The 144,179-nt window shown below is 39.6% G+C and overlaps 7 protein-coding genes across 20 annotated transcripts in view; all 7 read right to left on the bottom strand.

The window, feature by feature from the left end:
* The window catches only part of LOC118826982, a 14,665-nt gene extending 7,229 nt beyond the window's left edge, over positions 1–7,436 (bottom strand). The window contains exon 1 of the mRNA XM_036598129.1: positions 7,341–7,436. The gene's annotated coding sequence lies outside the window, so the exon portion shown is untranslated. The remainder of the gene's footprint in view (positions 1–7,340) is intronic.
* A 16,281-nt stretch (positions 7,437–23,717) lies between these two features.
* Positions 23,718–25,421, bottom strand: LOC118827044. Its single transcript, XM_036598258.1, has 4 exons — positions 25,272–25,421; positions 24,768–25,067; positions 23,979–24,290; positions 23,718–23,854 (listed from the first exon to the last, which is right to left on the bottom strand). Exons 1-4 carry the CDS (start codon positions 25,360–25,362, stop codon positions 23,718–23,720), a joined length of 840 nt encoding a protein of 279 aa, XP_036454151.1. The 5' UTR covers positions 25,363–25,421.
* Positions 25,422–28,992: 3,571 nt separating this feature from the next.
* Positions 28,993–34,423, bottom strand: LOC118826989. Its single transcript, XM_036598142.1, has 5 exons — positions 34,278–34,423; positions 31,894–31,961; positions 30,290–30,580; positions 29,510–29,818; positions 28,993–29,387 (listed from the first exon to the last, which is right to left on the bottom strand). The coding sequence occupies exons 2-5, from the start codon at positions 31,952–31,954 to the stop codon at positions 29,221–29,223; spliced, it is 828 nt and encodes a 275-aa protein (XP_036454035.1). The 5' UTR covers positions 31,955–31,961; positions 34,278–34,423; the 3' UTR covers positions 28,993–29,220.
* A 2,260-nt stretch (positions 34,424–36,683) lies between these two features.
* LOC118826996 lies at positions 36,684–47,601 on the bottom strand. 7 transcript variants are annotated; one of them, XR_005008830.1, is made up of 6 exons: positions 47,373–47,590; positions 46,133–46,197; positions 45,637–45,936; positions 42,260–42,360; positions 41,117–41,252; positions 40,430–40,950 (listed from the first exon to the last, which is right to left on the bottom strand). XR_005008830.1 is itself a non-coding variant. In XM_036598158.1 (5 exons), the coding sequence occupies exons 3-5, from the start codon at positions 38,018–38,020 to the stop codon at positions 37,016–37,018; spliced, it is 318 nt and encodes a 105-aa protein (XP_036454051.1). In that variant the 5' UTR covers positions 38,021–38,027; positions 46,198–46,272; positions 47,373–47,601; the 3' UTR covers positions 36,684–37,015. The 7 variants fall into 7 exon arrangements, 6 of the variants coding, with proteins under 6 accessions (XP_036454051.1, XP_036454050.1, XP_036454048.1 ...); XM_036598158.1 differs by lacking the exons at positions 40,430–40,950; positions 41,117–41,252; positions 42,260–42,360; positions 45,637–45,936; positions 46,133–46,197 and adding exons at positions 36,684–37,116; positions 37,217–37,372; positions 37,960–38,027; positions 46,198–46,272 and having other exon boundaries at positions 47,373–47,601; XM_036598155.1 differs by having other exon boundaries at positions 40,430–41,252; positions 47,373–47,592.
* Positions 47,602–76,702: 29,101 nt separating this feature from the next.
* On the bottom strand, positions 76,703–109,709 carry LOC118826974. 3 transcript variants are annotated; one of them, XM_036598111.1, is made up of 7 exons: positions 85,197–85,597; positions 83,530–83,565; positions 81,021–81,085; positions 78,989–79,288; positions 78,591–78,881; positions 77,433–77,681; positions 76,705–77,331 (listed from the first exon to the last, which is right to left on the bottom strand). In XM_036598111.1, the coding sequence occupies exons 1-7, from the start codon at positions 85,259–85,261 to the stop codon at positions 77,225–77,227; spliced, it is 1,113 nt and encodes a 370-aa protein (XP_036454004.1). In that variant the 5' UTR covers positions 85,262–85,597; the 3' UTR covers positions 76,705–77,224. The 3 variants fall into 3 exon arrangements, with proteins under 3 accessions (XP_036454005.1, XP_036454004.1, XP_036454006.1); XM_036598112.1 differs by lacking the exons at positions 78,989–79,288; positions 81,021–81,085; positions 83,530–83,565; positions 85,197–85,597 and adding exons at positions 94,654–94,947; positions 108,253–108,320; positions 109,551–109,709 and having other exon boundaries at positions 76,703–77,331; XM_036598113.1 differs by lacking the exons at positions 76,705–77,331; positions 77,433–77,681; positions 78,591–78,881; ... (2 more) ...; positions 83,530–83,565; positions 85,197–85,597 and adding exons at positions 101,116–104,500; positions 105,209–105,499; positions 105,607–105,900; positions 108,253–108,320; positions 109,551–109,709.
* An 8,735-nt stretch (positions 109,710–118,444) lies between these two features.
* Positions 118,445–130,968, bottom strand: LOC118826979. Its single transcript, XM_036598124.1, has 5 exons — positions 130,691–130,968; positions 123,538–123,602; positions 121,506–121,805; positions 121,108–121,398; positions 118,445–119,962 (listed from the first exon to the last, which is right to left on the bottom strand). The coding sequence occupies exons 2-5, from the start codon at positions 123,593–123,595 to the stop codon at positions 119,646–119,648; spliced, it is 966 nt and encodes a 321-aa protein (XP_036454017.1). The 5' UTR covers positions 123,596–123,602; positions 130,691–130,968; the 3' UTR covers positions 118,445–119,645.
* A 1,031-nt stretch (positions 130,969–131,999) lies between these two features.
* Positions 132,000–141,760, bottom strand: LOC118826977. 6 transcript variants are annotated; one of them, XM_036598122.1, is made up of 7 exons: positions 141,645–141,760; positions 139,461–139,578; positions 138,789–138,856; positions 137,896–137,973; positions 136,226–136,525; positions 135,828–136,118; positions 132,000–135,418 (listed from the first exon to the last, which is right to left on the bottom strand). In XM_036598122.1, exons 5-7 carry the CDS (start codon positions 136,353–136,355, stop codon positions 135,090–135,092), a joined length of 750 nt encoding a protein of 249 aa, XP_036454015.1. In that variant the 5' UTR covers positions 136,356–136,525; positions 137,896–137,973; positions 138,789–138,856; positions 139,461–139,578; positions 141,645–141,760; the 3' UTR covers positions 132,000–135,089. The 6 variants fall into 6 exon arrangements, with proteins under 6 accessions (XP_036454015.1, XP_036454014.1, XP_036454016.1 ...); XM_036598121.1 differs by lacking the exon at positions 137,896–137,973 and having other exon boundaries at positions 132,000–134,985; positions 135,204–135,418; XM_036598123.1 differs by having other exon boundaries at positions 139,466–139,578.
* Positions 141,761–144,179: the final 2,419 nt, after the last annotated feature.

Raw genomic sequence — 144,179 nt, 5'->3', positions numbered from 1 at the left:
ACAACTGCAGTGCATCACTAGGTCTGCAGAAAAGACCACTGGTGTTCATCTGTTCAACCTGCTTGTAGACCTCAAGAAGCTCTGCAGAAGTGTGGAAAAAGCTATACAAGTGTGGTAGAACTAGGTATGGACGTCTGTGTTACTGTATTAGTGTGTAGAACTCAGGTATGGATGTCTGTGTTACTGTATTAGTGCGGTAGAACTCAGGTATGGATGTCTGTTACTGTATTAGTGTGTAGAACTCAGGTATGGATGTCTGTTACTGTATTAGTGTGTAGAACTCAGGTATGGATGTCTGTGTTACTGTATTAGTGTGTAGAACTCAGGTATGGACGTCTGTGTTACTGTATTAGTGTGTAGAACTCAGGTATGGACGTCTGTTACTGTATTAGTGTGTAGAACTCAGGTATGGACGTCTGTGTTACTGTATTAGTGTGTAGAACTCAGGTATGGATGTCTGTGTTACTGTATTAGTGTGGTAGAACTCAGGTATGGATGTCTGTGTTACTGTATTAGTGTGGTAGAACTCAGGTATGGATGCCATTAAAATCTAGGTTTAATTAATGTAGTGTACCCCCAAGCACTATTAAAGACCACCTGTTTTCAGTATGTATACTACAGAAAGAAAGTCTTTGCTCTTATTGTTCAATTCTAAAAACTAAACCACAGTGATTCTGCGTACCTTTTCAGTCTCTGAGTGAATCCTGGCAGTACTATCACAGAGTGATGCACCTTTTCTTTTGTGGTTTGTCTCTTTTTGTGTTAATACCTAAAAACTGAGCCAAGATTTCCAATGGAAATTAAATTTGTGCAATTTGTTTTCCTCCAAATAATTTCAGTGCATTTACAAACATGTTTTATTGTTGCCTTTAACAATAGATATAGTCAGACAAAAACGTCAACAGCTCCAGAACCACTGTGTCTATACACATCTGATCAATAGTGTTGTTTACTTTGATCTATGGAGAGAATTGCACATGACTTTAATATTGAAAAAGGACATTTAATTAATTGGTAGCTGAACATGTAGTTAATGATTATTCTAAGACCAGTGGTCATATTTTATCTGTAAAAAGTGATGTTACATGTATACTGATATAAGGTTAGCTTGATAACGGAGGTTCAATATTCAGACATTCATAGTCTTTAAGGTTCAGTAGATGCTTAACTGTCTAGAATGTCTGTGTAAAAGTGTAGAGAAAACGTCTTATTTGGGATTATCGTTAACGTTTAAATGTAATTATCTAATTGCAACTCAGAATTTTTAGAAATTCACCAAACACTCAATGTGTCAAGTTGGGGGCATCTTCAAATAGACTACTTGGAGATATAACAGCACCTCTGCAGTTCTTAGGTGTTTTTGGAAGTAATGCAATACCTACCACTCATTTTATGTTTTAAATGTTAAAAAGCATTACATACATAGTCATTTTCCATTAAGACCCACCTCAGAGTTGGTCCAGATTTAATACTCTATGCAGGGAAATCCATAGTTATTGTACTTAATAATAATAATAATAATAGTAATAATGATAATAATAATAATAATAATAATAATAATAATAACGATAATAATAATACATTTGCTATTCTTTTGTTTACAGAGTATTACAAATATTGTAAGTAATACAAAAGTAATACTACAAATGTACTGACTATATTTTTTAATGTTTATGCAAACAAAAAGTGCATATTGCTGCCAATTCTACTTGTGTTAATATACAAATTGGTAAAACAAGTTTCAGTTTGTGTATCAGTATTTATTTATTTATTTACTTTTCAACGCTTTTGAACAATATCGCGATAATACCGATGATCGTGATGATTTTGGTCATGATAATCGTGATATGAAATTTCAATATCGTTTCATCTCTAATACCCAGCATAGATTAGTTTGCTATAAGAATGTAGCTGTGATGCTTAAATGTGTTCAGTGCTGCATAAAATGAAGCTGATATCATAGCCTGTCCAAAAACATCTGAAATTCCATTCTGTCTTATGATATTAATTACAGTTTGGAGGCCAAACTAAAGATCACACTACAGCCATACCTTTTACAGAACTACACCATTATTGTTATTTCACTTCAGAAAGATTAAACCTGAAGTCCCACACTATCACTCTGTTTGCTCCCATGTCTGCTTCAGTCACTACATTTCTTAGAGAGTAACTCCATCCTAGACCCTTTTTTCATTAACAGCTGAAATGCTCTGCTCTGTAATAATAAAATATTCCAGCCTTGCTTAAAATGTGAACACAGCTTTCCAAACTGTAAAAAATATCATTTTTATCGTGGTCAGTTCCGCCTCTGCAGTGGCCCCTCTGGTTCAACTCTCTGCTACAGGCGTGGATGGCATGTCTTCATACTTTGGTCAAAGTATTGAAAATCAGTCAAACAATGTTAACGGCCCCTGATGACACCTTAGTCGTGCTGCACTCATAATTATGAAAGTACAGTTGTTGTTCTAAGGCAGAATGTTTTTCTTAGTTAGTTCTTATTAATATAACATTACGAGTGTCTGTTATTACATGTGGTTTGTGTATGGTAACTTATCAGGCACTCAAACAACCCTGACTGACGCTCTAAAAGGATGCATGCTCACCCTAGGACTGGGCAACATGGCAGCAATTTAAACATTTTCACGGTACCCAATATGCATCACAAACATTCGCTTTTCTCAGAGTTTGACACAATCAAACAGACATAAATACTCTAGTGAAGTTACATTTAAAAACAAAATACTGCCAAGAACTACAAGTACAATGATTTTTTTCAATATTTGACACACTGCACTTCACTGCACCCAATTAAACAGGACCAATCATGTTCTCTTTTAATGAAACAGGCAGTTCAGTGTTAAGTACTTATGAAATCCACTACACACTCAAAATTTATCATGATAATAGTAAGATACTGTCCACCTAAAGCTCTCCCCACAGCTGTTTTCACTGTACACTAATGATTGTACACATCCACAGACGCCTCTGTTACAAAGTCACTATAGTCATTGGCCTCATCCAAAATGAGTTGGTCCTCTGAAGCGGTCACAATTTGTTGTGAACAATTAGTTCCACACAGCCATTACAGAGTCATCAGCTCCTCCATCACTGTCTGGTACAGCTCTGCCACTAAACACGGCATCCACAAACTGCAGTGCATCACTAGGTCTGCAGAAAAGACCACTGGTGTTCATCTGTTCAACCTGCTTGTAGACCTCAAGAAGCTCTGCAGAAGTGTGGAAAAAGCTATACAAGTGTGGTAGAACTCAGGTATGGACGTCTGTGTTACTGTATTAGTGTGTAGAACTCAGGTATGGATGTCTGTTACTGTATTAGTGTGTAGAACTCAGGTATGGACGTCTGTGTTACTGTATTAGTGTGTAGAACTCAGGTATGGACGTCTGTGTTACTGTATTAGTGCGGTAGAACTCAGGTATGGATGTCTGTGTTACTGTATTAGTGTGTAGAACTCAGGTATGGGTGTCTGTGACTGTATTAGTGCGGTAGAACTCAGGTATGGATGTCTGTGTTACTGTATTAGTGCGGTAGAACTCAGGTATGGATGTCTGTGACTGTATTAGTGTGTAGAACTCAGGTATGGACGTCTGTGTTACTGTATTAGTGTGTAGAACTCAGGTATGGATGTCTGTTACTGTATTAGTGTGTAGAACTCAGGTATGGATGTCTGTGTTACTGTATTAGTGTGTAGAACTCAGGTATGGATGTCTGTTACTGTATTAGTGTGGTAGAACTCAGGTATGGATGTCTGTGTTACTGTATTAGTGTGTAGAACTCAGGTATGGATGTCTGTGCTACTGTATTAGTGTGGTAGAACTCAGGTATGGACGTCTGTGTTACTGTATTAGTGTGTAGAACTCAGGTATGGATGTCTGTGTTACTGTATTAGTGTGTAGAACTCAGGTATGGATGTCTGTGTTACTGTATTAGTGCTGTAGAACTCAGGTATGGATGTCTGTGTTACTGTATTAGTGTGTAGAACTCAGGTATGGATGTCTGTGTTACTGTATTAGTGTGTAGAACTCAGGTATGGATGTCTGTGCTACTGTATTAGTGTGGTAGAACTCAGGTATGGATGCCATTAAAATCTAGGTTTAATTAATGTAGTGTACCCCCAAGCACTATTAAAGACCACCTGTTTTCAGTATGTATACTACAGAAAGAAAGTCTTTGCTCTTATTGTTCAATTCTAAAAACTAAACCACAGTGATTCTGCGTACCTTTTCAGTCTCTGAGTGAATCCTGGCAGTACTATCACAGAGTGATGCACCTTTTCTTTTGTGGTTTGTCTCTTTTTGTGTTAATACCTAAAAAGTGAGCCAAGATTTCCAATGGAAATAAAATGCATGCAATTTGTTTTTCTCCAAATAATTTCAGTGCATTTACAAACATATTTTATTGTTGCCTTTAACAATAGATATAGTCAGACAAAAACGTCAACAGCTCCAGAACCACTGTGTCTATACACATCTGATCAATAGTGTTGTTTACTTTGATCTATGGAGAGAATTGCACACAACTTTAATATTGAAAAAGGACATGTAATTAATCGGTAACTAAACATGTAGTTAATGATTATTCTAAGACCAGTGGTCATATTTCATCTGTAAAAAGTGATGTTACATGTATACTGATATAAGATTAGCTTGATAACGGAGGTTCAATACTCAGACATTCATAGTCTTTAAGGTTCAGTAGACGCTTAACTGTCTAGAATGTCTGCGTAAAAGTGTAGAGAAGAGAAAACGTCTATTTGATTTAAATGTAATTATCTAATTGCAACTCAGAAGTTTTAGAAATCCACCAAACACTCAATGTGTCAAGTTGGGGGCATCTTCAAATGGACTACTTGGAGATATAACAGCACCTCTGCAATACGTACCACTTATTTTACATTTTAAATGTTCAATAGCATTACATCCACTCCTAAAATAAAACCGAATAGTGCAGCTAGGTGTCAGGAAGGATGACAACATATGGATTATGTATATAATGCAATATCGGCTTTATATTCATTTTTTCCAATTTCAATTTCAACATCATTTAAAGCAGATCACATACAGCACAATGACCAACTGTGTAAAATGCAGGTAGATGTCAGAGATGACAAACAACCTCTGGATTTTGGAATTAATGTATTATCTTTGTTTTAAGATTTTTTTCCCCCCATTTTGAGTTTCAACAGCATTTTAGCCGCATTACACACAACACTAAAAACATCCATCTGTGGTGCAACTAGATGCCAGCAACCACGAATAACCTTTACGTTTTGGATATAATGCATTATGTGTGTTTTGAATGAGATGCAACACTAAAAACATCCGTCTGTAGTGCAGCTATGTTTCACCAACCATGCACAAATTTTAGATGTAATGCAATAACAACTTTATATTAGTCTTTATGTATTTTTAACTTCAATAACATTCGCGCCTCATTACATACAACACTGAAAACAACTGTGCACGTTGCAGCTATTTTTCCGCAACGATGCAGAACCTCTGGATTTTGGATGTAATGTAAAAACTACTTTATATTACTTATGTAATTTGAATATCAATAGCTTTTCAGCTGAATTACATACACCACCAAAAACAACTGTGCATGGTTCAGCGAGGTGTCAGCAATGACACACAACATTTAGGTTTTAAGGAAAAACTATTTTATATTCATCTTTAGACATTTTGATGTTCAGTAGTATTTCAGCTGCATTATATACACCCATAAAACTGGTAGTGTATGTTGTAGCAATGATGCACAACCTCTGGATTTTGGATATGATGCAGTAACTACTTTATATTTTTTCCCCATTTTGAATTTCAAAGGGATTTTACCTGCATTACATACAAAACTAACAACTTCATATCAGTTATTAGAATAATTTGCAAGTACATGTTTAACTACCGGTTAATGAAATGTCCTTTTTCAGAATTAAAGTCATGTGCAATTCTCACCACAGATCAAAGTAACCAACACTATTGATCAGATGAGTACAGACACAGTGGTTCTGCAGCTGTTGATGTTTATTCTCTGACAATATCTATCATTAAAGGAAACAATAAAACACGTTTTTAAAAGCACTGAAGCCATTTGGAGGAAAAATGTGTGCACAGATGCAGGTGCAGGTCTAGAAATGCATACATTCTATTTCCATTGGAAATCTTGTCTCAGATTTTCAGTATTAACACAAAAAGAGGGGCATCCCAGCAAACACAGTTAGGATGTGGCGACGCGGTCACAGCCCACTGCTTTGGAGCCCAAAACGTTTTCACAACGTTTAAATGTAATTCCTTAGAAAGTTGTGACAACATTATTTGACAACATTGGGACAACGTTGTCAGTACGTTCTCACAACCTCCTACAATCCCCATAAAGTCCATGATGTTGTGAATGAAACTCAGTGGAATTGTGCTGAGCTACCAACAGGTAGTGATGATACCGCACAGCAACGTTACTGAACAGTGAGGTTGTGACAACGTTGTTCAGACAACGTAACCAGCACCACCTTTTAACAACGCTGTGAGAGAGTAGACAACGTTGTCACAATGTTGTCTGTTTGCTGGGATGTTAAATGTCACCCAAACAGAAAAAGGAGTGTATAGGTAGTACTGTCGTGAATACGTAGCTAACGTTAAGCCTTTACTGGCTTCCACAGTCCGTTCAAATGTTATTATCACTGAAGAGACGAATATCGAATATAAACCAGCTTTACTGTGGTCAGATTAATCAGCTAAAATGCCCGGTTTTGGTCCTAAAATCTGGATGCTGTAGCCACAGAAACGCCGGCGAGCAGGTTCTCCGCTGCAGCTCCACACAGACCCGCGCAGAAGCTTCTCCAGAACTGAACAAACTGGCTAATAAACAGAGCCGGAGCTCCTCAGTACATTTACAAAGCGTTTAGTTACAAAGCGTTACTTCTTTACTGAGAGTCAAAATAACAAGCAGCGTGATTCACTGCAGCGACAGAGCAACACCAACAGACAGCAGCTACAAAATAAAAGTCCGTCCACTCACTGTACCGCAACAGTTACACTCTATAAGCTCATATATGCTTCACGTACCGCTGCTATACATTTGTGTCTATGTCCATTAGACTATTGTGTTGCACTGTAATTGTTAAATACAATAAAATCAGCTGAAATGCCATCATCACAGTGTCGCCGGAAAGCTAACGGTTAGCCTAGCTACCGAGCTAACTTGGCTGTGTTCAGTAGGCTAAAGCGCAGCTAACGCTGAGAGCAGCTAAAGCGCAGCTAACACTGAGAGCAGCTAAAGCCGGGTCTACATTCACATTCAGAGAGTAAATATAACAGCCCGTCACTCACCGCTGTGCTGATTTCCAAGAGACCCTTTAAAGCTGCCGATGCCACAGAAACGCTGCTGGTAGGGTTTAGCTTGTTTTGGGGAGGGGCCAGAGAGCTTGTAGAGAGGAGAATTTTCTCAGACGCTAGAGGGCGCTCCCGAGCGAGTCCAAAATGAATGGGTTGATATGGGGCCTTTGAGCAGAATCACAGTTTATAAATGCTTAAACATTTTTAATGTAAAATAATTCAATCACAAAACATTTTAGCATAAAACATTTGAACACTGCTGTTATATTTTTAAGAGCTTTTAAACTCGAGTTATAGAAGCTCATTAAACACCTCTGTGCTGAACGCGGTATTAATCATTTCTATTCAGGTTTCAGGTAGGGGTCTGCACTGTGTTTAGTGTCTGAGAGTTGTTTTTTGCCCTAACACGTTCTGTACAGGTTCTGTATGGAAAACTAAGCTACAGCCTCATGATCTGAGGGAGAGTCTGTTTACTGGAGCTGTTTACATCCTAAACTCATTAAAACTGCTCTCATCATTACATCATGAACACTCCACGGATATTTAGAGCTTAGAGAAAACATTAAAGTACAAAACTCTGACACTAAACACAGACAGTGCACACACCTAATGAAGCCGCAGAGCGGTTGGCCAAGGTCAAATCAACTGGCATACTGTATGGAATAACATCAGCCTCTAAAAATCCTAACCATCACCTTATTCATCATAATTTAATCCACAGATCCTATTTAACCCCCTGCAGGCGCTTCCATATGCGTCTTACTGTCGTGCAGCTAAGAAAATTGGCAACTTATTGTGAAACCTGTTGATATGTCATAGAGATTATTTATTTATTTATTTTTTCACTATTATTTTCTTCTTTGATCAGCGGTGGGTTTATGGGTGCCACAGACCCAGCCCCAACAACCTCCACCATGCCAGCACTGACAACTATCAACCATGCCAAGTGGACAGATGAAGTGTCCGTGCAAAGCTACACCAAAAACGTCCCATATGCCAGGTCCTCATGAACAACAAATCTAAAAGGCACATTGGAAGGAAGCACATATGCCAATCCCAAGAATGGACTCTGTCCAGAAATTAATTTAATCTCTATTTTACACAATTACACAACATGCAACTCTTAGCAAACAAGTTGAATTCCATGTAGTATTTGGGTAGAATAAGCTTTTAAAACTGTAATCAATTAGATGAAGTAATAATATTTGGGTTCGAATAAGCCTTGAAAACTAATTAATTAGATTATTTGTTAGATACAGTAGTGATATTTGGGTAGAATAAGCCTTTAAAACTATTGTTATTTAGATACAGTAGTGGTGTTTGGGTGGAATAAGCCTTTACAACTATAATTAGTTAGATAAAGTAGTGATATTTGGGATATTTGGGAATAAGCCTTTAGTGAGGACATTACTTCGCTAGGGGGCAGTGTCACAAAAACATAGGGTCCTAGAATTGTGGTCCTTAAACTGCTGAAGGAGGAAGAGTCTAACAATAACATTACTATATAAAAACACTTTTCACGAGAGCAAAAACCCCTTTTTCACACAGTCAGCAGAACAAACCCTCGAAACATCCTCCCTAATTACAATAAAAGAGGCTTCACATTTGGAAACCTGAAGCCTCTTTATTTTAGATTTGAAGATGAAGTTTTAGGCAACAACTGTAGCTGATTTAAAAAGTGATGGTCATGTTTTCCCCTCGACAGATTCACAGAAATAAAATTCATTTGAGCACTTGTTTCAAAAAGGAATTAGGGGGAAATAAATACATAATAAATAAATAAATAACTGAACTGAGTGAGCACAAGGACCTCCAGATACTCCAGTTAACACACAACTCAGTATACAGTAGTATATGTACTTAGTCATTGTCTACAGACTGTTAGTGAGCTTTAAATGTTCATGATTATGCAAGACCACCAGAAAACATAGCAGAGCCACAGACAGACTCAGAGAGTGATATGAAGTGTGAAGTCTCAGGGTCAGGTGTCAAAGCACAGGGGTCGTTTTCAGGTCACAGTTTTTACACATTTTCACACATTACAAATTGATTTTGTAGCACATATAAAACCAACGCACAGCATCCACTGCACTACGCCATTCATCAGATTTACGATGAGCAGCTATTCATAAAAATATACTGTACAGATATTTATTCACACTTTCATTCAGCCACAAATGATGACATTAAACTAGATGCCTCATATAAACAAGATGTATATATTAACTTTCCAAAACACATAAATAGGTCAAATGAATATATAATATAATCTTATATATAATTATGATTTTGTAACTTAATGTGAGAATAAATTGCTGTGCATGGAGCTCTGAATTTAATTACAGACCTTAGTTTAATTTATCAGAATTTAAAGTGAAAATACAAGCAGAAATATTTACTTATTTCATTTAATTACTTTAGATTAATAGATGATAAATATTAATGCACTCATGTGAGGGATCCTTTGCACTGACCACAGTTTTACTAGTTCAGTGAGAAATAATCTTTATCAATCTACCAATCAACATGTAGACAAAGAAACAAAACAATGCGCTGTATGAATGTTTGGGCCCTGAAACATCCTGTTGGTTGATACTGATATAGGAATCCGTATATCTGTTCTGAATACAATCCTCATTGTCTCAGACCCCTGGAAGGACCCCTGGTAGTACCCCTGGCAGGGCCTGTGACAGCCTTATAGCTCCTTACGAGAGCTCCTGACAATACGTAACGTATTGTGGATCAGTAGTCGGCCTTCGGGACCCCCAGTCAGTCCACATCTTTCCTTCATCCCTATGTGTTGTAAGTTTGGTTGGAACACAAATCTGGACCATCAGGGGTCCCTGTGTGTAAAACGATGATGTGTTCTTTTGTCTGGGTTGAATTTCCTGCTTATTTATGCAGTTTTGGTCTCAAAGTGAAAATTCTAATTCAGTTAATTTTAATTTGCCATTTGGTGCCACTAGAATTGACATTTCACTCACACAGAGATTTAGACGCTTTACGAGCAGCTTTATTTAAATTAATATGCATTTCCAGATTTGAATATTCATGCCTTACGATCATTAATATGTAATGAACCTTATATTCTTCTATAGGGTACATTTACCCCTTATTGCTGTCACATGCTGGAATCATTAGCAGGAGAAAAGGCTGGATCAGGGTCTCCACACTGCAGCAGTGATGAGGGTTCAGTTTGTGATATCACAGCGCCCTCTGGTGGAATGTTCTGGATACTGTTTTAATATATTTTGGAAAAGTTGTAAAATCTAGATTTGAAACAAGCTTCTAATATCACTGGAGTTCTTGCATGTGAGAGATGTTTTTATTTTTGGTTCTTTTTCTTCTAATCAGTAATGTGGCTCATTTCATCAGAGAGTAAAATGCTGTTTTCTCTTTAGTTATTCCACATTCATACATTAGAAAAGCATATTTACCATCATACGCATCAGAAAAGCTGTCCTTAATGAATATACAGGAGTGTACAGAAACCAATTTTTACACTGACTAGGCCTTATGAAGGACATTGGATCTCATTTTTTCAAATTCCTTTAGTAAAAAAACACAAAGTCATTCCACAATTATGAGGAAAGATGTTCAGATTTCACTGACATCAGTTTGATTTCATTATTAGTAAAAACAGCACATTTTCCACCACAGATGCACGTTTCCATACACAGACTGTAAACTCTTTCAGACGTGTTCATTTTGAGCGCATGTTTAAAGAAACTAGACAAATGGTGTCCATAAAGCAGGATGATGCAGAGGCACACGTACACTTTTAGTGTATATAGATTTTCTATATCACTGTTGTCGGATCAAAACCTCGTATCTCCAAAATGGTGACTTTACAGAAGAAGGAAAAAACATACTTTACTTTTAATGTAAGTCAATGGGACCAGACTTTTTTCCAAGTCATTTTGGGTCATTTCTGTTGGTCCATTCACCATGAAATTTACACACAGTGTAAAAGACAATGGATAGTTTCAAATTAAATCCAAAACTGAAAAATGACAACAATGGAGATACAAGGTTTTGTTCTGACAGCAGCGATATACACATTTCTATGTACATACATACATGCACTATTATTCCTCTACATAGTTCTGCACAGCTGATATCACTACACATAACTGTACAAACCTACAGATGACCATATTATACTACACTGTACTGTACTATAGTATGTTCAGTGGGCCTTTAGTGGTAACAGAAGGTTCAGGGTTTGTAAAATAGACACTGCACTGTAAGAATGGAGTGAATACTGTAAATAATGAGTATTTACAGTATTCAATAATAAAGAGTTTATGAAGACTTTTTGTTCTGCACTCCAACCCAACAGTCCAGATAAATCTGCTGTATAATCTCCTACAGGACACATAACAGCAGTAACTGGCCTCCACTCTGAGTCTGATGCTGAAGATCTCTATCAGCAGGAACCCGGGCTTATGTCCATTACTTCTCCACATGTTCTCTCCTCATCTTCACCTCCAGATACAGCCCACTCCTCCCCCATATTCTCCTCTCTAATGTTAACAATATTAATATTATTATTGATCTTTAGCGCCTCTGAACAGGCCGCATTCTGTAACACTGTAACCGACTGCTGACGATTCAAATTTCCCGCCGGATGTAAAGCGGAAACAGGGGAAATGTTGGTATTGGAGAACCGCAGAACTGCAGCTGCAGAACTCCGGTGTTCTGAAGCAAAGTATTCCTGTTTTTCTGTGACTGTGATTTAAACTGTGACTATCTCTACACACTAAGCTCATAATAAAACTTCTTACCTCTGAAATCTGATCTGTTTGGTCTCCATAACGACTTCAGTACAGTATCTACTCCAGAATATCAGTTCCTAACTTCATAACCTCATCATGAACTCCAGATAAGAAAACAGCATCACACAAACATCCTAACTAGACTAAACCTCCTAAATCCTGTCCTAACTTTAGGATGAACCCCAACAGGGTCCTCACTTCTGTTTAAGGTCCGTTTCTATGGTTTTTAGGCAGCTGAGTCAGCAACATAGTTCACTACCAGCATAATGAGCTCCATTTATTTCTACTGTAAAACGCTGCTTCACTGTGAGATGATTTTCTTTTCTAACTCTGCGTTTTAAAGATCTCAGACGCTGCAGACTCGATCTCCACCGCCCCTCTGATTACCTTCGTGTGTTAATGTTGATGATGAAATATTACAGTGATGGTGGTGAATAATGAGGAGGCGGAGCTGAATGTGTGTCTGTTTATTAGGAGGAGTAACGTTAGTGCGCTCGGCTAAAGCGTTTGGGAAATGGAGACTGAAACTGGGTAGCGGCGACGCTCTGATAAACAGCAGGGGGCGCTCTCACAGTATTCACACTTTATAGTTTATCACTCTTTAGTTCTGTTTCACCTTTTTTACCTCAGTAACAGCAGCTAATGTTAGCTTTCTGGCTAACTATCCTATTTATTTTGATTACGTTTGCATTTCAGCTGTGTGCACAAGGATGGTTGCTAGGCAACAGACATGACAGTTGATTGTCGACTTCAATTGAGTAAGTTAAGATTTGCTAAGTAGAGGTAAGATGAGATGCTGTAGGATAAAATTAAGGTCAGTTTTGCTTCTGTAATATGAATTTGTGAAAAATCCTATTAGATCTAGGAGAATTCGACTGATTTTTTAAAATTCCCCATAATTCAACGCCCTACATGTATCCATGCACTATGAATGGATTAAAAATTAATTTTAGGACAAAACCCTTCTCTAAACTGCCATAAAACAGTGTCTCAGGCATCAGGCAGTGAATTCATAAGTACTTCATGTAGTAACTTTCAGTGAGGGAGCTTTTAGAGGTGGTTGTCTGGTTCCTATCACCACCACTGTGAACAGTTCTGAGTCTGAAAGTTTCTCTAGAACAGAGCGTTTCACACCAAACCACTCTGAACCACTCTGATTACATTTTAATCCTTTAATTACACAAGAATTTTGAAAGTAAGTAGACTTCCCCTTTAAAGAGACACAATTATAAACACTGACACAGACTGTATGATTAATTCAGCTGATTTTATTTAAACAGAAAAACATACACACTGGTCCTGTAATGAACTCACATCCAGCTCACATTACCCCTTGATAACATAAGTTAGTGTGACTGAAAAGATTCCCAAAAACCTGGGCTTGTTAGTTAAAAAAGAGTGTAGATGTTGCAGATTGAACACATTAAATGCAGTAAAAATAAACATTAGCTCTTACAGCTCTGTTAGCTAATGGTAGCTTTTCACTGGGTAGCTTGTTGTGCTTGTGTTACTGATTGCACTCCAGATGTTTGGAATTTGGGGGTGGGTTTAGAGGGGGTGTGTCCTTTTAGTAGAGCATTTCAAATCCAGCGCCAAAGTTTAAGTTGCCAAACATGTATCCCCATTACACAATTACACCTGGCCCTTCAACACTGACCACATGGTATCTGTAATAAGGCACAATTAACAACATTCACTGATATTAAATCATTTCTAAAACCTATATTACATCATTTACAAGTATAAATGATTTCTGTTTAGTGAACGTCCCCCCAAAACAAATAAAAAACAAAAGAGAAATAATAAAAGAAAGCAAGACATTGATTAGTGATGGTCTTCATTGGTCTTCATTGGTCTTCACTGGGTGGGGGGGGGGTGACAGTCTTTCTTTTTCTGGACTGCTGTTACTGCGGTCTGTCATTCTAAAGCTGTTCCTTTCATTCTTCATCTGCTGAATTTCTCTCCTCAGCCGCACAATCACCACCACTAACACTACAATCACAGCTACAAGTATAACCACCATCACACTCAGTACAGTCACCCACTCTGGAACAGCAGCTCCTCTATCTGTGTCCAGATCTGGATGGTCATTGTCATGCATTCAGCTCCCTCTATGGAGGAAACGGACATCATCTCCCAGAATTCTCTGGGAGATCATGTGACTGAGAAGCCGCACTCGGAATCCGACTCGGATGTGAACTCCATTTCCCAGGATACTATGGAGTCTCATGTGACTTCAGACTCTCACAGGCGCTCCTATCAGCGCTCACAATCCCCTGAGTTTTGACTGCTTGCACCTGTGTTGATGATCATATGACAGGTAGTTTAGAGTAGATAAGCCCGGGCTTTAGATAGAATCACTGCGAGGTATTGTTTCTCTGAGACTACTGAGCGTTTTTTCTTCCTGTTCTGATTGTTTACCGTGTTTGACCTTTTTGCTTCGTTTGACTCCGTTTTTGCCTCTTGCCTATTCCTTTGGTACTTTCGCTTGTGTGTATGATCTGTGTTCTGACTTTCGGACTGTTTTTTGACTACGATCTCTGTTTTTCCCCTTTTGACTACGGCCGCTTGGTTTATATTAAACCACCTGCACTCACCATCCGCACACGTCTGGTTTTCTGTCCGAGCGTTACAGTCATCTACAAAACACACACAGGTTTGTAATACAGTGAGTTTAACTAAACACCATCATTAAAGCTCAGCAGCAGATTCCTGCTCAGTGAATTCTGATTGGACAGAGAGAGATCATGTAATAACATACCTTTCATTTTATCACTTCCACCTGCTGACCACACGGTCACTGTGTAGATGTGAATAACGTCTTCAGTTCGGGAGTCTATTACTGTATAAACTCCACTATCAGATGGAGTCACTCCTCTCAGCTCAAGAGCAGATGTTAGAGATGTTCTCTGTTTATATTCAGGTTTACACTGCAGCGAGCGTCCTTTCACTATACAGATCTGACCACTGGATGGTCCAGCTGCATCTGTGCTGTTATAAATCACCGTCACTGAATCTGATATATTCAAATGCAGCACCAGAGAGTCACCAGGCTTTATCTGAACTGAAGTACTGAAGGCTGAGGAGAAAAACAATCAGACTATTATCTACAGTCTCATCAACAGACATTCACAATTAATTACTGTATACCAAAAATTTGGTTCTCAATTTTTCAACATTCTCATACCCCTTGGACATTAACTCTCTATACTCCATCTTGATCTTTATACATACAAAGTGTCATGATGCTTGACATTTAGACTAATATAATCCACATTAATACATATATGTGTGTGTGTGTGTGTGTGTTTGTAATGCCAAGACAAAATATACCCACAACAGACATTTTTGTTAATGTTACCTTTTTTGAATTATATGTAACTAACAATACAGACGCTTCTGTAATATTGCATTACTGCATAATAGGACTGATTGGTAGTCTTAAAGGCTGCAACATCAATATGAGGGCACATGAATGAATGAACGAATAAATGAATGAATGAATTAATGAATTACAGTAACATCATCCATTCAGCAGTTGACAGCACTAAAATGCAGCGCTAGAAACTCATAAACAAAATGCTAACGGCCAAGCAATATTCACAACAGCTACAAGCTAATATCAAACTATGACCATAAACCAAACAACAACTGAAACAAAGGTAACTCAAATACTTGACTAACAAGCATCTTGCAGACCTTAACACTACTCACTATGATCACACACAGAGCAGGGCACGATAAAGTTCTCCAACACAGCCTTTCATAAGAAAAGTGCAAAGTACACAACTATTAGAGCTCGAATCTGCCCTGGCCTTGATGCTGCTTGTGTCACCAGTGTCAGGAAAGAACCTGTGTAATTGTGCAGCTGGATAATGAAATTAAATTAAAAGAATTTTTCAATGTACCCTCAGTGTCATTGGTACTACAGTCAACTGATGTTTTATTAGTCTAATGAGAAGCCATTTTTATTAGCAGTAGCCCACTCTGTGCATCATGACAGCAGTGAGCCTTTTCAGACAGGTGTAAAACAGCTACTGTACACTAAAAATGTTTGAGAAGTTCAAAACGTCACATATATAAAGTTATTTGAGATTATAGATAATTGAGATATACATTGGACAAGTCTCATACAAATTTGTTTCCTGGGGATGTGTTTATGTTGTTTTTTGAAAATCTTCTCTGACACATCACACATAAACAGCTGTTATCGTGCATGTCAGTGACGTGATACTGTTCTGTCAAAGTCGGCTGTTCTTAGACAGGTTTAGCTAAAAAACACACAACACTCTCTGATGATCAGCAGAAATCTGGCTTGCAAGACTCGAGCTTCATCAGCTCAGTACATGTCTGATACAAATCATAAGCACTGCATCTAAATCACTTCTGATTTCTATCAGTTATGGTCAGTGGACACTTACGCTCAACCTGTAGAAGCACATCACAGAGATCTTTACCATCACAGTCACATGTGTACCTCCCTCTCATACTGTAATCAGCTTCAGTGATGGTGAGAGAGAGATCGCCCTTCAGGTACTGATCATGGATCATCTGATATCCCTCCTTCACTGACCTACATGAAGTCTGATCACACTCAGCCAGAGCATCAGTGGGTTTCTGGAACACAGTCCATCTGACCAAACCAGAGCATCTCTCAGAGCAGGACAGAGTAGCAGAGCCATGAAGATTCACCCTCACTGGAGGAACAGATGATTCAGACACTGAAAGAGAGAAAAAGAAACATGATGAAATATTAACCAGGTGTAAACACGGACGCACGTTTCTCTTTGCCAGAAGAGTACACCATCAAAAAACTTAAATCCAATCCAGAAAGTTGCTTGACAAACCAAGAGAAGGTAAAACACAGAAGTAAAAGAGGTTAATAAAGTAGTGTCAGTGCAGTTCTTACCAGTAGTGAATGTAGAGATCAGTAAGATCAGGATACAGAGAGCAGAACTGCAGGACTGCATGACTGACCTACAGACACACACACCATCAGTACTGACCAGGAGAGGAGAGAGAGAGGAGAGAAAGAGAGAACAGAACTGACCTACAGACACACACACACCATCAGTACTGACCAGGAGAGGAGAGAGAGAGGAGAGAAAGAGAGAACAGAACTGACCTACAGACACACACACCATCAGTACTGACCAGGAAAGGAGAGAGAGAAGAGAGAAAGAGAGAACAGAACTGACCTACAGACACGATACACACCATCAGTACTGACCAGGAGAGGAGAGAGAGAAGTGAGAAAGAGAGAACAGAACTGACCTACAGACACACCATCAGTACTGACCAGGAGAAGAGAGAGAGAAGAGAGAGAGAGAGAACAGAACTGACCTACAGACACACACACACCATCAGTACTGACTAGGAGAGGAGAGAGAGAAGAGAGAAAAAGAGAACAGAACTGACCTACAGACACACACACACCATCAGTACTGACTAGGAGAGGAGAGAGAGAAGAGAGAGAGAGAGAGAACAGAACTGACCTACAGACACACACACCATCAGTACTGACCAGGAGAGGAGAGAGAGAAGAGAGAGAGAGAGAGAGAGAGAGAGAGAGAGAACAGAACTGACCTACAGACACACACACACCATCAGCACTGACCAGGAGAGGAGAGAGAGAATAGAGAGAGAGAGAACAGAGCTGACCTACACACACACCATCAGCACTGATGAGAAATATTTTTTTATATAGATAAAGGGCAGGTAACATAAGTCTCCATACACCAGTTGAATCATTCAGTTTCATTCATTAAAAATAATAATTCCTTGTCATAACTGCCTTGTGTTATGCATCTCATACATCTCATAAAGCAATGTAACATGGTTGGTTGGCACAGTGTTCACTTCAGGTGAGACTGTCTTATCTGTGTTAAAACAAACAGTGTCGCTCTACGTAGGTGTAGTTCTAAGTACATTATGGAAATATTTGTTTATTGTAAAAGTGCCCTCAAAGGTACAACAGGAGTCTTGAAGTTTTATAAAATATACTTCATTCATTTTAAATCAATGTCCCAAAACCACAGCTGACGACTCAGTCAGTGAAGCAGCTGATTTCTGACAGGTTTTGACTTGTCATGCACGTTTGATGTTTCCAGTGTAGACATCCTGAAGGCTTTGCAACACGATGCTAAACTACTAGATGGGAAAATTCTGACATGGACATTCTTTAATAGGCATATTAATTTTAAATGCTCGAAAACATAGATGTTAAAAACAACTGTCAGAATTGTGGTCTGGGTGAACGAGAGCTTCTGGGTTGTTAAATACATCCTAAAAAAGATCAAAAGTCTTTCCTGAGGGTCTTAAGAAAATACAGAGAACAGGACTGGTCAGATAAAAGGTCACAGCAAAGAAAGAAAAAGCAAGTCCACAGTTTTAAACAACACAGTCCAGTTTTACCCACCAAAATACACAGTTTTAATCAACACAGTCAACACTTTTAATTAACATAGTCTGCGGTTTTACCCAACACGGTCCACCATTTCAACCAACACAGTCCACAGTTTCAACCAACACAGTACACTGTTTCAACCAACACAGTCCACCGTTTCAACCAACACGGTACACCGTTTCAACCAACACGGTACACCGTTTCAACCAACACAGTCCACAGTTTCAACCAACACAGTACACTGTTTCAACCAACACGGTACACCGTTTCAACCAACACAGTCCACAGTTTCAACCAACACAGTCCACCGTTTCAACCAACACAGTACACCGTTTCAACCAACACGGTACACCGTTTCAACCAACACAGTCCACAGTTTCAACCAACACAGTCCACAGTTTCAACCAACACAGTACACTGTTTCAACCAACACAGTCCACAGTTTTCAACCAACACAGTCCACAGTTTCAACCAACACCGTACACCGTTTCAACCAACACAGTCCACAGTTTTAACCAACACAGTACACAGTTTCAACCAACACAGTCCACAGTTTCAACCAACACAGTCCACAGTTTGAACCAACACAGCCCACAGTTTGAACCAACACAGTCCACAGTTTGAACCAACACAGTCCACAGTTTCAACCAACACAGTACACCATTTCAACCAACACAGTACACTGTTTCAACCAACACAGTCCAGTTTTAACTAACACAGTCCAGTTTTAACCAACACAGTCCACAGTTTCAACCAACACATTGCACAGTTTCAACCAACACAGTACACAGTTTCAACCAACACAGTCCAGTTTCAACCAACACAGTACACAGTTTCAACCAACACAGCCCACAGTTTTAAACAACACAGTCCACAGTTCCAACCAACACATCGCACAGTTTCAACCAACACAGCCCACAGTTTTAACCAACACAGTCCAGTTTTAACCAAAGCAGTCTACAGTTTCAACCAACACAGTCCACAGTTTTAACCAACACAGTCCAGTTTTAAACAACACATTGCACAGTTTCAACCAACACAGTCCACAGTTTCAACCAACACATTGCACGGTTTCAACCAACACAGTCCACAGTTTTAACCAACACAGTCCACAGTTTTAACCAACACAGCCCACAGTTTTAAACAACGCAGTCCACAGTTCCAACCAACACAGTCCACAGTTTTAACCAACACAGCCCACAGTTTCAACCAACACAGCCCACAGTTTTAACCAACACAGTCCACAGTTTCAACCAACACAGTCCACAGTTTCAACCAACACAGTCCAGTTTTAAACAACACAGTCCACAGTTTCAACCAACACAGTCCACAGTTTCAACCAACACAGTCCAGTTTTAAACAACACATTGCACAGTTTCAACCAACACAGTCCACAGTTTCAACCAACACATTGCACAGTTTCAACCAACACAGTCCACAGTTTTAACCAACACAGTCCACAGTTTTAACCAACACAGTCCAAAGTTTCAACCAACACAGTCCACAATTTTAAATAACATCGTCCACAATTTTAACCAAGGCAGACTCAACTTCTTCAGATACTCTGTTTTTACTCTATAGAGACAGTCTGTAGTAACCTGTGTGTTGTATAGATATGTGTATGTACAGATATTTATCTATAAACCAGCAGACAGGTTTCCTAAATGGCCAGATTTTCGGTAATAGGCTGTAAGTGTGGCTCACCTGTTGATTCTTTCCTGATTGTGTTGCTCCTTTGAACAGATTCACTGCGCATTTACTGTCCCACAGTTTTGATGAAGTGAAAATGAAAGCTTGCTGATAGTGAGGTGAGATAACAAGGTGCAGGTAGCTACACATTGTTCTGCTCATACAGGCCACCATTATGGTCGGAGCAAGAATTGCTATAAGGAACCGGGAAGGCTAGAACTGGCCCTGGACATTTTTTTAGGACACAAAAACTCTTTTGTCCACAGATTATTAATGAAGTTTCACTTTACCCATGGAGTCTATTTCTTCTATAAGTGTGCCTATTTCCCCCTTAGCTGCTCGTACTGGAGCTTCACAAACCTTTAGTAAGGTAGTGCCAAACATAAGGTACAGCCAAACGGAACGCACATTACAGTGTTAACGGGTGGAGTTCATGGAGATGATGATACAGACGTGCTCAGAGATCACAGTTTGATGCCCAAAAGGTTTTTACTGTGTTGCGTATCAACAGAGTGTTCAGAGAGTCAGTGTTGTGTTTTAAAACTACTGCATTAGCGTCCTACAGCTCAAGATCAACATCAAGTGTAAACACTGATGAGTTTAAAAGCCTGATCTCACCATAATTAACATCATTACACCAAATTTCAGCTACTTTATACCATCCATTTCATATTTAGACAGCAACACATACACATTTCAGCACTACTGAATCAGATCAGTGCAGTAAATGAAGAGTAAATAATAAGTCACAGTGACCAGAGCTGGCAGGAAGTGAAGGTCAGTGTGCAGGTCACTGTGTCCAGATGATAAAGATGACTTTCAGTGATTTTTTCTTTGTTAAATCTGATTCTGTTGTTGATCAGATTCAGGGTCTAGTATCACTTTTCTCTGAAGCTCTGTGTGCTGGCGGTCAGTATCATCATAAAGCTGTTTAACCGGTTTCTCCAGGTAACACACTCAGTTAAAATATGTTCCTCTAAACTGACACATGTATATGATCAACAGATGACTGTGGAGTTTCATCACAATAACAGAGTTAATGAATTTATTAAGATCCCTCTGTCCAGCCAGTAACAACCCCCCACCAATTAGAGCCCAGCTGTTATTCAAACTGGCCACCAAAATGGGTGCTAAACAAAATCACTCACACAAAGATTTCTGACAGCTTGAGATTATTTTTGAGATTAAAACAATTAACCTCATTAGTGAGATTATTTCTTAAGATTATTATTGTTGAGATTTTATTACAATTATTATAGAAATTAGAAATTACTTTGATATTATTATTGTTATTATTGAGATTGTGATTAAAATTATTATAGAGATCAGCGTTGATATTATTGTTATTGTTATTATTGAGACGTCTAATAGAGTGGGCAGTGAGTGGACACAGTATTTAAAAACTCCAGCAGCACTGCTGTGTCTGATCCACTCACACCAGCACCACCTCAGTGTCACTGCAGTGCTGAGAATGGTGGGTTGGGGTGCTAAGGGGGGTGCTAGGTGATGCTGAAGTGCCCCATGAAAATAGTTCAGCACCCACTAGTACCCCTGAAACATTCTTACAGCCCAGTTCATATTTGACATTATAAACATAATTAGGCTATCAGTTCATAACTTGATTCCTCTTTCCACAAAGCTCACATGTTCACAAGTACAAGTCTGAAAATCTCAGCAGATCACAGATATAAGATCAGCTCTTAATCACAGCATCACACAGAACACTCTAAAACTCTGATCTTCAGTCAGACACTAACAAAGCAGGAGTCTACAGACAAAGTAGTCCTCAATGAAATCGAATTATTTCAGATTTTCCACTATTTTCCATCATCAACATTCCATATAAACTCAGAAGACTCGTGTAGGTTCACTGGTGGTTCTGGATAGTAAATAAAATGTCTATATTGTGTTGTAGTCATGGCGACCCCTGGTTCCTATCACCACCACTGTAAAGAAATCTAAACCATTTCACACCAAACCACGCTGACTGACTCTGTTTACATCTCACACCCTCAATCATGGGGGAATTTTTAAAAAACTGGTGGAATTGCCCTTTAACACACAGGTAGCCTGCAGGGGGAGCCCTGGATCTGCATGCCCACTGTGAAGGAGTTTGACCATCAGAGGGCGCTACAGCATTAAAATAACTAAACAAAAGCTGCTACATCTCAGACTGCTGTTTCAGATTAAAGATAAAGTTGTGTAAGATGTGGTCAGTGAGGTGTTGTAGTGTAAGATGTGGTCAATGGTTTGTCTCTTATTGTTTGGTCTTCAAAATGGATCATACAGAAAACTGAAAGTGGACACTGCTGTCTCTGGTTTTTCTTTAGCTCAGTTCACATCAATATGTCAGTGTTCTTGGTGTTTCCTGGTACTGACCTTGTTCTTCTCTTCTGACCAAAGCTGAGACTTAATGGAGGCAGCATTGATCAGCGTTGGGATAGTTTATTTTTAAATAAAACAACAGGTCAAAAATAAGAAATACATCACGACACCTAGAGACAATATTTCCAGAGAAAATGAAAATCTGTTTAAAAAAAAAGTTTATGATGCTCAGAAGCTTAATTCCATCAAACTGACATTTAGTAATAAAAATGCTGTGCCTAATGATGTCATTCTCTCTGTCGCTCCACCACACTCTTTGGGTTTGTTTGTGAGGGAAATCTGTCGTATCAAACCAAAATCATGTGTAAATTCATAATTGATTTTATGATTGATTGAAGTTTCCAGTAAAAGTTTTTTTTTAATTTTTTTTATTGCATTTCTCACAATGGGGAGGGGGTGAAGGTTAGTAGATCAGGTTGGTGAAGTGCTGTGTTCACTGTACTAATAAGTTTTAACAATGTTTTTTTAAGATATTCACAAACAAGTGTGTCAACATTCATAAAATATTACTGACAACTTCTGTTTCCATAGCCTAAAACAACAAACTGTTTAAAGCATTCAAATATTTAGATGCTTGTTTAACCTACATTAAATATCTATTAAATTCACCTTAATTTCCACTAATCCTGATCCTCCAACAGGGTTGAGAATCAGCAGGTGGTTTGTTATCGGTTTGAACATCTGTAGATAAGTGATAGAGGGCTGTCCAAATACAGTGAAACCAAAATGTATATAAAAATATAATATAAAATTCTTTGGTAGAAAAAGCAGGAATAGCAGCTGATGACTCAAGGCCCGTGACCAGTGAAAGGCTCCTGATAAGGTCTAAGTCGAGATTCTGAATGAGAATTCTATTATGGCTGAATAGTGGTAATGATAGGGGCCTTCAGCTGAGAATGAGACGACTATAATAAAATAAAATGTTATATAAAATTTCTACATTACAGAAAAATGAAAGATAAAAAAGAAAAAAACAACGGAGGAGATGGATCAGTGAGGATCTCTAAGAGTTTCTGGTCATTGTTGGAGGATGAAAGGCTCTTCACTTCTGGACTGTGGTGACTGAGGTCAATCATTTAAACTCTTTATCCATCATTCCTTCTTCATCTGAGGCTACTGAATTTGTCTCCTCAGCAGCTTAATATCTTTCACTGCTAATCCCACAATCACAGCTACAAGTACAGAAATCAGTACAATCACCCAGGCTGGTAAAGCAGCTCTTTTGTCTGTGTCCAGATCTAGATGGTCATCTACAAAACACACACAGGTTTGTAATACAGTGTGTTTAACTAAACACCATCATTAAAGCTCAGCAGCAGATTCCTGATCAGTGAACTCTGATTGAACTGAAGAAATCATGTATTAAAAACATACCCTTCACTACATCACTTCCGCCTGCTGACCCCACGGTCACTGTGTAGATGTGAATGGCCTCTTCATTCCTGGCATCCATTACAGTATAAACTCCACTGTCAGACGGAGTCACTGCTCTCAGCTGAAGAACAGCCGATACTCTGTGTTTATATTCAAGTTTACACTGTAGTGACCGTATTATCACTGTGCACATCTGACCACTGGACGGTCCACCTGAACCTGTACTGCTATAAAGCACCTCCATTTCCTCTGGTATGTCCAAATCCAGCACCAGGGATCCACCAGGCTTTATCTGAACTGTAGTGTTCAGGGCTGAGGAGAAAAACAAACAAGAGCTTCATTATTCACAGTATCAGCCACAGAAACACACGCCTGGTTATTGGACACTATGCTGGACACAACTACACAACTATGGTGATTTTGTCAGGTGCGTTCTTCTGCATTATTCTTTATGAGTCTGAAACACACACAACACATATTTATGGATATCTATCCATCTATCTAACTACAGAAACACACACAACACATATTTCTGTCTATCTATCCATCTATCTAACTACATATATATATATATATATATATATATATATATATATATATATATATATATATATATGTAGTTAGATAGATGGATAGATAGACAGATAGACAGCGACAAACACCCAAGATTCTCTGACCACACACAGAAGTCTGGCTTCTGAGACTAGAACCTTATTAACTTTGCACAAATCACTACTAAATCAGGTGTCAGTCAGTAATGGTCAGTTAAGGCCACAAATGGACACTTACGCTCAATTTGAAGACGCACATCACAGATGTCTTTACCATCACAGTCACACATGTACCTCCCTCTCTTACTGAAATCAGCGTCAGTGATGGTGAGAGAGAGATTCCCCTTCAGGTACTGATCATGGATCATCTGATATCCCTCCTTCACTGATCTACATGAAGTCTGATCACACTCAGCCAGAGCATCAGTGGGTTTATGGAACACAGTCCATCTGACCAAACCAGAGCATCTCTCATAGCAGGACAGAGTAGCAGAGTCATGAAGCTTCACCTTCACTGGACCAACAGCTGATTTAGACACTGGAAGAGAGAATAAGTGGATAAAAATGAACATATAATGAAAACTGATCAACACAAGTGTCTCTTTGTTAGAATAGTGCATTATTACTGTCAGCAATAAGATAAAATTTTAAGATCCAGCATAGCTAAAAGCTGCCTCAAACACCAAACAGAAATATAAAGTCTTTTAATAAGATGGTAAAGTGGTGACAGTGCAGTTCTTACCAGTAGTCACTGTAGAGATCAGTAAGATCAGGATACAGAGAGCAGAACTGCAGGACTGCATGACTGACCTACAGACACACACACACACCATCAGTACTGACCAGGAGAGGAGAGAGACAAGAGAGAAAGAGAGAACAGAACTGACCTACAGACACACACACCATCAGTACTGACCAGGAGAGGAGAGAACAGTTATTCAGCAAACATCAAACAGAAACAATAGGAATTACAATAAGGATCATATTCTCATTACAATGTACACAATCACAGCCTTAAATATTGGAAACTGCACAGCAAAAAATGGTATCTTCACAAGTAAAAACATCTCAAATGTAGTCATGGCCATAACTTGCTATTAGGACACTGAGTTCTGGACTTCGGTAGTTTCAGAAGAATTTTTTCACTTTCCAACATGGGGGAACGTTGCAGTGCCATATAGATGGCAGGACATGGCAGGGAGGTCCTTGGCAGCATGGACCCCTGCAGCAGAAACTGGCTCTTGGGGAAGGAGCCTGAGCTCATGTGGGAGGTTAAGAGGTACCTCCCAGATATAGTTGGGCTCACCTCCACCCACAGTGTTGGCTCTGGTTGGAGTTTGTCCTGGTGGATAAGAGGCTTACATCAATGTGAATTAATATCATAAGGTGGAAAACTCTGACTGATGTGTGTGCTAATGCACCAAACAACAGTTTGAAGTTCGGCCTTCTTGGAGCAAGTGGGCAGGGTTCTGGAAAGGGCCCCTTCTACAGACTCCATATTCTTGCTGGGAGACTTAAATGCTCATGTTGGCAATGACTGGGAGACCTGGATGGGGGCGATTGGGAAAAACGGCCTGCCCGATCTAAACTCAAATGGGTGAATTCTCATTGTCAATTCTGACAATTCTGTGCTAGGCATGGATTGTCCACAACAAACAGTAAGTTAGAACATGAAGGATGTTCATAAGTTTATGTGGTATCAGAGCACCTTGGGTCAAAGGTCAATGATCGACTTTGTTGTTGTTTCATCTGACTTGGGTCCATATGTTTTGGACACTCAGGTGAAGAGAGGTGCTGAGTTGTCAACCGATCATCATCTGGTGGTGAGTTGGATTAGATGGCAGGGATGGCTGATGGTCAGACCTGGTAGGCTCAAAGGAATAGCGGTAACGTAGACGCCCTTGTTCAGAATGATTTTAACTCCCACCTCCGGGAATGGACCCTGTTCAAAACCTCCATTGTGGAGGCTGCCAGGCGTAGCTGTGGCCTAAAGCTTCTTGGTGCCTTTCAGGGCGGTAACGCAAGAACCCTATATGGTGGCCCCTATTTTTAAGAAAGGGGGCCGGAGGGTGTGAGCCAACTACCAGGGTAGTGAGGTGTATTTAGAAGAGTGCTTTTATAAAATAAGGTAAAAACACTCTTAACCTTCAGTATAAGTTGATATTGTAGTGTCTGAAGTTCTCTGTGGTATCTGTTTTTACAGGTTTGGAATGTTTAAGTTAAGGGGGGCCCTGGTCCAAAGGCCCCCATAGGGAGTGGGCCTCTCACTTTCTCTCTTCTTCTCTAAATTCCAAATAGAGATCCTTTTAATATAATTTATTAAGATCACTTTATTGAGATGATATCTACTATTTTGTTCTGTCTCCTTTCTCAACAACAAGCAGCCTCAGTTGGGATATTCTGTGCTGGAGGTGACACTTTAGAATTGGCACGGTTCCTCTCTCAGGTACTGTATAGTGCTTGATATGATAGTGTTTCACTTTGGAATAAACATCTTATACAAGGAAGATGGTGTCAGCTGAGTCTCCTTCATCATCTTCACATCATCGCTATTTAAATAAACAACAGTAGCACACCGTTCAGCGTCCTTGGGAAAGTTTCTGCCAAGGTGCTGGAAAGGATAATTCGACCAGCAGTTGAACCTCAGATTGAGGAGGAACAATGCGGATTCCATCCCAGCCATGGAACAATGGACCAGCTTTTCACCCTCACGCAGGTTGTTGAGGGGTTGTGGGATTTTGCCAACCCAGTCTACCTGTGTTTCATGGACTTGGAGAATGCTTACAATTGCCATTGTGAAACTATACATTATCATCTTACAGCTGAAAGTCAGCATAAAGTCCTGACTAGGAAACCAGACACCACCAGTATTGCTATCTTATTGATATCGTACCACATTTCAGCTACTTTTTATCATCCAGTTTATATTTAGACAGTAAATCATCATCATTTCAGCACTCCTGAATCAGATCAGTGCAGTGAAATGAAGAGTAAATAATAACTCACAGTGACCAAAGCTGGCAGGAAGTGAAGGTCAGTGAGCAGGTCGCTCTGTCCAGATGATAAAGATGAGTTTCAGTGAGTTTCCTCAGTAAATGTGACTCGGTTGTTGGAGTTTGATCACAGTTTGTAGTGCAGGCTCAGTGTCTTCTATCAGATCTAGCTCATGTGAAACTGTCTGCTGGCTCATAACTGTGGTTTAAATGGCTTTTCCAGTAAACAGACTGGAAGTTAGACTGATTTCACTTCCTCTAACACATACAGTTAAGAGAATTCTGTGGAGTGTCACAGGAAGCAGAGTTAGTAACTTATTAAGATCACTTTATTGAGATGATCTACTATTTTAATAATTGAAATCAGAATTAATATGATTATTAGTATTAGTAGAAGTAGTAGTAGAAGAAGTAGTAGTACTAGGTGTAGTAGTAATAGTGTTAGCAGAAGAAGACGTGTAGGTTCACTGGTGGTTTTGGAAGGTGAATAAAATGGCAATATCTGTGTTGTGGTCACTGGTGACCCCAGGGGCATGTTTTGCTAAGGTTTCCAGGTTGAACGACATGTTTAGTCTAAACGTTGTTAAATGGTGTGTAACAGGCTTTGAGGTACATTTCTTTGGATTGATCAGCATGTCAGAGCTGTTACCCCATCAGCAGCACCGTGTGTATAAATCCTGCAGTATTAAAAAGGCTCTGTTAGGCCTACATTCCTGCTGCATCACTGAAGTGGTCTCCGCTCCTCAACCACTACATTTATCATTTGCTGGACCATCACCTGCCTCTGCTCCAGCACCAATCTCCAAACCCCAACCCCCTGCAAATGTTCATTCCTCTTTCCTAACACAATTTTAGCATTGATATGTTTTCCATGACTAATCTATTCAATGTTTGATGTAGATACAAAGCCATGGACACATGAAACAACCTTGCTTCTAATTAGACTAACAAAGCAAATGGCCCAATTCTTTCAATTTCCCTTGTTAAAGACTGTAGAAGTGGTATCTGTGGAAATGCTGGTTAAAGGATACAACTTTGGAGCAGAGGCATCTAAAAATGATCACAGGCAATTGAAACAGAGGTTGGTTTTGGTGCTGACATTAGCATTTTTTGGGAATAGAGAAACTTGAGGACATTTGCTACATCTGTGTTTTTATTCTTAGATACAAAACAATATTGGACAACAAGAAGAAGATAGGGAGTGGTGCCAACAGCTGGGTCTTCTTCGCCTCAATAGAGGACCTCCTGGCTGATGATCCCAGCATGGAGCTGGTCCAGATTGTGTCCTTATCATCTTTTCTGTCATTTGATATTATTAATTAAGTGGATTTTGTTAAAACCTCGTCAGCATGAATTAGTACAACAGAGGAGATGCGAGTCTTCGGTAAATGGAAATGGATGGGTGAAGTAGCTTTACTCATGACTCTCTAACAGTATGCAAACATGTTCAAGTCCATGTGAAAACGACAAAATGTACTTGTTGGAGGAAAGTGATGTTTGTCCATGTTAGTCCACATCTGAAGCGCCCCAGCAGTTTGGGCAGCATGTCACTGAGCAGAGGAGGCAGATATTTATATTAGAGCGTAAAGCAGAACTAAAATGTTCCAAAGCTGCCAGCAGTGATTGTCTAAAGATTAACTGATTCTGTTTAGCGTTTTATAAGGTATGTGACAGTCTCTGTTTGGTTACTGTGCTCATTCATTTCCTCCTTCCAGTCTTCATCAACAGCTGCTGAGTTTCTCTCCTCAGCTGCACAATCATCATTGCTAACATTACAATCACAGCTACAAGTACAGCCATTATTAGGGCAACCAGCCACATTAGTACAGCAGCTCCTTTATCTGTGTCCAGATCTGGATAGTCATCTACAAAACACACACAGATTTGTAATACAGTGAGTTTAACTAAACACCATCATTAAAGCTCAGCAGCAGATTCCTGCTCAGTGAATTCTGATTGGACAGACAGAGATCTTGTAATAACATACCATTTAATTCACTTCCATCTGCTGATCCCACGGTCACTGTGTAGATGTGAATGACCTCGTCAGTCCATTTGTCTATTACAGTGTAGACTCCACTGTCAGATGGAGTCATTCTTCTCAGCCTAACAACAGATGTGAGTGATGCTCTCTGTGTGTATTCAGGCTTACACTGTAGTGAGCGTCCATCCACTGCACAGATCTGACCGCTGGATGGTCCATTTGGGTCTTTATAAATCAAATCCACTGGATCTGATATTTCCATCTTCAGCACTAGAGGCTCACCAGGTTTTATCTGAACTAGAATATTCACAGCTGAGGAGAAAAACAGTCAGGAACATCATTGGTCACTTCACCACCACCATTTGATATCAATAGAAAGCATAAGCTGGCCACAGATATCAAGATTTTGTTGGATGTGTATTGATTGGCTATTCCCTCATCTTTCCCTCATGCAAGCACTTTTTTGTTGGATTGAAAACAGTTTGAGATGTTTTTCAAGTTTTTCTAGAGTTGAAACATTTCTTGAGTTTTCTAGAGTCACTTTGTTTCACACTGGGCTGTATTTGTTGTAGCCCTGTTTATAATATTTTTAACATTTCCTCACACATCACAGAGAAACAGCGCTCTGTGGTTGGTTAATTTGCATGTCAGTCAAATTTCCTTATTCTGTCAAAGTAGGCGGCCGATGTCTGCAAAACACAGAGACTCTGACGACAGGCAGAAGTCTGGCTTGAGAACTCTCCTTAACTCACTGACACCTAAATGGTCATTAAAGAAACTTACGCTCAACCTGAAGCCGCACATCACAGAGATCTGCATCATCACACCAACACGTGTACCAGTCCCTCTGACTGAAATCAGCATCAGCGATGATGAGAGAGAGATCTCCCTTCAGGTACTGATCATGGATCATCTGATATCCCTCCTCTGACCAGCATGAAGTCTGATCACACTCAGCCAGAGCATCAGTAGGTTTATAAAACACAGTCCATCTGACCAAACCAGAGCATCTCTCATGGCAGGGCAGAGTAGCAGAGTCATGAAGCTTCACCTTCACTGTAGGATTACGCGACTCTGAAAGCGAGAATGAAGACATAGAGATAAAATGATGAAGATAACATCTTTATTACTTAGAAAAATAAATGTCAAATTTCTTTAACCAGTTTTCCATTTTGCCTCAATCCATTTTAAATGAGCTTTGGCCCAGAGAAGACGGCAGCATTTCTGGATCGTGTTGACATATGGCTTCTTCTTTGCATGATACAACTTTAACTTGCATTTGTGGATTGTACGGTGAACTGTGTTCACAGATAGTGATTTCTGGAAGTGATTCTGAGCTCATGCAGTGATTTCCAGTGCAGAATCATGTCTTTTTTCAATGCAGTGCCGCCTGAGGGCTCGAAGATCACGAGCATCCAATACTCGGCCTTGTCCCTTGCGTACAGGGATTTCTCCAGATTCTCTGAATCTTTTGATGATATTATGTACTGTAAATGGTGGGATATCCAAAGTCTTCACAATTTTATGTTGAGGAACATTTTTCTGAAATTGTTCCACAATTTTTCTTCTTTCTTTGCTTCTGAGAGACTCTGCCTCTCTAAAATACTCTCTTTATACTCAGTCATGTGAGTTATTTGTAAGTTGCCCCTCCAGCTGTTTTTTATTAGTACTACTTACTTTTCCAGCCTTTTGTTGCCCGTCTCAACTTTTTTGAGATGCGTTGCTGCCATCAAGTTCTAAATGAGTCAATGTTTTTCCTGAAATGGTAAATTGTCTCACCTACAACATCATATATATGTTCTATGTTCTATTATGAATCAAATATAATATTGGCAGATAATTGCATTCTGTTTTTATATACAGTTATTTACATTTTACACAGAATCCCAACTTTTCTGGAATCGGGGTTGTGTATATATATATATATATATATATATATATATATATATATATATATATATATATATATATATATATAATGGTTTAGAATGTTCCAAATGGATTAGCATATCTTACATAAATTGGGATGCTTTTATTAACTTTAATGCACTTAATGTGCTCTGTGTTGCTGTTATTTAATAAAATACATTGGACTGCACTCCTGAAAGATATTATTGATATTAATATTGAAGGATTCCAACCTGAAGTGAAAAACTACATAAGGACAATCGTAAAAGTAATTGTTTTAAATCAGAGTGATCTGTCTGTACTCAGCAGATCATATTACAGTCACAGGTTTCATTATAGAAAACGATTTGTTACGAAGTTATTAAGAATTTCATCGTCAGGCTGTTACTGACAGAAACTCTGCTTCACAAACCAAAGTGAAGGTAAAACTCAGTAAAGTCTTTAACAAGATGATAAAGTAGTGACAGTGCAGTTCTTACCAGTAGTGAATGTAGAGATCAGTAAGATCAGGATACAGAGAGCAGAACTGCAGGACTGCATGACTGACCTACAGACACAGTACACTATCAGTTCATGCCATCTTGTTCATTGATTACAGCAGATTGTTTACAGTAACATTCTTCAGTAATTAATGTGTAATGTTGGTTATTCGTCATACATGATGATAATGCTCAGCAGTGCTAACATGTGCCGGTTCTGTGCTATTATACAGATTATACATACATAAGATTATAATAATATTTAAACATGCTAATAGGCTACTACTGTTTAAATATGCTTGTACATGATGAGTGCAGCCACATGTCATGTGAAGTCTGTGTGCTTATGGTGTGGTGGTCACTTGGTCATTCAATCCCACCTACATTTAAAATGCTACTGTAAATAATCGCCTCTGTTACTGAATGTTTTTCAATAATATTTGTAGGTCACTCTGTTGTTTACAGCAGTGGTTTCTAAACCTGGGTTAATCCCTTAAATGGCCAGGGCCCAAAGTGTTATTACACCATTCTATAACGTAAAAATAAATAAGTTTGCATTGAAATCCCTGTAGTTACTGAATAATAAGCCTTGCTGGGTAACAATCCTTGGATTTTAAGGAGTTGATTGTAGGGGGGCGTGGAGTGGCTGCAGAAGAGAAGGACTACATTTTTGAATATGACTCACCTGATGATACCAGACTGTCTGCTCACTAAAAGAGTGAGTGAAAAAAATTCAAAATATAGAGACGCTGGGTTTCTACTGAGCTTCCTTTACAGACTTATCTGCAAATATACAGATGTTCACGTATCTCTTTAGCTCCTTTAATATTGACTCTGTAATTCTCTTTATTATTTATTGTGTTTATTCTGTTTAATGTTAATAGTGCCTTAGTTAAACACTGTTAACAGTCAGTGTGCTTGTCTGGTCTGTTCAGTGTGTTAAAAATCATACATGTGTGATTCACCAGCACTGATTCCTTTTATGTGTAACATGTTTCTACTTGTGAACACTGAGTATCGCAGTACTACAGCGTCTTCAGGTTTGACAGAAGTTTATATAACAGCACCATCTACTGGACAAAACTGCATTCATGTCCTACACTGATTCTCTGAAACAGGATGGCTGAAGAAAACAAACCAGAAACAATAATATTATTTCAGTATAATAATGTATTTGATATTTCTATGTGATGTGTTTGAATGATGGAGCTGCTCAATAATATATTTCTCATGGTGCTTCATCAGATCTGCTTCAACAACAGGAACTTTCCATGAGTTTGGTTTGTGTCCCATCATCTTTTTAGAAGCAATAAGATGAAAAAAAGTCATTTTTTATTTCTGTGAAATCTTTAACTTAAAATGATTAAAATTAGCATTTAAATGATCATAAAAACATACAATATCTGTATCCACCTTTAATATGGTGATTTCAGGCTGTCTCACCTCATTGACACTGAACTTCTCTAATATATTCAATCAAGTCTCCTGTAATTAACATAATTACTCTTTTATTTGGTTCATTTTCATCAATTTAATGTTAAAGAATGATTTTCCCCATTAATTTATATAATTTAACAAAACACTGCTGACGGAAGAAAACCTCATATCTCCAAAATGGTAACTTTACAGGAGAAGGAAAAAAACCTTCTACACTTTTAATGGAAGTCAATGGAACCAGACCTTTTTTGGCCATCATTTTGGGCTGTTTCTTTTGGTCAGTTCATCATGAAATTTACACACAATGTAAAGAACAACAGGCATTTTCAGATTATGTCAAAAACTCAAGAACGACAAAAATGGACATACAAGGTTTTCTTCTGACGGCAGCGAAAAAAAAAAACATTTTAACGAGTGTCCCACGTTTTCTGCACAACCTGTTCTAATGAAATAGTCCCTACCGAAACAGTCACTACTGAAACAGTCACTACTGAAACATTCGGTTTGTTAGTGTTATGATTGTTTTGGTAGAGGCAAAATGAAATGATCAGTCATTTATTTTCATAAAAAATAAACATAATTAAGGTAAAGACTCACTCAGAGCAACATGATTTCATCTCTAAAGTCCAAGATCAGTTAAAAGTCCCAAATATGTTTTCAGCTCTGAGTTTGAACCATTTATGGAGATGATCCATATTAAAGACTTCATCTACATCGATTAGCACAGGAGGATTTACATACATGCTTCACTCTGAGATCACAGTATGACACCAGAAAGGTTTTTCATGAAGAGCTCAGAGATTCACGACTGTGTAGTTGTGAAACTACAACACTGTCATCATACAGGTCAACATCAAATACATACAGATTAAAAACAGTAAATCATCATCGTTTCAGCTCTACTGAATCAGATCAGTGCAGTAAATGAGGAGTAAACAATAACTCACAGTGACCAAAGCTGGCAGGAAGTGAAGGTCAGTGTGCAGGTCACTCTGTCCAGATGATAAAGATGAGTTTCAGTGAGTTTCCTCAGTAAATATGAATTTGTTGTTGAGTCTGATCTCAGGTTGCAGGTTCAGTGTTGTCTATCAGTTTTCTCTGATGTGAAGTGACGCAGGTTGGACCTCTGCAGTAGAGCTCAGCGGTTTGACCAGTTCTCCCAGTAAACAACATGTAAATGTAACAACATATGCAAATGTAATATGTAAATCAAGCAGCTGTCATGAAGATCTCTCTGTCCAGCCAGTGCCCCGCCCCCTCTCAGACTAAAGCCCAGCATAAGCACTTATTCAACTGACCACAAATATGGGTGATTAAACTAAATGACTGTCACATACTACTGTCATCGTTGAGATTATTATTACTTACTATTATTATTGGATTTATTATTAAAATTATTATAGACATGATTATCGACTACTATTGAAATTGTTATTAAAATATTACGGAAATTATTAGTGACATTATTTAGGTTATTATTGGGATTAATACTAAATTTCTTTATTCAGATTATTATTGACATGAATATTTAGATGATCATTATTATTATTATTATTATTATTATTAACGTTGAGATTATTGTTGAGATTCAAGACAGCAGTCACAAAGCTGAACAGGATCAAAGGAAAAGCAGATCCATTTCTGAAGGTCTCTCAGTTTTATTGTTAGATTTTATCATCTGTACTTTTTTATTAAATAATGTTATTTATCTGTTTTGTTCAAGGTTTATTTGTACTGTAGGTACATTTTTTGTTCATTAAACTACAAACACTTGTATTAGAGATGCACTAATACCACTTTTTCCTTTCCGATAACGATACCTGATCCTTTAGTATCGGCCGATACTGAGTACAGATACTGATACTAACTCTATCTGACCTAACTGATGGCATTTACTTGTTGGATTATATTTATCAGATTTATCAAAACTTCTTTTTGTTTATTTACTGTATATATTTAATATTTTGTATCATGTAATTAGTAATAAGAACCATTTTTAACAACTTAAGTAAACGTAAAATATCTTGATTGTGAAAAACAGTTAAAAACGGAACTGAACGGTGAACAGATGAGCCTGTGCAGCTGCTCTGTCTCGAAAACGAAGCATCCAAATTTCAAATATCACCATCATTCACGCTGTCAGTATCAGCATCTCTCAGTGTTTTTCTGGCTGGTTGAAGCGACAGGCCCTTAGCAAGACCCCACCGCTGAGTGGTACAGCTGACCACACCACAGGTGCGGCTAATGGACACACAGGCCTGGCTAGCAGGCTGCTATACTAAAGGCTAAATCGAGACTAAAGGCTGTCATTACACCGAGAGTCCGGCGGTTTCTTCCTCTCTCTCAGTAACGTTAACTCAGGCTGTGAGTGACCACACAGTGGCAGACAAGTGATTACTGAAAGAAGCTGATCAGCCGTTCAGGTAAGCGGCTCCGTAGCGTGTTCATAACACCAAAAACTGCCGTTACAGATTCTGTCATGAGAGTTTTTACTGCCACGTCATACATCAGTGCACATGCATACATCAGAAATTGCTTTGTGGTGTCAGTCATAGGTATCAGCATCCCATCACCAATACAGATATTGAGTTTAAGTGCCAATATCAGCGCCGATACCGATACAGTATTGATATCAGTGAAACACTGATTTATACCTTTTCATATCCTGATGTTTTAAAACAGGACAATAAAATACAAGCCTGTAGTCAGACAGGGTGTGTTTTATTTTGAAGTGATTGTCAGGTCAGTGATGAAAACAGACAGTGGAAGTGGGCGGGGCCATAAGGTGGTCTAAAACAGCTCTGGTGTGTCTTTATTATTGGACTGAAATCAACCTGAAATGAATGGAAGTGAATGGAGAGCTTCTCTCAGATGGTCCACTTCTGCATAAACAGCTGACCTCTGGTGGCAGTGGAGGAGAAAAGCTGGGGGTCTGCTAATATCAGGTTTAGAGGAGACCACCTGTTACTGTCCTGCCAATATGGATTATAAACACATAAATAAATTAAGCTTTTAAAAGCCCCAATTCAGTACACAACTTACATACACACAGTAAATTTCATACAGAACCAAAATATTATTCATGGTTTGTACTGCAGCCAACAAAGCTTTATTTCCTAGACAAAGCATAAGAAGAACATGATTCAAATATAACATTATAGAGCTGCCTTTTTACATTAAGGCCTAAACATGTAGACAAATTCAGCAATAAGAGTAATAGCAGAAATTAAAATTATGAAAATGTATAGTAATAAACTCATGCATGTACACTAATGTGACCAGCAGGTGCCGCCAGCGTGCAGTGATTCGAGGGCTTCAAAACAAAGAATCATTTTTCGAATCAGTTGGTTCACTTGGTTCCAAGAATTCTAGAGTGTGTTGCTGTATTCAGGGGTAGTTAACAGAGCCTTCAGAGTCACTGTTTAAGACACTCTTTAAGACAATAAAGCGCATGAATAAAAGATAGAACTAAACTACAACAAGAGCTCATATAAAGCTTCTACATTACAGTCCTGCAGAAGAACAGCAGATAAATATCAGAAAGCAAGAGACTGATCAGTGAGGATCTCTCAGGTTTTCTGGTCACTGGTGGAGGATGACCGGCTCTCCTCTTCTGGACTGTGTTTGGAGTTCGTCCTTCATTCACTTCATCTGGAGCTGCTGATTCTCTCCTCAGCTGCCAAGTCTACACCACTGATACCACAATCACAGCTACAAGAGCAGCCATCATCAGTGCAAAGCTCCACTCTGGTCCAGCAGCTCCTCTACCTCCTTCTGCCAGGTTATCTACAAAACAGACACACACAGGGATTTGAACGCCATCATTAAAGTCCAGCAGCAGAGCATATAATAACATACGACTTGATTCACTGTGGAAGTGAATCACCTAGATCTGTGTTCCCCGCTGTGTCCCTTTTGGCCATTATAGCGTGAGCTCCACCCTCTGAACCTGTACTGTTATAGATCACCTGTATCTCCTCTGATACGTCCAAATCCAGGAGCAGAGGTTCACCAGGCTTTATCTGGACTGCAGTGTTCAGGGCTGAGGAGAAAAACAAGAGCTTCATTAGTCACAGCATCAGACACTGAAGTACACGCCTGATTACTAGACACTAAGGTGGACACAACTATGGTGATTTTGCCCTTGTGTTCTGATTGTGCATTAGGAGTCTCATGGAAAAAGCTAGTAAAGCTTGTGTTTGCTTGCAGGTGTGTTTTTGTTGTAGCTCTTTTCTGAAAATCTACTGCTCCTAAACGCCACACACAAACAACACTTTTTGATTGGTTACTGTCAGTCAAATTTGGTTTTTGTGCTTTTGGCTTTTGGTTCTTGGTTACATTAAGCTACAAAACCTCCAAGACTGTTTGACTTTACAGGGAAGTCTGGCTTCTGAGACTAGAACCTCATCAGCTCTGTCCACATCTGATATAAAGGTCTGCAGAAGAATGAAAGTCTTTAATAAGATGACAAAATAGTGTCAGTGCAGTTCTTACCAGTAGTGAATGTAGAGAAGAAGATGATTTTCAAAATCCAGTACATCAAAAAAATCTGGTTCACAAACCGAACTGAAGGTAAAATACAATAAAGCCTTTCGTAAGATGATAAAGTAGTGTCAGTGCAGTTCTTACCAGTAGTGAATGTAGAGATCAGTAAGATCAGGATACAGAGAGCAGAACTGCAGGACTGCATGACTGACCTACAGACACACACACACACCATCAGTACTGACCAGGAGAGGACAGGAGAGTCCACTGAGGTGGAAGCCCTCAAAAAAAGTCACTCAGATTCTTGAAAGTGAAGCACTGCCGAACATCAAGACCCAAGAACACAAGCAGTGGGAATTATAACAAGGATAATATTCTCATTACAGTGTGCACAATCACCGCCTTAATATTGGAAACTACTGCACAAAATACATCATATCAACTGACAGCATCTCAAATGTAGTCGATGTGTGTAATATTTCTCATTATTAGAGTGAGAATATTATAAGTTTAGCATGAATCAGCTAGCAAAGTCATCTGGCCCAGTTCTGACTCTGGCACAGTTAGCAGAGAGTCAGAAACAGTCTGGCGGTTCTCGGTTCTGCCCTGGCTGGGCTTGGTTCAGGGTCAGTACTGTGTACTGATAACTCCAGCATCAAAACAGCAAAGGCTAACAGGTTTAACAGGCCGGTATATTTGGCCCAAATCTGGGCAGACATTCAAAAAGAGTCAGAGCTGACACGGCTGCCAGAGGTGGACCAGTTGTGGTACGCTCAGATGGCAGGAACTGGGCCAGAAGTGGGTCAGCGTTTCATGGCTAGTTGGGAGGTCAGGATTTGCTTAACTGGACACATTCGTTTCTTCACAGAATACACATAAACTCTAGTCCACTGATTATTAATCAAGACTCACTTTACTTCCATGTCTGTTTCTTTGATAAGCTGGACAGACAGTGGACAGATGCAGTATGGACAGAGCGCATATTACAGTGTTAACAGATTAATTTTATCTGCTTTAAGATTATAATTGGGTGCACACATAATCTGGTGTACTTAGGTGTGTATTCTAGTTTGACAGGAAAACCAGAGACCACCAGAGTGACCATCGTTAAACCACATTTCTGCTATATCATCCATGTCATATTTAGACAGTGAAACATCATCATTTCAGCTCTACTGAATCAGATCAGTGCAGTAAATGAAGAGTAAATAATAACTCACAGTGACCAGAGCTGGCAGGAAGTGAAGGTCAGTGTGCAGGTCACTCTGTCCAGATGATAAAGATGAGTTTCAGTGAGTTTCCTCAGTAAATGTGACTCTGTTGCTGAGTCTGATCACAGGTCGTGGTGCAGGTTCTGTGTCTCCTATCATATTTTATCCTGACTCTCTGTCGTATCAGATTGTCCAGTAAACACACTGTGCTCAGATAATACATGTAAATACATGTAAATTAACCAGCTTCCTTTACTTCCTCAGAACTGACACAGATATTTGATCCACAGAACGCTGCAGAGGGTCATCACTGTAAATAGGGTTTAATAAACGTCAGCCAGTAGTGTCTGGGGGTCCCTGAGGACCAGTTTGACAATCACAACTGTAGAGGTTCTGTAGATAAAGAGCAGCTTGGGAGTTCAGACCATTCCTTCAGCATGGTGGCGGTAGTATGAGGGAAGACTGACTGAGGGAGGAAGAATGAATTGTGAAATCTGTTTATGTATAACTGAGCGTCCGCAAACCTTAACAATTATAAAAAAAATATAAATACCTATGAATAAGTATGATTATGCAGATTGTGAACAACCCCTTTCCTCACAGTTTTCAAATCCCACCCCTTCCCCTCACCCCCACACACAATGCTTTTACCCTTGGTGAGTGGAAAATACAGTTCTTTCTTTTTCATTAAAGAGATGAGACGGAATACAAAGTTCTTTATTACAAATGAAGTTATTAGCATAACAATGTGAGTGAAAAGTAGAATCTTTGAAATTCTAACACAAATTACAGAACTTCTCAGTATTTGCTGGTGTGTCCCCCTTTTGCGTTAATGACAGTGTGCACTTGAGCTGCATGAGCTCCACGGGTTTGTGTAAAAGCCTCTGATCAGCAGATCAAATCCACCTCAAAGTCGTCTGAACGTGAGTTTCACTGGATGAGATCAGACTAAAACAATCTGACCTTTCAATACAAAACCATGCATTTATTGTGGTTTCATGTGGTCTCAGGCTTTTAGGATCCACTGTACATTTACAATTGATGAGACGAAACAGACATTTTTACTACTTTACTTTAGAACTGCTTTAGTTTAAACACAGGGTAGAGTAGATTTGTAAAACACTATTTTCTGTTTTTATTTGGATTGTAGCTCCAATGCTAATTTTGGCATCTCCAATATTTTCTGTCTGGAGATGTATTAAAATTTGAGGGGAAAAATTCTGGCTTAAAAACGTTTTGCTAAATAATCATGCAAAGAGTATTTTAAGTAACCTGTGGTGCTTTAGAGTGAGAAGGTGAAGTGCATGGATAGAAGAAGCCTCAGGTGAGACTGCTGGATATATTAAACTAAATGGTCTCAATAGGCAGACAAACGAGACGCTCACGGAAGTAATATAATTGGGTTTTATTAACAAAAGTGTTAACCAAACAGGTTGTCAATAAGCCAGGCCAGGCCAGGACAGAGCCATAAACAGGTACATGAGGAACCAGAGATCAAGGTACATAAGCAAGCAAGGGTCAAAGGCCAGAGAAGGTCCAAAGGAGAATCCAGAAGAGTAAACGAGGGACAGAAAGGGTCAAAGGGTCACAGGAAGCATAAACAGAAAAACCGCTCAAAGGACAGGTCTAATGGCAATACTTCACAAAGAGTTTCTAATATAAACAGGTATATATACAAACAGGGATAATGAGCACAGGTGAAAGCAGTTCGAACTCAGGGGAAGAAGATCTGTGTAGCTGATTGTGATTAGTTGGTCTGGCAGAACCAGATGAATCATGGGAGTTGGAGTTTACAGGTAGGTCGGAGACTTCGGAGGAACCGGGTAGCCTGACAGTTGAATAAAGCTTCTACATGAAAGCTCTGTAGAAGAAGTGCAAACGCTGCAGGACTGTCCACACTGATACCCATAAACACCCCAGAACTCTGGCAGAGGAAATGAGAGAGAGCAGAAGAAAGAAAGAACAAAACAGACAGAAATAATACATGGAAGCAAGAGATTTAATAGTAATGATGAGTTTTATTACTGGGAGATGACAGTCTCTTTTATTCTGGACTGTAGTTAAAGTGCCCATTCAGTTAAGTTCCTTACATTCAGTGGAGCTTATTTCCTCATCCACATTTCTTCATCCACACGATCACCACCACTAACACCACAATCACAGCAACTGCCAGTGCAAAAACCCACACTGGTACAGTAGCTCCTTTATCTGTGCCTGGATCTCCATCTACAAAACACACACAGGTTTGTAATACAGTGAGTTTTACTTGAACACCATCATTAAAACTCAGCAGCAGATTCCTGCTCAGTGAATTCTGATGACATAAACAGAGGTTATGTAATAACATACCATTTAACCCTTACAACCCTACGATAATATGGTGTTATAGTTTTGCTATTTGGACAGTAACAGCAACAATTACAATTATACAGTATTTACATGAGACAGTCACACATGCTATATGTTGTTATTTCCAGAAAACACTGAGCTACTCAGATATGTCACTGTTTGATATGTAAACCCAAACAGAATTTGAATATCTTTATAAATTTGACATTTATCTGATCAAAATATTAAGTTTGTACCTCCTAAATTTAAAATGTTTTTATATGTACAGACTGTCTACACAGCTCAGCTCAGATGCCTTTTAATATCTAATTAGACTAAAGTGTCTGTGAGCTGAAAACACAGTAACTTTCATGGTAGTTCATTCTATTGCTTATTAATGAGAAATATAATTAATAATATTAGTTGGACATGATTTTTATTGATTTTCTGTCCTGTTCGATCCATACTGAGTACTAAACCTTAAGACAGGCCTTAGAATGTTTTCCTCAAAGCCAAGACCAGGACTTCAAAATTCTCAAATTATTTTTGAGTTTAATATTTAGAATTAGCTGGTTTTAACAAATTAAAGTAAAGTAAATTAACATATAAAGCTCAATAATATTATTACTATGGGTTTATGTACTATTATTTTGCATATTTATATAATTGTTGGTTTCTGATCACTTTCATTTTGAGTTATAGTTGTTGAATTGGAACTGGTCCAGACTTGCTTATTGGAGCACAGCCCTCTGTTACGTGATGCACACCCCCCCCCCACTCTCTCATAGACATGTAAACACAGATGTATATCCTGAGAGCACTGCTTGAGTAAACCCTCATATAAAGGAACTTTGTAATCCAATCAGCATCAAAACAAAGATTTACACCCTTCTTGACCTTCTTACATTGTAAGTAGTTGCAGCATTGTTTGGCGCTGATCTCTGCTCGGCTAATGCGCGCTCCCGAGGAACTGATTCATGAAGAACAGCGTGAATTTGAGGGGGAACTGAATCAGATGCAACAACACACAGTACAAGATTTATACAGAGCATATGAACAGAAATACAATGAGCGGTTATGTAACATGGATTTTGGGTCTGTTCTGAGCAGAATTGCTCATTGATGCTTCACTGCAGCTGGATGAAATCACTCTGGCTAGAGTGGGTCAGTCCTGCTGATAGCTGTGATTGTTTATGATGTATCTGTGTTAACCCGCTGTTGAGTGGTGAAGCCTAACTGCAGAACTAGAGACGGCGAGTTCTGCTGATTATTGTGAATAGTATATCATGTCTGTAACTTAAACTGCTCCAAAGTTATGCCAGCTAGAAGACAGCCATGCGCACAGCCCGCAGAACGCGGACTTTGGGTTCTACAGGTTATTTCAGGCTCCATGGTCACTGTGTAGATGTGAATGACTACTTTTTTCTCTTTCTCCACTATAGAATATTCTCCACTGTCAGATGGAGTCGTGTTTCTCAGCTCAAGAACAGATGGAAGAGCAGATGCTAGAAACACTCTCTGTGTGTATTCAGGTTTACACTGTAGTGAGCGTCCATCCACTGTACAGATCTGACCACTGGGATGTCCAGATGTGTCTGTGCTGTTATGAATGATCTCCACTGGGTCTGATATTTCTATCCTCAGGAATAAAGACTCCCCAGGCTTTATCTGAACTGTAGTACTCAAAGCTGAGGAGAAAAACAATCAGGAACTTCATTAGTCTCAGATGCTCCACCACCACTGTTTACACATCAGAGTTTATGCGCTACAATCAATCAGTCTGATGGGAAAACATTTTTGCTAGTACTGCATTGTGCCATAACAATTATGAGCAATTCAAAGTATAGATACAGTTGTACAGTCTGATTGAAATCAGACTGTACAACTGAGGCTGTGAGGCACTGATGCTGTAGGGCTGCGAGGCTGTGAGGCTACAACTCTGTCACAATGTGAGACTGCGACGCTGGGACACTGTGAGGCTGCGATGTTGTGAGGTGATGGCTCTCACGCCATGAACCTGCATGCTGTGAGGCTTTGAGGCTGTAGGGCTGTGAGGCTGTGAGGCTTTGAGGCTGCAACTCTTATAATGTGAGTGTAACCTCTATACATTATTTTGGTTATTTATTCATATGATTGGTTCATTCTAACCGAGCAGTAGGGTGCGCTATTGTATCATCAGCTGAGTTATACAAGGCTTCACCTAAGGAAGAGAGAGTCTCCATTTTCTAACATGTTGAGGGAAAAATGCTTTTTCAGTTAACTGGGAAGAAAAAGCACCGTTTAGCTGTGAAATACTGGAGTAATCAGCATGTTTTGAGTTATTTTTGCATTCAAAATGAAGAGCATCTTTTCTATTTCATCAAGCTTTCGAATGTACTTCTGAGTTTGTCCCAACTCCAGTGAGTTCACCTCCTTATGCTGCTTCTGTGGCTAATTCACAAGTTCATTTGTTAGCCTAAGTTCAGGTTAATGGAAGCTTAAAATTCAAAATCAGAGCTTTAATTTATTTTCCATTCGAGAATTTTCCTTTTACCAATTGCCTTTTATGTTGTGTGTTTTTGTTAGCTTTTGAATCCATAACTTTTACATCGCCAGTGCTATCTTGGCAAATATGCTAGTTAGGCCTATTAAGTACTTAAAAATACAGAATTCTAGTTGTACTCTTGGTAAACTGTTTATTACAGCTACAGTTTAATTAATGTAGATAAGTTTAAGTGAATAATTGTGGAACTTTGGATTGTTCTGGAAAGTAAGTGTAAAATCTTAATTAAGCTCGAATGCATTTGCAGTTGTGCACGTTTTATTCTGGCAGACTAAAGACTTACATATGATTTAAATACGTATTTGTTGTGGTGTAAAATAAATGTCACTGTTCATTTTCTTTAAGTCACTTATTATTGTGGGTGATTCAAACTTTTCCTGCAAGCCTAGGACAAGTATTACCATTCATTACTGAGCCCAAACACAGTAACTCATTCAAACGGGCTACATGAGGCTGCAAGGCTGTGACACTGTGAGGCTTCGATGATGTGAGGCTCCTATGCCATCAATACTGACCTAGGAGAGATCATTACTAATCCAGAAGGAGGTCATGTTACAGAATCATCTTAACTCTGAAATCTGTTTAGTCTCTCTGACGACTTTAGTCTGGACTGAATTTAGTTCAGTAGCTATTCCAGAATAACAGTTCATAACTTCATAATCTCATCATTAACTCCAGATAAAACAGTATCACACAAGCATCCTAACTAGACTAAACCTCCTAAACACCGTCCTAACTTCAGGATAAAGCATCTGTTTCTATTGTTTTTAGGGTATAGTGACAGGCAGCATAACAAGTTCACTAAAACTGGTGTTACATGTATTCATATTGCAGCATGGTGGTTTTTCACTGTGAGAGTTTTTTGAACCCCAGACACTGCAGACACGTTCTCCACCATTCCCTTTCATTACATTGGCCTGTTCTTAAGAACGTGATGAGTCAATATCAGAACAAAGGCAGGGAATGGATGTGGGTTTTGCTGGCTGAGGCAGTGAGAAAAACAGGGGCAGTAATGTCCATTGTGCTTTGATTCCCGCTCATACAAGAACAGACTCCTCTCTTTGTATGGAGGGAGAAATCTGCAAAACTGAAACTGAAAGATACTCAAACGCTTCAGAGGGAGGGAGGGAGTGGGAGTGGGAGAGGGAGAGGGAGAGAGAGAGAGTCTACAACACCGTAAGGCTGCAAGGCTGTAAATCTGGGAGGCTTTTGTTATTTTAAGCATAACTTGACTTCTTTTATTTTCCTGTTTTTGTTCTTGCTTTGGCGAAAAGTCAAAGCAGCATAAGGCCAGCCTAACTGTTGCTTCACTGCATCTGTTGTTTTTTTTGTTTTTTTTTGAAAATACATAAAATACAATAAAATCTACTTAATGTTTTTCAGAATATTGTCTGTTTATCTATCTTTTTTCTGCTGAGCATCTGAGTCTGTGTTCATCTCTGCTTTTCACTTTCCATTCATATCCTGAAGGATAAAATTTTATGTCTCGCCCACAGTTGTTCTCCGCCTGAGTATCCCGTATCACTGGAAAACGTCACAGAGTAAAACAAACGTGTTCTCTGATTTACTGCGACTTTAAGATGGTTTTTATCAACCTTCTTGCGTGTTTGTTGGACATTTTGTTTCATGCTGGGCAGTTTTTCTGGAAGCCCTGTTGGGAAAGTCTCCTGCCCCTACGCGTTACACAGAAACAGAAACCCCAGCACCTACATGGTCATTAAAGAAAACAGCAACTCTTACGCTCAGTCTGTACAGACACATCACAGATGTTGTGGCTCTCACACTTGCAGGTGTACCAGGTTCTCTGACTGAACACAGCATCACTGATGGTGAGAGAGAGATTCCCCTTCAGGTACTGATCATGGATCATCTGATTTCCCTCCTTCACTGATCTACATGAAGTCTGATCACACTCAGCCAGAACATCATCAGGGTTACCGAGTGCAGTCCATCTGCCCCAAACAGAACATCTCCCATAACAGGGGAGAACAGCAGAGTCATGAAGCTTCACCTTCACTGAAGTAAAGCATGATTCAGACACTAAAAGAGGGAATAAAATGAAGAAATTAAAAGAAACAAACTGATTTTTAGAAACACAGCTTGTTAGAGGAGCACCAAGAAGATGATTTTCAAAATCCAGTACATCAAAAAAAAATCTGGTTCACAAACCAAACTGAAGGTAAAATACAATAAAGCCTTTCATAAGATGATAAAGTAGTGTCAGAGCAGTTCTTACGAGTAGTGAATGTAGAGATCAGGATCAGGATACAGAGAGCAGAACTGCAGGACTGCATGACTGACCTACAGACACACACACACCATCAGTACTGACCAGGAGAGGAGAGAGAGAAGAGAGAAAGAGAGAACAGAACTGACCTACAGACACACAGACACACACACACACACCATCAGTACTGACCAGGAGAGACTAATCCAGAAGAACAAATATATGTGATGTGATATAGAAACTTCTTAACTCTGAAATATGATGTTTAGTCTCCGTGACGACTTCAGTCTGGACTGAACTTAGTTCAGCATTTATTCCAGAATAACAGTTCCTACCTTCATAATCTCATCATTAACTCCAGATAAGAAAACAGCATCACACAAACATCCCTAACTAGACTAAACCTCCTAAATCCTGTCCTAACTTTAGGACAAACCCCAACGGGGTCCTAACTTCTGTTTAAGGTCCGTTTCTATGGTTTTTAGGCTTTGTGTCTGGTGGCATAACAAGTTCTCTGTAATTGCGGTTCTCTATTCATGTTACAACACAGTGGTTTCACTGTGGGATTAACTTCTTGAAAACCTGCCAAATAAGTATCAGAATTTGTATCAGAATAAGTATCAGTTATGAATCAGGACCCAAACCTGGATGGTAGGAAACACACTCCCAAACACGGTAGATAAAACGTTTCTGTTATCAGGACATCAGAGAGGAGACGTGCAGAAGAGCTGGTTAATGTGGAGCCGTGTAAAGGACTTTAATGATGGATTAACTGGGGAAACGTCTCTGTTTCTGACTTCATTTCTCTTTCTGCTGCAGCAGTTTCTTCTTTTGCTTGTTTTTAATGACTTTGTCAATCTGACTCATTCCACATATCTGAATCACTGCACGTTTGATTGTGTAAATCCTCATTTTATATGAAAAAGTAGCAACTGCACATTTTACAGGTTAATTAAAGGAAATCTGAGGGATGAAATCCCAAAACAAACCTGAGCCCCGAATCTGTACATACGTTCCCAACCAACACCCCTGATTTTACCCAACACGGCCCACAGCTGTAACCAACACTCCACACTGTCCACCAACACAGAGCAGTTTAAGAACTAAAACCAGATCCCACCAGAGTGACCATCGATGGACAGCATTTTTTTCATTTTTAAACCCTTTCATATTTAGCCAGAAAATCATCATCGTTTCAGCGCTGCTGAATCAGATCAGCGCAGTAAAGGAAGAGTAAATATTTACTCACAGTGACCAAAGCTGGCAGGAAGTGAAGGTCAGTGTGCAGATCACTCTGTCCAGATGGTAAAGATGAGATTCAGTGAGTTTCCTCAGTAAAACACGACTCTGGTGTTGGATTTTGAGTAAACTACCTTATTATATAGATCACATGTCTCCACCCCTCTTTTACTCACTCCAAGCTGGGGAGGGGAGCTGAGGGGTGGAGTCCAGCACAGTCCGGTCATTTCTCTGCTCTACCACACCAAATAAACCTGCTAATTAACTGCTGAGTTAAATCAGGTGTGCTTTAGAAGGAAAATCACCAAACTGTGCAGGAATCCAGCTGCTTCTTTCTGCCTCTTTCTGACCCCTACCTGTGATGACCATGAGACTTGGATTGCTCCTACTAAGGCTACTCAGCACATTCAGCCTGCTTGCAGCTGCTTAAACCTCATTCGTTACCCTATAGAAATTTGAATTGGGATTATTATATAAAACACTGCTAGAAAAAACTGTTACTGATAAATCTGTGTCTATAAAATCTAACCAAAGATTTGACTTGAGAACATCACTGGTTGCTGCTAACAGACCCTCATTAACTGCTTTACACTTTATATTCACTTAGCAGAAAGCTAGCATGCTAACAGGCTAACGCTCCAATAATGAAAGACTTTGAGTTCAAAGCTTCACAGAAGGAGGTCCTTAAAAAAGAATACATACCAACTGAAGAAAACATTACTGTAATGCTTATTACAAGCTTAATATGTCTTTATTTAAACCAAAGCTAACCTTAATACCTAGCATAACACTGAGGTAGCCCTGTTAGCTTGATGCTAACAGACCATTCACTCAGCATTAGCACTGGTTTAAAAAATCAAGTCAACAGATTTCTACATTTAACTTTGTGGAAGGATATTTTGTTATGGTTTTATACCATTAAACAAAATCATAAAGTTGAAATTACTTTATTAGCCTGAGAAATTGGCGTAGGCTAGAAATAGCTTAGAATCCGCTGACTAAAGAGTTTCTCTCACGCAGCTCAGTCAATAGCATTTAGCATATTTAACACATATGGACTGTTTACTCTTCCCTGCATGTTCTGACTTTAAGTTCTTTAAGTTAAAACTGTGAATGAATGTTTACAGTGTACATAAAAATCACTCATCTGAAAAGCAGCCCATCCTGAGCTCCATACTGTACATAAGGAAAGTACTGAAGTTTCAGTACTTTATTGCCATTTCAGTCAGTACTTGACTAAGAGGAATTTCTTTGTGTTGCTCAAACATTCATAATCTCAATAAAGTAACAAACATTAAAATAAATTAAAATAAACAAGGTTGAGATTGTGGAGTGGAGTGTATTCAGTCTGATAGCGGAAGGGTAGGTGCTACTAGTGGTTGGTGTAGTGTAGGGGGTAACACCTCTGCCTTCTACACTGTAGACTGGGGTTCAAGCCCCACCTTGGTAAACACCCTACACTATACCAATAAGAGTCTTTGGGCAAGATTCCTAACACTACCTTCGCCTACCTGTGTAAAATGGTCCAATTGTAAGTCGCTCTGGATAAGAGCGTCTTTCAAATGCTGTAAATGTAAACTGAGATCTACATAAGAAGCTTTGGAATCGGGAAGGGAGCTTTTTAAAAGCTACTGTCTGTACAGATGTTTTAATCTGTTCTTTTACGTCCTTTTGGCTTATATAGAAGCAACAGGTGGAAATTCACAACCAATGATATTGGAGGCAGTGCGCACCACTTTCTCCAGCTGCTCTCTCTCATGAGCTGTTGTACCACCATACTGGACACATATGGAGGAGGTCAACACACTTTCCACAGTAGCTCTATAAAAGACCACCACCAAATTCCTTAAATTGTCTTATAAAGAAAAGCCTTTGGGGTCTGAGCTGATAGTCGTCCCCAGGAACCTAAAGGAGGCAGCCCTCTCCACCTCACCACCAGTGGTGGACAGTAATGAAGTAAATGTAATTCGTTACTGTACTTAAGTAGTTTTTTTGTGTATCTGTACTTTACTGAAGTTTTTCCATTTTGGGTGACTTTTTACTTTCACTCCACTACATTTCAGAGTCAGATATCTCACTTTTTACTCCACTACATTGACAAATCTGTCGTTCATTTTGGTTTATGTGTGTATAAAAACGTAACATGTCAAAACAAAAGAAGCGCAAAGTAAGAACACCAATCAGGGCACAGCGCACACTTAATTTTGAGCTTATTTTGACCTGTTGGTCATACCGACCCAGTGCAGCACACGGTTCAACATCAGTGCAGCAGCGTAAAATTTTGGGAGAGTCTATTCAACATAAATGATGAACTAACCTAACTTTGTGTAAACAGACCACAATATAGAAATATGTACTCATATGCAGTTGTGACTGACGTGTCTTTATTCTGAATTTATACAAACACATTTCATTTTATAGTAAATTAGTTTTGCTCCTACAGATGCAGTTTAGTAAAGGAAACTCATTTGTGAATCTGAGTCTGTTCATTGACAGAATCAGAATCTGGTATACAAGAAACGTAACAGCAAGATAAAACACATCCCTGGGGAGCACCAGTACTGAGAGGAAGAGAGGAAGCCATACTGTTCACCAAACCTCTAAATCTGATCAAAGAGCCTTAAAGTTTGCCTGGTCTCCTGTAGGGCTGCAGAGCTCTAACAGTGTTTATCTGGACACACAATGACCCAGATAACATATTGTATAACAGTCTTATATTTATAATATTGTCTGTAGTTTGGTTTTACACAGCTATAGTTTTCCTGAATGACTGTTTATCTTCTAAAATACATACAAACTGCAGATAAAATGTTCCTCTTGGAGCAGGACATGGGGATTTTTGCGCTGTTGGGAAAACACCTCTGTTTCTGACCCATATTTTCACTTTCTGTTGGAGGGCTTTCTTATGTTCTTACTTTTAGTTGATGTCTAAATTTCCACATTTTATAAAAAAAATCTAAAACAAGTCTGGGGGACAAAATCCCCAAACAGTCCTAGAGTGAACTGGGCTGACCCCTAGATCTGTATATGCCCAGCCAATGTCCTGCTTTTACCCAATACAGTCCACAGTTTTAGGACTAAACCAGATCCCAAGAGAGCAAACATTACTAAACCATCTATTTTATATTCAGACAGTAACGCATCATAATTTCAGCTCTACTGAATCAGATCAGTGCAGTAAATGAAGAGTACATAATAACTCACAGTGACCAAAGCTGGCAGGAAGTGAGGGTCAGTGTTCAGGTCACTCTGTCCAGATGATAAAGATGAGTTTCAGTGAGTTTCCTCAGTAAATGTGACTCTGTCGTTGGAGTCTGATCACAGGTGGTAGTGCAGGTTTAACAGTGAATCTGCATTCTGGAGGTTTGTAGGAGTGAACAACTATGATTTAACCAGTTTTCCCTGAAAGTGTTCAGTTAATACAAGTTAAACGTGAAAATTCTTCTCTTCTGACCAAAGCTGAGACTTACATGGAGACAGTGTTGACCAGTGTTTAGATAGTTTATGTTTTAAAATCCAACAGGCCAAAAGTAAAATATACATCATCATAACTGGAGACAATATAAAAAATGGTAAAAATAAATGAATAAAATAAGATGAAGGTTGTGTCTTAAACTGAAGGCAGCTGTCTGGATGTCAAGCTGTTAAGCCACTGATTAGTCACTGGTTGGTGGACTATTCTCAGTCCAGCAGTGACACTGAGGTGTTTATAAAACTAGCAGCACTGCTGTGTCTGATCCACTCACACCAGCACAACACACACTAACACACCACCACGTCAGTGTCACTGCAGTGCTGAGAATGATCCACCACCCAAACAGTACCTGCTCTGTGAGGGTCCATGGGGGTCCTGACCACTGAAGAACAGGGTAAAAGGGTATGCAGAGAAACAGATGGACTACAGTCTGTAATTGTAGAACTACAAAGTGAAACCATATGGTCAGTTGAGCTGATAAAGTGGACAGTAAGTGTAAACACAGGGTAGGTGTACCTAAGTTTAATATTCTATAATATTCATTTGTGGGTCTAAAATCACGCTCTCCACACTGAATGTATCTGAAAGACAAAGGCTGCTCCAAAAAAGTCACAAACACATTTGAATCTCTCTCTCTGTCTCGTTATATACAGTCAACAATTTATTTCCAACACTACACTACACTGATACTGCATAGAGACTCATCAGACCAAGCTACATTTTCTAGTCTTCAACTGTCCAGTTTTGGTGAGCCTGTGCCCAATACAGCCTCAGCTATCTGCTGTTGGTGACAGAAGTGGAACCCAACATGGTCTTCTGCTGTTGTAGCCCATCCACCACAAGGTTCGATGTTCTGTGCATCCTGAGTTGCTTTTCTGATGACTATTAATTATATAGAGTTATTATCTGAATTAACATAGCCTTTCTGTCAGCTCAAACCAGTCTGGCCATTCTCCACTGACCTCTCATCAACAAGGCACAGAACTGACACTCATTGGAGGTTTTTCTTTATTGCAGAGTGAACTCTAGAAAATACTCCAACTGAGCTTCTATAACAGAGCTAGAACTCTTCACTTGTCTGTATAAATTAACTGAGTTTCTTGCTTTTTATGGCTTCCGATTAGTGAAATAAATTCAGTAGGAAATACTAATAAAGTACGAAATGCTAATGAAGTAGGAAAGATTCAAGCAGTTCTGTGCAGAAGTCAGAGCACCCATTCGTTTATTTCATCAGTAGTTAAAAGGACAGTAAGCACAAGTGTAAAAGCTTTGTGTATTACAGGAAATTACACAGATGTGCATTAAATGGAAGAGAATCTAAACTGAATCACTGAGTCAATGTTGTTTACACATAATTATCGTACCATTATCACTGCTTAACCCCATTACATTAATTTACAATCCTATCATTTTTATCCTGTTTTATCTATAATATTGATCACTGTAAGAATCAGACACACTGCATACCAGAAAGTACATGATACAAATCCAGTTACAGTGTTTTTCAATCACTAAACACAAATTAAAACACATTCTCCCAAACTCCTTTCACATTAATAATAATAATAATCCAATATTATTTATTCATACAGTATTTCTCATGCAGTTGCAGCTCTACAGTGTTTTACAGACAGATGATAATGTTTAACAGTAATACAAGAAACAACGAGTGTTATGATTATCCTGCAGATCTAAGATCATAAACAGACATTCAGGAGCTTTAAGGTCATTTAGGTCTGTAAAAAACAGCAGCAGAGCTTTATCATCTCTCCTAAAAAAGATAGAAAGGCTGAATTTTAACAGTATTTCTCACATGATAAAAAGCTACTTTAGTGACTGTGTTTACATTAAACAGAGCTCAGAGTCTAAATCACACCCAGGTTTCCTCCTACAGGTGTAGTGTATGAAGATAAAGAGCCGAGCTCCTCATAAAGCTGAGTTTTAGCTCTCTTTTTAGCTCGTTTATTACAGCATCAGGAGGCGAAAGAAAACATTTGAACATTTTGTAAAAGGCACAAATATTTTCTGTTTTAATGAAGGTAGACCATCTCCCACATACAGACCATCTTTGTTCTTCAATATTTTTCTTTTTATTTTGTCCCTTGAGTTTTTACAAGCGTTTCACCTACATGCACATTATATTCTTTTCTCCTTTGTTGAATTCATCAGCATCTTTAATAACAGTGCTTTCAGCTGATTACAGTAGTGTTTAGTTAATAACCAGTGTTTATGTATTTAAAGGGTTTGTGTTCTGAAAGCAGAGCTACATTCAGAGACAGGTTAACATGCTCTGGTCTGAAAGTACCTTTAGCATTACAGCAGCTACAGTTCAGAAAAAGGCCTCTGTTAAAGAGCTGCACAGAATACACAGCTGATCTGTGAACACAAGTACAAAAAGCAACAACTCAAAATCTCACACTGCAGAAAATTACTACAGACATACATTTTAAGTAAAGCACTAGCCAACAGAATCAAAACAGTAATCCATGATTAAATACATCTCGACCAAACAGGCTTCATCAAAGTCCGTCATTCAACTACCAATATTCGCAGAGTGTTAAATCTAATTGACCACACCTCTCACCAAAAAACACCAACAGCAGTCATAACACTGGATCCTGAAAAAGCTTTTGACAGAGTAAACTGGACATTCTTATCTACCACACTACATAAGATGGGATTTGGAGAATCATTTATTAAATGGATACAGATATTATACACCTCACCCAAAGCCACAGTCAATACTAACGGGGTAATATCACAATCTATCACACTGCACCGAGGTACTAGACAAGGGTGCTCACTCTCTCCATACCTTTTCTCGATCTTTATCGAACCACTATCAGCCACAATACATCAAAACACAAATATAAAAGGAATATATACACCTAACATGGAACACAAAATCAGCCTGTATGCTGACGATATCTTGCTTTTCTTACAAAACCCAAACTATTCAAACTATCGAAACTTACTCAAAGATCTCAGAACAGTCCATCAACTGGTCAAAATCCACAATCCTTCCATTAAATATGAACAAGCTTAATGATAAAATGAACACACTACCCATCCCTGTATGCACTAATTACATCACATACCTGGGTATTAACATTTCCCCCCAAGCTGTCAGAGCTGTTTAAACCTAACTTTATTCATCACTTAACCAAAACAATAACCGATGACCTTCAACGCTGGACAAACCTTGCCCTCTTCCTTCTCGGTAGAATAGCTGCAATCAAAATGACAGTATTACCTAAAATAAACTACTTATTTTCAATGATCCCCATTCAACCCCCACCTGTTTGGTTCAAATCTTTGGACACTGCAAAAACCAGATTTTATTGGAAAAACAAACCACCCAGAATTAAACTCTCCACAAGTCTCACAGTGGCCTAGAAGCCCCAAACTTCTTCCATTATTTCCTTGCAAATCAGCTCCAGTACATACTAAAATGGAAAAACCCCAACATTACAGACAGATCATGGATCAGGCACTATGCAAAGACATCCAAATATCTTATTTACCATTTATCAGTCAGTCAATTAAAAAACAATATAACAGTGGCAACAACTCTGACAGCTTGGTGGTCACCTCACAAATTCAGTCCTCACACCAACTATCCACACTCACATCTGGTATAACCTGAACTTTATCATCAATAAAAAAACATTAAACTTCTCCACCTGGATGGAAAAAGGCATCACACATCTTAATCATGTTTATCACAATGATAGCTTTATGTCACTCCCACAACTAATCCAGAAATTTGATATCAGGAGCTCAGTTTTTACAATACCAACAACTAAGATCAGTGATATGTCCAAAAATCAACGCAAAAACACTGGACTGACGGATTCCAATCTCAGAATTTATTAACATCACTACTGAAAAACTACTGTCCAAAATATATCAAATAATAGCTAAATCAAACCTCACAATCACTGTACCAATCAGACAATGGGAGGAAGACTTATCATTAACTCCTGATGCAGATTTCTGGATTCAGACATGCAATAATAACCACCACATGATCAAGAGCACCAACCTACAACTCATTCAGTATAAAATCATCCACAGAGAGCACTACACCACACACAGTGTTTAAAATGGGATTCACAGACACAGCAATCTGCACACAAACGACAGCTACATCCATGCCAGGTGGCACTGCACACCCCTTCATCAGTTTTGGCAAGAAATCATCACCTTCCTATCCCACACCTTTGTCAGCCACATCCAACCATCACCATCACTCTGCCTGCTAGGAGACATATCAACAGCCAATAAGACAAAAGAGAATAATAGAATGCTTCCAAGCTCTAGTTTTTTATCTCCTCAAACAGATTTTATGCACACAGACTTTTATTTTAAAAGATAAGCTGAGACAAATATTACAAACATCTGAGAGAAAATAATGAATAGGCCTGATACTAAATGATTTTGTAGAAAATGTAGTTGCTGATATTGAGCTGGATTAAAATTATTGACTAAACTAATTTAACTAAAGAAAGGAAGGAGAGAGAAATCACTAAACTAGACTGTAAATGGAAAATGAGCGATGATATGTGGAATTTTTTCTAACAGTCTACTTAACCACCGGTGGGCCGCCAAGAATATAACTCAAGTTTAAAAGCTCTTAATAATGTAACAGCGGTGTTAAAATGTTTTATGCTGCTCTGTGTTCAGGAAATGATTGAATTATTTTACATTAAAGTGTTTAAGAATTTATAACCTATGATTTTGCTCAAATGCTCCATATCAACCCATTCATTTTGGACTCTCTCGGGAGCGCCCTCTAGTGTTTGACAAAACCGGAAGACATTGTAGAGTGGTAATTCTCCTCTCTACAAGTTCTCTGAGACTGTCTCATTTCGGTTCAGCCATAGATATACATACCTAGATGCTGCATTGGGTTCAGCCAGGCACGTCAATGGTGCCACAATTTAAAGGCGGTCAGTGCCATTACAGAGCGGCAGAGAAAGATACTGTCCAAAATTACACTATTTCAAGAATATTGCTCTCAGAAAGCGGGATAGGATTATATAACGGAGGGAACGCAGTGATCCAAGCTCATGTCTGTGTGATGTTTGTGTAGATGTGGCTGTGTGGTTGTTGATGCACAGAGACCCTGTTGATGAGATCCTGTTTTTCCTCTGGATTTATATTATGCTTATTTCATTAAATAGTCCTTACACTCCTTAATCCATGTAGATATTTATAATAGATTAGCACCTTATTATACACACCTGAAGTTAGGTTCTCATTTGCCAGCTTCTTGTTTAGATTTTCCTGTTCCACCTTAAATGGTGCATCAGCCAGCTTCTTGTTCGAATTTTCCCATTCCACTTTAATTACACATTTAAGGTGGAATAGAAAAACTTTAACAAGAAGCTGGCGAACAGGAAGCCAAATTCAGCTTCGTCTTTCTGTGCATAGAGATTAGAAGTGATTCACACATTGATGAATTTGCTGATTGTGTTTTTACTGGAGTGCTAAACTCACGTCAGGTGCAGACTGAATACTTTCCTGCTGGTCCGGATGGATAATTATCATAATCAGTTATTAAAGTAATAAAAGCTACCGAGAGCAGCCCAGATTAATCTGTGTCTGAGGATTATAACAAAACAGATTTGGTGAAAACCAGTTGAGTAATAAGGAAGTTGTGGCTGATTTAATCCTGAGACTCACTGTCTCTCAATACAAGTCAATTTGTTCACAAGCGAATCTTGACCACTCCAACATGACGGCCGTGCAGACGTATCGCCTCACAACAGACAACGCGGCATCTAGGTGTGTATATCTATGGTTCAGAGCCCCTGAGGGGCCGTGGGCAAAAACAAGTTAACACTGCATTCCCTCGCAAAATATATGCTTGTCAGACAGCAAGCAAATGTAGGACCAGAGATGCCCAACGACAGTGCCTACATTAGAGCTTTGTTTTAGCATCGCTAATGTTAAAATCTGTTTTTTCCAGTTTGGCCTGTATGAGCTGAGTTTATTCAGCTGAGTTTTTTCTCTGTAAATGTAGTTCTCTATAAATGTAGCTTTTACTGTACAAGGAAACTCAACCTCAGTTTCAGTTTGAGTCACTAACAGCAAAATCATGATTGATTTTGAAAAGGGACACGATGTCTTTATATTTCAATCCAAGATCAACATAAAATTCAATGAGCTCCTGCCTGTCTGAGCTTAAGCAAAGCACAGCTTTTGCAAGCAAATGCAAAAGGTTGTATCATAATGCAGAACATTTGCGAGGGAACGCAAATGTTTTGTCTTTGTGTTTATTTTTCTTTTGTCTTTTGGTTAATAGTGGAGTGATACCTTACTTACAGCACAAGGGTCTGGCTTTTTCACAGCTGAAGCTGCTTTCTAAGGGCCCATTACAACATATTTGTGCAATAGGCATTTGTTCTTTGGCCTTGTAAGCCTTGTTTATGACACATATGACTGTACTATGTTGTCAATGGATTTAAGTAGTCTTGACATTAATTCTCTTGAATGATTGAGCTGGTTGTTAATAAAGATTTTATTATTTTGGGTTTTAGCTTCATACCATATTCTGTGTGTCTCATTGAGACGTAATTAAGCTTTGCTGTTGTAACCTATTGCTCTGGCGTAGAATTTGGGGCCCACTAGTCCGTGTGGGTGATGTACAACAGAGGTCGAGGCCAGACAAGTACTACACTGTTTAATGGAACAACACTGACAAAACTCCTAATGATCATCAACAGAGATGTAAAATAAAACTCCTTCAAGAAAAGTTCAGTTTTACACACTAATAAAAGCTTTAAACCTACTAATTGGCAGCAATTTAAGTTGTTTTGTTACAACCAGACTGGCTACTAAGCAGAGACACAAAACACGGTTGTGATGAGGGCCTCATCTATTGCAGTACAAGAGCACACCTCAACTCCATCAACGTTCACCACACTAGGACTACGTCTAGAACATCTCATCTCCACAACCTAGCTAGTTCTATTTGTGACATCAGTAAACAATCATAATACAAAGGCTGTAGCAAGAAACTGCAAACTATGTGCATTTTTCAGATCCCGCTAGTGTAGATTCTTTCAATATTGCATCCAAGTTACTTGAAAGCTAATGCCCCCCCTTTTTTGGAGAATGTTTAGTCTACTTGAGTCAGTGAGTGTGTGTTGGTGGGCATGAGTTAACTTTCTGTTGAGGGTGGCTCTGTCAGTTTGTGTGGCACCAGTTTCTTACCTCTCCAAGAGTAATGAGGTGGTCAACGTTCTCCCTGAAGATGGATGGTAAAAAAACAAGTCCACCCCTGAAGTCAACGCATACATCATGAAAAAAACAAGTGCTTTAATAACAATCCCATACTTACTTAAACAATTTACGTTCAAAAACACAGAGGCAACACTGATGTAATAATAATACATTTGGGCCAAAATCACAACCTGGAAGGTCGTCAGCCAGGGCTACCTCTCTCACCTCCTTTTTTCAATGGCGATGTCCCCACAGCTGCAAATCCCTCACTGAAGCGGCGACATATGTTCAACGTTAAAGGATAGATGGCATCAACCTCATCATACAACTATACCATAACGGCATAAAATAGACAAAAGCTTCGTTATAATATTGGAATAAAGTACAGCAATAAAGACAGCAGCGAAGAGTAAAAAACCTAGAATCAGAAAACCATATTAGACAAATGGATTGAGGCCATATAGTAACATGCTAATATATGCGATCTAGCATGCCAATCCTTATGATCTGTACTAAGGCATAAGTGGGTCTTCAGACATATTAAAGACACTTGCCAGCAATAGCTAACACTGGGGTATTTTATGGCTGTTTAATTTAGCTGTTTCACTTCCCATTATGTTATTCCACCTACCCCCGAGGATGTTCTTAAAAATTTCATCAAGATGGTTTTCGATAGTCATTTCCTCCGTTATTTCTTGACGTCGCCTTGCAAAGGTCTTGGTTGTGTCTTTTTATACTGATCATGCAATACCTTAATGTGAGCCTCAACAAACATAGCATCCTCTCCAACAACGCACAATTCTTTTAAAAAATATGCAAGTAATCCGTCACAACCAAAAAATCTCTCCCTTGTTCAAAAACCAATATAAATAGATACTTACTGATAATGGCTTAGTTCACTTAGCACACAAGTTTCAGATCAATCTGTTGACTTCCTTGCTTGGTGAAACTTCTCTTTAAATCTTCAGACCTCTGTGTCATTAATGAGTGGCGCCCGTTCTGCCTTGAACTTCCGCTTGAGTGACATGTGCCAGGTGTGCTGGTTGATGAACAGCATGAAGTCAAAACATGCATGTTTTCAGTAATCACCAGATCACTAATAAGTTTAAAAATATTACACCCATCCAACATTACACTAACTACTATTCTCAAATAGCTAATTATCATTTAAAAAAAAAATAATAATAACAAAATACTTCTTTAAATAAAAAAAAATAAAATAAAAAAAACAAACAACAAAAACACAAACTTTACACAAAATTTAATTTTGTCCAGTAATTCTGTCAATCTAACAAAATCATATGTAAACATTTTGGCACTCCTGATCAAAATAACATGTTTTGTTCATTTTCTAAGTAGAAATAACTATACAATCTCTACAGGGATGTTTCTGTACAATTTCCTTCACAATAACTATTCATTTGATGAATTTAACATTTTGGGAAAAATACAAAATAAATTGTGGCCTGTGCAACAATAACTGCTTAATTTTTTTATTTTTTCTTATATGTCTAACTTGACAAATAACCAGAAATTTTGCACTGAAATTCACAGTAATACATGAGTTATGATTGTTCCCTTAAGAAGACGTGAACTTATTTTCACTTAGAAAATCAACAAAGCATGTGACTTGACTCTGTTCTACAAAGTACAGTGCACTATACTTGAAATAAAGTACTTTAGTTTGAACTGTGCAGCCCTAATGCTTACATCATAAAAAAGGTAAGATTTGATAATAGTCCACTGAGCTACATAGAGCAGATCTTGCACTATGTACTGCACCATCATTTCATACAGAGCTCTAATAATTTTGTTCCGATCTCTTGGAACCTTTTGACAATGCTCTTCAGCGTCCAGATGGCTCTGGACATCTTTTGGAAAACGCGGAATGGATATGACAGCTGGTAGTCTTTCGCAAACTGGTTCGTGTCTGAAAAATGAAAAGGAAATGACTGTCTCTATGACTACTATATGACTATATAGGATGAAACTAAAACTCAGATAAGAGGTAAAAACAAACATAAGCTGGTTTAAAACAATTCAACTCTATTGTTTGATGGATGAGTCAACCAAAAACATAAAGCATTGCAAACAGGTGGTGAATACATTTCGGGGAAAGTAGTATCCATTATAAAAAATGCTTACCTTTCACTCTGAGTCAGGTGCTCTATTTCTGGTGTGACTTCTTCCAAATTAAGAGTCACCTCCTTGTTTTGACACAAAGTCTCTGAATTTTAATTGTTTTTTGAAAGACTTGTCAAAGAGATCATGGCTTCTGTAAGTGCACAGTCCACATCATCGTCTAAAATAAAAAAAAGGTTTATTTAGGTTCACAGTCTAAAGTACTCTAATACTTTGAAGATGAGAGGTAAACTGAAAAAGTCTATAACTGGTTAACTACAACTGGCAGGAAGATTTGCTGTGGTGTACTATACAACCCATCTCAAGGCAGTCAACAAGAGAACTCAGAGTGCGTCACATCGTTAGCCACATTAATCCGTCCCTGGCCGTGAATTATTAACCCAACGTCTCCTTGGCCTAGCTCTTTCAAACAAGGCTTGCTCTTCGAGTCAACGACACGGACATCTCAGTGGGCTTATAGCTAGTACAGGTGCAGACAGTTTAGCGTGCATTTATCGTTACGACAGACAGACAGATTTAACTATTTCAGCACTCAAGGCTGCAAGCCAGCCCTCAGGGACTCAGACATTCTTGGTGTGTTAAATGATTAGCGTATAAATTGAGGAAGTGTGAAACAGAAGCAAAGTTGAATTCAACAATGTTTGCATGTTGGTCGGTGCAGGTCGGATCCAAGTAAAAGGCCAAGGCGTGTGCAAACACCTTTTTTTCCACAGCAGAGCCAGGGTCACACCAAACACGAGTATCATTTGCCTGGCGGAAAAGCTTGAATGAGAACGTCCACAAACACAGAATCCGCTTCCTTAAGCGGTCCATGTCAACTTTTAATTTTAACCAAACTCGCTGGAAGATTCGAATAAGAAGCTGGTGAATAAGACGTCAAATTCAGCCTCCTGCTAGTTTACAACGCGTAGAGCCAACAGAACTAGCTAATTATATAAAACTAATACTAATTATGAATTATACTGGTCGTAAAAATGCTCTTTGCCTGTAGTGCCAGGCTCTTTATCAGCCAAGACCTAGCTTACGAGGCTAACGATGATAACTAGATTTTTTAGAAAGACTAACCTTAGGTAGAAAGGTTAGAAGGGTAAGCTTAGAGAGCCTTGTTTAAAAGAGATAGGCCAATGAGAGGTGGCTAAATAATTCCCATTATTCCCATGATTAATGTGGCTAACGATGTGACACACTGAGTTCTCTTGTTGAATGCCTTGAGATGGGTTGTATGGTACGCAAAAGCACAAAATGAGGTGATTTAGTGCTTACTCGGCTTTCTCCCAGACATTTAGACACAAATATCACCATTTGTAACTAAAAATAAAGGGCTCGCCTGCTACAGTTTGAGAGCGCCTCAGTGTTAGCCTACGTTTCACTGAACTCGCCACAGCCACGCACTTCCCGCTCTTTTAAAAGTCGGTTAGCATCATTAGCTAGCTAGCAACCTAGCTAGCTTGCATTTCACTGCAGCTCCTAGGCGTATTGATGAAATGAATGTTGAAAACATAACTGTTAGTTAATACAACGTTTGTTTAAAATAGAAGGGGCCAGCTTCCTCTACACCTTCACTGAAAAGGTAACCTAGTTAGCTAGACAGCATAACGAAGCTGTTGATTCATTAAATTAGCTAGCTAGCTAGCGCTCTTAAGTGGTATAGCTAGCGTAACCCATCAAAATGAGTACAGTGACGTTAAAGTCACTCACCACGATTACAGCGCACTTACCTTTGAATTTCCGAGCCTCCTCGGCTGTTGTGTCAGTGCCGTTGCCCCAGCGCCATTCTCACCCGACCTCCAGCACAGATGAGCGACCGTTAAATTTGAAAATTTAAAGGGGAAGGGCTCCACTTTCTCTCTCTCTCTCTCTCTCTCTCTCTCTCTCATTACAAAAACAGACCCTAAAAGAAGTCTGGCTTTTGCAGGCAAAAATACTATATAAAATTATGTGTGTATATTATTATAGATTATTTACATATTATTAGATTATTTAAATATTATCAAGTCAAGAGGCTTTTATTGTCATTTCATCTATGTACAAGTACACAGTGGAGTGAAATTACGTTCCTCCAGGAACAACACGGTGCAACAAGGAACAAAGTACAAAATGCGAACGTGCAGACAGTGTGCAAACAAAAAAATTAAGCGAGAAACAGTACAATAAATACAATAAATTAAACATTAGACACAGTAAACAGACAGGACACAACGTGTGGTGTAGATGTCCATGATGGAGGGGAGAGAGACCCCGATGATCCTCTCAGCTGTCCTCACTATGCGCTGTAGGGTCTTGTGGTCAGACGTGGTGCAATTCCCAAACCAGGCGGTGATGCAGCTGCTCAGGATGCTCTCCACTGTCCCCCTGTAGAACATGGTGAGGATGGGAGGGGGGAGATGAGCCTTTTTCAGTCTCTGCAGGAAGTAGAGGCGCAGCTGGGCTCTCTTGGCTATGGAGTTGGTGTTGAGGGACCAATTTCCACAGCAGAGCCAGTGATGTTAAGTGGGCGGTGTTAACCTCGCACTCTTCGGAAGTCAACAACCATCTCCTTAGTTTTGTCTACATTCAGAGACAGGTTGTTGGTTCCACACCAGTCTGTTAGCCGCAGATTATTTATCAGATTATTTACATATTATTACGATTATTATACATATGTGAGATGATTACTGAAGTAACTGCGGACAGCAACAATTAGTAAGCGGTGACTGGAGGGTTGAGAAAATAACGCGGAGCTTGGCAGATTTGGATTGGCCATAATTCAGTGACAGCGCTCATAAAGAACAAATCAAATTTCATATAAAAAATGAGGCATAATATTCTGTTCCCAGATTTATGACGAACATCAATAATTTGGAGACACATGGACTTATTTGCATTTATTATCACTCCAGCTGGTTTCCGGATACGTTTAATCTGCAACGAGAAACTGACAAACACTAAGTCGTGACGTCAGCTTCTCGTTCGAATTCTCCCGTTCCACCTTAAATGGCGCAGCAGTAACGTACATTCTGGGGCCTCAGGCACCATTTAAGGTGAAACGGGACAATCCGAACAAGAAGCTGGTAGATGAGAATCTGACTTCAGCCTCAGAAAAAGTCGGGCGGTCAGAGACATTTTACATTTTAAAGTTTCCTGACTGAGGATCGAGAGAAGCGGCTACAGCTGAGCTAAAGCTTAAAGCAGAGCAGAGTGCGCCTGCATTTTCGTTTATATTAAGTTTTTTAGCCTATACTAGCACATCAGCACACACTGAGACTTAATTACAGCCAAGATGGTAAAACGGATATGAAATGCTTCGGTTGCGACCCCAGAGCTACTAGTAAGGGGTGGTCAGACTGGTCTTCAGCTCAGTCAGGTTTGCACAATCGCCACCAGCCCAGTTACCAACCGCGTTCTGTGGTTCAGATTTTGCGCAGATCACCTGAAGCCTGTAGCGAATTTGTAGTGAAAATTTTTGGGCTTGGGCTGTGGTTCAGGGTCAGTGCTGCGTACTGATAACTCCAGCATCCATGTCTGTTTCTTCTATAAGCTGGACAGACGGTGGACATATGCAGTATGGACAGAGCACATATTATAGTGTTAACAGATTAATTTTAATTAAAAAAAAACAGAGACCACCAGAGTGACCATCGTTAAACCACATTTCAGCCGTTTATATCATCCATGTCATATTTAGACAGTGAAACATCATCATTTCAGCTCTACTGAATCAGATCAGTGCAGTAAATGAAGAGTAAACAATAACTCACAGTAATCAAACCTGGCAGGACGTGAAGGTCAGTGTGCAGGTCACTCTGTCCAGATGATAAAGATGAGTTTCAGTGAGTGTCCTCAGTAAATGTTGAGTCTGATCACAGGTGGTGGTGCAGGTTCAGTGTCTTGAATGTGTGTTGAAGATGTTTTTAACAACATTCCTAGTCTCAAATAAACCCGATCCCCACTTTTTTGGAACGTGTTACAAGCAAAAATTTCAGAGTGATTGTGCAGTGGGGTCCTAAAGTCTGAGACTACTAGTGAAAATGCTTATTTTGCATTTCTTTGTAATTTAATACAACATTCTTTATTGGAAATGATGTTATTAGAATATCAGTTTGAGTGAAAAGTAGAATCTTTAGAATTTTAACATACATTTCAGAACTTCTTAGTACAAGATGCTGTTTCCCCCTTTTTGCTTTAATGACAGTGTGTGCTCGAGCTGCATGGAGTCTGTAACTTTGTGTAAAAGCCTCTGATCAGCAGATCAAATCCACCTGAGATAAGGCAAAAAACAACCTGGCCTTTTTGTAAGACCTCAACATGGTCAGGTTCATAAAGATGCATAAATTTGAATAGTGAGCTACAAACACTTCAGAAACATTTCTGTTTAATTATTTACAATTTAGACTCCATTGTATATTTACAAAAATGATGAAGATAATGGTTTAAAACTAAATATCTTGTCTTTGTACTGCTTTAGTTTAAATACAGGGCAAAGTAGATTTATAAATCACAAGCGTTAGTTGAGACTGATCGATGAAATTAGACTAAATTGAACTAAAATAAAATGTTCTACTTTAAAGCTCTGAAGATGAAGTGCAAATTCTGCAGGACTGTCCATACAGATATTCACCACAGAACTCCCACAGAGCCAATGAGAGAGCAAGAGAGAGAAAGAACAAAAGAGAGAAAAAGAAAAAGGAAAAAAAAAAAACAGATGAGTGATGATCTCTCAGAGTTCCTGGTCATTACTCGGGGGTGCCAGTCTCTCTTGTTCTGTGCCGTGGTTGCTGTGGCCATTCATTTGGTTCCTTTCTCGCACCATCCGGAGCTGCCGATTTTGTTTCCACAGCCACCCAATGACCACCACTGAGCCCACAGTCACAAAAATGAGTAGAGCAACCACCAGTGGAAACTTCCACTCTGATGGAGCAGCTCCTGGTGGATCACAGAACACACACAGGTTTGTAATACAGTGAGTTTAACTAAACACCATCATTAAAGCTCAGCAGCAGATTCCTGCTCAGTGAACTCTGGACAGACAGAGATCATGTATCTACATACCATTTAAATCAGGTCCTCTCTCCACGGTCACTGTGTAGATGTGAATGATCTCTTTGTTATTTTTGTTCTTGATAGTATAAACTCCACTGTCAGATGGAGTCATTCCTCTCAGCTCAAGAACAGATGTTAAAGATGCTCTCTGTGTGTATTCAGGATCACACTGTAGCGAGCGTCCATCCACTGTACAGATATGACCACTGGATGGTCCAGATGTGTCTCTGCTGCTATAAATCACCTCCACTGGATCTGATATGTCTATCTAACAGCACTAGAGATTGGCCAGGCTCTGTCAGAACTGTAGTTCTCAAAGCTGAGGAGAAAAACGATCAGGAACATCATTAGTCTCATATACTCCACCACTATCATGTGACATCTATAGTAAGTTTAAACTGACCACAAATTAAGATTATGTCAGATGCACTCTGATTGGCTATTCACACATCAAGCTGCATGGAAATGCATGCACACTGTGAAATCAGTAAACACACTTTTGCTAGTAATTGACTGCTTTGTACCATAACAACAACAATATGTTTGGAGTATAGACACAGCTGCTGGGCTGAAAACGGTCAACCTCAAACCAGGTTTTACTTTGTTAGATGATGTGCTGGGTCACATTAAGCACAATCCATTGTGTCATATCATTCAAAGTCCAATATCATATAATATCAATGACCAATCATTGAGAGAGAACAGCCATCATCACCTCCATTCCCTGGTGTATGTACATACAACTCCACGGGGTCAGCCTGCTGCAGACAACCTGCTTATTCTCCTCACTTTACTCTCTCACTTTCACTTTCAGTTTACAAAGCTGTGGAGATACATGGCTGTGATGGTACGAGGCTGTGAGGCTATGAGGCTGCAAGGCTGTGATGGTACGAGGCTGTTAGGTTGTGATGGTACGAGGCTGTCATGGTACGAGGCTGTTAGGCTGTGGGGCTGCAATGCTGTAATGGTACGAGGTCGTGAGGCTGTGGGGCTGCAAGGCTGTGATGGTACGAGGCTGTTAGGCTGTGTGGCTGCAAGGCTGTGATGGTATGAGGCTGTTAGGCTGTGGGGCTGCAACGCTGAAATGGTACGAGGCTGTGAGGCTGTGGGGCTGCAAGGCTGTGATGGTACGAGGCTGTTAGGCTGTGGGGCTGCAACGCTGAAATGGTACGAGGCTGTTAGGCTGTGGGGCTGCAACGCTGAAATGGTACGAGGTCGTGAGGCTGTGGGGTTGCAAGGCTGTGATGGTACGAGGCTGTTAGGCTGTGGGACTGCAAGGCTGTGATGGTACGAGGCTGTTAGGCTGTGAGGCTACACCGCTGTGATGATATGAGGCTGTAAGGCAGATCAGCTGATGATGGAGCGAGGTCACACACAGGTTTACTTTAATGAGTCTTTCATTTGCTTCTGCTGTGAATGTGTAAGAAAAGCGAAAGCCTCATGGATGCTAAAAGGCTAGGCTGCACTTCACTTATCCACATCTTCATCTTAACATCAAGCTTTAAACAAACAGTGAATGATTTTTCAGAAACTACAGAAAATATTCATCAAAATGTTGATTGTCATTTTTGGACAAAATCTGTTAATGTTTATTTTAATTTTTTATTTTGGCTTTTCTGCCGATCATCAGAGGCTGACCAAGTGGGAAATACGTCACGTTAAGGAAGAAAAATTCTGATTTCTGATTCACGTAGACTTTTTCTAGAGTTTTCTTTAAAGACCTGTTTTTAAGAAGCTGGTAAATCAGTCTGGCTTACATGGACTCTGTGGATATGATACAGAAAGCACTGCACCTACATGGTTATTAAAGAAAATACATGAACTCTTACGCTCAACCTGTAGATCCACATCACAGATGTTTTGGCTGTCGCACTTGCATGTGTACCTGCCCTTCTTACTGTAATCAGCATTAGTGATGATCAGAGAGAGGTTTTCTTTCAGGAACTGATCATGGATCATCTGATATCCCTCCTTCACTGATCTACATGAAGTCTGATCACATTCAGCCAGAACATCAGTGGCTTTATTGAATACGGTCCATCTGGCCAAACCAGCGCAGCCGTCAGAGCAGGGCAGAGTAGCAGCCTCATTAAAACCCACCTTTACTGTAGAAAAACATGAGTCAGATCCTGAAAGAGAGAATAAAACAAAGAAATAAAAAGAAACATAACAATGAAGTTTAATGAACACCAACATAAATGTCTCTTTGTTAGAAGAGTACAACATCAAGAAGATTCAAAATCCAGTACATCAAAAAATCAGATTTTCAAAACAAAGTGAAAGTAAAATACAGTAAGTTTTTAATGCGATGATAAAGTAGTGACAGTGCAGTTCTTATCAGTAGAGAATGTAGAGATCAGTAAGATCAGGATACAGAGAGCAGAACTGCAGGACTGCATGACTGACCTACAGACACACACACACACCATCAGTACTGACCAGGAGAGATCATTACTAATCCAGAAGCACAAATATATGTGATATGTGATATAGAAACTTTGAAAATATGATCTGTTTTGTCTCCATGACAACTTCAGAAGGGACTAATTTCAGTACAGTATCTATTCCAGAATAACAGTTCCTACCTTCATAATCTCATCATGAACTCCAGATAAGAAAACAGCATCACACAAACATCCTAGCTAGACTAAACCTCCTAAATCCTGTCCTAACTTTAGGATGAACCCCAACGGGGTCCTAACTTCTGTTTAAGGTCTGTTTCTATGTTTTTTAGGCTTTGTGTCTGGTGGCATAACAAGTTCTCTGTAATTGAGGTTCTCTATTCATGTTACAACACAGTGGTTTCACTGTGGGATTAACTTCTTGAAAACCTGCCAAATAAGTATCAGAACAATGTCAGTGAATGGAGAGATGTGAGCGCAGCTGGATAAAGCTGTGGGAAAAACAGGGGCGGTAATTGAACAGTTATTACAACATTTCTTTACATTCAGTAACAGACAAAGCAAGTATGGGAAAGTCACTCATCAGCAACTCGACTGGGCTTTGATTTCCACTCACACAAGTCCAGACTCCTATCTCTTTGAATGGAGGGAGAAATCTGTAAAACTGAAACTGAAAGATACTCAAACACTTCAGAGAGAGAGAGAGAAAGAGAGAGAGACAGACAGAGAAAGAGAGAGAGACAGGCAGAGAAAGAGAGAGAGAGAGTCACAGAGAAAGAGAGAGAGAGAGAGAGAGACAGACAGAGAAAGAGAGAGATACAGAGAGAGTCACAGAGACAGAGAGAAAGAGAGAGAGAGAGAGACAGAGAGGGAGAGATGAAAGAGGAGGAGAGGGTGAATAGACGAGAGAGAGAGTGGAAGAGCAAACTGCACTAAATTCTACTAAACCTGTAACTGTAAGTTAACAGAGCAGTGTGTGTTAAATTCTATTAAATCATTATTTATAAAACAGTCCTGGTACGAAATCTGATTGGCTGAGCTGTGTTCGAAGCCATTGTAAAATCCACGATATGTGCACACCTATGACCACCTCACAGTGACTGAAGTCTCTGTAATACTTCTTTATGTCGCTTATTATTAATAATAACTTATTAATAACTATTTCCTGAAAAACTATGTATTTTATCATATTTTATGTTGGCCGCTGTTTTAAGCCATTAGCCACTAGAGGGCGTATGTTACAGTGATTTTATCACGAGAAGGGTTTTCTTAGGCACGATGCGAAGTGGAGTAAATCCTCTTAAAAGTATGGATTGCCAAGGGTTCTTCAGTAAAGACAACGGTCCTATATAGAACAACACTCAAAGAACCCTTTGCATCATTAAAGGGTTCTTCAGACTGATGGAGAATGTGTTGTATATGGTTCTATGTGGAACCTTTTTGAAAATGGTTCTGTATAGCACCCAAAAGGGTTCTTCTGTTGTTACAAACTTGATATCGTAACAATAGGAGAACTCTTTTTAAGTCTAAAGGCAACACGGGGTCCAAAATGAAGCCTTATTAGAATGAATTGGCAGCAAAAGTACAAATAAGGAAACCGCTTTTATTTTTAGGGAAATATGCTCTTTTAAACCTCTGGCACGGCTGTGATCTGCTCCAGAGTCCCGCCTGCAGTTATGAATCAGGACCATAACCTAGATGGTAGGCCACACTCCAAACACGGTACCCACTCAATCTGCTCCAGTGTTCACAGAACCTCTGTACTGTCTGGATTTAATTCCTAAAACAGCAAATAAAGGTTTGGTTGCATTTTCAAGTTTGTAATTGCAACTGAAAACCTTTACTTACTGTTTTAAGAACTAAATACAGCCCAGGTAAGCATGAGCAAAGCATCATGGGAGTCAACGCGTGTTCTGCCACCACAGTGTATAAAAAATGTAGATAAAACGTTTCTGTTATCAGGACATGAGAGAGGAGACGTGCAGAAGAGCTGGTTAATGTGGAGCCGTGTAAAGGACTTTAATGATAGATTAACTGGGGAAACGTCTCTGAATCACTGCACGTTTGATTGTGTGAATCCTCATGTTAATGAAAAAGTAGCAAGTGCACATTTTACAGGTTAATTACAGGAAATCTGAGGGATGAAATCCCCAAACAAACCTGAGGTGTTACTTGGTATGTTATTGTTTTACATCCTAGTAAATGTTTCTGAGACATTTCTGGGAAAATGCACAGTTGCCTTTCAGTTTTAGTCCTGCTGAGTGTGGCAGGAACAGCAGTGCTACCAGCATAAAACTTGAAACTGTCTCTTGGACATCACTGGTTGCTGCTAACAGACCCTCATTAACTGCTTTACACTTTATATTCACTTAGCAGAAAGCTAGCATGCTAAAAGGCTAACACCCCAATAATGAAAGACTTTGAGTTCAAAGCTTCACAGAAGGAGGTCCTTAAAAAACGAATACATACCAACTGAAGAAAACATTACTGTAATGCTTATTACAAGCTTAATGTGTCTTTATTTAAACCAAAGCTAACCTTAATACCTAGCATAACACTGAGGTAGCCCTGTTAGCTTGATGCTAACAGACCATTCACTCAGCATTAGCACTGGTTTAAAAAATCAAGTCAACAGATTTCTACATTTAACTTTGTGGAAGGATATTGCGTTATGGTTTTATACCATTAAACAAAATCATAAAGTTGAAATGACTTTATTAGCCTGAGAAATTGGCGTAGGCTAGAAATAGCTTAGAATCAGCTGACTAAAGAGTTTCTCTCACGCAGCTCAGTCAATAGCATTTAGCATATTTAACACATATGGACTGTTTACTCTTCCCTGCATGTTCTGACTAAGTTCTTTAAGTTAAAACTGTAAATGAATGTTTACAGTGTACATAAAAATCACTCAACTGAGAAGCAGCCCATCCTGAGCTCCATACTGTACATAAAGAAATAGTGAAGTTTCATTACCGGGAAGGGAGCTTTTTAAAAGCTACTGTCTGTACAGATGTTTTAATGTTTTTTTTATGTCCTTTTGGCTTATATAGAAGCAGCAGGTGGAAATTCACAACCAATGATTTTACAGTCAGTACGCACCACTTTCTCCAGCTGCTCTCCCTCATGCACTGTTGTACCACCATACTGGACACATATGGAGGAGGTCAACACACTTTCCACAGTAGCTCTATAAAAGTGGATCATACAGTCTCTAGTCATGCCAAATTTCTTAAGAAAAGCCTTTGATGAGCTTCACCAACTAGACAGCAGTGTTGCTCTCCCACTGAAGAAGTCAGCTGATGGTCGTCCCCAGGAACCTAAAGGAGGCAGCCCCCTCCACCTCACCACCATTGATGGTCAGAAATGGTAGGTCCACCTTCAGTCTCCTGAAGTCAACCACCAACACCTTTGTCTTTTCATTATTCAGTCTTAAGGTGTTCACCCTGCTCCACTCCACTAAGGCTCCAAAACAATTTGACAGAATCAGAATCTGGTATACAAGGAGTCTAACAGAGAGACAAAACGCAGCCCTGGGGAGCACCAGTACTGAGAATTCAAAGAGGCAAAGCCATACTGTTCATTCCAACATCTGCTTTCTATTACATCAAGAATCCAGTAGCACAAAGGCTGGTGTATATTTATAATATTGTCTGTAGTTTGGTTTTAGACAACTATAGTTTTCCTGAAAGACTGTTTATCTTCTAAAATGAAGATAAACAGTGTGACAAATTTATGATAAAATGTTCCTCTCGGAGCAGGACATTAGAGTGGGGGGCGGGGGGGCGGTGTTGACACTGTTGAGGAAAAACCTCTGTTTCTGACCCATATTTTCACTTTCTGTTAGAGGGCTTTCTTATTTTGTTCGTTTACTGTTTTAATGATTGTGTATTTAAGACCTGGTCAACATTTCTAACTGTACTTTTCGTTGATGTGTAAATCACCACATTTAATAAAAAAAAACTGCACATTTTAATAATTAAACCAAAAAAAAATCTGGTGGACAAAATCCCCAAACAGTCCTAGAGTGAACTGGGCTGACCCCTAGATCTGTATATGCCCAGCCAATGTCCTGCTTTTACCCAATACAGTCCACAGTTTTAGGACTAAACCAGATCCCAAGAGAGCAAACATTACTAAACCATCTATTTTATATTCAGACAGTAACGCATCATCATTTCAGCTCTACTGAATCAGATCAGTGCAGTAAATGAAGAGTACATAATAACTCACAGTGACCAAAGCTGGCAGGAAGTGAAGGTCAGTGTTCAGGTCACTCTGTCCAGATGATAAAGATGAGTTTCAGTGAGTTTCCTCAGTAAATGTGACTCTGTCGTTGGAGTCTGATCACTGGTGGTAGTGCTGGTTTAACAGTGAATCCGCATTCTGGAAGTTTGTAGGAGTGAACAACTATGATTTAACCGGATTTTCCTGAAAGTGTTCAGTTAATACAAGTTAAGCATGTGAAAATAAACAGCTTTCAGTTCCTCAGCACAAATAAACACACTTCAGAGTCATCACCGTAACAGAGTTAATGAACTTATTAAGATCTGTCTGTCCAGTCAGCCCAGCACACTGTCACACACAGATTGTTCACACAGTTTGAGATCAGTATTGAGGTTATAATTACCTTATTACAGAGATTATGGGAAACTCTAGATGGAAGGCTCATTCCAGATGCTGTCCATCCCTGGCTCAGACAGAAAGCTGAGAGTGGACACTGCTGTCTCTGGTTTTCCTTTGGCTCAGTTCTCAGCAGAATCTCATAGTGTTCTTGGTTTTTTTCTGATATTGATCTTCTTCTTCTCTTCTGACCAAAGCTGAGACTTACATGGAGACAGCGTTGATCAGTGTTTGGGTAGTTTATGTTTTAAAATCCAACAGGCCAAAAATAAAATATACATCATCATAACTGGAGACAATTTAAAAAAATGGAAAAAAAAAGGAGTAGAATAAGATGAAGGCTGTCTCTTAAACTAAAGGCAGCTGTCTGAGAGAACCATAAGTCACTGTTTGGTGGACTATTCTCAGTCCAGCAGTGACACTGAGGTGTTTGTAAAACTCTAGCAGCACTGCTGTGTCTGATCCACTCACACCAGCGCAACCAACACTAACACACCACCACGTCAGTGTTACTGCAGTGCTGAGAATGATCCACCACCCAAATAGTACCTGCTCTGTGAGGGTCCATGGGGGTCCTGACCACTGAAGAACAGGGTAAAAGGGGGCTAACAAAGTATGCAGAGAAACAGATGGACTACAGTCTGTAACTGTAGAACTACAAAGTGAAACTATATGGTCAGTGGAGCTGATAAAGTGGACAATGAGAGTAAATACAGGGTAGGTGTACCTGAGCTTAATATTGTATAATATTAAGCTTTAATAATGGCGCCATCTGCTGGTCTAAAATCACCTTCTCCACACTGAATGTATCTGAAAGACAAAGGCTGCTCCAAACAAGTCACATAAACACATTCAAATCTCTCTCTGTCTCGTTATATACAGTCAACAATTTATTTCCAACACTACACTGATACTGCATAGGGTCTCACTTTGCCCTCAAAACAGCTTCAATTCTTCATGGTATGGATCACACAAGATGCTGTAAACATTTTCTGCTCCATGTTGACATGGTTGCATTATGAATTTCCTGCAGATTGTTCATGCTGTGAATCTCCTGTTCTACCACCTCCCAAAGCTGTTCCATTGGATTCAGATCCGGTGAGTGGGAACGCCACTGAATAACACTAAACTCATTATCATGTTCATGAGACCAGTTTGAGACATTTGCTTTGTGACATGGTGCATTATAATGCTGGAAGTAGCCATTAGAAGATGTAAAATTGTGGCCATGAAGGGATGAACATGGTCAGCAACAATACTCAAATGAGCTGTGGCATTAAAACGATGATTAATTAATATTATTGGGCCCAAAGTGTGTCAAGAAAACATTTCCCACCCCATTACATCACCTCCACCAGCCTGGACTGCTCACACACAGCAAGTTGGGTCCATGGATTCATGGTGTAGGGCCAAATTCTGACCCTGCCATCTGTGTACCTCAGCAGAAATCGAGACTCATCAGACCAGGCTACGTTTTCAGTCTTCGACTGTCCAGTTTTGGTGAGCCTGTGCCCAATACAGCCTCAGCTTTCTGCTCTTGGCTGAGAGAAGTGGAACCCAACATGGTCTTCTGCTGCTGTAGCCCATCCACCACAAGGTTCGATGTTTTGTGCATCCTGAGTTGCTTTTCTGCTCACTATTAATTGTACAGAGTGGTTATCTGAGTTAAAGTAGCCTTTGTGTCAGCTCGAACCAGTCTGGCCATTCTTCACTGACCTCTCATCAACAAGGCACAGAACTGACACTCATTGGAGGTTTTTCTTTATTACAGAGTGAACTCTAGAAAATACTGCAACTGAGCTTCTATAATAGAGCTAGAACTCTTCACTTGGCTTTATGAATGAACTGAGTTTCTTGCTTCTTATGGCTTCTGATTAGTGAAATGGGAAATGCTAATACAGTAGGAAATGCTAATGAAGTAGGAAAGATTCAAGCAGTTCTGTGCAGAAGTCAGAGCACCCATTCGTTTATTTCATCAGTAGTTAAAAGGACAGTAAGCACAAGTGTAAAAACAGTGTATTACAGGAAATTACACAGATGTGCATTAAATGGAAGAGAATCTAAACTGAATCACTGAGTCAATGTTGTTTACACATAGTTATCGTACCATTCTTTAAAAACAGCAGCAGAGCTTTATCATCTCTCCTAAAAAAGATAGAAAGGCTGAACTTTAACAGTATTTCTCAAATGATAAAAAGCTACTTTAGTGACTGTGTTTACATTAAACAGAGCTCAGAGTCTAAATCACACCCAGGTTTCCTCCTACAGGTGTAGTGTATGAAGCTAAAGAGCCGAGCTCCTCATAAAGCTGAGTTTTAGCTCTCTTTTTAGCTCGTTTATTACAGCATCAGGAGGCGAAAGAAAACATTTGAACATTGTGTAAAAGGCACAAATATTCTGTTATAATGGAGGTAGACCTTCTCTTTTTTAGACCACCTCTTTTTTAGACCACCTCTTTTTTAGACCAGCTCTTTTTTAGACCACCTCTTTTTTGATAATTTTTGATTTTGTTCCTTGAGTTTTTACAGGCGTTTCACCAGGGCTGGGACAGCTACTGAAAAATGACTAGTTATCTATTTTGTAGCTACTTTCCCAAAATTTGTAGCAGCTACAATTTAGCTACTTTTCAAGAAAGAGTTGTGGCTACGTTTTAGCTACTTTTTGAAAAGTAGTGCACTACTTTTCAGCTACTTTAAGAGCACGACTGTCGTTTGTGAATCTCCACCAGACACACCAAACAAGCCCAACTGACAGTGTGAACAAGACACTGCATTTAATCCTGTACTAGAAAGAAACTTACAATTGAGAAGCTGCACACATACAAAAAAGATCACCAGAAAGTGTAACCAACAATCAGACTTACACACCCAAAGGCATGAAATCCAACAAAAATTAAGACTAAACACAGACCACTGAAGAACAGGGTAAAAGGGGGCTAACAAAGTATCAGAGGAACAGATGGACTACAGTCTGTAACTGTAGAACTACAAAGTGCACCTATTTAGTAAGTGGAGCTGATAAAATGGACAATGAGCACAGAAACAAGGAGGTGGTCAGAATGTTATGCCTGACCGGTGTGTGTACAGACATTCACATTCAGAGTCTTTATTAAACTTCAGCAACACTTTAGCCTCAAAATCCTCATCAGTGACTCTGACTCTGTTTGGGGTGAATCAGGCCTGGATCATCTCTCCACTGCTGCAGAGCTGCTGCAGCTCCACAGCAGAACTAGATTTCTAGGTAAAACAGGTTTTAACACAGTTTAACAATAAATGGTCTGAAACGCTGGAGTTAATGTAGAACTGCTAATTCACCCTTTAACGCTGAGGACTGACGCGCAGACTGCTGGACACAGCAACACTGATGGCAAAGAGAGAGAAGACACTTTGGAGATGAATGGACTGATTTACATTCATAATCACTCTGGTTTGCTGATACATTTAATCTGCAGTAACTCGCAAAATTTAAGTCAGCTTCTCTTTCTCCTGCTTCTCGTTCGAATTCTCGTTGAACGGGACAATTCGAATGAGAAGCGACTTCAACCTCATAAAAAGTCAAACATTGAGAGACATTTTACAAGAAACTCGTGGAGAAGTTTCCTGAGATGATGAGAAAAGTGGCTACAGCTGAGCTGAAGGTTCCAGCAGAGCAGAGTGAGTCTGAGTTTGTGTTCATGTTTCTAGTCTGTACTGATTCATCAGCACACACTGAGATACACTGACAGCCAAGATGGTAAACAGACAGTAAACATTGTGGCTCCCAAGGTGGTGTGATTTTTGCTGACAGGACAAAACGGCTCTTCTTAACATTTCGGTTGCGACCCCTGAGCTAAGCCTAGTTAGGGGTGACCAGCGTGTGGGGTCAGCGTGTGCCCGCTTGCTCCAGCTGTCCGCAGCTCAGTCAGGATTGCACAGTCGCCACCAGCCCAGTTACTGACCACGTTCTGTGGTTCATTTTCCACGGATTGTCTGAAGCCTGTAGCGAAACTGTAGTGAAAATTATCACTATAGCAACACAAAAATTTGTAGGCGCTTCAGCTTTTAGCTACATTTCATAAAACTGTAGCAGCTACAGCTACTAGCTACTGAAATCTGTAGCTAAATACAAAAAACTAGCGCGCTACTTAGCTCCTCCCCCATCCCTGCGTTTCACCTACATACACATTATACTCTTTTCTCTTTGCTGAATTCATTAGCATCTTTAATAACAGTGCTTTCAGCTGATTACAGTAGTGTTTAGTTAATAACCAGTGTTTATGTATTTAAAGGGTTTGTGTTCTGAAAGCAGAGCTACATTCAGAGACAGGTTAACATGCTCTGGTCTGAAAGTACCTTTAGCATTACAGCAGCTACAGTTCAGAAAAAGGCCTCTGTTAAAGAGCTGCACAGAATACACAGCTGATCTGTGAACACAAGTACAAAAAGCAACAACTCAAAATCTCACACTGCAGAAAATTACTACATCACGAAAACTCCAACTTAAAATTAGGATCAGTAGCAGTGAAATTAAATCTTTTAGGTGCAAAATAATTTTACAGTTTTCACAGCCATTTAATTTATTTATTTAGTGTATTTAAATAAATAAGAATTGTTTAGAACATGTTGTACCGTTTAGTGTATGTGGAGCAGAGTCTTCTTGTCAGAAATTCAATATAAACAAATGAAAATATTAATAACTTTAGAAAAAAATGTTTGACATGTGATCAAATACTTACAGGTAAAATGACATTTCTTTGAAGAAGGAATTATGTTTTATGTAAAACTCTAGTTCCCATCATAAAATTACTGTATTACTGTTAGAAGGATGAACCACACCCTCCTGATTCTTACCATTAATCACTGAATCATACTGAACACACTACTGATGAAATCCTGTAACGTGTTAGTCTGATCCAAACTAAAACCTACTGAAGAGACGTTCTACAGACAGCTGTTTTAGAGCACTAAAGTACTGCTGTCTCATGGGGTTTAGGAGTTACTGAGACTGTTGCAGGACAAATCTGACACGGTCGCTGTGGCTGATCATCACATCAAGCTTCTTTTTCTTCAAGTTTTTTCCAGAAGGGTTAAAATGCTGAATCTCTGAAAAAGAAAATTATAGAGTCTGTTTACTCTTCAGAGCTCTGGCTGGGCAGCTCTGGCCAGAGCAACACCACTTTCCCCGTCTTCAGCTTGTAACCCACCTGAGGGATCATCTCTTCTTCTGTCTGAGGAATCATCTCTTCTGAACCTCTGGACACATCTGCCCATCAGAGGACGCACCCGCGGCCCAGCAAACATTCCCAGAATCACACCAAGAGCCAGAGCTATGATCCCAAAAACCACTGCTCCGATTCCCAATCCGTTACGATATCCATCTTCACTTCCCTTCTGATACCCATCACTGTTTCCTTTCTGATAGCCGTCCTTCCATATCGAGCTCTGCTGTACATCTAAAGTACCAGATAAACAGAGGAGATAAATGTGATCAACACTCTTTAGGAAAGTCTTCAGGTTCTACATGAAAGATCAGACTGATAGAACTAATATGAAGCTTATTTACACAGAGAAGATTTGTAGAGACCTCCCCCTGACTGTGATTGGTCCTGACCACCACCTCCATTATTCTGAGACCTCCCCCTGACTGTGATTGGTCCTAATCACCACCTCCACTATTCTGAGACCTCCCCCTGACTGTGATTGGTCCTAATCACCACCTCCATTATTCTGAGACCTCCCCCTGACTGTGATTGGTCCTAATCACCACCTCCACTATTCTGAGACCTCCCCCTGACTGTGATTGGTCCTAATCACCACCTCATCTGTTCTGAGACCTCCCCCTGACTGTGATTGGCCCTAATCACCACCTCTTTTGTGCTGAGACCCCCCCCCTGACTGTGATTGGTCCTAATCACCACCTCTTTTGTGCTGAGATCTCCCCCTGACTGTGATCGGTCCTAATCACCACCTTGTTTGTTCTGAGACCTCCCCCTGACTGTGATTGGTCCTAATCACCACCTCTTTTGTGCTGAGACCTCCCCCTGACTGTGATTGGTCCTAATCATCTCCTTGTCTGTTCTGAGACCTCCCCCTGACTGTGATTGGTCCTAATAACCACCTCCATTATTCTGAGACCTCCCCCTGACTGTGATTGGTCCTGATCACAGCTCCTTAGTTCTGAGATCTCCACATGTCTGATGGTAGTTCAGTTTAATTGTATCATTGTTTTAAGTAAACTGCCAGCTTAATTCAGTTCAGTTCACCACCAGCACATCAGTACAGAAACAGTGCCTGGTAAAACATGGCGAATGCTGTTAAAACACTAAAAGCACTTTGGAGAAAGAAAAACACTAAAATCATACCTTGGACGGTCACTGTGTAGGTGTGAATGACCTCTTTATTCCTGCTGTCCATAATAATGTAAACTCCACTCTCAGATGGAGTCACTGCTCTCAGCTCAAGACCAGATGTAAGTGATGATCTCTGTGTGTATTCAGGTTTACACTGTAGTGAGGGTCCATCCACTGTACAGATCTGACCACTGGATGGTCCAGGTGTACTGGCGCTGTTATAAATCACCTCCACTGCATCTGATACGTCCACCCTTAGGATCAGAGATTCACCGGCCATTATCTCAACTGTAGTGTTCAAGGCTGAGAGAGGAACAATCAGAAACATCCTTAATTCTGTGCAGATCTGATCTGTAATGTCAAATAATGTAAATCTGTTCTATCAGTGAAGTAAACAGATGGACACTTACGCTCAATCTGTAGCTGAACATCACAGACGTCTTTACCATCACAGTCACTCGTGTACCAGTCTCTCTTAGTGAAATCAGCCTCAGTGATGATGAGAGAGAGATTCCCCTTCAGGTACTGATCACGGATCATCTGATATCCCTCCTTCACTGATCTACATGAAGTCTGATCACACTCAGCCAGAGTGTCACTGCGTTTGTGAAACACAGTCCATCTGACCAAACCAGAGCATCTCTCATAGCAGGGCAGAGTAGCAGAGTCATGAAGCTTCACCTTCACTGGAGCATCAGCTGATACAGACACTGAAAAATATAAAAGAAACATAAAGAGTCTGTTTGATTATAAAATCAAATACCTAATTCTTCAAGTTAACAGAAGCTAAATGAATTGTTGAAAATGGAAAATTGCTGAAATTAATGTCTATAAAACTCAACCAAATTAAGAATCACCAGTTGAACATCACTGGTTGGTAACAGGGGTCCAGGCACTACATTTCAGAATGCTAAACTGGTACATTTACAGAACTGTTGATTGTCTCTGTGGATCTAAACTGAATAAACTAAACAGGCTCTGTTTAGCTTCATTTACACTTCATGTTCTCTGTAACTAGATGAGGTCAGCAGGTGGCTAAAAGGCTAACTGGCTGGTTCAGTAATATTCAGAAACAGGTTTAAAATTCAGACCTTTACAGAAAGTCTACACCCCCCACACACAACACCTCTGCTGGAAGAGAACCACAGAGATGTGCATCTAAAATTTTCATATGAGCTTTTTAGACAAATCAGGAACAATGTTTAGGAACTTTTAATACTTTTATGATCAGATGAAACAAAAACAGAACTCTTAAGAAATAATTCAACCGGTGATTTTTGGAGAAAGAAAGGTGGAGCATGAAGTACAAAGATAGGAGCACCATAATATGGAGCTGCTTGTCTGCAAATGGTACTGGAGCATTACAGACCATCGAAGGAATACAAATGGAGCGATGAATGGAGCGATAAATGGAGTGATGTAGCAGGAGATATTAGAGAAGAACTTAATTTAATTAGTCAAGAAACTGTATCTGGGGAGAAGATGGACATTTAAAAAAACATACAGCCAGAAAAACTCATCACTTGTTTCTAAAAAGGGTGGAGGATGATAAAATCACAGGTCCAACAGAAGAACCTCAGTAACCTTGGAGAATGTAGCACAGTTTGCTGAAGGGGCCAAAATCAAACCACAATGATGAAAAAAGAAAATTATTTCTCACTCTTGACTTTCTGAAGCTGTAATTACCAACCAGAGATCTGGAACAAAGTACTAAAGCCATTAATTTGTGGTGCTGGAACACTTTTTTGCATCAGCTTGATTTCTTTAAACATGTTGTTGTTTATACTGTTTTTTTCATGTTTCTTAGAACAAATACAAAAATATTGTGTACATTTGAAGTATTTCTTTCTCTTCACTGTATTAACAGCTAGTTTGACACTAAATTCCAGAAAATATGAGGAATTCATGCGTAATAGATGTTTTTAATTCCAGATGAAGATCATATTTGTTTAGTCTAGCATGTGCCTAAACATACTGTGGCTCATTTTCTCCTGTTTGGAGCTGCACTCATATTTTCATTTAGACCACAGTGTTTGTTTTACTTCTTGTGCAAAGCACTTCAGATTTTGAGCTTAAATGAAAAGTGCTATGAAAAAAATCATGTTATATAAAAAAAAAACATTTTAATGCATATTATTAGACCATGTTAATAAATAAATTCTTCAGTAAATTGGGGCCCTAGTGTGCATCTCTAGAAAAGGTTTCTAATCAGTTAGTACACTGTTTATAAACGGTTTGTACCTAGTAGATCATATATAAGTTGAAAGACTCCTTAAAACAGCTGTGTTTCATTTCATGTGTCTTATTATAGTTTTGTCAGAATGAAATTGTTTAAAAATGACCAACATGAATCCAACAAGTCTGGTTCACAAACCAAAAGTAAAAAAATACAGGAGTAAAATCTTTGAGAATGTCTTAAAGGAGTGACAGTGCAGTACTAACCAGTAGTGGATGTAGAGATCAGGATCAGGATACAGAGAGCAGAACTGCAGGACTGCATGACTGACCTACAGACACACACACACTATCAGTACCAGGTCCAGACTGGCCTTCAGGAGAATTCTTCCACAGGCACATTAATGATGTAGGTGCATCGTTTTGGCTGATTTGATCAAATCTGCTACAGTAGATAGTTAAGTCCTCTGGATTTCTGCTGGATGACACTGTAGTGGATATTTAGTCTCTTTCATGCTGGTTAAACCCCTCCAGGCCTCTCTGACACATCCAGAACAGAACTTACTCTCCACCTTATTCCTGCACCAATTTTGCCAGCTTTGTTTCTAAGTTTCACAGAATGGCAACATCACTTAAAAGCCAGTTTAATACTAAACACACATTATTAGACATGCTTATTAATCAATGTTTTATTATACAGAAAAGTTCTATTGTCCAGTTTGGTATTATGGAGGCAGCATAAAACTGGACATCACCAGTAATAGATTTCTGCCTAGAAGCACAAAATGTCTAGAAGTAGATGCTCTACATTATGGCCCAATCAGCACAAGGGTGAAAGATCTGGATATAAAAGCATCAGGTACATCTCCATAACATAGAACCAACATCCTATCACTGCTCCCAGAACAGTTAACATATTGTTGAAATTGTATGAGCAAAATGGAGACACTGCACAAATACATTAACATACAACACCCATTCCAAAAAATGCTGTGTAAAATGTAAATGAATGCAAATAAAAACAGAATGCAATGATTTGCAAATCTCATAGACCCATACTTTATATACAACAGAGTATAGAACACATATCAGATGTTGAAAGTGAGACATTTTACCATTTCATGAAAAACATCAACTCATTTAGAACTTGATGTTCTCAAACATCTCAAAAAAGTTTGGACAGGGCAGCAAAAGGCTGGAAAAGTAAGATGTATTAATAAAAAACAGCTGGAGGAGCAACTTGCAACTAACTCACATGACTGAGTATAAAAGGAGTGTTTTAGAGAGGCAGAGTCTCTCAGAAGCAAAGATAGGAAGAGGTTCACCAACCTGAGAAAACCTGTGACTAAAAATTGTGGAATAATTTCAGAAAAAGAACTTAAATATTCCACCATCTACAGTACATAACATCATCAGAAGATTCAGAGAATCTGGAGAAATCTCTGTACGCAAGGGACAAGGCTGATGGTCAGTATTGGATGCTCATGATCTTCGGGCCCTGAAATAAAAACAGGCCTTATTCTGTACTGGAAATCACTGAAACTGTACTGGAAATGGGGTCAGGATCACTTCTAGAAATCAATGTCTGTGAATACAGTTCGCAGTGCAATCCACAAACGCAGGTTAAAGCTGTATCATACAAAGAAGAAGCTATATATCAACATGATCTAGAAACAATGCCATGTTCTCTGGGCCAAAGCTCATTTAAAATGGACTGAGGCAAAATGGAAAACTGTTCTGTGATCAGATGGATCAAAATTTTTAATTTTTTTTTGGAGACCATGGACACCGTGTCCTGCGGACTCAAGAGGAGAGGGGCCATCCAGCTTGTTATCAGGGCACAGCTCAAAAGCTTGCATCTCTGATGGTTTGGGGCTGCATTAGTGCCTATGGCGTGGGCAGCTTACACATCTGGAAAGGCTCTATCAATACTGACCAGTATATAGAGGTTTCAGAACAACATATGCTCCCATTCAGACAGCATCTCTTTCAGGGAAGGCCTTTCATATTTCAGCAAAACAATAACAAACCACACACTGCATCCATCACAACAGCATGGCTTCACAGAAGAAGAGTCTGGGTGCTGAACTGACCTGCCTGCAGTCCAGACCTTCACGAATAGAAAACATTCAGTGCATCATGAAACGAAAAATCCAGCAAAGAAGACCCAGAACTGAGCAGCTAGAGTCCTACATCAGACAAGAACAGGACAACATTCCTCTCCCAAAACTCCAGCATTCGGTCTCCTCTCTTCCCAGACGTTTACAGACTGTTAAAAGAAGAGCAGATGGTACACAACGGTAGACGTGGCCCTGTCCCAGCTTTTTTGAGATGTGTTGCTGCCATGAAGTTCTGAATGAGTTAATATTTTTCATGAAATTGTAAAATCTCACTTTCAGCATCTGATATATGTTCTATGTTCTATTGTGAATAAAATATGGGTCTAAGAGATTTGAATTGTGGTAGTACATAAAATCACTATTTATTCCATTAGTGTTATTTGTATTTATTCTAATAGTCATGTTTTCTGGGAAAATAAACACTTAGTGCCCAGATATAAAAATATTATAAAAATATTTTCTCAGGTGTCTAAAACTCTAGAAGGGCAGAAATTTGAACTTGTTAGACTTAGTTGAAAGGCTCAGCTTTACTCAGACTGGACTAAATGCACATGGGATTCTGGGGTAATTTCTGTTTTAACAGGTGCTGCTTGAGTTTTTACTCTCATCAGATTGACCACATCACTGTTTTTGACCTGCTGTATCCGGATACATACCTCAGAGTTTTTCCAGGAAGTTGTCCGATCTGCCACCTAGGAGAGCATTATATCAGGAGGAGAAAGAATATAAAATCAGTGAAAAAATCATTAAAGGGGCACTTAAAACACCAGGTATAAAGCATTACTGTACAGTGTGCTTGAAAGTTTGTGAACCCTTTATCATTTTGTGAATTTCTCCTAATATATGATCAGATATATATATTTAACTCATAACAATAGACAGAGAACCCAATTAAACAAAAACACAAAAGATTCACTGCTGTTGGAAGGAAATCTAATATCTCCAAAATGAGAACTTTACAGGAGAAGGAAAAACCTCCTTTACTTTTAATGCAAGTCAATGGAACCAGACTTTTTACCCAGTCATTTTGAGCTGTTTCCTTTTGTCCATTATTCATTAAATTTACATACAATATAAAAGACAACAAACAATGTTAAAACTGAAAAACGACAAAAATGGAGATACAAGGTTTTTTTTTCCAACAGCAGTGAATTACTGATTTTTATCCATTTATTGAATAAAGTCATCCAACATTCAATGTCTTTGTTGACAAAAGTATTTGAACCTCTAGAAATACCCGTTTGGCATAGGTGATAATTAGGGTCAGCAGTTATAGGAACCATTTGGTGGATGTCATTGCTGCTCAAGGGGGGTCACAGCAGTTCCTGATAGCAGAGGTTTGCATACTTTTGTCAGCAACTCACTGAAGCAGCTCACTGAAGCAGCATCCAACTGCAGAGCAGCAGCACTGAACTTGGAATGGAACGGTTCCAAGAGACAGAGGGACCACATTACACCAGCACTCCAGTCAGTCCACTGGTTACCAGCGTCTTTTAGAGTTCATTTCTAAACTCTTTACTGGTTTTAAACGTCTTCCTGGTCTGGCGCCGCTCTACCGTAATGAAATGATGGTCAGATCTGTTCGTACTGAGGCACTTAGGTCCTCTGGTAGCAATTTGCTGGAAGTCTGCATTCAGTTACTGAAGCCCAAAGCCCTGGAATTCACTTCCTGAGCAGCTGTGAGCCATTAAATGAAGCAGGGAAGCTCAATCCTGGATCTGGAGATCTACGACCCTGCAGAGTTTAGCTCCACCCCTAATCTAAGACACCTGATCCAGGTAAGAAAGATCTTCAGTACCTTCAGCAGCTTCTGAATATCAGAGCCAGGGTGGTGGATCTCCAGGACCAGGATTGGACAACCTTCACTTAATATCTTAAAACAGATTTTTAGATTTTTTTCCAGATTATCTTTTTTCTGATTTTAAAACATACGTTTTTGGAGTTTATCCTGTTTAACTGAGGTTAACCTGTACAATGACCCATAACAGTGACCCAGAGCTCGTACTGCTTTTTCTTGCTTCGTATTTATTCTGAAAGTTACTCTATTTTAATACCCTGTAAGAAAGGTGCTACTTAAATAACGATATCTACATTATTATTATTATTATTATTATTTTTACATTTCTAAGATATATTATTTGTATTTATGGAGATATTTTAGTTCTTTTCAGTACCAAAGCGTAGTTTTGGTATCTCAGTCCGTCTCAGGTGTGAACCGTTACTGATCAGGCTGGAGCTGAAAGGACGGTACTGCAGCTCTGCGGTCCAGCTCGTTCTGGTCATTCACCAGTCTAAAGGTGTAAAACACAGTTTGAGTACTCACGGTGTGTCCATCAGCTCCTCAAACACACAGGATTCCCGAAACAAGATCAGTCTTCCGGTCTTCATGTCTTTCCGGGGTCGCGGTGACGTGGTTTAAACAGTGTGTCCCAATTCAGGGGCTTCGTACTTCGTAGGCTGCATGTGCACTTTGTTCTCTGACATCCTGTTTCTCTATGTGCTGCCCAACCGCCAGCCATGACTGCTTCTGAGAGTGTAAAAATGCCCTTCTTTTCTGAAAATAAAGTGTCTCTGAACACCGAAGCGCATGCGTGTCTTGTTCTAGCGCTCTCCCTCTCGCTCTCCCTCTCGCCCTCTCTGATCTTCTTAGAATAACTTACTTGCTGTCTCAGCACCAGACTTTCCACTTGAGAAGGGAGGTCCTTCAGTGTCACAGCCCCCAAACTCTGGAACTCTCTTTCTCAATCCCTCTGTGACTGCTCTTCTCTCTGTGCCTTCAAATCGGACTTAAAGACCTTTCCATGAGAATTTTGTGTCACAGCGGCGCAAGGCTGTCCCATTTCGAAACCTCCTTCATATGCGGCCAAGAAATGTGTCCTTCTTTTCCATGGCAACGAAGGATCCAATGGGTGGATCCTTCACCAGCCTACATATCCCGAGGTTCACTGCGTGCCGGCGAGGATTCGAGAACATGGAGGCATCAACAGAGAAGCGAAGGGCGGCTGAGGAGACACTTTAAATATAAGTTAAATAAACCCTGACAGCTCAGATATCGGCCCGCTGGCTTGATAAGGTCCAGACCCACTGACTGAACTAGTTTAATCTCCCCAAACAGATTTTATGCACAAAGACTTTTATTTTGGAAAATAAACTTAGCAAAATATTACAAACATCTGAGAGAAAATAATAACTAGGCCTGATATGAAATGATTTTTTAGAAAATGTTGCTGAGCTGGATTAAAATTATTGACTAAACTAATTTAACTAAAGAAAGGAAGGAAGGAAAATCAGTAACCTGGACTGTAAATGGAAAATGAGCGATGATGAGTGGGATTTTGTCTAACAGTCTACTTAATCACCGGTGGGCCACCCGGAAACGCTGAGCAAAACACCAGTGGACCGCCTGCTTGGCCAGCAGTGGTCCAGCAGTGGGCCAGCAGTGGGCCAGCAGTGGTCCAGCAGTGGCCCAGCAGTGGGCCAGCAGTGGTCCAGCAATCCTCCAGCAGTGGGCCAGCAGTGGGCCAGCAGTGGGCCAGCAGTGGTCCAGCAGTCTTCCAGCAGTGGGCCAGCAGTGGTCCAGCAGTGGTCCAGCAGTCCTCCAGCAGTGGCCCAGCAGTGGGCCAGCAGTGGTCCAGCAGTCCTCCAGCAGTGGTCCAGCAGCTAATCCTGCTCTAATGAATGACATAATAAACGACTAAACTCAAAGTTTCTGGCTCAGAACTTCAAAATAAGAGCGGTGTTTGGTGACGCAGCGGTAAAGGTGGGAACAGAGGTAAAGGTGGGAACAGAGGTAAAGGTGGGAACAGCGGTAAAGGTGGGAACAGAGGTAAAGGTGGGAACAGAGGTAAAGGTGGGAACAGCGGTAAAGGTGGGAACAGCGGTGCTGTGACACAAACAGGAAATCCGCCGCAGGACCGTCTCATTTCGGCTCAGCCATAGAGATGGTCCGGAGCTCCTGAGGGGCCGTGGTTAAAAAAGGTTAGTAACATTGCGTTCCCTCGCAAAATATATGCTCAACCGCAGCAAGCAAACATAGGACCAGAGGTGCCCAGCGACAGTGCCTACATTAGAGCTTTGTTTTCAGCATATTTAATGTTAAAAGCTGTTCTCCCAGTTTGGCCCCTCTGAGCTGAGTTTATTCAGCTATTGTTCTCTGCAGAGTCTGTAAATGTAGCTTTTACTGTGAGGAAACTCGACCTCAGTCTCAGTTTGAGTCACTACCAGCAGAATCAGGTTTGATTCTGAGAAGCGACTCTATGACTTTATATTTCAATCCAAGATCAACATAAAGGTCAATGAACTGCTCTGTCTCTGAGCTGCTCCGTCTCTGAGCTGCTCCGTCTCTGAGCTGCTCCGTCTCTGAGCTGCTCCGTCTCTGAGCTTAAGCAAAGCACAGCTGTTCCAGGCGAATGCATCGGTTGCATCATAATGCAGAACCTTTGCAAGAGAACGCAGTGTCATTAACTTTTTAGTGTTTTTATAAACCACGGCCCCTTAGGGAGAAGGGGGTTGCTGCAGACCGGATCCCTAAAGGGGAGATGATATCAACCCAGAACACCATTAGGGAACTACTGAAAACCACCGCGTTATGGATGAAAAATGGATTAAGTGATGAAATCGCTAAGCAGAAGCCAAACAGTAATGTGTAATCCAGATGTTGTGAGAAGGTGAAATTCTGCAGACCAGAGACCTAAAATGATCATAAGCACAAAACACTGAAGGCAAACAGTTCCAATTAGGAACCAAGAGGCTATGAAATCACTTTTTGTGAACAAGTAAAGTTTAGGTGGAAACAGTGTTTGTATAAAAGACACAATGCCAGTCAGAACTGCATATGTGCTCATATTTCTATACTGTGTTCATGTATTTACCCACAAAGTCAGGAGAAACATGTTCTATCAGTTCACTGATGCTTTCATGTGTGATGGTCAGTCAGTGTTTGCATGAACTCCATCCTGCCAAAGAGACCTAAGCATGTACATATAAGTGTGTACATATAAGCCTGTACACATATACATATACTTGGCCCTTATGGGCTCCATAAGATGGTAGCAAGGACGCTGTAACTCCGGGCCACAGCAGGAGCTGTGCGTGTCTGGCATCTGCACAATGTACAGAGTGAACATGGTGCTCTGAGGTCCAGTGGGGTCTGTTTGTGGAAGCTTCCCTACAGGTAAAAGCACTTAGTGACTATTTGAGACATTTTATGGTTAACATTTGGTTAAGATTGATTGAGATTCATGTGTGTTCATGTTTTACAGAGCATGTGAGTATCTGAGTGCTGTGGAGTAAAGTGTGTGAGTGAGAGTAAAGTGTGTCAGTGAGAATGGGGGTGCCCTGGCCAGTTGGTGCTCTAGAAAAGGTACATATGGAGCCCTGCTGATGACATCCTGTATAAATAAAAATAATGCATGGCCACCACTTAATTAGGCGTGGGAATGAAATGATTAAGTCATGGGAACGAGATCATAATGTGTGGCCATGACTTTGTAAGCCGTGATCTCATTCCCACGCCTTACTAAGTCATGGCCATGACTTAATCATCTCATTCCCATGCCTTACTAAGTCGTGGCCACACATTAGGATCTCGTTCCCATGTGTTAATAAGGCGTGGCCACACATTATTTTTATTTCTACAGGAAGTCACCAGCGGGGCTCCGTAGGTACACACTAAAGTTTAAGGCTGTTTATATTGAGTCCTGTCTATGTAGCTCGGCTTCTATTCCCCCTATTTTCAGTTGGAGTGTCTCAATTTGGAGTGAGTTTATTTTTGTTTATTCACTCATTGATTGTTGGTAGTGGATTTATATTTGCTGTTTGTTTGTCTTTGTCTTTATTTTTCTTTTGTCTTCTGGTTAATAGTGGGGTGATACCTTACTTACAGCACAAGGGTCTGGCTTTTTCACTAAGTCACAGCTTAAACTGCTTTCTAAGGGCCCATTACAACATATTTGTGCAGTAGACATTTGTTCTGTGGCCTTGTAAGCCTTGTTTATGACACACATGACTGTATTGTGTGTGTTTTGCACCAAAGCATTTGTTGACTATGTTGTCAATGGACTAAGAAGTCTTGACATTAATTCTCTTGAATGAATGAGCTGGTTGTTAATAAAGGTTGTCCACTGTTTTAGCTTCATACCGTATTCTGTGTGTCTCATTGAGATGTAACTACACTTACATTTTCAACTACACAGTAGAAACAATGGGCCTGGATTGAGTAACTACTTAGAAAAGCAATAGGAAATTAAGTAACTATATACACTGGTTTCAAGATTAACTCATGCATCACTGAATATACCTGACTCTACACCAGTTTACAGCAGATAAAATGTCAATAAAGTAGACTATATAAAGGCAAATAAATAAAATGAATCTGTGGCGAATGAAAAATAAAGACAGCCTTTCATGTAAAACTCTAGAAAGTCTCATGTTTTGACTGGTAAAACTGTGAAAGATAATCTCCTATTTAAAATTGGGGAACTTGTTAATGTTATTGATTTTCACATCATCTCTGAATTCAGTAGTGATTCTGGCTATTTTGATCAAGCGTACTGGGAGATTTGTAACATTGACAGTCTGTCTGAGCGTTCTAGATCACAGTAACCAGAAAGCTAATGCGTCTCCACAGATTAAACAAAAGGAAAAAGAGTGAAGGAGGAAGAAAAATGCTCATGGAAAAGTCTTTAAGTCCGATTTGAAGGCAGAGAGAGAAGAGCAGTCACAGAGGGATTGAGAAAGAGAGTTCCAGAGTTTGGGGGCTGTGACACTGAAGGACCTCCCTCCCCAAGTGGAAAGTCTGGTGCTGGCACAGCAAGGAAGTTATTAAGAAGACCTGAGGGAGCGAGAGGGAGTGTAAGAGGTCAGCAGTCTTCTGAGGCAGAGGAGAGTGAGGTTCTGCAGGGCTTTGAAAGTGAGTAGTAAAATTTTATACGGGACAGGACCGGTAGCAGTGTACCTGAGAGAGGTTGGGGGTGATGTGAGCTGAACGCTTAGTATGGGTGAGAACTGTAGCTTCACAGTTCTGAATGTACTGTAGCTTTTGTATAGACTTTACAGGGAGACCAACAAAGAGGGAGTTACAGTAATCAATACGGGACATAATGAAGGCACGAACCAAAGTTAGTGCATCGTTATCAGTCAGGAACAGGCGAAGACAAGCAACCTGCTTTTGTTAGAAAGTAGCTTTGGCACTACATGTTACAAATGGTTTCCTTCCTTTCCTTCTCCGATCCCACCTTAACCTCCCTCTGTCCGGATGTGCTCAGTCAGAGTTCCGGGGGTGCGCTAGAACAAGAGAAACACACACACTCGTTTATTTTCAGAAAAGAAAGGCATTTTAATACTCTCAGAAGCAGACATGGCTGGCGGTTGGCCAGCACTGAAATAAACAGGATATCAGAGAGCAAAGTGCAGAGTAGAGTTGAGTAGAGTCGTGTGGGAAAACAGGAAACCATGGCTGAGAAAGACATGGCTGCCAAAATTATGCACTTACACCTCTGCCTGCAAGTAACGAATTACATTTACTCTCCTTACTGTAATTGAGTACAGTTTTGACTGTAACGGTACTTTTTGGAGTAGAATTAAATCACAGTACTTCTACTTGAGTTAATTTTTAATTAAATATTTTTACTTCACTACTTTAATTTTTAATAACGTTACAGAGTAAAAATTAATTATGAGCACATCAGCTCAGAAAACAGTAATAACGAAGTGCGGTTATAATTTAAAAGATTCACCAATCAAAAAACTGCAGCTCCGACAGGAAAAACACTACAGAGATGTCCAGTTTAGTGAAGAAGGACAGAGGAGAGCTGAACCAGCTCACAGGAGGAACAGGCCGCGTCCAAACGGTCATCTGTGTTTATTTAACATGAACTAAAGACAATGGCGTCATTTTCTTTCGGGCAGCATTAGCCGAGCTAGCTGATCTGAGCTAGACAGGTACCTTATTTATGTGTTTATTCTTTCTTTTATAGTGATTCTGTTTATTACACTGGAAATCTGCTGCGTATATTTTATTACAGTGTCTGTCAGACACTTTAGTTAACAGGTGTCGCCCACAGACTACAGGTTACCGTTTATACAGCCTAGTTTAGCTGCTGTTTGGATATAAACAGTCGTGAATGGCTCAGATAGAAATCTAGTCTAATACAGGCTCTTCATAAACTCTGCACAGTGATTCTGTTGCGCTGTCATTGACTGGCCTGATCTGATCCCTCCCCACCCTCTCTCTCTCCTTCCCCTCTCTCTTTCTGTCTCTCCCTCCTCTCTCTCGCTCCCCCTCTTCCTTCCTTCCTCTCTCCCTCTCTCTGTCTCTCTCTCTCTCTCTCCCTCTCTCTGTCTCTCCCTCTCTCTCTCTCTTTCTGTCCCCTCCCTTCCTCTCTCTCTCTCTGCCTTGGTGTTTGTCCTTACTGTGAGGGTCTGTGTAGCTGTTTAACTGTCTAATGCAGTAATAATGTCTGGTTCTGTATGAACTGATCAGCATGATTAGTGAAATATACTACAGTAAAATCAAAGCTGGGTAATTTGCTGGTGTTGCTGCTGATTTTAATGGTGTAAATGTTCTGAACTGATATCAGTTAAAATACACAGTGTGAAGGCTGTGAATGTGTTCACTGTCTGTAGAGGGTCACACCTGTTAATGAGTCCAGGGAGCTGATGGGATTCTAAAATACTCTATTGGTAACAGATAAACTAGGACGTCTTATATAATCATCTAACCAAATGCATGCGGTTTAATGTAAACCTTGTTCCTGACTCAGCTCACAGAAAGGTGTGTAAATATTCAGTAGCAGAGTGAACTGTGATCAGTCTCAGCTCTCAGAACTAAGTAACTCAATACTTAAGTACTTTTTCAACAAACTACTTATTTACTCTTAGTTGAGTCATTTTATTTACTAACACTTGTACTTGAGTAAATTACCACTGCAGTAACAGTACTCGTACTTGAGTAGGGATTTTCAGTACTCTTTACACCCCTGCTTGCAGGTCAGGAGGCTCTGCTCTGACATACAGACATAAGATGATTAATAAACTGTGCTTTAATAAAATTATACTTTAATAAAATGTGCTTGTAGAATCGCTTTGTACAGAAAAGATTCTCTTTGCAGGTCGTATTCAGTTTAAGATCCTTCTCCTCACTCACAAAGCTCTCAACAATCTTGCTCCTTCCTCTCTCTGACCTTCTACAAGCTGAATTTCCTTTCACTACAGCACCTACAGTTCAGATGAAAAAGGCCTCTGTTGAAGAGCTGCTTAGAATAGACAGGTAAACTGTATACATGTCTGCAAAAAACAACAACTTTAAGTCTTACATAATAGAAAATTACTACAGAAATGTCAATATAAAGTAAAACACACAAACAAACCTCTATATAACCTCTGAATATCTTACTTTACAAAGCAGGGGTGTCCAATCTTATTCACGCAGGGTCTGAGTGGTAGCAGGTTTTCATTCCAACAAAAAGGGGCTCACATGATCAGATTTTTGAGGACTGACCAATTGATTGAACTAGTGTAATCAGGTGAGCGCCTGCTTGTTTGGAATGAAAATCTGCAGCCACACTGTGGTTCAGACTGGACACCCCTGTTATATAGAATCTGGCATGTAAGGTTTTGCATTGCAAGCTGATTTGCAGCATCAATGTGTGCAGCACTTTAACAAATGTAGCAAGTATTAAAAAGCTCGTCAACATTAGGATCTATAACAGTGAAATTAGATCTATTTTCAAATTTTAGAAATGTTTAAAATCCGACACGGTCCCTGTGGCTGAGCATCACATCAAGCTTCTTTTCTGTCAAGTTTTTTCCAGAAGGGTAAAAACTTTTGATTTTCTGGAAGAAAAAACCTGTAGAAGCGATTTAGTCTTCAGAGCTCAAGCTAAGGTGCTCTGACCACTTTCCCTTTCCTTAACCTAAATCCCACCTGAGGGATCGCCTCTTCTTCTGTCTGAGGGATCTTCTCTTCTGAAGCTCTGGACACATCTGCCCATCAGAGGACGCACCTGTGGCACAACAAACATTCCCAGAATCACACCAAGAGCCAGAGCTATGATCCCAAAAACCACTGCTCCGATTCCCAATCCGTTACGATATCCATCTTCACTTCCCTTCTGATACCCATCACTGTTTCCTTTCTGATAGCCATCCTTCCATATCGAGCTCTGCTGTACATCTAAAGTACCAGATAAACAGAGGAGATAAATGTGATCAACACTCTTTAGGAAAGTCTTCAGGTTCTACATGAAAGATCAGACTGATAGAACTAATATGAAGCTTATTTACAAGATTTTTGTAGAGAAATATGTTTTTTAGTGTTGGGTGGTACAACAGTGATACGGTACACGGCGGTATTTAAAAATGATGACGTATCAAATTTCAATTCTCCATCTGAACGGCCAGATAAACACATTCCACCTGTTTATACGTTAGAGGGGTCACTGACTGGTGGAGTGGGAGCTCACTGATAGGACGAAAAAGAACAGGCAGGATACTTTTTAAAAAGATCTCTTTGCTTCTCATGGAAAGAGCAAACGGTGATATGAACTGTGATATTGTGCTGGATGCTTTTCACTTTGGAAAAGCGAAAGGAGAACAGAGAGTTTCTCCTCACGCAGGAGCTGCACACAACTCAGTCTGAGCTGCTCTTGGCAAGGCAGATCTACGCGAGGGAATCATTCAGCACCTGAAACTAAGTTCTGCACATGTAACTCAGATGTTTGTTGCCCAGTTTGAGCTTCTGGAGATTCTAATCCTTGTGACATTTGTGAAAAAGTTCCAGATGCTGATCCAGAGCTGATCCTTCAATTAGCCAGTTAGCTTTAGTTAGCCAGAACTGAGCATGTTCTGGGCTGAGCAGAGCTGTGTTGTGTTGCAGTTATACTGTGTCTACTTCTGAATCTTCTCTTCTCTAACTGATCAACACAGGCCTTTATTTCTAGCTGTATGACTGTGATTGGTCATAATGGCTGCCTCGTTTGTTCTGAGACCTCCCCTTGACTGTGATTGGTCATAATCGCCACCTTGTTTGTTCTGAGACCTCCCCATGACTGTGATTGGTCCTAATCACCACCTCGTTTGTTCTGAGACCTCCCCCTGACTGTGATTGGTCCTAATCACCACCTCCATTATTCTGAGACCTCCCCCTGACTGTGATTGGTCCTAATCACCACCTCTTTTGTGCTGAGACCTCCCCCTGACTGTGATTGGTCCTAATCACAGCTCCTTAGTTCTGAGATCTCCACATGTCTGATGGTAGTTTAGTTTAATTGTATCATTGTTTTAAGTAAACTGCCAGCTTAATTCAGTTCAGTTCACCACCAGCACATCAGTACAGAAACAGTGCCTGGTAAAACATGGCGAATGCTGTTAAAACACTAAAAGCACTTTGGAGAAAGAAAAACACTAAAATCATACCTTGGACGGTCACTGTGTAGGTGTGAATGACCTCTTTATTCCTGCTGTCCATAATAACGTAAACTCCACTGTAAGTGGATGCTCCATGTAAGTGATGCTCTCTGTGTATATTCAGGTTTACACTGTAGTGAGGGTCCATCCACTGTACAGATCTGACCACTGGATGGTCCAGGTGTGCCTGTGCTGTTATAAATCACCTCCACTGCATCTATTATGTCCACCTTTAGGATCAGAGATTCACCGGCCATTATCTCAACTGTAGTGTTCAAGGCTGAGAGAAGAACAATCAGAAACATCCTTAATTCTGTACAGATCTGATCTGTAATGTCAAATAATGTAAATCTGTAAAACAGATGGACACTTACGCTCAATCTGTAGATGAACATCACTGACGTCTTTACCCTCACAGTCACACGTGTACCAGTCTCTCTTACTGAAATCAGCCTCAGTGATGATGAGAGAGAGATTCCCCTTCAGGTACTGATCATGGATCGTCTGATATCCCTTCTTTGATCTACATGAAGTCTGATCACACTCAGCCAGAGTATCAGTGCGTTTGTGAAACACAGTCCATCTCGCTGAACCAGAGCATCTCTCATAGCAGGGCAGAGTAGCAGAGTCATGAAGCTTCACCTTCACTGGATCAGCTGATTCAGACACTGAACATATAAAAGAAACATAAAGAGTCTGTTTGATTATAAAAGCAAATATCTAATTCTTCAAGTTAACAGAAGCTAAATGAATTGGTGAAAGATAAAAATTGCTGAAATTAATGTCTATGAAACGGAACCAAACTAAGACCTGCCAGTTGAGTGAGAGAGAGAGAGAAAGAAAGAAAGAAAGAAAGAAAGAAAGAAAGAGAAGGGCGGATGCAGCTCATCTCCTTCTCCGGAGAGATTTTTAAGTTGTTTTCCTTTTCTTTGTGCTCCAAGTTGTCGTTTGGAGACTCAATATACCGAGTATCTCGGCCCGGACTGCAGCATACTTTGTTTGTTGCACGCTTTAAGCAGTTTGTTCGTGCGAATGAGCAGCCATACAGTTACTGTTAGGGTAAAGTCACACAGCACACAAGCCTCCGTGTGAAGACTTCCAAGCAAGTCAAAAACACTGATAAACAAAGCTGAAACCAGGTTCAGGAGGTTTGACTGAACTGATGTTACGTTCTTTACGTGCTGAGCGTCGAAAACCTTCGTGAATCGCGATGCACCGCAAGTTCGGACTGTGTTCTTCAGTGGGGCTGCGTATTGTGAGGATTAACCGTGAGGACTGTTGCTCCAGCCAGCGCACTTGCTCTTTGTGAATTGAGCGGATACGTGAGTTCTCTGCGGCCGCGCTGCTGCCGGGGACGCTGCGCCGTTGCTCTGTGTGCTTCGTGGAACTGTGAGTATCGACTCATTTGAATCAGTGTTCACTTAACGCCAAGTCTGGCATCTACAAATGTGAAATGGGCCCAACGAGTAGTTAAACCACAGTGCTGGTGACCCATCATACAGCTTTGACACTGCACGCTCTAGAGTTACCAGCGAGACAAAGCCTTCCGGTTTGTTTGTGAAACACATAACTGTTCACTCTTTTACCCAGTTCAGTGTTTCAGTAAACTCATAAGGGTTGACAAACCCATTTAAGTGTTCTCAGACAGACACATTAGTAACGGAAAGATCAGCAGGTTGTTTTATTTCTATTTCCTTGTGTTTTTTGTGCTAATTATTGACTCATTTTTCCGTAAGGTTCATTCAAATAACGTAGATGTCTGTTTTCTTTTCTTTGGTTTAATTCTTGATTCTACTTTATTTATTTTCATTTTTTTACTCAAAGAGCTCAGGTGTTCAAAAGAAATGGTCGCATTGTTGAGTTTTCCTAAAGTGTTGGTTTCATTGAGTACAACTCTGGTTTTCAAGAGAGTAATTAATACTTAAAATAAGTCTTAGACCTTTTTGGAGGCACCGCGCTAATGACAATTGTGTACCTGCAGATTTGCATGTCATTATGGAAATGTACACCCCTTAAATTTCATCAGGCGCCTTAAGGGAGGGGTTACATCTACACCCCACACACAACACCTCTGCTGAAAAACAATCACAGAGATGCGCATCTAAAATTTTCACAGGAGCATTTAGACAAATCAGGAACAAAGTTCTGGAACTTTTAATACTTTATGTTCAGACGAAACAAATATAGAACTCTTTGTTAATAACATAAATAGCTTAGCACTATTACACGTTATGTAAAAAAAATGTAAAAATAAAAGAACTAAATTCAGAAATAAAGCTCCAGACAATATTAGGAGTTCAAGTTTGACACGTTAAAAAAAGACCATGGTCCATCTCCTGTGCAACTAATATTTTCATTTTGTAACTAAAATAAAAAGTGCAATAAAAACAAAGATTATGTAGTGTAATATAAAAATACTACTACTAATAATTTTTTTCTCCTGGTATGAATTTACACATGTAAAGACAGCATAAGCTAATGTGCTTGTTTAAAAGATGGAGTCCTCCACAGACCCTGTCAGTAGATCATATCCTTAAATCTTTAAATCAGGGCCTCAGACTGCATCACTGGAAAATCCTTTACATCAGTTAGTAGACTGCTAGTCACTCTTGGAAATGAGCGGACCACCTCTTGGGGGATTGGGGGTCTTTACAATATCATCACTTTTATTGTGTGGCTGGCTTATTATGAAATAAAATGAAAGTTTTATCAGGATGATATTGTATAAAACCTGCACGCCCAGATCTGGTTCACAAACCAAAAGTAAAAAAATATCAGAGTACAGTCTTTAAAAATATCATAAAAACTTGGCAGTCTTTGTTATTCTAACATAAAGGTTTATCTTTACCCAATTTAATAACACCATAAAGCTTTCCAGCTCTGGGTGTTAAAGGTCAGGTTTGACCACTACAGACTGACTCCTTGGAGGCAAATTAAGTGGGTCTATCAGACTTCAGGTGTATTGTTTTCTGGGACGTCTATAAAATACTGTTGGATAAAGTTTGGTTCTATCATGATAAACACCATCACAAACTCTATGACAAACAGCATAACAAACCTCATTACGGCACGACAGAAATATCAACTCGGGTACTTTGTGTCTGAGCCGTAAGACAGGACATTAAAACACTTCAGTATCCCAAAATCAGCTTTTCTCAGTCAGACCTTAAAGCATATGGAGGTCTATGGGGAACAAACATCAAATGCACATCTGGTTTACAGCTGGATCATTAGTGCACCATCGTGAGGTCTTGTACCAGTCATGAATTCTCACCTCATTAAAAGATCATATAAGAAGCTCCCAATTCAATCCGTCAATGAAGTTGATATGGAAACTGTGTGGAAAATATATTCCAAACCCCAAAACACCAACTGATCCATTTCAGTACTGTCACAGGTTATACTGGACACCTCAGATAGGCTCTCTTACAACAGTTGCTTTAAATCCTTACCGCCCACAACAAGTAGGAGCTTTCATTCACATGGTGAGGGAATGCAGGGACGTTCATGACTTCTGGAAAAATGCTGCTATATTTTCCACCCTGGCTGGGAAAGAAATTCCTGTGGATCCAGCTGGATTATTGTTTAATGATTCTCAGCTAGAAACATTAAAGCTAAAGCAGATCGTATGAGCTAACATCTTTCTTTTAATTTGTTTTATCTCGTTATTATATTAATTTGTTTTAACATTTTTTAATAATATTAATTTGTTTTAATATTTTATTTAATGTATTGTCAACAATGTAACATATAGACAGAGGGGATGGGTGGAGCTGTGGGACAGGGAGGGAAAGGGGGTTGATTTGGGTCTGTTTCAGTTCTGTAATACTGTGATGAAGTGATGACTAACAGAAAATAAAATTAAAAACTGATCTCAACAAGCAGTGATGGTGCTGTTCTTACCAGTAGTGAATGTAGTGGTCAGTAAGATCAGGATACAGAGAGCAGAACTGCAGGACTGCATGGCTGACCTACAGACACACACACCATCAGTACTGACCAGGAGAGGAGAGAGAGAAGAGAGAAAGAGAGAACAGAACTGACCTACAGACACACACACCATCAGTACTGACCAGGAGAGGACAGGAGAGTTACTGAGGTGGAAGCCCTCTAAAAAAAAAGTCACTCAGATTCTTGAAAGTGAAACACTGCCGAACATCAAGACCCAAGAACAGAAGCAGTGGGAATTATAACAAGGATAATATTCTCATTACAGTGTGCACAATCACCGCCTTAATATTGGAAACTACTGCACAAAATACATCATATCAACTGACAGCATCTCAAATGTAGTCGATGTGTGTAATATTTCTCATTATTAGAGTGAGAATATTATAAGTTTAGCATGAATCAGCTAGCAAAGTCATCTGGCCCAGTTCTGACTCTGGCACAGTTAGCAGAGAGTCAGAAACAGTCTGGTCAGTGCCGGCTCGGTTCTGCCCCAGCTGGGCTTGGCTAGTATTTGTAGGTGCTTCTGGCCCGACTCTGGTTGGACCGCCGTGGTCCTGCTCTCACTGTGAATCAGGTTCAGTGCTGCGTACTGTCAACTTAGGTTTAGAGGGCCGGTATATTTGGCCCAAATCTGGGCAGTCATTCAAAAAGAGTCAGAGCTGACACAGCTGCCAGAGGTGGACCAGTTGTGGCACGCTCAGATGGCAGGAACTAGGCCAGAAGTGAGTCATGGCTAGTTGGGAGGTCAGGATTTGCTTAACTGGACGCATTCGTTTCTTCACAGTATACACACAAACTCTAGTCCACTGATTATTAATTAAGACTCACTTTACTTCCATGTCTGTTTCTTCTATAAGCTGGACAGACGGTGGACAGATGCAGTATGGACAGAGCGCATATTACAGTGTTAACAGATTAATTTTATCTGCTTTAAGATTATAATTGGGTGCACACATAATCTGGTGTACTTAGGTGTGTATTCCAGTTTGGACAGGAAAACCAGAGACCACCAGAGTGACCATCGTTAAACCACATTTCTGCTATTTTATATCATCCATTTCATATTTAGACAGTGAAACATCATCATTTCAGCTCTACTGAATCAGATCAGTGCAGTAAATGAAGAGTAAATAATAACTCACAGTGACCAAAGCTGGCAGGAAGTGAAGGTCAGTGTGCAGGTCACTCTGTCCAGATGATAAAGATGAGTTTCAGTGGTTTCCACAGTAAATGTGACTCGGTTGTTGAGTCTGATCACAGGTGGTAGTGCAGGTTTATCAGATTTATCAGACGTGAATCTGCATTCTGGAGGTTTGTAGGAGTGAACAACTATGATTTAACCGTTTTTTCCTGAAAGTGTTCAGTTAATACAACTTAAACATGTGAAAATAAACAGCTTTCATTTCCTCAGGACAAATAAACACAGAGTCATCACCGTAACAGAGTTAATGATCTTATTAAGATCTGTCTGTCCAGTCAGCCCAGCACACTGTCACACACAGATTCTTCACACACAGATTGAGATCAGTATTAAGGTTATAATTAACCTTATTACAGAGATTATGTCTCCCCTCTCCGGGAGACTCTAGATGGAAGTCTCATTCCAGATGCTGTCCATCCCTGGCTCAGACAGAAAGCTGAGAGTGGACACTGCTGTCTCTGGTTTTCCTTTGACTCAGTTCACAGCAGAATCTCATAGTGTTCTTGGTTTTTCCTGATATTGACCTTCTTCTCTTCTGACCAAAGCTGAGATTTACATGGAGACAGTGTTGACCAGTGTTTGGGTAGTTTATGTTTTAAAATCCAACAGGCCAAAAATAAAATATACAAAAAAATGGTAAATAAATGAATAAAATAAGATGAAGGCTGTGTCTTAAACTGAACGCAGCTGTCTGGATGTCAAGCTGTCTGATAAGTCACTGGTTGGTGGACTATTCTCAGTCCAGCAGCAACACTGAGGTGTTTAAAAACTCCAGTAGAGCTGCTGTGTCTGATCCACTCAGACCAGCACAACACACACTAACACACCACCACCACGTCAGTGTTACTGCAGTGCTGAGAATGACACACCACCCAAATAGTACCTGCTCTGTGAGGGTCCATGGTGGTCCTGACCACTGAAGAACAGGGTAAAAGGGTATGCAGAGAAACAGATGGACTACAGTCTGTAATTGTAGAGCTACAAAGTGAAACCATATGGTCAGTTGAGCTGATAAAGTGGACAGTGAGAGTCCACTCTCCACACTGAATGTATCTATAAGACAAAGGCTGCTCCAAACAAGTCACATAAACATATTTGAATCTCTCTCTGTCTCGTTATATACAGTCAACAATCTATTTCCAACACTACACTGATACTGCAGAGACTCTTCAGACCAGGCTACGTTTTTCAGTCTTCAACTGTCCAGTTTTGGTGAGCCTGTGCCCAATACAGCCTCAGCTTTCTGCTCTTGGCTGAGAGAAGTGGAACCCAACGTGGTCTTCTGCTGTTGTAGCCCATCCACCACAAGGTTCGATGTTTTGTGCATCCTGAGTTGCTTTTCTGATGACTATTAATTGTATAGAGTTATTATCTGAGTTAAAGTAGCCTTTGTGTCAGCTCGAACCAGTCTGGCCATTCTTCACTGACCTCTCATCAACAAGGCACAGAACTGACACTCATTGGAAGATTTTTCTTTATTGCAGAGTGAACTCTAGAAAATACTGCAACTGAGCTTCTATAACAGAGCTAGAACTCTTCAAGGCTGATATTCACTTGGCTTTATGAATGAACTGAGTTTCTTGCTTCTTATGGCTTTGATTAGTGAAATAAATTCAGTAGGAAATACTAATAAAGTACGAAATGCTAAGGAAGTAGGAAAGATTCAAGCAGTTCTGTGCAGAAGTCAGAGCACCCATTCGTTTATTTCATCAGTAAACGCACAGTAAGCACAAATGTAAAAACTTTGTGTATTACAGGAAATTACACAGATGTGCATTAAATGGAAGAGAATCTAAACTGAATCACTGAGTCAATGTTGTTTACACATAATTATCGTACCATTATCACTGCTTAACCCCATTACATCAATTTACATTCCTATCATTTTTATCCTGTTTTATCTATAATATTGATCACTGTAAGAATCAGACACACTGAATACATACCAGAAAGTACATGATACAAATCCAGTTACAGTGTTTTTCAATCACTAAACACAAATTAAAACACATTCTCCCAAACTCCTTTCACATTAATAATAATAATAATAATAATAATCCAGTATCTTTTATTCATACAGTATTTCTCATGCAGTTGCAGCTCTACAGTGTTTTCAGACAGATGATAATGTTTAACAGTAATACAAGAAACAACGAGTGTTATGATTATCCTGCAGATCTAAGATCATAAACAGACATTCAGGAGCTTTAAGGTCATTTAGGTCTTTAAAAACAGCAGCAGAGCTTTATTATCTCTCCTAAAAAAGATAGAAAGGCTGAACTTTAACAGTTTTCTCACATGATAAAAAGCTACTTTAGTGACTGTGTTTACATTAAACAGAGCTCAGAGTCTAAATCACACCCAGGTTTCCTCCTACAGGTGTAGTGTATGAAGCTAAAGAGCCGAGCTCCTCATAAAGCTGAGTTTTAGCTCTCTTTTTAGCTCGTTTATTACAGCATCAGGAGGCGAAAAAGGCACAAATATTTTTTGTTTTAATGGAGGCAGACCATCTCCCACATACAGACCATCTCTTTTTTGATATTTTTTTTTATTTTGTCCCTTGAGTTTTTACAAGCGTTTCACCTACATGCACATTATATTCTTTTCTCTTTGTTGAATTCATCAGCATCTTTAATAACAGTGCTTTCAGCTGATTACAGTAGTGTTTAGTTAATAACCAGTGTTTATGTATTTAAAGGGTTTGTGTTCTGAAAGCAGAGCTACATTCAGAGACAGGTTAACATGCTCTGGTCTGAAAGTACCTTTAGCATTACAGCAGCTACAGTTCAGAAAAAGGCCTCTGTTAAAGAGCTGCACAGAATACACAGCTGATCTGTGAACACAAGAACAAAAAGCAACAACTCAAAATCTCACACTGCAGAAAATTACTACAGACATACATTTTAAGTAAAGCACTAGCCAACAGAATCAAAACAGTAATCCATGATTTAATACATCTCGACCAAACAGGCTTCATCAAAGTCCGTCATTCAACTACCAATATTCGCAGAGTGTTAAATCTAATTGACCACACCTCTCACCAAAAAACACCAACAGCAGTCATAACACTGGCCTAGAAGCCACCAAACTTCTTCCATTATTTCCTTGCAAATCAGCTCCAGTACATACTAAAATGGAAAAACCCCAACATTACAGACAGATCATGGATCAATATAGAACAGGCACTATGCAGACATCCAAATATCTGATTTATCATTTATCAGTCAGTCAATTAAAAAACAATATAACTGTGGCAACAACTCTGACAGCTTGGTGGTCACTTCACAAGATAACAAATTCAGTCCTCACACCAACAATCTACACTTCCATCTGGTATAACCTGAACTTTATCATCAATAACATTAAACTTCTCCACCTGGATGGAAAAAGGCATCACACATCTTAATCATGTTTATCACAATGATAGCTTAATGTCACTCCCACAACTAATCCAGAAATTTGATATCAGGAGCTCAGTTTTTACAATACCAACAACTAAGATCAGTAATATGTCCAAAAATCAACTCAAAAACACTGGACTTACGGATTCCAATCTCAGAATTTATTAACATCACTACTGAAAAACTACTGTCCAAAATATATCAAATAATAGCTAAATCAAACCTCACAATCACTGTACCAACCAGACAATGGGAGGAAGACTTATCATTAACTCCTGATGCAGATTTCTGGATTCAGACATGCAATAATAACCACCACATGATCAAGAGCACCAACCTACAACTCATTCAGTATAAAATCATCCACAGAGAGCACTACACCACACACAGTGTTTAAAATGGGATTCACAGACACAGCAATCTGCACACAAACGACAGCTACATCCATGCCAGGTGGCACTGCACACCCGTTCATCAGTTTTGGCAAGAAATCATCACCTTCCTATCCCACACCTTTGTCAGCCACATCCAACCATCACCATCACTCTGCCTGCTAGGAGACATATCAACAGCCAATAAGACAAAAGAGAATAATAGAATGTTTCTCATAGGGCCAACCATCACCAAGAAAACCATGAACTGGAAAACAAAACAGAACATCAGCATTAACCACTGGAAAAACCAATTAATGGATTATATATCCATGGAAAAACTCTCAGAATCCATCAATACCAAAAACAATATCCCAGAGCCAGACTGGACACTTCTGATAAAAGCCCTGCTAAGCCCTACAGTGACCTCCAAAACTACTAGTCACAAGATTTAACCCCCCAGAGTCATCCTGGAGGGTCAGTTTCATAGCATAAAAGCTGAGTGTCTGAGCTGCTGTTCAGATTGGGGTGGGACTAAGGCAGATATACTGAGCGCTCTCTTTTTAATAAACCATCATTATTTCTGCAAACCCCGGTCTCCTGAATCTCTTCCATGGCAAGATCAAAGATTTTCTACATATTTGAAGCTAAACATGGGCAGAAATTTGAAGTGTGGAATTAAAACACACAAAGTATTTAAGTGTTAGAAGAATCTGAGCCACTCCATCCTGATTCTTACCATTAATCACTGAACGATACTGAACACACTACTGATGAAATCCTGTAACGTGTTTGTCTGATCTCAAAATAAAACCGACTGAGGAGACGTTTTACAGACAGCTGTTTAGAGGACTAAAGTTCTGCTGTCTCATGAGGTTAAGGAGTTGCTGAGACTCATCACATCAAGCTTCCTTTTCTTCAAGTTTTTTCCAGAAGACACTGAATCTCTGAAAAAGAAAATTATAGACTCTGTTTATTCTTCAGAGCTCTGGCTGGGCAGTTCTGGCCAGAGCAACACCACTTTCCCCGTCTTCAGCTCGTAGCCCACCTGAGGGATCGCCTCTTCTTCTTTCTGAGGAATCTTCACTTCCGAACGTCTGGACACATCTGCCCATCAGAGGACGCACCCGGGGCCCACCGAACATTCCCAGAATCACACCAAGAGCCAGAGCTATGATCCCAAAAACCACTGCTCCGATTCCCAATCCGTTACGATATCCATCTTCACTTCCCTTCTGATGCCCATCACTGTTTCCTTTCTGATAGCCATCCTTCCATATCGAGCTCTGCTGTACATCTAAAGTACCAGATAAACAGAGGAGATAAATGTGATCAACACTCTGTAGGAAAGTCTTCAGGTTCTACATGAAAGATCAGACTGATAGAACTAATATGAAGCTTATTTACACAGAGAAGATTTGTAGAGACCTCCCCCTGACTGTGATTGGTCCTAATCACCACCTCCATTATTCTGAGACCTCCCCCTGACTGTGATTGGTCCTGACCACCACCTGCATTATTCTGAGACCTCCCCCTGACTGTGATTGGTCCTGACCACCACCTCCATTATTCTGAGACCTCCCCCTGACTGTGATTGGTCCGAATCACCACCTCCATTATTCTGAGACCTCCCCCTGACTGTGATTGGTCCTAATCACCACCTCCATTATTCTGAGACGTCCCCCTGACTGTGATTGGTCCTAATCACCACCTCCATTATTCTGAGACGTCCCCCTGACTGTGATTGGTCCTAATCACCACCTCCATTATTCTGAGACCTCCCCCTGACTGTGATTGGTCCTAATCACAGCTCCTTAGTTCTGAGATCTCCACATGTCTGATGGTAGTTCAGTTTAATTGTATCATTGTTTTAAGTAAACTGCCAGCTTAATTCAGTTCAGTTCACCACCAGCACATCAGTACAGAAACAGTGCCTGGTAAAACATGGCGAATGCTGTTAAAACACTAAAAGCACTTTGGAGAAAGAAAAACACTAAAATCATACCTTGGACGGTCACTGTGTAGGTGTGAATGACCTCTTTATTCCTGCTGTCCATAATAATGTAAACTCCACTCTCAGATGGAGTCATTCTTCTCAGCTCAAGACCAGCTGTGAGTGATAATCTCTGTGTGTATTCAGGTTTACACTGTAGTGAGGGTCCATCCACTGTACAGATCTGACCACTGGATGGTCCAGGTGTACCGGCGCTGTTATAAATCAAGTCCACTGGATCTGATACGTCCACCCTTAGGATCAGAGATTCACCGGCCATTATCTCAACTGTAGTGTTCAAGGCTGAGAGAAGAACAATCAGAAACATCCTTAATTCTGTGCAGATCTGATCTGTAATGTCAAATAATGTAAATCTGTTCTATCAGTGAAGAAAACAGATGGACACTTACGCTCAATCTGTAGATGAACATCACAGACATCTTTACCATCACAGTCACACATGTACCAGTCTCTCTTACTGAAATCAGCCTCAGTGATGATGAGGGAAAAATCTCCCTTCAGGTACTGATCATGGATCATCTGATATCCCTTCTTTGATCTACATGAAGTCTGATCACACTCAGCCAGAGTGTCACTGCGTTTGTGAAACACAGTCCATCTCGCTGAACCAGAGCATCTCTCATAGCAGGGCAGAGTAGCAGAGTCATGAAGCTTCACCTTCACTGGATCAGCTGATTCAGACAATGAAAACATATAAAAGAAACATAAAGAGTCTGTTTGATTGTAAAATCAAATACCTAATTCTTCATCAAATTAAAAGAAGTTAAACAAATTGGTGAAAGTTAAAAATTGCTGAAATTAATGTCTATAAAACTCAACCAAACTAAGACCTGCCAGTTGAACATCACTGGATGTTGTTAAACGGGGCTACAGCTGAAATCAGCTAAACTGGTACATTTACAGAACTGTTGATTGTCTCTGTGGATCTAAACTGAATAAACTAAACAGGCTCTGTTTAGCTTCATTTACACTTCATGTTCTCTGTAACTAGATGAGGTTAGCAGGTGGCTAAAAGGCTAACTGGCTGGTTCAGAAACAGGTTTAAAATTCAGACCTTTACAGAAAGTCTACACCCCACACACACAACTCCTCTGCTGATAAAGAATCACAGAGATGCACATCTTAAATATGCACATGAGCATTTAGACAAATCAGCAACAAAGTTCTGGAACTTTTTATGGTCAGAGGAAACAAAAACAGAACTCTCCAGTAATAATTCAGCTCATAAAGCTGCTTATCTGCTAACGGTACTGAAGCATTACACTCCATCAAAGGAATCATGAATGGAGTGATGTAGCAGGAAGAATTAGAGGAGAATTTAATCTCATCATTCAAGAAACTGATGTGATGAGAAGATGGGCATTTCCACAAGACAGTGACCCCAAATATACAAAACAACTCAAGACTGGTTTCCAAAAAGGATGCCGGATGTTGAAACAGGGGGACCCTCGTAACCTCGGAGAATTTAAGACGGTTTGTCAAGAGGAAAGTCAATCACTTCTTACCACAGACATTTCTAAATGCGTTCTCATTAGAATTCTACTCTCATAAGAATTCTAAGTATTCTTATTAATTCCATTTTTAAAGCTATTTCTTTGTTTATGCATGTTCATATTTACAAGTACACGGTCAAAATACATATTCATTTTAAATAAAATGACACTTAATTCAGGAGTAGAATTCCAGAGAACATTAGGAGTTAAAGTTTGACATGTTTTCAAATTAAGTAATAATAAAAATGTAATGAATTAAATTAAAATTATCAGGATGTTGTTGCTTAAAGAGAGAATTGCACACCCAAAAAAATCTGGTTTACAAACCAAAAAGTAAAACAAGTACAGTCTGTAAAAATGTTATGAAAACATGGTGGACTGTGTTATAAATGAAAGTTTATCTTTACCTAATTTAATAACACCATAAAGCTTTTCTCCAGACTGACTCCTTGGAGGCAAATTAAGTGGGTCTATCAGACTTCAGGTGTATTGTTTTCTGGGACGTCTATAAAATACTGTTGGATAAAGTTTGGTTCTATCATGATAAACACCATCACAAACTCTATGACAAACAGCATAACAAACCTCATTATGGCACGACAGAAATATCAACTCGGTTACTGAAGCGTTTGTGTCTGAGCCGTAAGACAGGACATTAAAACAGTTCAGTATCCCAAAATCAGCTTTTCTCGTTCAGCCCTTAAAGCATATGGAGATCTATGGGGAACAAACATCAAAGCACATCTGGTTTACAGCTGGATCATTAGTGCACCACCGCGAGGTCTTGTACCAGTTATGAATTCTCACCTCATTAAAAGATCATATAAGAAGCTCCCAATTCAATCCGTCAATGAAGTTAATATGGAAACTGTGTGGAAAATATATTCCAAACCCCAAAACACCAACTGATCCATTTCAGTACTGTCACAGGTTATACTGGACACCTCAGATAGGCTCTCTTACAACAGCTGCTTTAAATCCTTACTGCAACCATCGACCACAACAACAAGCAGGAACCTCATTCCCACACCGTATGCAAGAAGGTCTGCCCAGCTAGATAACTCCTTAATGATGACTCAGATTTGGCCCTAACAGGAGAATAAAGACATGACTCACTGGTTTAGCGTAGGCTAATAAGGCATTGCACAAAGGAGGCTCCCCCACATCATTTAACATGACGCAGTAATGTTAGAATTGGCCACAGCTAGAATCAGTGAAGCTCAAGTATCTACTCTCGAGACATGGAGACAGGATTATTTTGATGCAAGAAAAAAGACCAGAGCAAATGATGTTTGACATACAATATATACGCTAACATCTGTCTTTGATCTCAGTTTTATCTCGCTTTATTCATTAGTATCATATTTAATGTACTGTCAGCAATGTAACAAAGACAGAGGGGATGGGTGCAGTGGTGGGATAGGGAGGGAAAGGGGGTTGTTTTTGGTTTGCTTCATTCTGTAATACTGCGAAAAATCGATGACTAACAGAAAATAAAATTAACAACTGACCACAACAAAGCTGTGATGGTGCAGTGATTACCAATAGTGAATGTAGTGGTCAGTAGGATCAGAAAACGGTGAGTAGAGCTGCAGGACTGCATGACTGACCTACAGACACACACACACACACACCAGAAAGAAGAGGATAAAAATACAAAAAGTGCTTCCAGTGCCCTAAAACAAAGAAACAGTGTGTTTGTTTTGATCTCATTTTAATCTGTATCATACAATTTATTACAACAAGCCATAATAGTGATGTTTCACTCGGGAGCGCCCCCTAGTGTTTGAGAAAACCCAGAAGAAACTACAGAGCGGTAATTCTCATCTCTACAAGTTCTCTGTGCCTAGCAACCAAGATGCATTTTGATTGGTCACATTTTGGCCAATACTTTTAAAGAAATACGAAAAATTTGTCATCTGTGTCATCGGGTTTGTGCCGTCAGTATTCCGAACACCAGCTTCCACAGAAGGAGCAGTCTTCCGTACAGTGTTTTCCCTGAATTCTATTTTAAGTTTAATGAAATCTAATTGCATAAAAATAGACATTAACTGATTATACTGATTATAAAAGTGAATTAATATGAACAATGTGTGCAGTGAATGAGGCTACCATGGAAAGAAGCCCAGTAAAGTGAGGCAGTGCTGTGAAGCTGCGCAGCTGAAAGGAGTCTGCTGAGGTAACTTAGCTGACGGTGTAAACTTAGATTAACAGCTCAGTACTAAACACGCTGTGTTTCATGGTGATGATCCACTGTTTAATGTTTGTTTTAGTGTTAAATATGATGTTTAAATGTGCTAAAATGTATTTTAACTGGCCGTGAAAGTTTTCCCACCCCATTCACATTCGCATCCCTGGGTTTCCCCACCCGCCATGTTCGTGTGGCGCTGGTGGGTCGGTCACTATTTGCACACATTTGATGTCCAAACCCAGCTTAGATGGTCTCGCCAACCGATTTGATGGAAAACAGGACATATGATAATGTCTCAGATATATCGTTGACAAACATCAAGAAAGTGTTTTTTTATTACACAAACAGGAAAAGTTGCAAATGCACGGAATACTGAACTGTACGGAATACCGAAGTGTACGGAATACTGAATTGTTCGGAATACCGTGCTCTAAGTTATCTAAGGCCGCTCTCTGCTGAAATGTGGCTCTTCTCCGAGTTCAGGACTCATTATTGTACCATTTGTGTTCTTTGGTAACATAAATAGTCCAGGGCAGGGCATAGACAGAGGGGCTGGGCTAGCGCAGCTAGCTAGCTAAAGCTAAACCTGAACAGGCTACGCGTGAGTCAGAGAGCTGGTTCAGGAACGTAAACAAGGGCTGTGACTTACTGTCCGGCTGTGGTTTCTTTTGAGGAGGAAAAACAGCACAACTACGGAAAAGTCTTTCTTTAACACCGTGATAAGTCCCACGGGGCCCAACGGAAGACGACTTCCCCTTCTAATTTTCCCAAGTATGTATTCCGGGCTCTGCTCCAGCTCCAAACACAGGGGGAGGGGTCTAGCTGCAGTCCCGGATATGATGTCACGTAAAAGCCCATTTGTAGTCCAAATGACAAGCGTCGCTCGACAAAAACTAACTAAATTGGTGTCTGCTAGGGTGTCGCAGACATAGATATACATACAAATATATGTATGTTATATTACAAATTATTACAATGATGGTTAATGCTTTGTAAGTTATAGCATTAATCCGCATATGAACTTGAGTGACTTCCCATTGTTAATCCACAGGGTTTAATAAGATTTCGGCCCACCCTTTGCAGCTATAACAGCTTCAATTCTTCTGGGAAGGCTTTCCACAAGGGTTAGGAGTGTTTATGGGAATTTTTGACCGTTCTTCCAGAAGCGCATTTGTGAGGTCAGACACTGATGTTGGATGAGAAGGCCTGGCTCACAGTCTCCGCTCTAATTCATCCCAGTGGTGTTCTGTCGGGTTGAGGTCAGGACTCTGTGGAGGCCAGTCAAGTTCTTCCACACCAAACTTGCTCATCCATGTTTTTATGGTCCTTGCTTTGTGCACTGGTGTGCAGTCATGTTGGAACAGGAAGGGGCCAAACTCCCCAAACTGTTCCCACAAAGTTGGGATCATAAAATTGTCCAAAATCTCTAAAGTCCAGTGGCGGCGCTTTACACCACTGCATTCGACGCTTTGCATTGCGCTTGGTGATGTAAGGCTTGGATGCAGCTGCTCGGCCATGGAAACCCATTCATGAAGCTCTCTACGCTGTTCTTGAGCTAATCTGAAGGCCACATTAAGTTTGGAGGTCTGTAGAGATTGACTCTGCAGAAAGTTGGCGACCTCTGCGCACTATGCGCCTCAGCATCCGCTGACCCCGCTCTGTCATTTTACGTGGCCGACCACTTCGTGGCTGAGTTGCAGTCGTTCCCAATCGCTTCCACTTTGTTATAATCCCACTGACAGTTGACTGTGGAATATTTAGTAGTGAGGAAATTTCACGACTGGACTTGTTGCACAGGTGGCGTCCTATCACGGTACCACGCTGGAGTTCACTGAGCTCCTGAGAGCGACACATTCTTTCACTAATGTTTGTAGAAGCAGTCTGCAGGCCTAGATGCTTGGTTTTATACACCTGTGGTGAATGAAGTGACTGGAACACCTGAATTCAATGATTTGGATGGGTGAGTGAACACTTTTGGCAAAATAGTGTATGTATATCTATGCATCTGGACTTCAAGCGTCCGGAGGGCACCACAAGGACATTTCCCATTTCCCAGTTTTTCACCTGCAAACAGAACTTTCAGTATAAAATGAATATACATACAAGAGAGAGGTTTTGTTCAGTTAATAATCATGTTTCATATTTAAATAGCAAACCTTATATTCTGCTCCTTTTTGCCTATGCATACGACACCAGTGTATCCACAGGCCAATATGTCATGGGTAAGGTTAGGTACGTCATCATCTGAGGTAATCTCCTGTGGCAAGGTGTAGCACACATACAATTTGGTGGGGGACTCCTTGAGCCAAGCTTGCAGCAAAGATTTCCCCAAAAGTCCTAGGAATATGCACACAACAATTAAGTTGGCCAAAGAATTTATAACAATATATTTACTAGTAATAATTATAAATCAATACCTGAAGTAACACTGGTCAGGGGCAGTTACTGAGCAGATGGGCTTCTTCTCTTTTTGATCAGAGCTTAGTTTAAAGAAACGTGTTTTAATTCTTGACATCATGTCTGCCAAGAAATTAAGTGTATTACATTTGAGCAGCACTACTAATATTCTACTAACTCCTCTCAAAATATGGAAATCACACCATAAATTAACTGAATAAAATTCTCTCAACCTACTGAAAGTACTTAAAGTGATTACTAATGAGATAAAAAGTATGTAAAAGAATTAATATCCAAACAACCAATAGTGTTACTTCAAGTATTGATTGATTAATAATTATTACTATTAAAATGTTGTTATATACAAGTTTAGTTCTAACCTGCATCTAGGTGAACTGCAATCACCTAACACTAATGCATCTAATCCAGCCAATCAGGAGCTTCTGAAGAAGTTCATTAGCTGGAGCAGGTGTGGTAGATTGTGGTTGAACTAGATTCAACAGGAGGGTAGATCTCCAGGACCAGGGTTGGGGATCACTGCTGTAATGAATTTAATACCAAAAACATTATAAAGCAAACCATGAACATCACAATAAATGTCCTCTTCTCCCAGCAGCAACGTCTTATCAGATCATACATTCAGTTAATAAATATGAACCTTTATATTATTAATTAAATATTAGGCTATATTAAACATTACCCTTTTAACAAGGTTAATATTTCTATGTTAATAACTTAGTGCTGACCTAATGCTGCTGTTGCTTTTATTCGATATGGAAATAACATGATTTAACAGCCAAAATTTCTCAGAAACTACTTTTTACAATTTATTGCTTCTCTGAAATCCATTTGTTATAAGCTCTTATCGACCTGAACTGCTCTCGCTCTGAAAGCGCACAGAAAGTTCCATTTCTACACATTACTGTGTTTCACTGTGGCCAACATGGATGTGCATGAGATTTAAATGAGCCTAAGGGGGCATCGCCAAATTCTCAGAATGGATTACCAGCAAAACGCTCAGTTCAACTGGGTTAATTTTTCTACACATTTGTATTTTTCTGATTTTGAATACTGAATATTTGAGTAGTTTGTGAATGATAATTTGCCCTCAGGTATTTTGATCTGGTCTTTTTTACTTAAAAATAGTTCCACACTGCAGGATTTGGATCACTTTGTTGTGTTTTGAAAACATTCCTCACTGCAGGTTGTGACCGATAACAAAGGATCAGATTGTGGTCAAGCTTAGAGGGAATTCCATCAAGTTTTCGTGTCAAAACACTCTGAATGACTTTGTTTACATTTCAACTAATTTATAATGCAGAAAATGCAGATGTTCAAAAAACACCTGATGTGAAAAACTAATGAAGCAAAACTTAAGAAAAAAAAACAAAATTAGAAAGTTGCAGCTAGAAATGAAGGAAAGGCAATTAAGAAAACAAGTCAAGATTTATTTTTATTGCTGACATCAGTTAACATAATGCGTACATTAATCACTGTACATTCATTTTGCCCAAGTAAAATTGTTACAAAATCATAGATTTAGTGTGTAAAAACTGCTACATCACACCATGGATTCCTGAACTTGGCAGTGATTAAATATTGCTGAACTAGTATTCCTGTAATTTAGCTCTCTGTCATTAGCACCACTGAAACCACAACAACCACCAAGTGACAGAAACAAACTGCAGAAATTGTATAAACCCATGCAAAGACCCAACAATCACGCAGGATCATCCTGCTCATTTTTAACAAAAGCTCTAATTAATGCCCTGTAAAAGTGGAATAAAGCTGATTTGATTTTTTTTGACTTACATGCATCACTTACTGTAACAATCTGAACTGGTATAAATTCAGCTTATACTAAAGCAGTGCAGCTGTCAGAGCTTTGGCTCACAAGGCAAACATTGAATAATCCAGCATCCCACAATACATCCATCCATCATCTAAACCGCTTATCCTTCTGGGTCATGGTGGGGTGCTGGAGCCTATCCCAGCAGTATCCCTCAATACAGTTACATACAAATAACAACAACAACAATAATCATAAAAATAAAAACAGAAACAGTGACACAGCAGTACATTTATAGACTTGGTACAGTGAATCAGCTGGAATGTTGGACAGTAAAGGCACAAAGCTGGAGCTCATAAACTCACAGGAGTCATAGTGAAAATTAGCAGTGGTGGACGAAGTACACAAATCATGTACTTGAGTTAAAGTAGAGATACCCAAGGTAACATATTACTCCAGTAAAAGGAGAAGTTCCTCCCTTTAGACCTCCACTTGAGTAAAAGTACTAAAGTATTTGCCTTCAAATGTACTTAAGTATCGAAAGTAAAAGTACTGAAAGATTAATTATGACTTTAATGTCCTATTATCATTTTTGTAACCAGACTCTGCTTCATTAACTCATTTTAGGTAAAATACTCCAGTGTCTCTCTTGGTAAACCAGTCTTTTAATAGAGTCATTAATTAGTGACGCTGATGTCTATTAAAATTATCATAAACACAAAACACTGAAGGCAAACAGTTTCCATCAGGTAGAACTGAGTGGCTCTGAAATCACTTTTTACTAACAAGCAAAGTTTCAGTTTAAGATTTATTTGAACTTAGTTAGAAGTTTAAGTTAAATAAAAACTTTAAACTCAGATTCACAAATGAGTTTCCTTTACTAAACTGCATCTGTAGGTCTCTGTTCATAAACATAAACTAGCCAAAACAAACTTACTATAAAATGAAATGTGTTTGTATAAATTTAGAATAAAGACACGTCAGTCACTGCATATGAGTACATATTTCTATATTGTGGTCTGTTTACACAAAGTTAGGTTAGTTCATCATTTATGTTGAACAGACTCTCCTAAAATTTTACGCTGCTGCACTGATGTTGAACCGTGTGCTGCACTGGGTCGGTATGACCAACAGGTCAAAACAAGCTCAAAACAAAGTGACCGCTGTGTCCTGATTGGTGTTTTTGCTTTGCGCTTCTTTTGTTTTGAAATGTTACATTTTTATACACACATAAACCAAAAGGAACGACAGATTTCTCATAATGTAGTGGAGTAAAAAGAAAGATATTAGACTTTGAAATGTAGTGGAGTGAAAGTAAAAAGTTGCCCAAAATGGAAAAACTTCAGTATTAAGTACAGATACATGAAAAACTACTGAAGTACAGTAACGAATTACATTTACTTAGTTACTGTCCACTACTGAAATACAGGGTAGGTGTACCTGAGTTTAATATTCTATAATATTCAGCTTTAATAATGGCGCCATCTGCTGGTCTAAAATCACCCTCTCAGCACTGAATGTTTCTGAAAGACAAAGGCTGCTCCAAACAAGTCACATAAACACATTTGAATCTCTCTCATTGTCTCATTATATACAGTCAACAAACACTGTATTACTACTCTACACTACACTAATAATGCATAAGGTCTCACTTTACCCTGAACAGCCTCAATTCTTCATGGTGTGGGTTACACAAGATGTTGGAAACATTTTCATTATCATGTTCATGAGACCAGTTTGAGACAGTTGCTTCGTGACATGGTGCATTATCATGCTGGAAGTAGCCATTAGAAGATGTAAAATTGTGGCCATGAAGGGATGAACATGGTCAGCAACAATACTCAAATGAGCTGTGGCATTAAAGCGATGATTAATTAATATTTGTGGGCCGAAAGTGTGCCAAGAAAACATTCCCCACCCCATTACATCACCTCCACCAGCCTGGACTGCTCACACACAGCAAGTTGGGTCCATGGATTCATCTGCTCTTGGCTGACAGAATTGGAACCCAACATGGTCTTCTGCTGTTGTAGCCCATCCACCACAAGGTTCAATGTTTTGTGCATCCTGAGTTGCTCACCACGAATTGTATAGAGTGGTTATCTGAGTTAATATAGCCTTTCTGTCAGCTCAAACCAGTCTGGCCATTCTCGACTGACCTCTCATCAACAAGGCACAGAACTGACACTCATTGGAGGTTTTTCTTTATTGCAGAGTGAACTCTAGAAAATGCTGCAACTGAGCTTCTATAACAGAGCTAGAACTCTTCACTTGTCTTTATGAATGAACTGAGTTTCTTGCTTCTTATGGCTTCTGATTAGTGAAATAGGAAATGCTAATTCAGTAGGAAATGCTAATACAGTAGGAAATGCTAATGAAGTAGGAACGATTCAAGCAGTTCTGTGCAGAAGTCAGAGCACCCATTCGTTTATTTCATCAGTAGTTAAACGGACAGTAAGCACAAATGTAAAAACAGTGTATTACAGGAAATGTGTATACAGATGTGCATTAAATGGAAGAGAATCTAAAATGAATCACTGAGTCAATGTTGTTCACAAATAATTATCGTACCATTATAACTGCTTAACCCCATTACATCAATTTACAATCCTATCATTTTTATCCTGTTTTATCTATGAAAGAGTGTGATGCATGTATCAGGAGGTGAAAGAAAACATTTGAACATTGTGTAAAAGGAACAAATATTCTGTTTTAATGGAGGTAGACTCTCTCTTTTAGACCAGCTCTTTTTTAGACCACCTCCTTTTTAGACCACCTCTCTTTTAGACCAGCTCTTTTTTAGACCACCTCTTTTTTAGACCAGCTCTTTTTTAGACCACCTCTTTTTTAGATAATTTTTGATTTTGTTCCTTGAGTTTTTACAGGCGTTTCACCAGGGCTGGGACAGCTACTGAAAAATTACTAGTTATCTATTTTGTAGCTACTTTCCCAAAATTTGTAGCAGCTACAATTTAGCTACTTTTCCAGAAAGAGTAGTGGCTACGTTTTAGCTACTTTAAGAGCGCGACTGTCGTTTGTGAATCTCCACCAGACACACCAAACAAGCCCAACTGACAGTGTGAACAAGACCCTGCCTTTAATCCTGTACTAGAAAGAAACTTACAATTCAGAAGCTGCAAACATACAAAAAAGATCACCAGAAAGTGTAACCAACAATCAGACTTACACACCCAAATCCAACAAAAATTAAGACTAAACACAGACCACTGAAGAACAGGGTAAAAGGGGGCTAACAAAGTATCAGAGAAACAGATGGACTACAGTCTGTAACTGTAGAACTACAAAGTGCACCTATATAGTAAGTGGAGCTGATAAAATGGACAATGAGTGTAGAAACAAGGAGGTGGTCAGAATGTTATGCCTGACCGGTGTGTGTACAGACATTCACATTCAGAGTCTTTATTAAACTTAAGCAACACTTTAGCCTCAAAATCCTCATCAGTGACTCTGACTCTGTTTGGGGTGAATCAGGCCTGGATCATCTCTCCACTGCTGCAGAGCTGCTGCAGCTCCACAGCACAACTAGATTTCTAGGTAAAATAGGTTTTAACACAGTTTTACAATAAATGGTCTGAAACGCTGGAGTTAATGTAGAACTGCTAATTCACCCTCTAACGCTGAAGACTGACGCGCAGACTGCTGGACACAGCAACACTGACGGCAAAGAGAGAGAAGATATTTTGGAGATGAATGGACTGATTTACATTCATAATCACTCTGGTTTGCTGATACATTTAATCTGCAGCAACTCGCGAAATTTTAGTCAGCTTCTCTTTCTCCTGCTTCTCGTTCGAATTCTCGTGGAACGGGACAATTCGAATGAGAAGCGACTTCAACCTCATAAAAAGTCAAACATTGAGAGACATTTTACAAGAAACTCGTGGAGAAGTTTCCTGAGATGCGAGAAAAGCGGCTACAGCTGAGCTGAAGGTTCCAGCAGAGCAGAGTGAGTCTGAGTTTGTGTTTATGTTTCTAGCCTGTACTGATTCATCAGCACACACTGAGATACACTGACAGCCAAGATGGTAAACAGACAGTAAACATTGTGGCTCCCAAGGTGGTGTGATTTTTGCTGACAGGACAAAACGGCTCTTCTTAATATTGCGGTTGCGACCCCTGAGCTAAGCCTAGTTAGGGGTGACAAGTGCGTGGGGTCAGCGTGTGCCCACTCGCTCCAGCTGTCCGCAGCTCAGTCAGGATTGCACAGTCGCCACCAGCCCAGTTACTGACCACGTTCTGTGGTTCATTTTCCACGGATTGTCTGAAGCCTGTAGCGAAACTGTAGTGAAAATTATCACTATAGCAACACAAAAATTTGTAGGCGCTTCAGCTTTTAGCTACATTTCATAAAACTGTAGCAGCTACAGCTACTAGCTACTGAAATCTGTAGCTAAATACAAAAAGTAGAGCACTACTTAGCTCCTCCCCCATCCCTGCGTTTCACCTACATACACATTATACTCTTTTCTCTTTGTTGAATTCATCAGCATCTTTAATAACAGTGCTTTCAGCTGATTACAGTAGTGTTTAGTTAATAACCAGTGTTTATGTATTTAAAGGGTTTGTGTTCTGAAAGCAGAGCTACATTCAGAGACAGGTTAACATGCTCTGGTCTGAAAGTACCTTTAGCATTACAGCAGCTACAGTTCAGAAAAAGGCCTCTGTTAAAGAGCTGCACAGAATACACAGCTGATCTGTGAACACAAGAACAAAAAACAACAACTCAAAATCTCACACTGCAGAAAATTACTACATCATGAAAAGTTCAACCTAAAATGAGGATCAGTAGCAGAGAAATTAAATCTTTTAGGTGAAAAATAATTTTACAGTTTTCCACAGCCATTTAATTTATTTAGTGTATTTAAATAAATAAGAATAGTTTAGAATGTGTTGTACCGGTCAGTGTATGTGGAGCAGAGTCTTCTTGTCAGACATTCAATATAAACAAATGAAAATGAATAAAAAGTTTTTTGAAGAAAGAATTATGTTTTATGTAAAACTGTAGTTCCTATCATAAAATTACTGTATCTCAATGTGATGTTACGATCCTGGGGGTGTATGGTGTTTTTTGGGTTTTTTTTTCACTTTCCCTCTAGGATTGGTTTCTGGAGGTTCTGATTGGATACAGCAGGGGGCGCTCCAGTTACTTAAGGGCCGTTGCGGCACTGCAGGAGGAGGAGAGGGCTGTTCCAATGGTCGCACCTGTGCCATCAGCCTCCACCTGACCAGACCAAGCACCTCAACTTTTTGTGAACTTGTGTTATTGTTGTCTGAGTTTGCCTAAATACCTGTAAAGCTTTCCTTTTCTAAGTAAGGGGGTGAGTGCCCTATGGTGGTTTTTTTTTGTATATTGTTTTCTCCTGGTTTGGGACAGGGATTAGTTTAGTTATCTTTTGTTTCTAGTTTGTTTATCTCACCCCCTGAAGTTTATCTTTTGTGTAAGCTCATTTGCATTTGATCAGTTTAAAACTAGACTTACCAACTTCTGTAAGATGGTGCATTTAACTTGTCTAAGTTAAAAGAAATAAATGCTGATAAGTGATCAATTATTTGTAGTTGGTGGTGTCTTGGTCTGGCAGTTGGGTGGCATTGGCTTGTCTTTTTTTTACGTACGACCTTAAGTGTTCCCCTAGACATAGGAGGTCATAACAGTGAGGAGTGTGTAAGAAATTGAATTAAGGTCAATTTCCAAAAATCAAAATTAACAAAGTATGTTCTGTTTTAAGTGGTTTTAATAACAATTTCACATCAAAATCAAATTTCTGATATCAATTAATGGTTAAAATAGCTGTGTATAGTCAAAGACATCGCACCACCAGCAGCACAGACAAGACACTACAGCAGTTTCTCATTCGCCTCCTCTTCACCTGCGGGTGAAAAGTTGTGATATTTGTTGGGAATTGTTTTATTTTGATTTATTTTCTAGTTTTCTGTTTATTTTCCTTTCTGTTATTCATCGTTAAACAGTATTAATGGGTTAAGAAGTCACCTCCATTTCTGTTCTCGTGGTTTGAACAGTTTCACCAAATGGCCTTACAACACCCCCTAAGGAGGAAGTCCTGGGCAGAACACAGTAAGGTAATTATGACAGGATTCCAGTGTCCCCCTCTGTTCTGTATGACTCTACTGGGGGGTGGGGGGTCAGTTTAATAGCATGAAAGCTGAGTGTCTGAGCTGCTGTTCAGATTGGGGTGGGACTAAGGCAGATATACTGAGCGCTCTCTTTTTAATAAACCATCATTATTTCTACAAACCCCGTTCTCCTGAATCTGTTCCATGGCAAGATCAAAGATTTTCTACATATTTGAAGCTAAACATGGGCAGAAATTTGAAGTGTGGAATTAAAAAACACAAAGTATTTCAGTGTTAGAAGAATCTGAGCCACTCCATCCTGATTCTTACCATTAATCACTGAACGGTACTGAACACACTACTGATGAAATCCTGTAACGTGTTTGTCTAATCTCAAAATAAAACCGACTGAAGAGACGTTCTACAGACAGCTGAAAAAAAGAAAACTTATAGTCTGTTTACTCTTCAGAGCTCTGGCTGGGCAGCTCTGGCCAGGGCAACACCACTTTCCCCGTCTTCAGCTTGTAGCCCACCTGAGGGATCGCCTCTTCTTCTGCCTGAGGAATCTTCTCTTCGGAACTTCTGGACACATGTGCCCATCAGAGGACGCACCCGCGGCCCAGCAAACATTCCCAGAATCACACCAAGAGCCAGAGCTATGATCCCAAAAACCACTGCTCCGATTCCCAATCCGTTACGATATCCATCTTCACTTCCCTTCTGATACCCATCACTGTTTCCTTTCTGATAGCCGTCCTTCCATATCGAGCTCTGCTGTACATCTAAAGTACCAGATAGAACAGAGGAGATAAATGTGATCAACACTCTTTAGGAAAGTCTTCAGGTTCTACATGAAAGATCAGACTGATAGAACTAATATGAAGCTTATTTACACAGAGAAGATTTGTGACTGTGATTGGTCCTAATCACCACCTCCATTATTCTGAGACCTCCCCCTAACTGTGATTGGTCCTAATCACCACCTCCATTATTCTGAGACCTCCCCCTGACTGTGATTGGTCCTAATCACCACCTCCACTATTCTGAGACCTCCCCCTGACTGTGATTGGTCTTAATCACCACCTCCATTATTCTGAGACCTCCCCCTGACTGTGATTGGTCCTAATCACCACCTCCACTATTCTGAGACCTCCCCCTGACTGTGATTGGTCCTAATCACCAACGCCATTATTCTGAGACCTCCCCCTGACTGTGATTGGTCCTGATCACCACCTTGTCTGTTCTGAGACCTCCCCCAGACTGTGATTGGTCCCAATCACCACCTCCACTATTCTGAGACCTCCCCCTGACTGTGATTGGTCCTAATCACCAACGCCATTATTCTGAGACCTCCCCCTGACTGTGATTGGTCCTAATCACCACCTTGTCTATTCTGAGACCTCCCCCTGACTGTGATTGGTCCTGATCACCACCTTGTCTGTTCTGAGACCTCCCCCAGACTGTGATTGGTCCCAATCACCACCTCCACTATTCTGAGACCTCCCCCTGACTGTGATTGGTCCTAATCACCAACGCCATTATTCTGAGACCTCCCCCTGACTGTGATTGGTCCTGATCACCACCTTGTCTGTTCTGAGACCTCCCCCAGACTGTGATTGGTCCCAATCACCACCTCCATTATTCTGAGACCTCCCCCAGACTGTGATTGCTCCTAATCACCACCTCCATTATTCTGAGACCTCCCCCTGACTGTGATTGGTCCTGATCACAGCTCCTTAGTTCTGAGATCTCCACATGCCTGACGGTAGTTCAGTTTAATTGTATCATTGTTTTAAGTAAACTGCCAGCTTAATTCAGTTCAGTTCACCACCAGCACATCAGTACAGAAACAGTGCCTGGTAAAACATGGCGAATGCTGTTAAAACACTAAAAGCACTTTGGAGAAAGAAAAACACTAAAATCATACCTTGGACGGTCACTGTGTAGGTGTGAATGACCTCTTTGTTCCTGCTGTCCATAATAATGTAAACTCCACTCTCAGATGGAGTCATTCTTCTCAACTCAAGACCAGATGTAAGTGATGATCTCTGTGTGTATTCAGGTTTACACTGTAGTGAGGGTCCATCCACTGTACAGATCTGACCACTGGATGGTCCAGGTGTGCCTGTGCTGTTATAAATCACCTCCACTGCATCTGATACATCCAGCCTCAGGATCAGAGATTCACCGGCCATTATCTCAACTGTAGTGTTCAAGGCTGAGAGAAGAACAATCAGAAACATCCTTAATTCTGTGCAGATCTGATCTGTAATGTAAAACAATGTAAATCTGTTCTATCAGTGAAGAAAACAGATGGACACTTACGCTCAATCTGTAGATGAACATCACAGATGTCCTTGCTGGCGCAGTCACTCGTGTACCAGCCTCTCTTACTGAAATTAGCATCAGTGATGATGAGAGAGAGATTCCCCTTCAGGTACTGATCACGGATCATCTGATATCCCTCCTTCACTGATCTGCATGAAGTCTGATCACACTCAGCCAGAGTGTCACTGCGTTTGTGAAACACAGTCCATCTTGCTAAACCAGAGCATCTCTCATAGCAGGGCAGAGTAGCAGAGTCATGAAGCTTCACCTTCACTGGAAGATCAGCTGATACAGACACTGAAACATATAAAAGAAACATAAAGAGTCTGTTTGATTATAAAATCAAATACCTAATTCTTCAAGTTAACAGAAATTAAATGACTTGTTGAAAGTTAAAAATTTCTGAAATTAATGTTTATAAAACTCAACCAAATTAAGAATCACCAGTTGAGCATCACTGGTTGGTAACAGGGGTCCAGGCACTACATTTCAAAATGGCTAAACTGGTACATTTACAGAACTGTTGATTGTCTCTGTGGATCTAAACTGAATAAACTAAACAGGCTCTGTTTAGCTTCATTTACACTTCCTGTTCTCTGTAACTAGATGAGGTCAGCAGGTGGCTAAAAGGCTAACTGGCTGGTTCAGTAATATTCAGAAACAGGTTTAAAATTCAGACCTTTACAGAAAGTCTACACCCCACACACACAACACCTCTGCTGGAAGAGAACCACAGAGATGCGCCTCTAAAATTTTCATATGAGCTTTTTAGACAAATCAGGAACAATGTTTAGGAACTTTAAATACTTTTTATGATCAGAAGAAACAAAAACTGAACTCTTAAGAAATAATTCAACCAGTCATTTCTGGAGAAAGAAAAGTGGAGCGTGAAGTACAAAAATATGAGCATCATAATATGGAGCTGCTTGTCTGCAAATGGTACTGGAGCATTACAGACCATCGAAGGAATACAAATGGAGCGATGAATGGAGCGATAAATGGAGTGATGTAGCAGGAGATAATAGAGAAGAATTTAATTTAATCAGTCAAGAAACTGTATCTGGGGGGAAGATGGACATTTAAAACACATACAGCCAGAAAAACTCATCACTTGTTTCTAAAAAGGATGGAGGATGATAAAATTACAGGTCCAACAGAAGAACCTCAGTAACCTTGGAGAATGTAGCACAGTTTGCTGAAGGGGCCAAAATCAAACCACAATGATGCAAAAAGAAAATTATTTCTCACTCTTGACTTTCTGAAGCTGTAATTACCAACCAGTGATCTGGAACAAAGTACTAAAGCCATTAATTTGTGGTGCTGGAACACTTTTTTGCATCAGCTTGATTTCTTTAAACATGTTGTTGTTTATACTGTTTTTTTTCATGTTTCTTAGAACAAATACAAAAATATTGTGTACATTTGAAGTATTTCTTTCTCTTCACTGTATTAACAGCTAGTTTGACACTAAATTCCAGAACATATGAGGAATTCATGCGTAATAGATGTTTTAATTCCAGATGAAGATCATATTTGTTTAGTCTAGCATGTGCCTAAACATACTGTGGCTCATTTTCTCCTGTTTGGAGCTGCACTCATATTTTCATTTAGACCACAGTGTTTGTTTTACTTCTTGTGCAAAGCACTTCAGATTTTCAACTTAAATGAAAAGTGCTATGAAAAAATACCATGTTATATAAAAAAACATTTTAATGCATATTATTAGACCATGTTAATAAATAAATTCTTCAGTAAATTGGGGCCCTAGTGTGCATCTCTAGAAAAGGTTTCTAATCAGTTAGTACACTGTTTATAAACGGTTTGTACCTAGTAGATCATATATAAGTTGAAAGACTCCTTAAAACAGCCGTGTTTCATTTCATGTGTCTTATTATAGTTTTGTCAGAATGAAATTGCTTAAAAAGGACCAACATGAATCCAACAAGTCTGGTTCACAACCAAAAGTAAAAAAAAATACAGGAGTAAAATCTTTAAGAATGTCTTAAAGGAGTGATAGTGCAGTACTAACCAGTAGTGGATGTAGAGATCAGGATCAGGATACAGAGAGCAGAACTGCAGGACTGCATGACTGACCTACAGACACACACACAGTATCAGTACCAGGTCCAGACTGGCCTTCAGGAGAATTCTTCCACAGGCACATTAATGATGTAGGTGCATCGTTTTGGCTGATTTGATCAAATCTGCTACAGTAGATAGTTAAGTCCTCTGGATTTCTGCTGGATGACACTGTAGTGGGTATTTAGTCTCTTTCATGCTGGTTAAACCCCTCCAGGCCTCTCTGACACATCCAGTTAAAAGAAGAGCAGATGGTACACAACGGTAGACGTGCCCTGTCCCAGCTTTTTTGAGATGTGTTGCTGCCATGAAGTTCTGAATGAGTTAATATTTTTCATGAGATATTGTAAAATCTCACTTTCAGCATGCTGATATGAATGTTCTAATGTTCTAGTTGTGAATAAAGATAGTGGGTCTGAAGTAGATTTGATTGTGTACGTACTATAGGACATCACATATTTATTCCATTATGTTATTTGTATTTATTCTAATAGTCATGTTTTCTGGGAAAATAAACCTTAGTGCCCAGATATAAAAATATTATAAAAATATTTTCTCAGGTGTCTAAAACTCTAGAAGGGCAGAAATTTGAACTTGTTAGACTTAGTTGAAAGGCTCAGCTTTACTCAGACTGGACTAAATGCACATGGGATTCTGGGGTAATTTCTGTTTTACAGGTGCTGCTTGAGTTTTTACTCTCATCAGATTGACCACATCACTGTTTTTGACCTGCTGTATCCGGATACATACCTCAGAGTTTTTCCAGGAAGTTGTCCGATCTGCCACCTAGGAGAGCATTATATCAGGAGGGAAAGAATATAAAATCAGTGAAAAAATCATTAAAGGGCACTTAAACCCGTATAAAGCATTACTGTACAGTGTGCTTGAAAGTTTGTGAACCCTTTATCATTTTGTGAATTTCTCCTAATATATGATCAGATATATATATTTAACTCATAACAATAGACAGAGAACCCAATTAAACAAAAAACAAAAGATTCACTGCTGTTGGAAGAAATCTAATATCTCCAAAGAGAACTTTACAGGAGAAGGAAAACCTCCTTTACTTTTAATGCAATCAATGAACCAGACTTTTTACCCAGTCATTTTGAGCCGTTTCCTTTTGTCCAATATTCATTAAATTTACATACATATAAAAGACAACAACAATGTTAAAACTGAAAACGACAAAAATGGAGATAGAAGTTTTTTTTTCCAACAGCAGTGAATTACTGATTTTTATCCATTTATTGAATAAAGTCATCCAACATTCAATGTCTTTGTTGACAAAAGTTGAACTTTGGGCCTTGGTGGCTCATGGAGGCTGTAGGCTTTTCTCATATCTAATAACAATCTGAGGAATCCTACTTAAATCTTTGACTTTTTGCTGTTGGTTGAATTGAGAAGAGTCAAATTAACGCTTTCTTTCAGAATTGTGGACACTTTAAGTATTTTGTGGAGGCTTCTGGCTCTACTTTGCTGAACTTTGGGCCTAGTGGGCCTTGACATTGGATGATCAAAACATGCCACCCAAAGCTTCTAATAACACTACTGAGGAATGTGTCACCATGACTCAAATGCGTGAATTGTTGGACCAGCAAAAAGATTTTTACAGAACTTTGCTTGAACAGCAAGAAAAGAGCTTTAAAACTTGTGTACAGATCATAGTTGATTCTTCAAACAGGAGGACTGATGATCTGTCAAAGCAAGTCTATGATCTTAAGGTGAGTTTAGAAATGACTCAAAAGGAACTTGATGATTTCAAACTTGCATGTAAAACTTGGTCCAAGAATAGTAATGAAACCAGGGCAGATTTGGAGACCGTCTGTAAAAGTTTGATTTCAATCTCAGACAAGACAGACTATTTGGAGGGCCAGTCTGGACAACACAATATTGTTGTTCATGGCATCAGAGTCTATCAAAGAAAAGGTATCTGAATCTGAAGAAAAAGTGAGAAAGTTGTTCAGAGAAAAACTACAACTGGATCATTTGAAAATGGAACTGGATTCAGCTCATAGGACTGGGAAACCAACATCATCTTCAGGAAGGCCTCGGCCGATTGTGGTCAGATTCCTGCGGTTGAAGGACAAACTTGCTGTTCTGAATAAAGCTAAAATCTTGAAGGGCTCAGACATTGTTAATAATGAGGACTTCTGTCCGACAGAGAAGGAAAGAACTGCTCCCAGCAATGAAGGCAGCGAGAAAGAGCGGTGATATTGCATATCTGAGATATGACAAACTCATTGTTCATTCACCAATTCAAAATCCATCACAACAAAAGAAAGGTCAGTGCTCAGAATTTAGCTCATTCATTTTCATTATTGGACATTTACACAGTGCTTGTTTGGTTTACATATTTATATCAGATTGTTTTTTGTTTGCATTATGGACAATAACAAATGTGATTTTGAGGGTCAGATTTCCAAGCCATTTGATCTCTCTACCAGTAACTCTTATAATTTTAAAGTCGACCCAGACTTACATTTTTTTTCCTCATTTAATGTCTCCAATGTTTATGCCTTTTATAATGAAAGGCAGTTTAATGATCTGTGTGTTTCTATGCCTTCTAACATACTCTCTACTCTTCATTTGAATATAAGAAGTCTTTCCAGTAACTATGGTAAGTTTATTCATTATTTATCTACGCTTAAACATTGTTTTTCTGTTGTTGCTTTATCAGAAACATGGCCTACAGAGGATTCTAAGGATATCTTTAAACTTCCTAACTATAACTCGGCTCATTATGTAAGAGAAAATAGATCTGGAGGTGGAGTATCTCTATTTATTCATGAGGATTATGAATTTAAAATTAGGGATGATCTCATTTTGAAATCAGATAGGGCTGAGATAGAATCTGTGTTTTTGAGAATGTTATTTTTTGTGTTATTTATCGACCACCTGACTCTGTCGTCAAAGATTTTAACAAAAGTCTGTCCAGATCACTTGATTTGATAAATATAGAGGATAAACTTTGTTATATTTTAGGTGATTTTAATATAAATCTTTTAAAAAATAAAGTAGATACCCCTACTGGGAATTTTCATAATATTCTTTATTCTAGTTATTTTTTTTCTCTCATCTATAAATCTACACGAGTTAAAGAAAACTCAGCAACTTTGACTGATAACATTTTAGCTAATTCTTTGAATGAAGTGGTGAAATCTGGAGTACTGATTTCTGATTTATCAGATCATTTTCTCATTTTTCAGTACTCTTTGATTGACATTAATAAAACTAAAAATACTAAGAAAATAATACACAAATGAATTATGAGTAAGTCAAATATTTCTAAATGTAAAGACATGCTTGCTAATACTTCATGGAATGAAATATATGAGGAAAATAATGCTGATTTTGCATACCAAAAGTTTATGAAAGTTATTAGTCTTAGCTTCAATGAATGTTTTCCAATCCTACTCCTCTTACACATAGTGTCTATAAATCCTATAGGAATAAGTATATCCATTCGATTAGAGCTGCAAACAAGAAATATTTCAGTGAAAAATTTATGAGGTACTCAAAGGACACCAAAACGACATGGAAAATAATAAATCAGTTGTTACAAAGAGAAAAGACTTCTATAGAGGTGCCTTCAGTAACGTTAGACGGTGAAAATTCTCTTAATGATCCATCTCAGAGGACTTAAAAGTTGCCAAGATTATTCCTATGTTTAAAGCAGGTGATCCATGTTGTTTCAATAATTATAGACCTATATAAAATTTGCCGTGTTTTTCCAAGATAATAGAAAAAATAATATATAAAAGGATTCTTTTTCATTTAGATTCTAATTCAATTCTTTATAAACATCAGTGTGGTTTTTGGAAAAATCATTCTACTTATATGGTTCTGCTTCACCTGATTGACAAAGTTACCTCTGCACTTGAAGAAAATGAATTTGTTTGTAGTAATTTTATAGACTTTTCAAAAGCTTTTGATACAGTTAACCATCAGATATTGTTGCAAAAGTTATATAAATATGATTTTCAGGATATTACATACAACTGGTTAAAACATTATATTTCAAACAGAAAAGCAGTTTATTTGTATTAAGGGCTGCTATTCCAGCAAAACTAGATTATTGTGTGGGGTTCCTCAGGGATCCATTTTTGGACCATTATTATTTCTTATTTATATTAATGATTTGTCTAATGTTTCAAATATTCTTTCTCCAATCATGTTTGCAGATGACACAACCCTTGTCACTTCACATTTAAATTTCAACACATTGATTAAGAATGTTAATGTTGGTTTAAATGCTTATACTACATGGTTTAGATTAAATAAACTTTCTTTAAATATAAAAAAGTCTAATTTCATCATTTTTAGTGGTAAAAAATTATACTCTAAGAATTTATATAAAATTAGAATTGAATCTGTTGAGATGCCTCAAATGTCAACTACAAAATTTTTGATGGGAAAATAAATGAATCTATTGGTATAATAATATAAGGAAGGTTGGTCATCTGGTTAACATAAATTGTCTTCTTACTCTTTATTATAGTAATATATCTTATATTTATCTTTCATATTGTAATATAGTGTGGGCAAGTACTTTCTCCACCACTCATCATAAAATTTGGGTCCTTCAGAAATGTTTTGTTAGGATTGCAACCCAATCAGATTTCTATACGTCATCTGCTCCTTTATTATAGAAACTTCAAATTCTTACAATGTATGATATCAATATTTTTCAAATAGGTGTTTTATTTATAAGATATATTCAAGTGAAGAGAACATTCTAGAGCAGTTTAAAAATTATTTCACAGTAAATTCAGATGTTCATCCTTATTCAACTCGTCAGTCTTCAGGTCTTCATCCTCCTAAATTTCTCACTTGTAGAGGTCAATTTTATTAGATTTAGGGGCACTAAATATGGAATAGGCTTTCGCATTTGGCAAAAATTGTTCTTCTTTAAAATCCTATAAAAGACATTTGAAAGATCATTTAATATCTGCACTAGTTGTTCTTCTGTTGTTTTATTTGCTTCTTTTATTGTGATGTTTATTTTTACTACTGCTTATGAGTTAATATGGTTGTATAAATCTATCATTTCATAAACATATGTATCTATATTTCATATATGCATGGACGCTGCTGTGCACATACACAATGCACATTCATATTCAAATTAATTTTCGTATTTATTCTGAATGTTACTCTATTTTAACACCCTGTAAAGCACTTTGACGTGTGCTCTTGTAAGAAAGGTGCTATTTAAATAACGATATGACGTAGGAGCTGTGTGTGCGGCATCAACAGATTGAGCAGTGCTGCTGGTGGTGATGATGGTCTCTGTTTTTACCTCCTTAGCTTTTCTCATTAGTGTCTCCTTTTAGTGGTTCCCCCTTGTTTGCTTGTTCTTTAGTTTTTAGACTGATTAGTGAGACTATAGCTGCCCCAGCCGGTTGTGCTTAAAGCTTGTTTTGAATTAACAGCGTCCTGTCTAAGTAGGTTGGCTTCTTATCCCAAGTTGGTGAGTCACAATTTGGAGTGAGTTCACTTCTTTTTTTAAGCCATAGTTTAAACTGCGTTTTTAAATGGCCACTTCCAACTTTTTTTTTTGCAGTCAAGAGTTGTTAACTGTCTTACACATAAATGGCTATTTTATCGTTCCAGGGTAGAAGCTGGGACCCCTTTAGCATATAGTGGCTGTTCCCACTAGTGATCAAGGCCACACTTTCACAGTATATTCCACATTTTGCAATGAAATCATCGCTAATACTTGTTGTTAGATAAAAAGAAATTGTTAGATAAAAAAAGAAATTTATTCCACCTTCACTGCACTTAAAATAATAATCATTAAAGAGTAACGTGAGACTGACTGAATGATTTACTGATTTACAGATTTTCAAACTAAAGTAAACAGGAATCACCCAGAGGATTTCTACGGCCTTCTTTTTTAAAACATCTGAAATACAGTTGTATACAAAACTTTGTGCTCCCCTGGTGTGAGAGAATAAAATGACGTGTGAAAATCAAACGTCAATTTGACCTTGAAACCATGAATTAACATATATATACAACACACAGTTTTGTGGCCTCAGTATATTAATTTGTGGCCACAGCTTTTTAAAACTGAATCATAATGGCCTCCTAATTTGACCTATCCCAGTTTGGAAACCGCTGCCCTACAAGTTCTACTAGAGCACCACATTGTTCTCATAACCTTCACTCTGGAAACTGTGATTACACACTCTGGGAACAGTTGCAAAACGAGAGGAGTTGCAACAAGTCTTATTCCTCCCATCTGAAACATGCTAGAGTGATGATACTCATACTCCACATGCTGAGTTAGTGTGTGTGTGTGTGTGTGTGTGTGTGTGTGTGTGTGTGGCCACCAAAATCATGCCAAAATGAGCCTCCAAAATCATCAGGGTTGAGAGCAAGATAGTCAGGGCAGTTAAAAATCTTACTACATCAATAAATAATGCTATAACATTACTGTACAAATAAACAGTACTGTGGTATTATTGTAGAACAAGCCATATTTTCAGAACGCTATGCTTATTTTCACTTTATATTTTATTATTATATTTAATGTTTTTTTCACAACAGTCCATGATCTATGTTGAAAATGTCCTCAGGATTGGGGTCAGTTGCAACATCTGACTTCTTTTATCCAGATAAATATTGTGAATGATGTGTGTGTCATCATCTGTAAATGGGTATGCCTAATCAGCAGACAGATGTAAGTTTAATATATATAAATGTGGTTAAACTGGTCCACATAGTCTCTGAGTAACTGAGAGAAACGCAGTGCTGTGACCGTCCCCAGATCTGAATCAGCTTATATTATATTTATCACAAACTGTGGAAACTCCCAGATATGAAACTAAACCCTGAAACAAGGTAAGAGATGTTTTAACCCGACAGCACACAGATAAAGATAACCAACATCTGTCTAAGAGAGAGAGACAGAGAGAGAGAGACAAGAGAGAGACAGAGAAACAGAGAGAGAGAGACAGAGAGAGAGAAACAGAGAGAGAGAGACAGAGAGAGAAACAGAGAGAGAGAAACAGAGAGAGAGAGACAGAGAGAGAGAGAGAGACCATAAACTGAAACACACATGTAAACAAACGTAATCTGGCTGTTTGAGTACTCACTGTGCTTTAGGCTGAGATGGTGCGTCTTCTAAAGATATAAAATATAAAATATAAAATACAATCAAACTTCTCCGTCGTTGAACAGTGGCCGTTTCACCCTTTCATCACTGTAACACTTTGACTTTACACCCCTGAGCTTCTCAGCTGTTGTAAATCGTCTATCACTAGTATCACTCATTCTCTCCATTCCTCCCTTTCTTCCTTTGCTTGATTCCTCCTCCTTCTTCTGAGAATAAGAACAGTAGTCAGGGAGTCAGGGAGCTGTTCTTCTGTCTCAGCTGCCGACTGAAAAGCTGCTCAGTGGTGATGAAAGTTTGGGAATTTAGTGTTGTCTCATCTTCAGAGTCTGACCAAATCGGCTGTCGGTCAAATGTAAAAGCGTCCATTTTCTGTTTGTGGCAAAGTAAGAAGTAAAAACATTCAAATGGCTTGAGCGTCTCCTACAGCTGTCTGAGTCGGCTTGCGTGGCCGAACTAACTGTTGTATAACGTGATATGTCTGGAGAATGTCATTATATTATATTTGATCAATATTGCTCAGCACCAGCAATTACAGTCAGTGGTGTCCATGGTGAACATATGCATAGCAGTGCCTCATCTGTGTCCTGTGCAGGACCAGCAGAATGTATATGTATATGAATACTGAGAGATTTAAATGAACAATCACTGAACAGTAAAAACAGAGTTAGCTGTTTGAGTCAGGACTGACAGAGACTCTTTCTTCTGGAATGCTGTGTTTGTGAATGTCCAAAAGGTGGCAGTATAACGCTATAAATGACAGAAAAGCCGGTATAACTAAGTGACCTTAAGGTATTGACAGTGTGCAGTGCTCAGTAATAAAAATCTAAGTGCCTCAAAATAGAATTATGGATTTGCAGAGCACACGATTATAATTTACCACAAATAAACAGCAGATTTTTGTTTTCTTTAACTTTTTGTTTGTTCTTTTGTTCATGAAGACCTCCTCCACACAGACGAATGAAGGAAATATAACATAGTTACAAACACATGATGAAGTAGCTGTTTACAGCTAGTATAGAACACATACACAGAATAAGGCCAAGGTAGCATATTAAAGTAAAGGCCTGAATGATGAGGTCTATATTTACTGATTCCTCCTCTAATTTCAGGGTCTTCTCGTGTGTTTTAAATGGTTACTTGAAATACTGAAACATCCCCCACTGACCTGTTAATTACAGTGAGTAGGAAAACTTGAATGACTTTGTCAGTGTTTTCTTCAATGAATCTCCAGCTCTAAACAGTGAAACAAGAAAATCAGATTTTAGAGTTTTATTACATAGTTTTATTCAACTTTATACAGTCAGTCATTTCAAAATAATCAGACTGAAACACATTCAGGGTTCCAATGCAATGAAGACAAGCACACTTGCTGATAAAACATATCAACTGAAGATTTTTATTTGCTTTTTGTGTATATAAATGCTCAGAAAATACTGTGGCACTATATACTATATCATTTTTTTGTGTTTTTTTATGGCAGTGCAGTCACGATAGAGTTTCTCTGAGGCACTTTGTTAGTTTCGCTGAGTCCTTTTAGTCTCACAACAGAGCTTAAACAAGGCACAGAACTCTAGAACTAGTTCACAGAACTAGATTTACATTAACATTTACATTAAGACTAGTTTATAAATAAATGAATTTACATCAAATATCAGCATGGGGAACAAGAGACTTCTGAGTGAGTCTTGTGGGCAGAAACAGCTTGTTGATGAGAGAGGTCAGTGGAGAATGGCCAGACTTGTTCTAGCCGAGAGTAACTTGAATAACCACTATGAACAACAGGGGTGATCAGTAAAGAATCTCTCAACATATAACACGTCCAACCGTGAGGTGGATGGGCTACAACAGCAGACACCACATGAGGTTCTGCTCCTCTTTGCCAAGAGGCAACAGTGAGAACAAGCTCACTAAAACTGGACAGACTGGAAAAGTGTGGCCTGGTCTGATGAATCTACATTTCAGCTTCGACATGTAGATAATCAGAATGTGGCCTATAAACAGCACAAATCCATGGACCCAACCTGCATTGTTTCAACACTACACACTGTAAAAAGTGGGACTGGGGTTAATTAATATTTACTAGATAACTAATAGTAACCTCTACTTAATAAAAAGACTATGTTCAGTTAGAAATCAAACTGAGCTGAATCCAATAAGTTTGAATGTTTTATTAATTACATTTTACGCAGGTTCGGTTGAATAAAATTAGCTATGATAAGCTGAGTAGAATTTACTCATGTTTTATCAGGAACAACAACGATGCAGAAAATCGATAGATTTTACTCATTGGGAGGTCATTGGTTTTAATCACCTCACACTTTCGCCCAACGCATTCTGTGCCTCATGGACATCCGTGACTACACGTTTCAGGGGGTCAGTCCTCCAACTTGCCAAAGATAAGACCTTTTTAATTATTGCTAGCAAACAAGTATGTTGCTGTGGCAGTTGCCCATTCTTTTAAGTTACTGCAGCTACCAAACATGTCAAACTTCCTGTGCTGTAAGTCAAATGTAAGCTAGCAGTTAGCGACTGCACTGTAGTTTTGATTAGCATAGAAGCCTGGCCTGGCGAGTCTCTCTGATGTGTCGGCAAAAGACATATGGGAAGATCCCACCCGTATTGAGGAGAGCAGATCACAGCCGTATTGAGGAGAGCAGATCCCACCCGTATTGAGCTCCGAGTCGTCACCATCGCTTCACCGCGGAGACGATAACTGCCGCTTCTGCAAACTTCGACAGGATTTAAAATGAATTTGGTGAATAAATTATAGGTTTATTTGACGCAGCAGCAGCTTTTCAATCGGATATTCATTCAAACCTAATTCTGTAGTTTGTGAATGTTGAACTCTTCATCTGTCAAAACAAAAATAAACATCACGTGCTAACAATTGAGTTAGCTAGCTAGCGATAGCTCGCTAGCTCGCCTCCTCTTTTAGTGACTGTTTGCTCTCACAAAATATGAGCGGCGCCTTTTTAACTAAATTACAGTTTTAAAGTAAGACGGTGTTGAATTTGTGGTATAATAGACCTGTCTGTACACTGTAATAACCTAGCTAGCTTAGCTACGTATGCGTGAGCTTAGGCTAAGTTAATGGCTCTGCTGGACGACCGGTTCACTCCGGCTGACCGGTGCTGACCATGATGGGCTCAAATCTGAACGGGAGACGTTGAGAGACTGACGGGTGTTTGAATGACAGAAACGCAGAAACGAGCTAGCTCACCTATGTTAGCTAACTACGGTCTGTGCTGTGTGGAGCTGTTAGCTTGGTCTCGCTGATGACCAACTCCAGAATAAGCCAGAAAAATATCTCTAAGCTATAAAAGCAGCATGTTTACTAGATTCGAGAGGCTGGAATGCTTATACAAATGCAGTTAGCCAACATAAATGTGCCTGTATCTGTTTCAGTTGTTGAAGCTAGTCTTTTAAACCTTTACCAAATGTTTTATCTTTTACAGCCATCCTTCCATCCACTGCTGCTTCTGGTTCTCAACTGATCAGGAATTGTTCCAGGTACTTTCATTTATAGTATGTTTATGGTGTTGCTCTTTGTAACATTAGTACATATTACACTAAATATTTTAGTGCTTCTTTTAACACAAGACAGTGTCAGTATTATGTATTTTAACATGTATTTGACTTACCTGCTTTGTTTTTTTCTTTACTTTGCAAAACTGTTGTATGAAAACAGAACTTTAAAGGTTATGCTATTGTAAAAGACAGTTATTCACAGTAACCTGCTCTTTCTTGTATTGCTTTTTAACAGGTAGGATTCAGATGTTCTCTCTCCCAAACGTACTCTACATATATGCTCACTGGCTATTTTTACAGCACTCCTGACTTACAGACTGGAGTCCATCTGTTTATCTGTATACAGTGCGCCGCCTTTCCATTTTAACAGGGCCACCACAGAGCAGGTATTATTCATATACATTCTCAGCACTGCAGTAACACTGATGTGGTGTTGGTGTGTTAGTGCCGCTTGTGAGGTGATTAAAGCATTGCTGTATCTGATACACTAGTACCACATTTACTATGTCAGCGTCTCTGCGGTGCTGAGAATTAACCAATAATACCTGCTTTGTGGTGGTCTGGGCGGGTCCTGATCATTGACCAATGATGTGAAAGGGGGCTAAAAAAGTGTGCAGAGAAAAAGATCAGCTACAATTTGCAATTGCAGAACTACAAAGTTCACATATATATTAAACAGAACTGATTTAATAGAAAAGCCGTCTGCAGTCAGACTCTCCACGTTTCTTCTACTTTCTCAAGTCTTTCAGAGTCTTAAGGCTGAAGTCCGAGTCCAAGTCAGAGTCACTGGTGTTGAAGTCAAAGTCGAGTCACAAGTCTTTCTCAGTTTTCTGGAGTCAAGTCTGAAGTCATCAGATTTGTGACTCGAGCTCTGGCTGGGCAGCTCTGGCCAGGGCAACACCACTTTCCACGTCTTCAGCTTGTAGCCCACCTGAGGGATCATCTCTTCTTCTGTCTGAGGAATCTTCTCTTCTGAACCGCTGGACACATCTGCCCATCAGAGGACGCACCCGTGGCCCACCGAACATTCCCAGAATTACACCAAGAGCCAGAGCCATGATCCCAAAAACCACTGCTCCGATTCCCAATCCGTTACGGTATCCATCTTCACTTCCCTTCTGATACCCATCACTGTTTCCTTTCTGATAGCCGTCCTTCCATATCGAGCTCTGCTGTACATCTAAAGTACCAGATAGAACAGAGGAGATAAATGTGATCAACACTCTTTAGGAAAGTCTTCAGGTTCTACATGAAAGATCAGACTGATAGAACTAATATGAAGCTTAATTACAAAGAGAAAATTTGTGGAGACCTCCCCCTGACTGTGATTGGTCCTGATCACCACCGCCATTATTCTGAGACCTCCCCCTGACTGTGATTGGTCCTAATCACAGCTCCTTAGTTCTGAGATCTCCACATGCCTGATGGTAGTTCAGTTTAATTGTATCATTGTTTTAAGTAAACTGCCAGCTTAATTCAGTTCAGTTCACCACCAGCACATCAGTACAGAAACAGTGCCTGGTAAAACATGGCGAATGCTGTTAAAACACTAAAAGCACTTTGGAGAAAGAAAAACACTAAAATCATACCTTGGACGGTCACTGTGTAGGTGTGAATGACCTCTTTGTTCCTGCTGTCCATAATAATGTAAACTCCACTCTCAGATGGAGTCATTCTTCTCAACTCAAGACCAGATGTAAGTGATGATCTCTGTGTGTATTCAGGTTTACACTGTAGTGAGGGTCCATCCACTGTACAGATCTGACCACTGGATGGTCCAGGTGTGCCTGTGCTGTTATAAATCACCTCCACTGCATCTGATACATCCAGCCTCAGGATCAGAGATTCACCGGCCATTATCTCAACTGTAGTGTTCAAGGCTGAGAGAAGAACAATCAGAAACATCCTTAATTCTGTGCAGATCTGATCTGTAATGTCAAACAATGTAAATCTGTTCTATCAGTGAAGAAAACAGATGGACACTTACGCTCAATCTGTAGATGAACATCACAGACGTCCTTGCTGGCGCAGTCACACGTGTACCAGCCTCTCTTACTGAAATCAGCTTCAGTGATGATGAGAGAGAGATTCCCCTTCAGGTACTGATCACGGATCATCTGATATCCCTCCTTCACTGATCTGCATGAAGTCTGATCACACTCAGCCAGAGTGTCACTGCGTTTGTGAAACACAGTCCATCTTGCTAAACCAGAGCATCTCTCATAGCAGGGCAGAGTAGCAGAGTCATGAAGCTTCACCTTCACTGGAAGATCAGCTGATACAGACACTGAAACATATAAAAGAAACATAAAGAGTCTGTTTGATTATAAAATCAAATACCTAATTCTTCAAGTTAACAGAAATTAAATGACTTGTTGAAAGTTAAAAATTTCTGAAATTAATGTTTATAAAACTCAACCAAATTAAGAATCACCAGTTGAGCATCACTGGTTGGTAACAGGGGTCCAGGCACTACATTTCAAAATGGCTAAACTGGTACATTTACAGAACTGTTGATTGTCTCTGTGGATCTAAACTGAATAAACTAAACAGGCTCTGTTTAGCTTCATTTACACTTCATGTTCTCCATAACTAGATGAGGTCAGCAGGTGGCTAAAAGGCTAACTGGCTGGTTCAGTAATATTCAGAAACAGGTTTAAAATTCAGACCTTTACAGAAAGTCTACACCTCACACACACAACACCTCTGCTGATAAAGAATCACAGAGATGCGCATCTGAAATTTTCACATGAGCATTTAGACAAATCAGAAACAAAGTTATGGAACTTTTAAAACTTTTTATGATCAGAAGAAACAAAAATAGAACTCTGTTAATAATTCAGCTCGTGTTTGGAGGAAGAAGGGTTGAGCGTATGATCTCAGGAACACCCACAGTGAAGTATGAAGGTGGGAGCATCATCATATAAAGCTGCTTATCTGCTAACGGTACTGAAGCATTACACTCCATCACAGGAATCATGAATGGAGGGACGTAGCAGGAGGAATTAGAGGAGAATTTAAGCTCATCATTCAAGAAACTGAATGTGATGAGAAGATGGACATTTCCACAAGACAGTGACCCCAAATATACAAAACAACTCAAGGCTGGTTTCCAAAAAGGATGCAGGATGTTGAAACAGGGGGACCCTCGTAACCTTGGAGAATTTAAGATGGTTTGTCAAGAGGAAAGTCAATCACTTCTTACCACAGACATTTCTAAGTATTATCACTATTAATTCCATTTTATTACTTTGTTTATGCATGTTCATATTTACAAGTACACAGTCAATTTACAGTATGCATAATAAATAAAATTACACTAAACTCAGGAGTAGAATTCCAGAGAATATTAGGAGTTCAAGTTTAACATGTTTTCAAATTGAAAATAATTTCTTAAAAATCTGGTTTATAAATCAAAAGTAAAAAGGTCTGTAATAATATCATGAAAACATGGTAGAGTGTGTTATTTTGTAAAGCTTTCCAGCTCTGGGTGTTAAAGGTCAGGTTTGACCCATACAGACTGACTCCTTGGGGGCAAATTAACTGGGTCGATCAGACTTCAGATGTATTGTTTTCTGGGATGTCTATGAAATATATGTTGGATAAACTTTGGTTCTATCACGATTCATAATTTCTATGACGAACAGCATTACAAACCTCGTAAGACAGGATATTAAAACACTTCAGTATCCCAAAATCAGCTTTTCTCAGTCAGACCTTAAAGCGTATGGAGTTCTATGGGGAACAAACATCAAAGCACATCTGGTTTACAGCTGGATCATTAATGCACCACCAGAGGTCTTGTATCAGTCATGAATTCTCACCTCATTAAAAGATTATATAAGTAACTCCCAATTCAATCTGTCAATACAGTTGATATGGAACTGTGTGGGAAATATATTCCAAACCCCAAAACACCAACTGATCCATTTCAGTACTGTCACAGGTTATACTGGACATCTCAGAAATGTGTCCACTATAACTTGTGACAGTACTTTAAATCCTTACTGCAATCATCGACCACAACAACAAGCAGGAACCTCACATTCCCTCACCGTATGCAAGAAGGTCTACCCAGCTAGATAACTCCTTAATGATGACTCAGATTTGGCCCTAACAGGAGAATAAAGACATGACTCACTGGTTTAGCGTAGGCTAAAAAGGCATTGCACAAAGGAGGCTCCCCCACATCATTTAACATGACGCAGTAATGTTAGAATTGGCCACAGCTAGAATCAGTGAAGCTCAAGTATCTACTCTCGAGACATGGAGACAGGATTATTTTGATGCAAAAACATTGGAGCAAATAGTTTGAAGTACATTGTTTAAGTTAAGACAAGTTTTATCTCGTTTTATTCATAAGTATCATATTTAATGTACTGTCAGCAATGTGACATACAGACAGAGGAGATGGGTGGAGCTGTGGGATATGGAGGGAAAGGGGGTTGTTTTTGGTTTGCTTCATTCTGTAAGAATGTGATAAAACGATGACTAACAGAAAATAAAATAAAAAACTGACCGCAACAAAGCAGTGATGGTGCAGTGATTACCAGAAGTGAATGTAGTGGTCAGTAAGATCAGGAAACAGAGAGCAGAACTGCAGGACGGCATGACTGACCTACAGACACACACACAACACACCAGAAAGAAAAGAAGAAGATAAAAATACAAAAAGTGCTTCCAGTGCCCTAAAACAGTGTGTTTATTTTGATCTCATTTTAATCTGTATCATATAGTTGATTACAACAAGCCATAATAGTGATGTTTCCCTGTATTTAGACTCAAAACACACTTAAAACATTCCACATTCTGTGAATAAATGTGTAAAACACATGACTGTGCAGAGCGAGTGAAAAGTTACAAACCATTCAAATATCTGTAAGACATTTAGACGTCTTGTGCTGCTAACAGTTACCAACGAACAACATGATTGGCTGTTTAACATCTCGATAAACTAAGAACTGGATGAACTCGATAATTAAGGGGGTTCCACATACTGGCCTTATAGTGTACCTTGGTTTGGCCCAATGACATTGGCAGGATGTGACTTGACTTGGCCCAGTCACTTCAGAAATCAATGGTAACAAAATAAGTCATAATATTCATCTCGGATCACTTCAGACACAAGCTGTCAAATACGATCCTGTAGTCTAAGTAGCTCATAAACTACAGACATATACACTGTAAAGACGATACACAGGGTGCATAACGGTTCCGCTTACATTACATTTCAGGGATGAGTTCAGGTCTGGATCTCCTGACCAGCGTGGACCTTGCAGACGCGTCTCTCTATCAGAAGTCGGTCCATCTGAACATCAGCTCAGCTCAGAGGATTTCTAGCTAAATTAGATACAGTACAGAAAAAGATAAAGACAGTTCAGAACAGAGGTGAAGAACAGCAACACCATCCAACCATCCTAGTCTCACCATTTATCACCATGTTTTATACACAGTTAGCACAGTATATGAATTCTGCTACAGCAAAGCCTAATGCTAGTGTATTAGCAATCAAAATGTGTGTGTAGGATAGTTAGCATAGCCAGCAAGCTAGCATCAACTTGCAAAGAAGCGTCAGAGGTTATAAAGCTGTAGCTTCTAGAAACGAATGTTACGCAGCACTGCTTAATGAACAGCAGTTACTGACACATACAGGTTAATGACAAATAAGAGCGTCCAACACCACTATCTGCACTAATGTAATCCTTGCGTTCATGCTGGTTTTATGTGTTTCTGAACAATTTTGGATAACATGACCTATCACTGACATGCCAAAAGTCATGGGACAGGAACTAGCATTGTGCAGGACCTCTTCTAGCCCAGTGATTCCATAAGTGGACAGAAGACGTCTGGAGGGATGTTGAGCCGTGCCGTCTGGACAGCCGCCCACAGCTCTGTGGTGCAGGATCTCTGGTGTGAATGTTCCTCTGCACCACATCCCGTAAACGCTCGACTGGGACAAACGTGCATGCCGCATAATTCACCAGAATGCTCCTCAAACCAGGTCTGGACAACTTGGGCCTTTGGCACAGTGCATTACCCTGCTGGAACATCTCATCACTGTGAGGGTACAAGAAGTCCATGAAGGGCTGCAAATAGTCAGCGAGCTCTGAAACAGTCAGTGGCGTGTTCAGGCGAGCCAGTGGACCCAACACACCCCACACCAGTACGGAACCACCACCAGCCTGCACAGTGCCTTATTGACAACGGGGGTCCACGGCTTCATGGGATCTGCACCACACATGAACCCAACCATCAGCCCAAAACAACTGGTAAAGCGACTCATTGGACTAAGAGGTCTGGCAACATGTGCCAAAGGTCCAGTTAGCAACCTCACAAGCCCAGGTGAGGCTCCAGTGTCGTGGTGTTAAAAGAGTCACTCAGGAGGGTCTTCTGCTCCCGTATCCCATGGAAGCTAAAGAAGCTGCACTGACCTGTGGGATGTGCATGTGGGGCCTCCTGCAGTGAGTGTGGATGTGATTTCTGCCAGGGACGCTTGTCTGTTCACACTGACAGTTGGTCTATGCATAAAAACACACACAGACTATACATGCAAATGAACAAAGTAGGTTTTAAAACTTATTATAATCATAAAAAATGTTAAATGGCATTTGAAAAGAGAAATATGACATGAAGTTGCATGCAGTATGAAAGCATGCTCTCAGTGGGTGAGCCATGGTCTGGAACAAATCACAGAATGAACTGCATTTTGTTTACATGCAAATTATTTTTGGGAGTTTTGTATGTAAATATATCTATAAAATTAATTTATAAAAATTAAAGTACATTACTTCAGAGATGAATTTCCAGACTCGGCCTATAATAAAGATCAACCCCTTATTAAGTGGAGTTACCTGAGCTGTGTTTAGATACTGGGAATTTTGCATAACAAAACAGGGAGATTAAAAATAAATGCAACACTTTCTGACATGGTTTGGGTTGTAAGCCTGTGCAAAAGGCAGGAGTTATACCTAATACTTTAAATGGTGGTCACACATAAGGAATATCATGTGCTGTGACCTAAATGCAGACTAACACATATTTACATCTCTCTGGTCACTCCTTTATTCAAGGTGGCCCCACACGCTGAGTTTGAGCATTTGGGCAGCAGTCAGTAATCTACGGCTGCTCTCTGCTGAAATGTGGCTCTTCTCCTAGTTCAGGACTCATTATTGTACCATTTGTGTTGTTTACAGACAGAAGTTTCAGAAACTGTCCAGAGCAGGAGGTTTACTGCGCAGAGGGGCTGGGCTAGCGTAGCTAGCTAGCTAAAGCTAAAGCTGTCTGAAGCAGCCACGGGTGGGTCAGACAGCTCATTGAGGAACGTGAATAAGGGCGATTACTCACTTTCCGGCTGTGGGTCAGACAGCTCATTCAGTAACGTAACGTAGGGCGGTTACTGTACTCACTGTGCGGCTGTGGGTCCACTGAGGAGGAAAACCAGCACAACGGCGGGAAAAAGTCTTTGTTCACCACAGCGATAAACCCTACGGGCACTTCCTCTTCTAATGGTCCAAAAACAGGGGGGACTACGAGGCTGAAGTTAGCTCCTCATTCGCAGTTTCTCTTTCAGCGAATGATGTGAGAGGCACGGGATTTGCTGTGTTTTGCTGGAGAGCGGAGGTCATCCTCTTTTACTCTACATATATCGATTTGAAGAACCTAAAAACATCACTCTCATTTTGAACCGCTGTTTTCCAGAATATAAACACCTCAGATGTTCTTCTTACAGTGACTGTAAACAGTAATACAACAGTGTAGTGTAGCCCACAAACACCGCTGATTACTGTTCTACCACACAGCAGTCTGCACACGGTTAAAAAGTGCTCCATTCTGCATGGTTTCCACCTTGAACAGACTCAGAGAGACTGACTCACTGATGGAGAGAGACTGATGGAGCAGTTAGGAATGTGTGCTGTGTCCACCACTGTGAACATGGAGATTATGACTATAAAGGAATGAAATATTTCATTCTGTAAATATGTGATGTTCCTTCAGTTCATTTCCAGTGTTCATTTCATTGCCGGTGGTTTAAAGTGTCAAATCAAATCAGATTTATTGTCACATCACAAGAGTACAGGGACACAGGTGAGTGAAAAACTTGAGTGCGAGTTCCACAAATTATGCAGAGAACAGTATTTACACATAGATAAACAAAACTATAGATAGGATAGAAGAATAGATAAAACCAATTTAACTAAAATATATACATATAATCTTACACAATAACTTAAAAATAATAATATTGCACCGAGACATATAATATTGCACTGGGAATGTAGAGTGAGTGTAATCAACTATATACTATATATAGTAATGGATATTACAATGCTATGTAGATGTGCAAATAATCACACTAGGTGTGGAGGTAGAAGATGGTACAGTAGGTGGCAGAGTATTTAGTAAAGTGCAAGGTACAGGAAGTTAAGTGGAAGCGCAGGGGGAGAGTATTGTCTTTGGATAGGTATTCAAAGTCCAGCTATGCAAGTAAAGTGCGGGAGTACAGTGGGTGCACGTACGTGTAATGGGAAGGGTTGGGCTGGGCAGAGCAGTGATTACTGGCTGTTCAATAGCCTGGTTGCATGGGGGAAGAAGCTGTCTTTGAGCCGACTGGTTCTGGCTTTTAAGCTTCTGAGCCTCCTACCACTCGGCAGCTGAGAGAACAGACAGTGACTAGGATGGGAGGGGTCCTTCATAATCCTTCTGGATTTCCTCAGGCAGCGACTGGTGTATAAATCCAGTAGGTTAGGGAGCTGAACCCCGGTGATGGACTGTGCTGTCCGCACCACCCTCTGATGGAGAGAGACTGATGGAGCAGTTAGGAATGTGTGCTGTGTCCACCACTGTGAGGGAGTGAAGATTAAAATAAGGGTGAGTTTATAGATCGGATTTAAAGCTGATCTAAATCTAAATTTAATGTGATTAAACTGAATAGTTTTTTCTGATCTCAGACGAAACTGCAATATAGCACAATGAGGAAATGGACAATTCCAAACACAGAAAAACGCTGTAGAGGAAACCTGGTTTTAGCCTGATTTAATACATTACAATAACTGGCAATATCAGCATCTCTGACGTTTACTGGCCCAAACATGAAGCTCAGACTGAAAAGGAGCGAAGATCAGCTTTAGATTGGGTGGAGATAAAAGAACAGAGCGCTGGTAGAATAAGTCCTTTCAGTATTCACACTAATGCACGTCCACTTGACAGTTCGTATTAAATCTTAAGGAGAAAGGATTACAGGACAGGCTGTGGATTAAACTCAGAGCCAGTTTAACTGCTCTGGATTATTTTACAAATTCATGTATTTAATGCAAAATAGATTTAAAAAAATATCAGCAACATAATTCTGTTTACAACCAGCCAGCAGGAGCGCCGAATCTGCGTCACAGAAACCACAACTAACTTCTCAACAACCAACCGCGGAGCTTTACTCTGAGTTACTCCATTATTCGCCCCACCTAAACGCCGCAGTATCAATGTACTGCCACTAGAGGGCGACATTTAACTGATTTTAAACCCAGTGCTGTTCTCAGTCACTCCTAACAGAACTTCCTCTCTGTGTTTCTTTGCTGAACACCTGCCCATCCTGTGTTAAAGCTGCCTGAAACCGAGTCTCATTCGTCCTGACCACTGAAAGCATGTCTAACAGCATATAAACACAAGTAATGGACTCGCCTGGCCGGGAACTGAGGCAGCGCCTCCAAACTCGCTGTGTAACTGGGGGATAGAATGACTTAAAATCTGAGAACACTGTCGTATGTCAAGGTTTCAGCACTGCTGAATCAGGACAGCTACAGTGACCAACTCTGTGAGCACGAACTGATGTCCGGTTAGTTAAGACGTCCTTCTGTTCCTCTCATTCCTCTCCTTTACTGTCATGGACATCACTTTAGTATGAAGTCACCCTGCTTGCACTGTGGCCTCCCCTGCCTGGGTACTTA

This window comes from Colossoma macropomum, unplaced genomic scaffold, assembly GCF_904425465.1.
Source record: "Colossoma macropomum unplaced genomic scaffold, Colossoma_macropomum, whole genome shotgun sequence".
Taxonomy (NCBI): Eukaryota; Metazoa; Chordata; class Actinopteri; order Characiformes; family Serrasalmidae; genus Colossoma; species Colossoma macropomum.
The sequence above is the reverse complement of the archived record's forward strand: the minus strand, read 5'-3'. Positions and strand labels throughout refer to the sequence as shown.

Excerpts from the sequence above, each read along its gene's own strand:
- LOC118827044 (XM_036598258.1), bottom strand. The coding sequence starts at position 25,362 with ATGGTGTGTGTGTGTGTCTGTAGGTCAGTCATGCAGTCCTGCAGTTCT. Across the intron at positions 24,291-24,767 it reads TGTGCGTCTTCAAATTGAGC|CCCTGAACACTACAGTTCAG; the intron begins GTAAGTGTCCAT and ends TTTTCTCCTCAG. Across the intron at positions 23,855-23,978 it reads CGGAAGTGATGTAGTGAAGG|ATGACCATCTAGATCTGGAC; the intron begins GTATGTTTTTAA and ends TGTGTTTTGTAG.
- LOC118826989 (XM_036598142.1), bottom strand. The coding sequence starts at position 31,954 with ATGCAGTCCTGCAGTTCTGCTCTCTGTATCCTGATCTTACTGATCTCT. Across the intron at positions 30,581-31,893 it reads GATCTCTACATTCACTACTG|AGTCGCGTAATCCTACAGTG; the intron begins GTAAGAACTGCA and ends TCTCGCTTTCAG. Across the intron at positions 29,819-30,289 it reads TGTGCGGCTTCAGGTTGAGC|CTGTGAATATTCTAGTTCAG; the intron begins GTAAGTTTCTTT and ends TTTTCTCCTCAG.
- LOC118826996 (XM_036598154.1), bottom strand. The coding sequence starts at position 46,190 with ATGCAGTCCTGCAGTTCTGCTCTCTGTATCCTGATCCTGATCTCTACA. Across the intron at positions 45,937-46,132 it reads GATCTCTACATTCACTACTC|TGTCTGAATCATGCTTTACT; the intron begins GTAAGAACTGCT and ends TCCCTCTTTTAG. Across the intron at positions 43,043-45,636 it reads TGTGTCTGTACAGACTGAGC|CTTTGAGTACTACAGTTCAG; the intron begins GTAAGAGTTGCT and ends TTTTCTCCTCAG.
- LOC118826974 (XM_036598111.1), bottom strand. The coding sequence starts at position 85,261 with ATGAAGACCGGAAGACTGATCTTGTTTCGGGAATCCTGTGTGTTTGAG. Across the intron at positions 83,566-85,196 it reads GAGGAGCTGATGGACACACC|GTGGCAGATCGGACAACTTC; the intron begins GTGAGTACTCAA and ends ATGCTCTCCTAG. Across the intron at positions 77,332-77,432 it reads AAGAAGAGATGATCCCTCAG|AGATTCAGCATTTTAACCCT; the intron begins GTGGGTTACAAG and ends TTTCTTTTTCAG.
- LOC118826979 (XM_036598124.1), bottom strand. The coding sequence starts at position 123,595 with ATGCAGTCCTGCAGTTCTGCTCTCTGTATCCTGATCCTGATCTCTACA. Across the intron at positions 121,806-123,537 it reads GATCTCTACATCCACTACTG|TGTCTGTATCAGCTGATCTT; the intron begins GTTAGTACTGCA and ends TATATGTTTCAG. Across the intron at positions 119,963-121,107 it reads CTACACAGTGACCGTCCAAG|ATGTACAGCAGAGCTCGATA; the intron begins GTATGATTTTAG and ends CTGGTACTTTAG.
- LOC118826977 (XM_036598118.1), bottom strand. Across the intron at positions 136,526-138,788 it reads GACCACTACATTCACTTCTG|TGTCTGTATCAGCTGATCTT; the intron begins GTAATCACTGCA and ends TATATGTTTCAG. Across the intron at positions 135,419-135,827 it reads CTACACAGTGACCGTCCAAG|ATGTACAGCAGAGCTCGATA; the intron begins GTATGATTTTAG and ends CTGGTACTTTAG.